The sequence below is a fragment of the Musa acuminata genome, chromosome BXJ2-11 (genome assembly GCF_036884655.1).
Source record: "Musa acuminata AAA Group cultivar baxijiao chromosome BXJ2-11, Cavendish_Baxijiao_AAA, whole genome shotgun sequence".
In the NCBI taxonomy this organism is placed as follows: Eukaryota; Viridiplantae; Streptophyta; class Magnoliopsida; order Zingiberales; family Musaceae; genus Musa; species Musa acuminata.
In genome coordinates this window covers 22,481,078-22,625,256 of record NC_088348.1, presented here as the reverse complement: position 1 = coordinate 22,625,256, position 144,179 = coordinate 22,481,078, and the positions used below count along the sequence as shown (strand labels likewise).

Sequence of the window (144,179 nt, the reverse complement as noted above, 5' to 3'; positions counted from 1 at the left end):
ATGGCTGAAAAGAGAAAAGCATGTTTCTTGAAAATTCTTTTTCTCTATCTTATCGACTGTAATGAATCTATTTGATCATTTTTTATGAATTTCTTGAAAGTGATTTTGATTTGACGATTTGAATTTGAATGAATTTTTATCCTAATTATGATCTTGGTTTATTGGAATTACTTGAGATCTTCTTTATGAATCAAAATCTTATATCTCCTACGTTTCCTTTTACCATTTCCTAAAGAGGAGATCTATAAAACTAATCATGATCTTGATAATTATGTTTTGAAACTTTATGTAAATCAAGATCGTCTTGCAAGATTTTTATCATTGTGTAGTGCACATACTCATTTAAACATTATAAGCTCATCATATAAAGATTCGCATCACGTAAAAATTCGCACCATCATTCATGATTCATCATACAAAATTTGTACGCAAACATCGTAAAAGAAAATGCGTATGATAAGATTCATATGACTTATTGCACAGTTCATGATTCAAGTGAGTGATAAAAAAAATCGAGAAAGTTCGAAATTCAATAAATTCATGTATTCAGACAATTTAACATCCGTAATTCCCTTCTAATAAAATCAAATTGCCTTTCATTTAAAGGTTTTGAAAAGATATCGGCTAATTGATATTTTGTATCAATAAACTCTAAAATTACATCATGATTATTAACAAGATCTCGTATAAAGTGATGTCTAATGTCAATGTGTTTAGTTCTAGAGTGTTGAATAGGATTTTATGTTAAACATATTGCACTTGTATTATCACATTTTATAAGAATATTCTTAAGGTAAATTTTATAATCTTCTGATGTATTTTTCATCCATATAACTTGCGCACAGCATGCACCTGCTGTAATATACTCAGCTTCGGTTGTGGATAATGCAATCGAGTTTTATTTCTTGAAAAACTAAGAGACAAGTGAGTGTCTTAAAAATTGACATATTTCGGATGTGCTTTTTTTATCTATTTGGCAGCCATTGAAATCAGCATCGGCATAACCAAGCAATTCAAAATTTTTAGATTTTGGATACCATAATCCTAGTTTAGGAATTCCTTTTAGGTATCTAAAAACCCTTTTAACAGCTTTTAAATAAGATTGCTTAGGGTTAGATTGAAACCTAGCACAAAGTCCTACGCTAAACATGATGTCTGGTCTAGTTGCAATGAGGAATAGTAAACTGCCTATCATACCCTATAAGCTTTTTGATCAAAGCTTTCTTCACTTTCGTCAATGTCTAACTTAGTGGAAGTACTCATAGGAGTATTGATAGTCTTCGAACTATCCATATTAAATCGTTTTAGCAAATCTAATGCATATTTTGTTTAACTAATGAAAATATCATTATTAAGTTGTTTGATTTGTAAGCCTAAAAAGAAGGTTAGTTCCCCCATCAAACTCATTTCAAATTCTAGACTAATACTCTTTGCAAACGATTCACATAAAGATTCGACCCAAAAAATAATATTATCAATATAAATTTGAACAATAAGAAAATTATTTTTAAATTTTTAATAAATAATGTGATATCGACCTTGCCTTTAGAGAAATTATTTTGAATAAGAAATGAGCTAAGTCTCTCATACCAAGCCATTAGGGCTTGTTTCAATCCATAGACAGTTTTAGTCAATTTAAACATATGATTAAGAAAATTATCATTCTCAAATCCGGGAGGTTGTTCAACATAAACTTCTTCGGAAATAAAGCCATTAAGAAAAACACTTTTAACATTCATTTGAAATAATTTAAAATTATTACTACTAGCATAGGCAAGGAGCTTCCTTATGGCTTCTAATCATACTACAAGAGCGAAGGTTTCTTCATAATCGATACATTCTTCTTTGTTGAAACCCTTGACCACTAATCTAGTCTTGTTTCTAACCACGATACCAAATTCATCTTGCTTGTTTCTAAAGACCCATTTAGTACCAATAACTAAATGGTCATTTGGCCTCGGAATAAGCTTCCGCATCTTATTTCTCTCAAATTGATTCAACACTTCTTGCATTACGATAAGCCATGAATCATTTTTCAAGGTCTCGTCAATGCATTTAGATTCAATTTGGGAGAGAAAAGCGGCGTTGGCACAAAAATTCTTTAGAGAAAAACGAGTTTGAACCCCTTTTGATGTGTCTCTTATGATTAGCTCCTTAGGATGAGCATCTATATACTTCCATTCCTTAAGTAAGGATGTTTTGGAAGAAGATGTATCTAAGTTGCTAGATGGAGAAATGGTTTAATTTAAATTCAAAGTATCAAAATTAAGATCATCATCAAGATTATTTTTCTTATTTCCGGAAACTTCATTAAAAACAACATGAATAGATTCTTCTATAACCAAAGTTCTTTTGTTAAAAATATGAAATGCTTTAGAAATAGAAGAATAGCCAAGAAAAAATCTTTCATCGGATTTTGCATTAAAGTTTCCATGGCATCTTTTTCATTCAAGATAAAACATTTACACCCGAAAACTTTAAAATATGAAACATTGGGTTTTTTGTTGTTCCAAAGGAGAGTAATGGTCTTACTAGAACCCTATTCATGACATAACATATCGTATTTACGGCTTTGGCCCAAAAATATTTGGGAAGGCTATGTTCGTTTAACATGGTTTTAGCCATTTCTTGTAAGTTTCTATTTTTTTCTTTCTACTACTCCATTTTGTTAAGAATTTCTTGGAGTAGTGAAATTATGGTTATATCCATTAGATTCACAAAATTCTTAGAAATCACGGTTTTGAAATTCACCACCGTGATCACTTTGAATTGATAAAATCATAAAACCTTTTTCATTTTGAACAAGTTTACAAAACTTAGAAAAATACCTAAAGCAATCACTTTTGTGTACCAAAAAGTAAGTCCAAGTGTATTTACTATAATCATCCACGATGACAAAAGCGTATTTGCTACCTCCTAGGCTTGATGTAGCAATTGGTCCAAACAAGTCCATATGGATCAATTGCAATGGTCTAGAGGTGCTTATTTGGTTCTTTGTTTTGAAACTATATTTTATTTGTTTTCCTAGTTGACATGCATCACACATATTATCTTTAACGAACTTTATGTGAGGAATTCCTCTTATAAGTTCTTTAGATGAGATTTAAGAGATTAGTTTCATGCTAGCATAACCTAATCTCCTATGCCGAAGCCAAGCATCGTCATTCAAAATCGAATAACACATTTCATTACAAAGATCATTAATGTCGATAGTGTATACATTATTTTGTTTTAGGGCAATCATAGATGTGTTTTTTTGTGGTTTTTTTAATAATAAAAGCATTGGATTCAAATCTAATGATGTATCATTTATCATACAATTGACTAATGCACAAAAGGTTATGCTTTAAGCCATCAACCAATAACACATCTTCAATAAAGAAGTTAGATTTGTTACATATGGTTCCTTTGCCAATGATTTTACCCTTGTTGTTGTCTCCGAAGGTGACATATCCTTCATTTAGGCTAGTGAGCTTAGAGAATTGAGATGGATCTCCGGTCATATTCCTTGAGCATCCACTATCAAGGTACCATCTCTTGCTCATAGCTTGTGATGGTAAACATTTCTATCAAAAAGGATGATTTTTAGGTATCCATTTGTCGTTGGGTGCCTCAAAAATCGATCTACACAACTTATCATGTTGTATTGAGTCATTTGAGGTTCTTTTAGGAACCCAAATCAATTTATGTAGACTATATTTCTTAAATGGACATTTGTACGCAACATGTCCAAATTTGTAACAAAAGTTGTATTTGTTTTGGGGTGAAACATGCAAGGTAGGGCCTTTAACAAATATGGTTAGATTTTTATGAGTATTACTCACAAAGCCGATTCCTTCTCTTTTATGAACGTGACTCTTAGTGGCAAGGATCATGTTCAAGGACTTGCTACCCACCTTAAATTTTTTTAAGGTTTCTTTGAGTAGCAAGTTTTCCTTTCTAACCGTTTCTAATTGATCGCATTTTATGCAAGGAGCTAAACTATCATCATGCTCAATTTTTAGTCTATCAAAATCACTATCAAGAGAAGCATGTTCCTTTTTTAACAATGTATATTTATTACTAACTAATTTGCATTCATCAAATAAATCATGAAAAGAGCATTGTAATTCATCAAAAGATAAACTTGCATCTAATGAACTGCTTACCTCATCTCCAATAGCCATTAGCGCCTAGTGAGCAACTTGCTCGGTGTTGGTTTGCTCCTCTTCTTCGGATGCACTTGAGTCATCCCACATTGCTTTAAGAGTCTTCTTCTTCTTTGGTTGTTTCTTTTTTGCTTGGGGACATTCACTTTTGAAATGTTCCAGCTTCTTGCATTCGTAGCATATGACTTGTTCTTTCTTAGATTCAAATTTATTTTTAGTGTCATTTCTAAATTTATTCCTTTTTATGAATTTTTTAAACTTTCTTGTTAAGAGTATCAAGTCATTATCAAGGTCCTCATCACTTGAATTTTCTTTCAAGTGGTCTTCTTGAGTTCTTAGTGTCATATCCTTCCTGTTCTTTGGAAGGTTGTTCTCAAGCTCTTTATGAGCATTACAAGTCATCTCATAGGTCATTAGTAACCCGATTAGTTCTTCGAGAGGAAAGTTATTTAAATCCTTGGCCTCTTGAATGACCGTTACTTTAGGGTCCCAACTCTTTGGAATGGAAGATTTTATTAACAAGTTCAAAATCCGAGAAACCTTTACCAAGTCCTTTTAGACCATTGACGACATCCGTAAATCGGGTGTACATATTTTCAATGGTCTTACTCGGTTTTATTCGAAACAACTCATAAGTATGGACTAAAAGATTAATTTTCGACTCCTTTACTTTACTAGTGCCTTCGTGAGTCACTTCGAGTGTGTGCCATATATCAAAAGCCATTTCACAAATGGACATGCGATTGAACTTGTTTTTATCCAAAGCACAAAACAAGGCATTCACAACTTTGACATTTAAAGCGAAAGTTTTCTTCTCTAACTCATTCCAATCGTTCATTGGAAGAGAAGACTTTTGAAAACCATTTTCGACAATGTTCCATAGCTCAAAATCTATAGAAATAAAAAAAATCCTTATTCTAGTCTTCCAATATGTGTAATCCGTTCCATTGAACATGGGCGGATGTGTAATTGAGTGACCCTTTAGGTTGCCGGCAAATGCCATCTCTCTTGGGTTTCAAACCAAATGAGAGTGACCTTGCTCTGATATCAATTGTTAGGATCAAGAGCGGCACTAAGAGGGGGGTGAATTAGTGCATCGGAAAACTTTCCCGTTTCAAAAGTCTTCATTTCGATTAAACCCGATTTCGACGAAAATCGTTTCATAAAAATTTTAACTTGAAAGCGTATGGGAGCGTAGAGAAAGCAGTAAGAAGGTAAAGTAACTTGCAAGAAAGGTAAATTGCTCAAGACGAAATGCAAACCAGAATTTAGAGTGGTTCGGTCGTTGTAACCTGCATCCACTTTCGGATTCCTCCTCCATCGAGGTCACCGGCATCCACTAATGGCCTTCCTTCAATAGACGAAGAACAACCACCTTTTACAGCACTTTCTCCTTTTCATGGGCTTAGGAGACTAACCCTTATAAGTCTCACACCTCTCTTGAATGATCTCAACACTTAGAAAGGGAGGAGGAGGACTCTAGCACTTTTTACAACACTTTAACACTCAAGAATTCGGATTATGCCAATACTTTCGTGCCCTTTCACACAAAAAAGGGTGAAGTATTTATAGGCCCCAATTGGCTTCAGAATTGGAGCAAAAAAGTGTCACATCCCCAGATTTCGGGGTACTAGCGGTACCACCGCCATTATTGGGCGGTACTATCGCCTACCACCTGACACTGGGCGGTACCACCGCCTGACAGAGCTCGGTACCACCGATGACAGCATTAACTATCGGCTGTACCACTGCCCAGTCTAGGTGGTACCACCGCCCAGACCACCTGGGAGACTAGGTCTCCCAGGCGGTGCCACCGCCGACCATGATTTCAGGTGCTGAATGGGCTGTTCAATCCGGCCCAATTCAGTTGTTAAGGGCCCAGTTGGCCCCTATCTGAGTTAATGGGATTACCTCCCAATCCTAACTCAACTAATGTACTAACTACGATTAAGGCAAGTGATTAGTTCGGTATGTCGATTTCTCTCGACGAGTCTTCCGGAGCGCTTCCGGCGAACTCTTGGCGATCTTCTGACGAACTCTCGGCAAGCTCCGGGTACATCATCCGAATCTTCAATTTCGGCACATCATCTGTTTTATGCTTTACTGCTATCGTAGTTAATCATGCACACTTATCTCAATACATAGATTAGGTCAAGCAATTTACCAATTGATTTCATTATCAAATTCGAGATTCAACACCTAGAACCCTCAAGTGGCACATGGCTAGATGAGGCTTTGGGGTAGTGTCTTGAGTTAGTATGTTGCATGGTTCTATAGCAGTCATAGGAGCATTTGTGCAAGTGGACTTTTGTTGGTGGCATATTGCCTATTAAGTGTTTGCTTTCATGTCTTGTTTGCTTAAGTCATACGATAGTTGCCTTAGTGTTGGGTTATTTTCTAATTTATTTTCTCTTTTGTGGATCCCAAGCGACCTACAAGGTTATAGGGAGGTGGAGGTTGACCCTTTTGCGAACGGACAAGCAAGAGTATCATACGACTTAAGCAAAACTAGCTGAGAGTCCGTGACAGATTGTATTAAAGTGAGACAAGCATACTAAGTACTTTGCATGTATGGAGAGTTGTTTTTCCTTGCACAGTTGTTTTGGAGAAATGGTGCAAACGAGCATAAAAACATAGAGAAAGAAGTCACTTAATGGAACGAGTATTCGAGATTGACATTTAGAGGAAGACCAAACATTCACACGAGAGGCACCACGAGGACTATGAAGTACTTTGGCATGTATGGCGAGTAGTCCTCATTTTGGAGAAATGGTAAAAACGAGCGTAGAGACACAAGGAGAGGAGTCACTCAATGGAGCATATAATTAAGATTCACATTTAGAGGAATAGTCAAAATTTCACGTGAGAGACATCACGAGGACAAGCAAGCTAGGAAGAACACATAGCACACGAAGGTTGGGATTGTTGAGTTCTTATTTTGGCTTCACATCATCAACCTAACTTGATGGTGCTCAATGCAAGCGGGAAGCAAAGTATGAGACCATGCAAGTATGATTTGTTTGCTCGATGACGGGAAGAATTGCGTAGTTTATAGAGGTGGGAAAATGTCGACTTGAAAAATTCGGTCCTCATGCAATGGATTATATATGGACAAGGGGTGTTCATGGCCATCCCAAGGTGATCAAAATTCGACATTATAGAATGTTGCAACTTTCTCTTCGACATTAGGGAAAAGGATACATCCTTAAGACTACAAGTTATATAGCAAGTTTTGCATATTGCTAGGCCTTGAGGGTGCAGCGAAGGATGGCATCGGCAAAGTGTCACAATTTGGCAAGACGAAGTATTCTTTGGAGATGATGGTCATCGAAACTTGAAGGATTCATGTGTAGCAAACCTCATATTCTAAGGGAGGTATCTTAAGACAGATGCTTCATAAAGCTTGAAGGGGGCTAGAATCATGTAAGCAGTGAAGAAGTCATCGCAAGATATCATATGGGGTAATGTATTGGTAGATGTATTGCGAGATCAAGTGGGGGAGTGCTTCAGAGCAACATGAAAGATTAAGGTACACTTGGAGCCAAGGAGCTAATAAGGTGAACATTAGGGTCAATGAAGGGCTGATCCATCGAATGGACATAAAGGCCACCATCATTTAAATGTTAAATGTTGAGCAAAGCATCTTGGATTGGACTTAGTGAAGTATGAAGGGAGTCGACTTAGAAGATATAATTTGAAGCGAAAGCACCAACTTCGTGGAGCTTTCCTTGGACAGAGGTCGAGGACATAAACTCTTGTAAAGATAAGAACGAGATAATATCGTTCCTTAGTTTCCTCATTTTGAGAAGGCGAACTCGTCTTGCATGGTACCAAAGTGAAAGGGGTCTTTGTGGCACATACACCTTAACTCGACAAGACAATTGATGAAAGGACTAATGTGAGGGATTGACTTAACTTGCAACGATGAAGAATATGTTGAAGTTCTACCATTCGAGTTGTCACGAGAGTTGGTGTGTGCAGCAAAGATTATACTCTAGGTAGGGGCTCAGGATCTAAACAATGGTGCATTAATTTTCAACAAAATACCAACCTAGAGTTGCACATGGACGTTTGGATGTTGCAAATGGATGAAAGTTCGATTGCCAAAGGAGCAAACATAATCAAAAGTGACGGAGGGCCTACGACGTGTTGCCAGATGTTGCATAAAGAGGGATTGCAGTCTGAGTTCAAGACACCAAGATTAAAGGGCAATGAAGACACCACCAAGAGGCGATGTGGTGCAATAGATCGTAATGGAACAAGTCGAGGCAATGTGACACAATAAAAGTCCTGTGGGGGGCTCGATCACCCAAAGGGATGGTTGGAGAGCAATGCTCTGATGAGCAACATAATAGAAAGAAAGGTTATGAATTCAAGTAGTGAATGACATGGTATCACAAAGGCGGGTCTTCTATGCATGCACCAAATTTGCATCGGATGAAAGCCTTGATCATTGGCGGATAAAGGTGCAATACTATAGTGGTGGACCTTTCAAGTGCAAGTACTATATTTGCTTAAGAGAACCCAATACAATTAGTGGATATGATCGAGCCAACGAATGTTATTACCAAGGACAAAGGAGAGTAAAATCAGTGTGAACCCTATCATATAATAGAGGTCATGCATGAGAGTTATAGTGTTGTATCGAGATAAACTACTTAGAGAACACGAAGATGTTGAAGCATATGGTCCTAAGGGGTGAGAAAACAATGATGAATCCAAAGGGACTTAGCTACCCAAAATCAAACATTAGTTAGAATGAAGGTGGACTCAAAGGGAGTATCATAATATTGTAATGGTAGAATTATCGATCACAAAGAGATGGGACATGAATGCAAAGTGATAGATGATAGGACCGTGGGCATGAGAAAGCACCATGGCATTATAGAGGTGGGACTTTCGTTGAGTCGCCAAGCCCTTGCTCTCATTGAGGGATCGTGTACTCTAGTTTTCTTAATAAAAGATTGAAATTTTGTACTATATCGGTGTACTAAGCTTTGCTTGGTACGATACGGTGTACCAAGCGGGACACTTGGAAAAAAATATAAAATTCAATTTTGGTTTCGAGTGGTACTATATATATATATATATATATATATATATATATATATATATATATATATATATATATATATATATATATATATATATATATATAAACCTTCGATGGCATTATTCCACCCTATCCCCATCCTAAGTGCATTGATGAAGACAATTCTTCTAAGTCATGCATAGACAATGCCTGAATGTGAAGTTAGGCGTACAGGATCACTAAAAAAAGATATAAAATATAAATCTTTTTACATAAAAATGATATAAAAATAAAAAAAAATCAATATATAAAGATATAAAAAGATAAAAATACGGCATACCGAGTGGTTGCCTCATCATTGTCACCTTGTCCTTCTCCTCGTCGCCTCGTATGCGGCCTTCAACGTCAAGGAGATGGGGAGAAGAAAGACAAGGTGATAATAACGAGGCGATTGCTCGGTATGTCGTATCTTTATCTTTTTATATCTTTATATATTAATTTTTATTTTTATATTTTTTATATAAAAAGATATAAATTTTATATATTTTTTTTAGTGATACTGTATGTCTAACTTCACATTCAAGCACTGTCTACGCATGACTTAGAAGGATTCTCCTTGCGGCCGACAATAGTGGACGAAGGAGATCGTTCGGAGATGAAGAAGGTTAGGGTCTTCGTTGCCTTCCTCGCAGCTGCCTCTTCCGCTACTCTCGTTGCCGCCTCCCTTGATCCTCGCACCTCTAGCTCCCCCTCCAAAGATGTACGACTCTCCTTGACATTACCTCCTAGATCAGGATCGTCAAGGGAGGGCGGTGTCAGATCGGGAACGAGAAAGGGCGTGGAAGACAAGTTTGCACCGAGGTTCAACGGGCTCAGGTTCATCAAGACGCTGGTGACGGCGTATCGATGACTCCGTGGTACTCTTTCTTGACGCTTCTCCCTCGTCTTCGATGCTTCTCCCTCTTCTTTGAATGCCATCTTCTTCCTCACTGCAACCAGGTTGATACCGCTCGGTAGTGGGTGGTCCGTGTGCTAGTCAGTTGGTGGACCGATACATATCACACATACCGAGTGGTACGGAACGATATTAAAAACCTTGCTCTTAATTATTTGACAGTTGTCAAAATTCTCAATAACGGATTTGGGTTTACCAAAGGTAGTTTGTTCACTTTATTTCCCAAGAGAGTGGCAGCTTTAAATAGAGGTGATGCAAACTTACTTGAAGGTGATGACTAAGCAAAAGAGGAATTGATGAACAAATTTTATAGAGGACAAGTCCTTAAAACTTTAGATTGTTTAAGGTGATCCTTGTTAGAGCTCGAGCAAGCATCCATCTAGTTTAATCGACACAAGACGTCCGAGGGATTAGTGCACAACAAGGAAGGTACGAAGATCAACACAACTTGATTGACTCACATTAGAGTGGCAAGATGAAGCAGTGGTGATGGATCAAAGTTCAACTACATAACAACATCGAAAGACCATTTGGGCCATTTGGGAGTCGGGAGGCGTGTTGTAGCTAAAGCAAGATTGAAGATGTAACAAGGCAAGGAGATGAAGCGTCCACAAAGGCTTTAATGAGGACATTGAAGGAATAAGTTAGGGGATTATCATAGACTGATTGTAGTGAACATGATCAATATAATGTTTGTGCTTTTTCTTTTTTGTTCGTGCCTTAGATAACATGTAAGGGGCTAGGCTTGTAGTAGGCATGATAGCTACATTTTGGTAGGGTTTTGTAGCTTATTTTGACTTGTAAGCATAGCTTGTATGTGATTGTCGTGCAGAGGCAAATCTCTAAAAATGAAGCCTCCAGCTCATAACTTGTAGGGATTTCCATGAGCAGTAAACAACCAGAAAACATCAGTCATCTCAAACCCCTGGAACCCCCAGGTGTCATGGTTGGTGGGGCTTCGTAGTGTCTTGGGTTGGTTCATCGTATGGTTTCACACCGGTGTCGTAGGGAGCAAATTATCTTAAACTCTTTTGTCACGCTTTTATTCAAAGCTTGTGAAATCCATTTTTGTATTTTGTAGGGCCTATCAAGTGTTTGCTAAAATGCCTAATTGTGAATCCCGAGTTTACTCTTCGATAAAGCAACAGTGGCACTTTGCACGTGCATTGTCTTATTTTTTAATCCGTTTTCTCTTTTGTATGTCATTAGAGGACCTTGAGAGATTACGTGGAGGTTGACCTTTGCATATAGACACGCAAAGGTGGCATACGTCCAAGGCAAAACCAACTAAGTCCGTGACAACTTATCTACAAATAATCCATTATCCATAGATAATCCACACGATGTAACTTTTAGTTGTAGTTTTTTTTTTCAATTCAAAATGCTTCTTTTGTTGAACTCTTAGTTTCTTGTTACATGTGATATTAAACTTTGCATAGGAAAATCACATGGACATTTCTTGTTACATGTGTCCGTGAGCACACATGTGCATGTTTTTATTGTTTTTGGGTTACATGTTTTTTGGTGACATTAAATGTTTTATTCAAGGATGTTAAACTCATGTTTTATTCAAGGATGTCAAACTTGCTTTCCTACCTAGCTAGGATTGTAAAGGGACCATAAACTCGGAATCATAGAATTGTAAGATCCTACAGTTTATACAAACTATTTTTAAAATATACATATACTTGTAGAAATGTATTATAATTTTTTGTTAATATTTAATAACGCACATTTGTTTTTAGGTTAATAATCATACTTAAATAGTATTGTCTCTTATTCAAATGAAGAATATTTTTCCTATTTTGTGTTTTTATTTACAATGCTTTGATTAGTCTCTCATTTACTACTTGAGGATCACAATTCAAAGATGATCTCAGATTAAAAAAGTGATCGAGCGTTGATATTTCTATTGTAATAATTAATGAACTGTGTATACTGTTGATAAAACTTGAAGTAGAAAGTTAGAATTATCAATCTAGTTGTTGTATTATACAATAGTGTGCTGGACAAACTGACAAATACTAACAAATAACAAGTCACTAGATAAAAGAAAATTCTCTTTTCTTTCTTCCTATGTTGTAATCATAAACAACAAACAATGACTGCAATTCATATCATGTATCTACTTTACATATTGAACGAAGAAAGAAAACCTTTTCTTCATTGATGAGAGCTCCTGCATGATGGTTTCTACCAAAGAACATTTCTTGAAAAAAATTAAGAAAATGAAATACACATTCAGAAAAAATAAAATATTATTCTAATTTTGCATTTATTCAACATCCATCCACATGAATCAAGGTCTGAACAATTGAATGCAAAGAATTGTTGGTTAATCATGTATAATTATAACTTTTTTCTTCACAAATAAATCTGGATACCTGAGAAATAAGAGAGGGGAGGAGAGAACAGAATAGGAGAGAGGAAGTGAGGAGATCACGGTAGAGGGGGGGAGAAGGGAAGAGAGGAGATCATGTGAGAGGGGGGAGGAGATAGGTAGAGTAGAGAGGGGGCTAGAGGATAAGGTAAGGCAGGGAAGAATGGAGATCACGATAGAGGGGAGGAGAGGAAAGAAGAGAGGGTATTAGGAGAAGAGAAGGGAAGACAAGAGACACGAGAGGGAAGGAGTTGGGATGAGAAAAGAGGGGAGGAGGGGCTAAAATAGGACAGGGAAACTGGGAAAGAGTGGAGAGTATAACAAAGGGGAGGAGAGGAAAGAATAGGAGATGGGAGGAGAAGAGAGGGGAAGATAACAGACAAGAGAGGGAAGGAGATGAGAGGAGAAAAGAGAGGAGAGAACAGTGCTAACGAGATGACATGAGGTGGCGGCTTGAAGTAGCAGCTGAGAGGAGGTGGCTCGGGCAATGATGTTGGCAGTGGGAGCAGCGAACAGTCTAGGGCTTGCTCGTCGCTCGTCCCTTTGTCTTCTCGTGCACGCACCTTTGCTTCTTTTTCTTTTTTTAATCTTTTAAATGAAAAGTTGAATCAACTTAGTAAACATGAGTCAACTCGGATGGGTCAGCCCACTGTATCGAGTTGACTCATGAGTCAACCCGATTCCATTGGGTTTACGATTCAGAAGTCGAGTCAGCTCCCAACTCCCGGGGCTTGATGTGGATTGTAAGATCGCACAATCCTACAGCCCAAATTCAGAGGCTGAGTTTGATAAGCTTGGTTTTAGTTTTTTGAACAAAAAAATATTTTATTAAGGATCAAACAGCAAGATACATAATGCTGAGCAGAGACTGGAAGCTGTAGCTTGCTAATTACAGGAAATACATTTAACTTTAAGATACTTTGCTATGATATGAGTGTCACTATTGTACTTCCTATACAAAAAACTACATTTGACATTATTGACCTTGTCCAAAAAACAGGAAATAGACACTAGTAATCTTCCTCAGAAACCAGGGTGCATTCTCGAAATTGTGGTGTCGTTCAATGTTTTCTCAGTAATTCTTTATGACATTCTGATGCAGATGAAGAGGTATCAGTAAAGGCAGCTAAACTGGAAGTTCCATCCACTGGGCTCGTTGGTGGAGTGGTTCCTGGTCCACTGGGCATCAGATTCCCTCCCCCAACATTATATGGTTCAGTTCCACCAGTGTACATCCTTGTTACTTTGCTGGTTAAATGGAGAAGTGTTATAATCTTAAGATTTTTGTTCTTTTTAATAAATTCACTTTGTATCACCTGTGTTTATTTTCGTATAGTACATCCTCTCACATGCTCTGTATCTTTTTAATCAGATACAATCCCACAATTCCAGTGATGCCTCCAACATGGCCTCTTCCAGCTGCTCAACCACAGCCTTGGTTTCGACCGCCATTGGCTGTTTCAGTACCTCCACCTGTTGTGGCACCACAACAGCCATTATTTCCTGTCCAGAATGTTACGGCTCCTATGACCTCCACTTCTGCCCCTGGACTTCAATCACCACTTCAAGCTGGTCCACCTGGCCTGCCCTCATCTGCACCACCTGCAGTATCCCAACCACTATTTCCAATCCACAGTCCAGCTGGTGCACCTGCTCAGAGGTCTCCATTTTTGACAACATCTTCACTTGCAATCATTTCATCAAGCTCCCCAACAATGTTGAAAGGTATAGCTGATGCAATTCTCTATCAAATACTGCTGTAGCAAGTAGTAATGTGGCTCCTAACATTCCAGAGTTTTATTTTCACATTTTAGTTTTGACTTTTGAGTTTCATAGTGTTTGATTACTTATCTATATTCTTTCATAAATAAGATCAAATTATTTAATCACACATGACGGGAATTGAAAGATGTGCTACATGTTAAAATATTGCCCTAAAATGCAGATGGACCTAATTATTTTTATATTTTTTTCTAAATATTTTCTCAGTAGTAGCAATAAAAGTAATTTCAACGGTGTCAACTATTTTAGCCAGTAAAGATCTTGATAGTTTTTTGCAAGGTCTTGGCTCGAATCCCACCTTCGTCACTTACCCTTTGCACAAAAATAAAATAATTTCTTAATGATAAATGATATGTATAACACCTAGATTGTTTTTTTACCTTATTTATTATGTTATCTTGATGTCTCCTTATATGAAGTAGCAACATTGTTTTGTTAAATTGTGATGACCTTTACCTCAGCAACTGAATTCTTTGTTGCTTCATTTTTGTTTATCAAGTACTCTGCAAGCATACACTATATCCTATTAATTAATCTTACAATTTTGTTTGAAATTATTCTATTAGGAAAATATGTGACTATTGAGTTGGAGTTTGTTATGATATCTTGGTATGCCACTCAACTATTACATAATATGCATACTTGGCACATACAGCAAGACTCGAAGTCATGATCTTTTAGCTGTGCGCACTCCAGTGTAACCAACTAAATGTCTCCTCGAAACCTTTTTAGTATGTTTAATCCTTTTGTTTGAAATAATTCTCTGATCATAAGGTTTTGGTACTAAAGTTGCACAATCCAAACTTGATAATTTAGATGCAATTTTGGTACTTGCTGGTTCATCACCAGTAAGGTTACCGACTGCTATTGTTTTCTCTGGGAATACAAAAGATTTATGTAAATTTCGTTAATGGTTTTAGTGAATATGAGGTTGGGACATAAGATGATTTGCTTCAGCCATCCTTGCCAAAATGCCTATTAGGTGACTTGCATTTGGACAAATATCTAAAATAGCATGTTGTGCAAGGACTGAGTTCACTCTTGCATTTTGATGTGCAAAGGGTGGGCTGTAACAGAATTTTGAAGCAATATATTTACTTTCTTTTTAAAAAAAGAAGGTTTAGGGATAGTCAACTGAATTCTAAAGAAGAAACTTCATTTGCATTTGAATTAGCTTCTGCATATAGCTCATATGTCTAGAATTTGCATTGAGGTTGAGAAGTTAGAATTATCTTTATTATGAATGAGACTCTAACTAAAACATATATGTTAAACCATTAAAAAAAATTTGCTTTGTATTAGCAAATAGACGCATATTCTTGCGGTGAAGTAAGACAGTCAAAAAATTTGTAGTAGTAGTAAAAATGGAAAACACCAGGAGTATCTCTTGAGCTTCAGATGATTTGTCATCCACATCAGATTGAGACCCTTTCAAATTTAAGGCTTCCTTCTCATGAGGACACATTTAATATATCTAACCTATTCTTCACCGAGTCTTGAATGATGTGGAACTCCGTAGTCTTTGTTTAAATTGAAGGGTCTGCATCCAGTTCTGTACCATTGGCAAGGGAAAACAACCTGCACAATTTTAAACCAGTACTTGGTAGTTCCTTTGAAGATGAATTGAAAACCTTGTAGTGACAAAATGTTACATCTCTAGACACTGAAGTTGAGGCAAATTATTTGGAGCCTAGATATACTAGTCTTTTAGCTCATTGTTGGAGTTACTACTTTAAATGTATAGTTGCCTTTGTCAAACTAATTGATTCTCATCTTTTAGTACCGCAGTCCTAGATTTCCTTTTAGCTTGGATTCCTCGATATCGTTTCTTTTGCTCATCTGATTATGGAATGAATGGTTATGTTCTTATCATTGCAAGAGGAACAAATAGTTAAAAGGGAGATAAATTTATGGAGTAGTTTACAGCCACTCCACCGATTGAACTATTTTCCATTGATGTTAGTCCTTTAATCTATGCCAGCCAGATCGAATTGCACTGCTAAAACTTGCATCCATTATAAATTCTCATCAATTTTGCATCTTGTTTCCATTTCTTCTGTATATTGTGTATATGAACATCTTAGCTAGAACAGAAAAGCTTAGGTTGATATATTGAATGTATATCAACTCCGAGATTCTTTAAAATTATTTCAGGCTAACATCATATCTTAGACTCTGTAAATACTTCGTCAATCATTTTTAGGTGGTACGCCATATGCAAACTCACATATGTATGCATCTGGTCCAAACACTGAGAATCCTTCAATTGGACCTCCACCTGTAATATCCAACAAACCACCTCCTTCTAATCCTACCACAAATGAGGTCTACTTGTTATGGGATGATGAAGCAATGTCAATGGTATGTTTTCTAATTCCAACATTCTTTTTTTGGACCTTTTCTTCACATTTTGTTACTAAATACTTTCTCCTTGATTTTACATGGCTCCTTAACATGGGATTATCATGCAGGAGGAAAGAAGAATGTCTCTAGCAAAGTATCAGGTGCATGATGAAACTAGCCAGGTAAGTTATTACTACCTTTTGTTTACTCATTCTAATGGATATGCAACTTGGTTGCGAATCCAAATAGGTAGGGGAAAAAGAAAGAAATCCTTGCAGATTTTTTGGGCTATACTTTAATGTACTTTACATTTGATAACTCCATCTGAATCTTGATAATACAGTCTATTATGGAATAATTGCATTTGTGGCTCTTCTGAGTTTTACTACTAGGCCTTTTATCTAATTAATTTGTAGTTATGACACTGGTTGATGGGAAAAAGGATATTCTTCTTCATTCCCATCGTCTCATTTTTAGTGGGGCATCAAACGATTCCAAGTAGGTATTTACATTATTTTTGCTGTTAGTTAGTGTTACAAATCTGACAAGTTTGTGCTGCAAATGACTCGAGGGTTCTCAACCTAGCACCAGGACCATGCAAAAATGTATGTATTGTGTTCTGATTAAGTTTTGAGTTTCTTTTATATGGTATTCATTCTCCCTATTGCTTCTTAATGAGCGTGGGGCTTGGGTGGAACGAGAATATATGCCAGCAGGCTTTTGTCAATACGTAGCATTTGTTGTTATCTGTTTTTGATCAGTGTGGGACCAGAGTTGATGCAGGTCAGCTTTCATTCAGAAGCAAGTTTGCTTCCTCTTGTGCAGTTAGATAATTAAGCATGAAGAGTAGCAATAATCTTCTGGATGACCATTTCCGTCGGTCTGATTTATTTGTTCTTGTTGTGTGTTAAAACAGATGAGCTCCATCGATGCAGCTATAGACAGAAGAATATCTGAGAGACGGCTTGCTGGCCGTATGACATTCTAGTATTCCCCAGTGCTGGAAGTAAGTGAAGTCTCTTGCGATTTTAGGACTTTATCATCATCAAGCAGCAGTTTCATTTTGAATGATGCAGTGGTGAAGTTGGTGGTGACCGACTTTGGAAGCCTGGTTGAGTTTTTTGTCGCGGCAGTGGGCAGGTGCAAATGGTGATGGTAGACCATTTTATTGATTAAACTTAATGATATGAGTTGGATGTTAAAGTGGCAGTTAATGTTGCTAAACAGTTTGACTGGGTTCATAGAAGATCTTCCTCTTGTTCCAAGTAGGGTGTTCCATCTTAATGTAATCCATTTAAAATGATTTTAATTTGATTGTGGAGTAGACAATTTGGATCTTGTAATGGGAAGACATTGATGGCTAGTGTCGAGATGCTAGCGGGGGGTGGTGGTTGTTATAGTTTGTGATAGCATTCCACTTGGGTTAATTCTACTTGTGGAATCCTTGTGCAGCAGCAGCAGTGTGGTTGGCATGCAATCCGTATATGCAATACAATGAATCATGGGGAAATGATAGTCTGGTTCTTCGAAGACTGCTGGTTTACAAGGATCAGTTTCTCGAAATCTCTTAGTATTTTAAGGATCTATAAAAAGAAAAAATAGATTAAAGAATTCTTTTAACTTGAGATTAATCATTTTGATAAATATATAATAGGTATTGTAAATTGTAAGCATAGACTTTGTAAACTTTTAATAGTTCATATGATAAAAGATCTAAGGTGATCTGTCATGATCAAAATTCTTCACAAGTGCCTGCATGGTACTGTTACAAAATAATATAATGAACCAGACGCTTTAAAGGTATATCTAGTCGTATGTCACTCGAGTATAAGCTTGAAATGATCACAAAAGTCAACCAAAATAGGGTTGTCAAGCCTATTTTAAGCCCTCTATATGTTGTGTTAAGCATGAACAAAATCGAAAGATATGGACATACACGAGCATTACATCGAACATCATATTCACAGTTTTGTTCATGACATTCTTCTCTACTTATTTTTTTGACATTTTTATCGAAGCCTTTACATTTACAAATGTTGTATCTCCTCACATTTGCTGAATCTTTAATCTTCTGCTCCAGTTATAATGTGTCTCTTGGCTCCCAACTACTCTCTACTGCTATTATTGAGTAGTCGACCTTTGATCCATCACTATATTTCAACTCGCCAATAACTTTGATTTTGGTGTCGGGTCGATCGAGTTGTGCTAAACCTTGTTAGCTCCTACGAATCCTTCAAATGAAGAAAAATGATCATCTTTGTTATGTATCAGTCTCTCAAACATCTAATGTCGCTTAAATTGGGTGGATGTGTATGTTAAAGCTTTAATGATTATTGCCTCCTAGATTTTAAAGTTTTTGAGGTCTTTTCTTTGTAAAATTTGTTTATTGATTCCTCTTCTACGTAGTTATTGCCTCCAAGTAGGTTTACAACGATTTTACGTTCAATTGGTATTCTGTTGGGAAATGAAGTAGATAGTTTACTCTCAATAGCACGATCACTATTGATGAGGAGTTGACTGTTGTTGTCTTCAACTAAGTTTTTTTGAAGGGTTTTTGAACCATTGCATAGCTTCTTTATTGGATTAAATGAGAGAACCAAGGTACTTAGTTTCGTTTATTCTTTTAGGAGTTGAGAATGCAAAGGTTACTCGATTTTGTACACCTCTTCGAGGGTTATACTTCATGCATCGAGCTAGTTACTAGTCTTCACCTGTTCTTTGCTCACACTTCCGAAGTACCTGAAGTATTTGTACTCCTTACATTGAATTAGCTATTGCAATTCATCTCCTCATTGCCATTGAACTTTTAAGAATACAAGAAGTTTTACCTAAAAAAAAGTAAAATTTTATCCTAATTTGAAGCAAATCTCCAATCGTTTTGGTTGCCTTTGGGATTTGTACTATCTTTTTTATTATCTCTATCTTCTCGATCTCAATCACGACCAAACACTATTTCTCCATAAGAGAAAGGGATTGATGACTCCATAGAAGTTTCGCCTCTACGACACTATAACGTTGCCATACCCATGACCCTACTATCCGTCACTTTGCATCTATGTTCCTTTCTTTACGATCGATAGATTCACCTTGCATCTATCTGTTCTCTGAGCAATCTCCCTTGGTCGATGAAAAGATAAATTGCAACTCCAATGCATGGCCTCCACCATCATATTATAAGGCTCACGCCAATTCTATTCTCTTTTGCTTCCTTCGTAGCAACGTTTACTTACTCGGTTTTGTTCTTTGACTTGTTGAGCTCCTTTAAATGAATATAAGCTTTGGAGTAGTCCAACTCTTCAATCGCTCCGATCATACCTCTATATAATTAAGTCCCCCTATGGGATTCACTGGTACTTGCACTTGAAATTTCTTCTCAGTGGTACACAACCCTCATATATTGATAAGCAAGACTTTCATTTGATTTAAAATTTGATACACGCATGGAAGACTCGTCTCTGCGGTACCATAGCATTTGTTCCTTGAATCCATAGTAGTTCTTATCGTCATGTTGTTCACTGAACTAGAGCTCCTAGTAGCTCCCGATTGTACCTCTGCATGATCAAGTCCCTCGCGAGACCTCTCACGTGTGTCGCATTGTCTTGAATCGTTCTACCATGATCCACTATTTTATGTTATCTCCTAGTAATATCTCTATTGTATTCTGATCTTTGTGATATAAACTCGGACTGCGATCTCTTTATCTGTGGCCTCTGCCAGCACATCGCAAGGCCTCCACGTCCTCCAATTGTGTTCGCTCCTTTGACATTCGACCTTCGTCCACCTGCTCTCGGGTCATACTTGGATGAAACATGGCTCTAAGACAATCCATCACCTAGTAGCTCTTAAAGTCCACCAATTTCGCTAAAGTTGGTGTACCATTATTTGAATTATGGGCCTCTACCCTCTAATAGAATCTCCACAGTGCACCACTTCCTTCACTGCAACTCAAGTGATAGCACTACTGCATATTCTTTAAGAGTACTTGCCTCCATGTCCTCTTGCCCCATGCCAAGGCCTTATAATCCCAAGTTTACCTCCGTAAGTTGCGTTACCTTAATTCCTCTATCAAATGCTTTGTTGAGATAAGGTGTATGTGCCTTGAAGCTCCCTTCGACTTTGGCACCATGTAAGTTGAGTCCACTGCATCAGAATGAGAGACCTATGGAATGACATGAACCCACTCTTGCCTTTGTAGGAGTTATTATGCTCCTTGATTTGTATTGAGTTGATGATGGCCCTCACGCCCATCATTCTACGAGTCATCTCTCTATTGAGTTCAATCTTTGCATTGACTCTAAGTATGCCTTCGTTTGGTGTTACCTTGGGTCGCTCCTCATCGCATTACCCCATGTGACACTTGATCTCATAATATGTCCACCAACACATTACCCCATGTGAGGTCATTTGGTGACTCCTTATCGCTCATTCAGTCCATTGAGCTTTGTGGAGTTGTTGTCTTAAGGTATTTCTCCTCAACCTGTACGGTTCGTTGCACATGATTCTCTCTCTCGAGAACCAGAACTTATCCCTTTTGGATATATGTCATATTGGAGCAACTTCTCTCTTCACATCCTTCCCTCTGGAAGTTTCAGATATCACTATCCCTTTGGATTATTTTGCCTTGCTGAATAAACTATGCAATATTCTATCCTTGTAAACGCACTTGCTAGATTGTAACTCTTTATTAATACAACCCTTGTTGCACCCCTCAAGGCCTAGTAATATGTTAAATTCACTGCATACTTTAGCTTCCAATGGATGTATCATTCTCATGTCGAAGAGAAAGTTTTAATACTTTATAGCATCGAGTTTTGGTCGTCATAGGATGGCCAAGGAGGGTCTATCGTCTGCATTCAAGTTGTCTTGAGCATGATCTCATCCTTTCCCAAGCATCTCACTTGTCTTAAGCATCGTCAAAGTTTAGTTGCCAACTTCGAGTCGTAACTCGAACTTAGTCATCCTAACCTTATGTGCTACATAATTTTCCTAACTCGCTTGTCCTCATGGTGCCTCTTACATAAAGGGTTGGCTATTCTTTTGAATATCAATCTCGAATGCTGGTTCCTCTGACCAACTCCTTTCCTTATATCTCAATGCTCATTTCCACTAAATAATTGTGCATGCAAGCTGCCCTCAATGTAGCCCTGCTAAATCGCCCCATGTTTGTATGCTAAGTGTTTCTAAATGTGCTCATCTTGCCCTGATACTATATGTTATGGACTTAATTGGTTTTACCTAAGTTATGAAACACTCTTACGTATCCGTCCACAAAGGGTCAACATTTCCAAAACCTCTTATAGTCTCTTAAGGACTTACAAAAGAGAAGACGAGTTAAAGAAAATATTTAATTCGGGATCCACAAGCAATCATTTCAGCAAACACATGATAAGCAATGCTAATTATAAATATAGACATTGTAAACTTTAAACAGTCGTACGATAAGTGAACCAATGAGGTCCATCGTGATCAAAAATCCCCACAAGTGTCCACATGACACTTGTGTTAAACAAGCCAACGAATCAGCCATAGACACTATCCCAAAGGCCCATCCAATCATGTGCCACCCAGGTAGCTCTTGAGTGTTATGTTAGTTGACACTCAATATCACTCGACGAAGCTAAAAAACCCTCAAAATATTTCTAGACGATTTTGTCTCTACATGACGATTACATATAATTTATTTTTATAATTCTAAAATAACTATAAAAATTAACTAAAATAAGACTATCTAACTTATTACAAGCTCTCGGACACACACAAATATATTATAAGTATTATATGAAATACGTTGTTAATAGCTTAGCTTCGTCCGTGATATCGTTGCCATCGGATGAGGAGCTCGACGGATTGCTTCGCCTGCTACAGATCTCATCATCCTTTCTCGAGCATCGACTTAAAAAACCGAGCTTTGGGCCCCCCTTAGTAGTGTGGCAAAAGCAATGGGTGGTTTTGCATGTGCATTTCTATTGCACCATTAACGACCGGTGCGTGGGTGTCGGAAGTTCACGGTGTGAGCCGAAACCATCTATCCCAAACCAGACCGAACCCAACTCGGCTCGGCTACTGACCAATTGTAGAAACAACGAGTTGACAATTTGCCAATGGTTAATCCGGGATATAGTGTATACTGTTGGAAAACAAATAATTTGTATACTGTTGATACATACTTTCTGATTATGTTGATAGACAAATCCGGGATATAGTTGTCGTGGTAACAAAGCAAAGCTTTTGAAATCTATAGTGGCCAATGGAGAAACACACATCTTCGTATCTCCAGAAACGTCGATCTCGCACAGCTTTTGACTATTCTCATAAGCCTGGATTTATTTTACGAAACAGACAGGAGGATCGAGATCTGGAACAAGAATGAATAATCCTATAACCTAAAATTGATTTATAAGAATCTTGAATATATTACTATTAATTTTAACCTAAATATTTTAACCAGTTATTAAAAACCAACAAAATTGATAATTTTTAATCTAAATATTTTAACCAATGATTAAAATCAAATAAATTTGATAAACTAATTAACCCATCCTGCTATTTCTCCCTTGGAAATATATACATTTGCATCTTCAAACGCGGGTGGGTGTCAAACTAATTATGCTTTGAGATTTGATCAAGAACAGATCATTCTGCCTTTTTTCTCTAATTTTATAGTGTGGACATGTCTCAGTTAAAATTGCATATAATTCCTCTGATCTGTGAAGCAGGAAACATAAAAGGCATCAACTAAAGCAGAAAACATTAATCATCACAGGATACACATGGATCTGAGACCAGGAATAGATGAAGATGAAACCCCTCAAGGCATCTAACCCAAAACAAAAAAAGGCTGAGAATTCAGAAACTATATCAGACTATTCAAAGAGATGCACCTTACAAACAGCCTTCAAATGTTTAACGACTGAACAAAATTTGACCTGATCTCCAAGCGATTGTTCATTCAACCATCACATGCTTCGATCCTCCTCGGTTGTAGCTTGGTATTCAGAAATTTTTGTTGTGCGCTGCTGCTTTAGTTGTAAGTTAGACCTCCAAATTCGGTCCATTTGCCCATAGATTTTCATCATTTCCAACAAGTCCATAAGCATACTGCAGTTGCAAAATCTCATCCACCTCTCGTTATACTCGTGGATATAGCCCTAACATCTATGTCCTCGAATTCTCCTGTAATCCTGCAAAATAATGTGGCAGTGCAGTTAGTATCTCCAGTATTGCTCAAATTTAAGGTTAAAACTCTGAAAAAGTTTGTAAGTTTCTGTTGTGTCAGAAAATGGAAAAAATGGAACCTTAGGTACAGGAAGAATTTTTTAAGTATAGTTCTTTATTTTTTATTTTTTTTTATTCGAAGTATACTTGCTTCCAATCACATGTTAGTCCAACAAAATGAGCACAGCTTTCAGCTCAATGCAATGTAGATATCTGGTACCACCACCACCCATGGTCTAAAACCAATGAGCATAGAATCCAGCTCGATGCAATTCGCTATCACCATTATTCTCAATTTGAAATTTTGCAGGGCAAAAATCTACAAGACATCAATGGTCATAGTTGTAGGTGTTGGAACTTAATTTAGAAATTGCATCACATACAGTATAATTGCATGAACTCCAAACCTTTTACATTTAAGCGTGAAGGTAACCAAGTGCAACAAGCTTACTCAAGGCAACCACCAGGCAGGAAACAATTGCATTGTAGCTAGCTAGGAATGCAATTTGGATGGGTCCCCCCAGATTTGACCTGAACACAACCTGATACTGGACCAGACTTGCACAAAAATACCTAAATCTGGGTTAAGCACAGGTTACAAGGCTGGGCTAGCTGACCCAGCTTAGCTAATTAAATGTATAAATATTATATACGAGCTCAATTCATTACCACTAAAGTCGCCTCAGTCCAAATAATTTTATTTATGCTAGATAATGATGGACTGGTTGTAACTATTTTGGACTATGTTGTTACCTAAACATTCTATTGTTAATTTGCTTAATGTCTTGTGTTGATATTTTGACAGTTGTGGCGATAATTTAAGTCTTCCGAAACTGGTGAAAGTTAATTTGCTCACGTTTCTGCAATGGTGAAGGTTAATTTGCTTGCCTGTTGGTGATAAATGTTGTAATATGTAAGGCTTAGTTTGAACTTAACAGCATATCTGGCATGGTATTTAGTGTCACTAAAAGTTTCTTTTCTTCTTTTTTCTCTGATGTTCTTTAACAGTGGTGCAACTCAAGCAGGTTGGGGCGGGGCGGGTTGACACATGCTTAGTCTTAACCCAATCAAAGCCTACCCAAACCCAACCTATTTTTACCCCAAGCAAAACCCAACCCAATCCCTAACCTGAGCCCCCTTTTGCCACATCCAACACAACCTCAATTATCCGAGTGCATGTAACATGGGCATGCATTCTGCGAAAATGCTAAATCTCAACAAGCCAAATGACGAGTTTCATTCAACTTTTCCACAACAGAATGCTGATAGCATGAATAGAACTCAACACCTGTTGGAAATGACAGTATGCCTAAATCAAATAGGATTGGAGGGGAAAAATCATGCAAGAGAGATTTTTTTTTTGACAAAATGACTACTTATCTTCAGCAGTGACCATAAAATGTTATTTCTATCATCTCAGGTTCAACCACATGAATCATTTTGTTTATAGCTTGTTCCAAAAGACCTACTGCATATACCTCTGGTTTCTTCAACTAGTCCATTGAGATGACATGACCAATTAAATTTGACAATAAAAAAGAACATATAGTCACACCAAACAATGACTGTCTACAGCTCTTGACTATGATTTATAATATTTATAAGTTCCATTAAGTTATACAACTTAAAAGTCACACAAAACATGACCAAATATAGTCAACAAAACTTATCAGCTGGTCCAGTAGGGGAAATAAAAAGCATGTGGTGAATTAGGAAACCTATCAAGGTCTATCATGTGCATGAGGTCCAAGGCCAGCAAACCTTCAGTTGGTGACATTATGTTAAAGAACAATATTGAAGAAAAAAAGAAGTTGACAAACAATTATGGACCTTCCTATGATAAAAGAAATTATTGTTATTATTTAATCAATATAAAACATCAAAAATTGGCATAAGGAATTTAATAAACTTAATTGAACACAAAGCAAGCAATAAATGCTTATTAGGCATGTTAGAAATTGTATGGATCAACAAATTATATACCTATTGTATGACAGAAAAGCATCTCCAATAGTCCCAACGACCTTATTTCGTACCTTCCGAACACAAACCTGAACATGTATATATGTATATAAACAACACATGAATCAAATTTTGAAGTAAATAAGGAACTACAGAGAAGTAAATCAAGAACAGTGAAAAGTGAACCTGAACACCATCAAGAGGGCCAACTTTTGCATCTCGATTGCGATGAATGACAATTCCATTGTCACATTTGTTTATAAAATGAGCGCTTCCACTGATATCATACATATTAGGTGGACCACCCGTCCAGTGTTGTAGCTGAACATATGTTTGCTTTCAGAAGACAATAGCATATACATTGAACAACATAATATTGTACATCGGAACATATACCTGTCTTGGATGGGCTACAAACCATACATGACAGGAGTAGTGCTGGGCAAAGCGCTTGATCATAGAAAGCATTTGGCTCACATACTCTGTTTCAGTTCTGTTACAGAAAATACAGAATTGAATAGACTAGCTCCAGATGGAATGAGTGAGCTACTTCAAAATTCAAACAAAAAGAATATATTGTTTACAGCTATTAATGGCAATCACTTGAAGCCTGGAAACATATATATAATGCCCGGCTGCATCAAATAATTTAAAAGAACGAAAAAACTCAGACATGAGAAAGCAAACAAAAATAATTTAGTACTACTACAAAGATGCTCACTGATTTGGAGAACGTTGGTGATCAAGCTCATTGTATGGATCAATAACAAGTCCACGGACACCATATCGAAGAACAGCAGCTTTAGCAAGTCGAAGCACCCACTTGATCGATGGAAGACAATCATCCTCGCACCTACCATGATAACATAAAAACAATCAATCAGTAAGAAATAAACATCAGCAACAAGTCACACCTTGACACGGTAACTATACAAAAGGATAAAGTCATGGAGTTCCTTTTGCGTCATGGATGAATATAAATAACTAAATTTGTCTGGCAAGTTGTACATGTTTCAGTGTAGAAACTCACCGAATCAGGTGAAAAGTATCATTGAGCCATTTTTTTCCTTGTTCTAACTCCTGAACGGTCATGCGCTCAGTAGATCCACCATAGCTTAGCATAGTCAAAAGCAGGAATTACTTAGGAACAGTAAATTAAAGAACCTTAAGAACTAACAACCAAGTAAATACCAAAGGAGACAATACTGAACAACTCCATATTCAGCAGAAAAAAGCTATTAAAAGAGCAGCTTATGTCCAAGGAAAAACTTATATAAGCACAGTTTCACAATAGTAAATCAAAAATACTGAATGCAAGATTGAAACATGAAAGATCATTAAGAAAGATGTAGTAAGGTGTCTGATTGATGAGTTAAACCAAAATTTGACTTCAATCATCTAAAGTTTGCTAAAATATTAGATGAGATAAAGAACATATAGAGGTTCAACTAAAAATGAAGAAAGAAAAACAAAACATACAAAGAAAGATAAGTGCATGCACTACATTAATATCAACATGAGTATGTTCCAAGTGATCTCTTTTTCCTTGTTTTTCTCACACGGGAAACCATCAACCTACTACCCCAACAACCAAAATACATGCACATACAGAAATAAAATAAAAAAAGAAAAACATTTTCTGAAACTAATATTCTGAATATCTGCAAACATTGGAAACTCAGGAAGGTCGATGGTTTTCACGAACTATATTATTCAATTTTGGGCCATTTATGAAGGAGAACATCATGAGACAGCAGCCAAAGTAGAAGTGTCAAGCAGGTCAATGCTTTAATTAAATTACCAAAAATTAATTATTAAAAGCAGCAGAGTTATGCCAACAAAGAACAAAGTTAATCATGGCCCAGTTCCGATGGGAGATGACCAGCATTTAAATTTGATGCTTACGGTTGTTTTGACCTCTAGAATGCATGCTGAATTTCCCTCTGTGGCCAGCATAAGCAAATTGTTTGCCTTCCAGAAAGTACTGGACAACTTTAGGATAAGCAGCAGAGAGGTAAAGACATTCTGCACTTTTTGTGTGCGATGATGGCATATTAATTGTGCATTCACCTTTTTAACCTTCTCTTCTCTGTGCTTACCCTTGCAGACGAATATTACTTGAGTACAACACGCCTTTTAGAGAATCCTAGCTAAGGACATGACAAAGCAACGATATAATAACTTATATGCATGTAAAACAAAACGGTCAAACACATTATAGGCAGTGTTGACAACTTTTGTCAACAAGATTTATTCACTTCAAAATGATGCCTTGAATTCATCAGGTGAATGCTTTTTGTATACAGTAACTAGGGTGGATTAAATTGGCCTTCAAATCTGCATAATCTTGTCCCAACTATGGCAATGAGACTATTTATTCAACTTGACTTTTTAGATTAGCTTTAAGCCCATATGCAACAATATTAATCAAAGTCTTTCAAATCATATGGAATCTGTGAACATAAGGTCCCGGTCCAAATGGACTGCAGTCCGAATTCTGATGCATGCCCTAATAATGTGTAAGTTTAACCAAAAGCTCAAATAAAGAGAACAAATGAAATTGCCCCAACAAAACAAAAGCAAACAATACATCCATTTTGTTGTAGTCTAAGAAATAGAGATATGCTTTCTTCAATTATCCAAAAGGAAGGATACAAGTATCATAGATCCAAGTTAACGGTGGGACAGATACAACATAAAATTTCATTATACCTTGCATCGAAGAAGGGTTTCCTAATGTGTTTTTCCAAAAGCTTCCTTGCATGTTCTCGAACCTAAAGACCAACATCTTGAATGATCGAGATACAATAAGATAAATAGAACTTAATGATTCACAAATCAGACCTTGTTTTCCATTGAACAGAGCGCAAATTTCCATTCATGGTTTGCATTGATATTACATAACAAAGCATCAATCCACTCACTTTTGCCAGAATTGGGAACACCTGTTATTACAGTCAACTCTCCAGGCATAACCTGCTCAAGAAAAAATCGTTGTTCAAAATATACAAATTAACTTGAAGGTCTTATATAATCCATACTATAATGATTCCTTAGTTTTCAAAGAAATTAAGTCCTCAAGTTTCAAAGACACCATCAAATCATTCCTCCAACCACCTGCTAATTCAGAGAAATAGTATAGAAAGTAAAAATAATAAAGCCAACAACAAGACCATCAGATAAGATTTTATTGGATGTCAAAATGACAAAGTAGAATAAAAGAAAATCAGCACTGACAATATCAAACTAGAATTAGATGGTTCATGTCAAAAAAGACTTACGAATAAATGTTATGTAGGATGATATGGAAAACAAGGCCTGAAAAACCTCATTCAAGAGAAAATTTGGATAAAATCTTTCCCGGGATAGTAGACACAAAGTTGGTATTAATAACCATCAATCAGATTTCTTCAGCTTCTAAAAAAAACACAACATGGACAACCTTACTTTAAAATAATGATCGATATGGACCCAATTATCATATAAAAAAGTAAAATAAGATTTGACAGAGTTTAGAGACTTATCGAATGATGATAAGCTAGGATGCCTATAAGAACAATAGCATGCCAGAAAAAGGGGAGCTGAAGTGGTTAGATCTATACCCCGAAATGCACCCAGCATAGGAGCCTATGGTTCCATTCCTTTTGTTGCTGGAGGTCTGCCCTTAAGAAAGACATAATGGCATTTACAGGCAACTTATATTTTTTTAGTAATTTCTTATTTACTCTTTAAAAATTAATCTAATCAAATTTCTTTGTGTTTATTCCTTATTTTTCAATAAGACATTCTACTTTTAACACGAAATTCTACTTCTAGCATGAGAAGTATCCTCCTTTTGACCAAAATTTGGCCCTTGTGCATCACACAGTTTTACTTGAGAACTATCATTTTCAAACATTTGTTTCCACAAACCCAGAATGAGATGCATGTTACAGTCACCATATTAAAATTCACAATAGGCGTCATTTCAATGAACCCAAAGGTAACCATGAAATAGCCAATCTCAATGTAAGGGAATCTACAATCATTTCTGCGGTGATAGAGAAAAGCTAAGAACAAAATAGAATATGCAAGAGCAGCTGTTGCTATGTTTTCCCAGTCTTCAACACAATTATTTGACCTTAGTTGTTTGTTTTTTCTTTTGATGGCCTCTTAGCCATAAAACTGAAATATGTTTGTTTATTGGTCTCAAGGTAACCATCTTTTGATGATTGCACATGGTTGGCACATGGCATGGTGATCTATATACACCAGTATTTTGAGCAGTAGAGCTTTTTTGTTCTCTTAAACATGCTAACTAGAAGTGTTAAAAATTGATATTGTCAACTCAAAGTGAAACAATATGGACATTGTGGCTCATTGTTGTTGTTGAACTTAAAGGGGAACAGTTGAAACAGTCAAGTTCTACATGTTTATGGAAGCAAAACTCATTTATAAATTCAATTCATGCAAACTGAATAATATGCATTATATGTGGTCTTTAACAAAAGAGAAGCTCTAAAAATATCTATTAGGATACCATTCTCGGATGACCAAAATACACAGCTAATCTATAAATAAACTATCAACATGAGTTGTGGTTATACATTACTCACATGTATAGTGCAGAATCTATTGATCCTAATCAAAACTTCCAGTGTAAACAATAAAGCATCTGATTTTAAAATTAAAATATAACCTTTACCACGTCTGCTCGAAAAAAGAAAGGCCATCAAGGTAAAATTCTTACATTATACAATTCATCTAAAGCTTTCCAACCTGTAGAAACACCAAGCTCAAATCCATGAGTCTGGTGATAATATGCATCAACTTCATGGAAGAAATCACTGAACTGAAATAGACCCCTTATAGGATACAATTCAGAATTCTCAACAACTTTCTTTAGAGCATCTGGTCCATAATGAATTAGAACCTGAATGAAAGAGTAACATGCTAAGTTTCGACAACAAAGTGAGAAAACGTCAAATTCAAGTTTTTACTTGCTTATACAGAAAAAATTTATTATTACTCATGATGTTTTTTAAGTGAACACATTCCACAAAATAGAAGTGGCCACAGAGGGCCCTTTGGATCAGACAACAGTTATCCAAACACATGGATATGCATTCAAATGCATGCATACACAATGCATCCCACCCCTAGTCCTTCCCACTTCAAATGAACAATGAATCAATGGATGAATCGATCAAAACTCTTCTTCAGTAGGATATAGGATGCCTAAAGTGCCATGAAATACAAATGCCTTACTGAAAATAAAATGGATGCTGCAAATTTGAAGTAACCAGCTTTGATATCTTAAATAATGTAAAAAGAAAATAAAAACTAGTAATCTTGATATAAGCATCTCAAAGTGCATATATAAAAATACATTGTATTAGGTCAAGCTAAAATGACTAAGCAAGCATGATAAAAAGCAACAAACCATGGTTTGCCTTACTGGCCCATACCGATATACCAATCAGATATCGATATGGTACGTACCGAGCTGTACCAAGTGTATCGACACACGGTATCAGTGATTTAAAAAGCGTTAGGCGCTAAGGTCCAAAAACGCCCGAGCTAAGCGAGACGCTAAAATATAAAAATATATAATATAATTAATAAATATAATTATTTAAAATTTTAAATTAAAATATGTTATTAAATTAAGAAAATCTATTAACAGTATTGAAAATTAATAATTTTAAATAAACCTAACAATATTAACAGTATACAGTATACTGTTAACAATATACAGTATACTGTTAACAGTATACTGTATACTATTAACAGAAGGAGAAGAAGGAAGTGTAAGGGGGTGCTGAGCCTGCTGACTGAGTAAAGAGGAAGCGACAGCGGCAGCGGAGTGTAAGGAGGCAACGACGACAGCGATAGCGGCGAGCAGCGGGAGGCGCGAGCGGCGACAGCGGCAGCAGGAGCGGGAGCGGGAGCGGGAGCGGGAGCGGGAGCGGGAGCGGGAGCGGGAGCGACGAGCAGCTGGAGGTGCGAGCAGCGACAACGGCAGCGTTTGACAGAGGCAGTGTTTGTGAGCAGCGACAGCGGCGAGCAGTGGCATCGGGAGCAGGAGCGGCGAGCAGCGGGAGGCGCGAGCGGCGACAGAGGCAGCGTTTGTGAGCAGCGACAGCGGCAAGCAGCGGTAGCGGGAGCAGGAGTGGCGTGCAGCGGGAGGCGCGAGCGACGACAGAGGCAACGTTTGCGAGCAGCGACAACGACGAGCAGCGAGATCGGGATCGGGATCAGGCGCGACAGCGGCAGCGGCGAGGGTTAGGGTTGGGTTCTCACTTATATCGATTTTAGTTGGTTCGATTGAACCAACTAACCATCAGAGACCGAACCAAACCTAAAATCCTGGTTCCGTCGCCTTGGTTAACCCAGGCGCTCGCCCGAAGCACCCAGCGCCTGGGCTCGGGCGAGCGCCCAGGCGGCACTTGTTTGAAGCGCGCCGCCTGGGAGATTAGCGAGGCGCTCGGGCCTCGCCTCGCCTCGCCTCGCCCGAGTGCCTAGGCGAGCGCCCGAGCGCCTTTTTAAATCACTGCACGGTACATGAGAGCATACTGATGTACCACCTATATCAATCCTCTATCGGATCGGTACATATCACCTGTACCGGGCGGTATACCACGGTACGATGGACCTTGCAACAAACAAAGATGGCCATTAAATTTTGTTTCCAAGGATATTGGATACATGCATATAACAAGAGATGTGTATAACCATCAAAGTGTTACAAACATGCATACATCCATATAGGTGTGTAAAGTGTATATCTCTATCAATACATTCATTTTCATGTGTAAAGTCAGGTATATCTTTGTCCATATATTCATTTGCACATGGATGCACATGCATTCATACCAAGGTTTAAAATACTGCTGCTATTTATCATCCAACAGCCAACCAAGAAACTAGGATTCCTTTTCTTTTATTTATGATAGTTGTTACACATCTCTCTCTCTCTCTCTCTCTCTCTCTCTCTCTCTTAATTCTCCCCTCTTTATCAAGGATTGTCATTTTGCATACTAGACCCATATCAATCTCTGGCTAGACCAGTACATACAGATGCACCGACACATGGTACATCGGTGTGTACGGGTGTTTCAAAGACGAAGAAGAAAGAGAAGAGAAAGGCACAAGGGAGAAAGAGGAGGAAGAGTAAGGAAGAAGTAGGAAGAAGAGGAATGAGGAAAACAAAGAGGAAGAATGAGAGGACGTGGTGGAGGAAGAAGAAGAAGGAGAGGGCACAATGGAGGAAGAGAAAGGAGAGAGTGTAAAGGGGGAAGAGAAGGGAAGAAAAAGCATACTCATCAGTGGCGCATGACGGACGACGACCGATAATGGGCAGAAACACGAGGCGAAATGGCTCACGTTCATCTGAGGAGGGCTTGCAAACATAGACCCAAAAGCATGTTTATTAATTTTTTTCTTTTAGTGGTTCCGACCGAACCACCCTAAACGAGGGCGGTCTATGTACGGGTCCACACCCAAACCATTACATACCGCCCGTTTTGTACGGGTCCGAGCGAAATGTCAAACATTGGATCATACCAACAGATGATATACCAACTATCTTGGTCTACCAAAGGACCGAGCACCGGACCAAGATGTGAAGCATTGGTTCATACAATCAATACACATGCGCACTGGGAATGCATTTATGCATAGAAACATGTATTTGTACATATAGATAGTTGAGCTTGAATTGAGACCTCAATCCTATCACCCAAAAATCAATCATGGTGTCTTTAAATCATATGTCAGTTCCTTTAAGCATAGTCTACAGAATTCGAAAATTTAGAAACCATGATTTATTTGGTTTAGATATGTATCTTTGTAAGTTCATGAAACTAAACAGTGCAACATTCGTGTATCACAGTATGATTTGGACTAATTTAATATGATTGAAATGGTTGACATTAATCTAAATAGTGTTAAATTAATACAGAAAAATCAACTTGCTTAACACTTTTGTATAGTTCACCAAAGCAAGATATATTATATGCCATTAAAACTGCTTATCTTTTCCTTCATATGATGCATATGTTTCAGAAAAAACTTTTTGTTTGTAGAATTTTCAAATCATGTTTAACTACTGATCATTAAATTATAGCCTCCTTGAATGATTATGATGAAATTGAGGGTTCAATTTTTACCAAAAGGAACACAGTATTGTGTTAAAACTAACTTTTGTATGTTGTATCACGTCTTGTATATGGTAAGTAACAACTACAATGAACACATGACCTTACGTCCCTACCATAACAAAATTGCAGATAGCAATAACAACATAAAGAAGAAAGTAGTCAGTATAGAAGAAAAACAACAGTTCAAACAGGCAAAACAAACCTCATTAGCATCTTTGCAAACTTCATTAGCACTTTTCTCCGGCCATTTGACCCTCAAACACCTGTGTTTGCCCAAATGTTGAAGAGGTATAAAGCAACTTTCTTGTTTATAAGCTGACTTAATCATTACCCGTAGTAGACACAAATAGATAATCATCAATCATACACACAAACAGGAGAACAAGCACAAATCAACATGCACACATAAAGCATGATAATGAGAAACCAAACCTCTCTTTACCGAGGCGACGTGCTAGCTCTTCAGCTAAAGCTTGTCCAGGACCGTCTGCATCTGTTGCTAAAATTATCCGAGATGCCTGATGGATTTATCCACAATATATCATTGCAAATCAGCTAAGAAATTTAGTACTCTACAGGTCAATTGCTGCAAGATATGTGGATTAACTTGCTTACAAACATTAAACAACTTGCCTTTTCTAGGTACTCTTTGCAGTTCCACAAATACTGAAACTTTGTGTCCTAGATTTAAAAAGAACATTGCAGCTTGTTAGAATCCCAACACAACAATTTGAAAAGGTATAATGATTATTGTCTTACATAATGTGATTATATATATCACTCTTAATTATCTAGCAAAACCTAATTTCTCATTACATGCTTACATCTGCAAAACCTCAACAATCAATGCCTGAGATAGTCACCAAAAATCTAAAAGATCAGGTTTGCAGAACATTAAGGACAATGCAAGCCTTCTTAACTTTATCTTGTAACAGTAAAAAATAACCAAAATAGTGCACTAACTAGTCAACTGTCAATCATAACTATCTATTGCTTAAGGACGATAATTCCTGAAAAATGCACTAATTCTTGAAACATGGCATGGCATGCCAACCCACATGTAAAACTAATCATGTGCATGGGCAACTGTGAGTTCAACAGATATCACATGAATAAATGGCATAAGCAGAATGTGAGGTACGTAAAACCTTAGTTTTTACCCTTTTCACTTAATGCAACTGCTTGACTTCGCCTTTTTTTGTTAGGTTCATGCTTAAAGAATTAAAAAGTAGCTAAACCACAGCATAATGCCATTTCAGGAACTTAAATCCAAAACAGCTAGATTCACCTAAACCACAGTTGGTGACCAGGAATGATATTGCAGACATGTTAGACTATTAGATATAGGGCACCAACATGTAAGTTGAGTTTGTGTGTCTCAAAAAAGAGTGCATATATGCTTTGGAACAAAAAAATATCACTTGCAAACCATGGCTTATATGTTCTTTACAAAAGATGAAATGTAATACCCTTCTAGAAAACCTAATATAAAAAACTTCAGATTTGTATCATGGCAATGGAGAAAGATTGGTATACCCAACCTTGTTTTTATGCTACCCCACCCCACCCCCTTAAAAGATAAACATATAACAACTGGATGTTGTATATTTCAGACTTATAAAAGAAGTAAAAGAGGCACAAAAATTCAACCCTCAGAAGAATAAGACCATGAAAAATTAATATAAGAATCAAAGAATTTTAAAACCTAAAAAGGATCATTTCAAATTTCAAGTCTGGTTAAGACCTCCTCCGCTGCCGCAAGTGGTCCTTTGGAAACTTGTGCAGGTGCACCATCAGGTACACTAACACAATTACGGTAACCAGCCTCCTCCATGGAGAGTTTATCTATTTCACCCTCAACCTGTATTAACAGAAAAGGAAAAAGGAAGAAATGACACAGAAGGAAAATAGAAAAAAATCAGATAAACTATCAGGAATATAGTAAATGGATCACAGTTAGACAAATTACAATTATGACGTCACTAGATTGGTTTATATCGTCAAGTCCGTAAAAAATCCGTTCCTTGTCTGGTTCCTATTAGATGGGAAAAAGGCAAGTTCACATAATATAAATATATTCTCAAACATATATGTATTTGATCAAAAATAAAAATATCTAAAGACTATATCTATTAATAAATGAATAGGACATTGCATAAACCTGCCAAAACTTTTTGCAGAAATAACGGTATTTGCAGCCTACAAGTGTTCCATTTCGTCTGTAAGGAAAAGCGATAGCAATCTGCAACGAGTACCACAATCATGTCATGAAAACATAAAACCCTGTCACGTGGAGAAAAAAAAATTCAGAAAGTTAAACCTTTTTTCCACATTTAAGCTGCTTGATAGCATTTCGTCGAAGAGTTTCTGCCGATATCATTCTATCTGCGAAGTATGCAATAACCTGAAAAGTAAATGCAGGAGGATGTAATTTTATGAGTCACATCATCTGTCCATCCATGATGATATACAGTTAATGACAGTATAGACTAATATATCACATCAGGATCTCTGTAGCCAAATTGCATTACTGTAAAAGATACTAAAACAAACAAAGTGGTGAAAGCCAAAAAAATTAGCGACTGTAATTGCCTACATTCAACTCCTTAGCTGGCATTACAACATTTAGGAACCTGTTTTGGCACTAACATGAAAAGATGACTCAAACGCCACATCATTGTAAAAAGGATGGCAAGGATTTTGCTGCCATAGATCTAAAGCAATTGTCCTTTATGTCATTCCTTTGGCTAATTTTCACGAAACCATTATTGATAAGAGAGCAATGAAATTCTATCAAGTCCATCTGCGAGAATGAACATGGAGAACAAAATTCACAACATCATATGAGAATTTACTGAAGAACTTGAAACCAGATTGCATAGTCTGAAAGAGGAAGTACAGTAAAATGTAAAATATTAAATGAAAGAAGACACATAATTAAGACAACCAATAACGATAAAATTTTAAAATATATGCATTATTATTAAGTATTAACTACCTCTTCACCTAATGGCTCTAGCTGAAGACGCTTTTCTGTAGTTACTGTATGCTGCTTAGCATTCATATCTTCATCTTTTTCAGTCAAGCCTGCCTTGACATCTTCACAAGCCTACGAGAGAATAGTGATTGACAGCAACATACAGGTAAACTTGCAATTCCAATGCCTGGTGACTGCTGCCATAAATGTATTTCTCTAGAATGACAATACCTGTACTTCACCTTTCCATCGACATTCACCTCTAAAGCATGTCCATATTGCCAAATTTCTAGAGGAACAAGAAGAAACATAAATATCATCAAGAAAAAAATTATAAAGCCAGATACTATATGTTGCAGAGCGAAAGAAACAAATAAAAGGACGGTCATTATCTGATTAGGACAGAGAAAGAGAACTCACCTATCTTCATGGATGACAACAAAAAGGCTCTTCACCGTGGAACTCCCTCCTCTACACTAAAATATTAAAAATAGAGATTTAATCTACAAACATGCTTGAACACACACGCACATTCAGGTATTTATCTAAACCACAGTTAACAAATAAATCCTCATAAATTTGGATGGCATACTGATATGCATAACCTATCTACTTCTAATTGCATAGACATTGAAGCTTTCCTGCACAAACATACTTTACATGTATAAAGTTGCATGCACAAACACATACAAGGACACCAACTACACATGCATATGCAATCAAGCAGACGAGACTTTAGCCATTACTTCAAAATTTTACAACTGAAAGTGGACTACCGACATAAAATTACAATTATATTATTATATGAGTCATGTTACACACTATCAAAGATCCAAACACCTCAAAATTTCTCATAGAGAACAGAATTGAGTGTCATAATTTCATACAATATGAGACCAAAATATCAAGATGAAACTTCATAGTTCAGGAGTTACATAATGTCAAAAAATCAAAATTGAAAAAACGATGCCATTCGCTATCCACAATATGATTAAAAAAAGTAAGATTGCAGATGCAAATCAGTACAGCAGCAAAAAACTTAGTTTAAAAGTTATCTTATTTTAAACCGGAATGATTTAAATTAAATTGTTATACTGGGGCTGAGCCAGTAAATACAATTTAAACTGACCAGTCATTTAAAGATATATGGTCTTATACCGACAACTATAAGACCATCGTGAAGAGGCAGCAACTGTGGCCAAAAAGCTCGATGGTGGCCTGATAAAAAGTCTAAAATGCAATTAGCTTCTTCTGTACTTTCTGCATGTCATCGATGCTAAAATATTGGTCGTGGCCACCGCTTTTAGGAATTATGAGCTTGTCTAATCTAGGATTTTTTGTGCCAACGTTACCACACTTAACTTTCAAAACACACATCGGTGGTCATCAAGCTACCAACGTGCAAAACAAAATTGCAGCAAAGAAGATTGTTGAGCTAGTAAAGAAAATTGCAACAAAAAATGACTAGTTGCAATGGAATAATTTATTATCATGGAAATCAGGGGGTAGGATGAACAGATATCAAAGGGGTAGAGGAGGAACCTTTGGGCATAGCAATGCCGGACTCTTCCCAGGTATACAAGCAGCGTACTCAATTCCTACTTCCTTCAGCTTTGTCTTCAAGTATGCAATCCGCTCTGCAATGATGGTCTCATCACCCGGCCGTGCGACTTCAACTGTTGCAACAAATAAACCTTTAAAAAGCAATAGAACCATCTTATGTATGCCATAAACATAAGAAATCAAGAAAATTGAAGCCCTAAAACTACAGAAAGATTCAGTGTTTGACGTGACAACCAGCGTTCGCAGCCGTAACGGGGACAGAGGAACGGTTGCAAGCTCGATAAGATATTTGACAGAACGGAAGGTTGTTATAGACGGGGCCTCGGAAGTGAGGTGAGCGGAGGTGGACGCGAAAATGGAGAAGGCGACGAGGAACGAAAGTTGCGACGGCAGCGGCATAGGCAGAGTATCGCACGGGAATGTACTTGGAGCCGCCCATGAGGAGGCTTTGGAGAGCGCCGCAGGGGATTGAGGGCATTATAGAGAGTATTGGACAGAGAAAATGAGAGAGACAGAGAGAGAGAGAGAGAGGAACGGCGAAAGTAGGACGAGGAAATGAGGAGTGAGAAGCGAAACGGAAGGCTTAACTAGGGTTCCTCTTCGCTTGCGTGAGGGCGGCAGAATATATGACGGTATGAAGGAGACACATGAAAGCGTTACAATCGCAAAAACATATTCGCGATTTAAAGAGAGCGTTATAATCTACCGTAGAAGATAACAGTGGAAACGAATGATTTATTTTTGGGTGTAGTCAAAAGGGAGAAGAAATTGTGGGGTCAAATCAAATCAAATCAAATCATGCGTTTTTTTTTACAACAGTAAGTACTGTGTGTGGTTGGCGAAATCACGCACGTTCATTCCAGTTGCAATTTTTGCCTTCTTTTATTATTATTATTATTATTATTATTATTATTATTATTATTATTATTATTATTATTATTATTATTATTGGATCACGAAAATGAAAATTAAAATGAAAATAAGTACTTTTAATTGTCCAGAAAAGAAGAAAAAAAAAACTAGTCATTTTGGGCTTCCCAAGGAATTTACAAAATAAATTTAATGAAAATTTTAAAAGGAGAAAAACAATTTCAGTTATATTTTCTTTGAATAGGAGGACACTTTTGTATGAGACCCTAAAAGTAGTGTAAGACATTAACAAATAGTTTAACTAAAATTATAATTCAAAGCTTCACAAAATCATCTCAACATGATTTTTGATCCAAATTGGTTCTTTATATTTACCACAAATGGAAATAAGGGGAAATTTTAGCCTTTTACGAGCTAAATTAACTTAAAATTGGTCCTTTGATGATCTAAAATTAGAAGAAAAAAAAAGATATTTTCAAGGTTTCATAAAAAAAAATTTGCCAAAAAATTATAATTTTAGCTTAAATTGGCCAAAAATAAAATAATAATAATAATAATAATAAAAATAGCCTTTAATGGTCCTTTAGGGCTTTCATAAAATATTTTCATCGTTTCACAAAAATTTTGGTTAAAAAATTATGATTTCAGCTTAAATTGACCAAAAACAACGAAAAAAATTAACATTTTTAAGTGCTAAATTAACTGAAAATATGTCTTTTAGGGCTTCACGTGATATTTCCAAGTCTGATAAAAATTTTGGCTAAAAAAAACATAATTTCAGCTTAAATTGGTCAAAACTTAAAAATAAAAAATAAAAATTTCAGCTTTTAAGTTTCAATTGATAGAGAATATGTCCTTTAATAGTCCGAAAATAAAACAATAGTCAATTAGGCATTTACAAGGTTTCATTAAAAATTTAAACTTTTCAAATAAAAAATTTCAATTACAATATTTTTTTAATCAGAGTTATAGTGTTTTTTGAGGACCCAAAAACAGTGTAATCTCATTCAAAAATAATATAACTCGAACTATAAAAAAATTTCAAAAATTTATAAAATTATCCTTGATAATGGTTCTATGATTACTTTAAATTAGTCAAAAATATAAATAAAAAAATTAAACTTTTAAAGTGCTAAATTTTATATTCATTTTAGATTTCTTGCCTGCGAACATTGATGTGCCAACGAATACACAACAATCACAAATGAGAGGGAGGGTGGAGACGAATAAGGAAGGATGGATGGAGGTAACTAAAGAGCGACAAATAACAATAAACAAGGGGTTAATGTTATGTATAATTTTATCTTTCAGAAATTAAGGGGTATTTTATAGAAATAAATCAAAACAAAAGTACTATACAGAATGTATATATATGTGTGTGCATTGATAATTCTGCTCCGTTCATCAGCCGGGAACAATAGCCCCCTCTCATCTCAGTCTCCAGCCAGAAAGGTCGGGTTCGCTGAGAATATTGTCGGACAGCATACACAGTAGTGTCGATATGTGATCTCGAAGTTTCTTCTTGCTATCAGCAGTGGTGCTCGTGAATGTAAAGTGCAGCTCGTCGAATCTCCTTCACGATTCAAAACATCCATATCCAGTGAGGATTTTGGGTCTCGAGAGGTCCAACGAGCCACGCTACTAAAAATCAACTCACGGTGACGATAGGTGTCGAGGAAGATCCACGAGACTATTGGATATTTGCACTGCGTCTGGTTGCATCAATCTTCTTCCAGAGGGCAACACCACCAGTCTAACCTATTATTATTCTTTCTTTGTAGAAGAGATAAGCGTGCCCGCTCCTAAAAGAAGATGGCACTTCCTCGGTCATATACTAATGTCCATTCTGATCCTTGTCACTTTGGAACATTGCTAGTTGATGGTTAAATTTACTGATCATGCTGAATTCAGCATGTCACTTTTAGCCAAGTATAAAAGATGAGACTAATGGCTTCTTTTCTGATCCATTAAGGCAGTATACAGACTTTGCCGTGCTTCTTTTCTATCTTACGCCAATGTTTAATATTTTCTTTCCGGGACTCTACGTTCTACCTAACTAAGCCACTGATAATTAGACCATTGACATGGATTTTAGAGTTTCTTGTCGTCATTCAATTACCTACCTAATGGAATGTTTATCTGTCATTTTTTAATAATTTTGAAACTTATAATTAGTTTACGTTAGTTAGGGAGGGAGATAGAGAAGACTTCAACAACATAATTGAAAGTCGATACTAATTAAGTTTCAAATTTATTAAAGTACAAATTTACTTTACACACTCTCACAGAAATTCAAAAAATATCTCGTATGTTTAAACGCTCTCTCCTCTTTAGATTCATAGCAGAAAAACTTAAGAGAACTCAAAAAGTATTTTATCATATTTTACTTTCCTATCAAAGTTTAGAGATATACGGATTTTATCATATTTCACACGGAAGGAAACAATAAGCCTAATTAAATTCTTAAAGAAGGTCTTCTAAAATAACATTGTGGAGCTGACTTCTCGGATGACACATTGTGGAGATGAAGAGAACCAACCAAGTCGGCCTCGTTGAATTAAGAATTCTCAAGATAGATCCTAAAATTATAAGTTTATGGAGCTGAAGGTGGCACCACTACGATAACCCTTTTTCTGTGGACTGAGACTACCTAACTCCAACAATGAATGCCTGCTGCCTCAGCTCCTGAAACGGAGAAACAAATAGGTGATATAGATAGATAGATAGATATATATATAGGTACAAGCGTTCATATCTGTCGCTGTGTGTTGTGAGTGACACAGAGAATGGATTTGTGCAGATATCCGTTGGATCTCATTCTAGTTCCCTTGAGCCTCCTCCTGACAGCAGGTTATCACACCTACATCTGGTTCGGCTCCAAGGCCAAGCAACCAGCCACCACGATCGGGTACACTATGAGCAAGAGAGAAACATGGCTGCAAGGCGTCATCCAGGTGATCAACAAAAGAAACCAAGTGCACCACTTTGTTCTTCATTCGACCATCCCAGATTTCTCTTGGACTCACTCAAGTGCTGCAGGACAACAAGAAGAAAGACATGCTAGGCGTCCAGAGCTTACGGAACGCTCTCATGTCGGCGATACTCTCGGCATCGATCGCCGTCACCATCAGTACCTCCTTGGCTGCTCTGGCTAACAACGCCTACAACTCGAGCCATCTCCGCCGGCACGAGTTCTTCGGTTCGCAAGAAGGGTCGACGGTGGTGCTGAAATACGCTTCTGCCTTGCTCTTCTTGTTGTTCAGCTTCTTGTCCAACTCCTTGGCGATCGGGTGCCTCATCGACGCCAACTTCCTCATCAATGCCGGGGAGGAGGAGTTTCACAAGCAGGCGCAGAAGATGCTGAAGAGAGGGTGCGTGTTGGCTGTCGTGGGCAACCGAGTGCTTTTGGTCACGCTTCCGATGCTGTTGTGGTTTTTTGGTCCTGTGCCGATGGCTTTGTCCTCGGTGGCCATGGTTTTGGTATTCTATGAGCTTGATTTAGGCGACATGGGTTGGAAAGGAGCCCCCTTTTGGAGTCGTCGACTCAAATCTGTCAGCAAGTTGCTGATCTAAGTTTGCTACAAGGAGAATCAACGTTGTTGCAACAACTTAATCATCATCATTCATGTTATCGTATTTATCTTCTTTTTTTTTTTGGCAGCATAACAAAATATTAATATAGTTCGACGACATTCTTTTATATGTCCATGGAAGAAAAGCCTAATTCTTGATTATATGAGAAAACTAAATACAAGTAATAACTCTCTCTTGGATTAACTCAATCCGAAGCCTAAAATCTTTTCACTCAACGCTCTCTGGATTCACTAGGGAAAAACCTAATAACACGTCAGGTGTTTTTCCAACCCACCTAATATTATATATATATATATATATATATATATATATATATATATATATAATATGCTATCGAATTGACTATAAATGAATCCGAGGATCACAAAACCCTTTTACATGTACTGACTGCATCACGCAGTTGGTATATCATCATAACAAGGATCGATTCGCCATGAGCTTTTCCATTAACTGCTCTCGTCTCTATCGACAAGGCTTGGCGTTGCATTGTTAGTTCTCAGCAACCGCATCCTTGTCGGGTGCAAAGATGAAGGAGATAGACCCAATGTCAAGAAAAGCAAAAAAAAGAGAATAGTAATGGTAACGAGCAAAGTAAAATCATCCACCAAAAACCATTCAACAAAAGGCCATTAATGCATCGGAAAAGAAATAGATATGACATACAAACGCTACAAGGTAGTAGCAGCACGTCTGTGTACTGCAAACTTTTTCTTGAAGCTTTTTGAAATACGAAATAGAAAATGGGCGGGGCGGATGGGGGGCGGGGCATAAAAATATAATCCACCTACGTGGAAATTTGAGTGCTCTTGGTCCCTGATGTCATGAAAGCATCCAACTATGCCGTGAACGGGCAATACTGCTGCTGTCGGTTACTGTCAAGATAATTTATGTTATCAGCACAGATTATTGTATTACCATTATAACTTATGAGAAAGAGATTTCTTCACAAAAGCCAGAAGACAGGAAGTAGGACACAGCTCTCTATGAAGTTGGCAATCAACATATTCTAGTGCTACACATACACGCATGCATAGACTTGGAACTCTTAAGTTAATAACCAACCCGAAAGGAAGAACAAAAGAGAAAGGAGATACCTTGCTGGCAATGTTGCTGGAGAGCCAATCAAGCCCCTCGTACAAACCCTCACCAGATGTGGCACAAGTGCTTTGTATGTACCTGACCATAATAAGTCCACATAACCAGTCAGCAATCCCAGTGGCCTTATTTATCTTATTCAATCATTTTTGAGATCTACCATCAGAATGCAGAACCCTGTATGGAATGATTAGGTTCTGTTGTGCAATTCAATTCAAAGAATTTAGCAAGAAAACAAGATACAAAACTCTTCATTTAAAGATATACTGCTATTCTAGTCTTAATAATCACACAGACCAAGCTGGTTGAAATGCTACTTTTCCCAATATGACAAGTCATTAATTTGTTCTGCACCTGCATAGCATATCAAACTCAATGATCACACCACCTTTCACACCATGACAGCTCCTTTGACAAACTAATTTTCAGACTTATGTCCATACAGAAAACACCAAGAGCTCAACACACATGCACACACATATACAAAGAAAAAGATGCCTATGATAGATACTAAGGGAAGTCATAATGGAAGTTCATCGCACAAGGAGATGTCATCCTGGGAGTGGCAGACAAACATGACCAGAAATACACAAATATTGTTCACTGTAGATGGATAAGAGGCCAATGAAAGTGAATAAAATGAAAGACTAGATCGTTCTTAGAAAAATGCAGAGGTTTGGATGAATTTCCCTTCTCCACTTTCCTTTTCCTCTAGAGTCAGACCAGACTGCTGAGCGCACTCTGCAGTCACATGATCGGTCATGAGAATACGACAAACAAGTAGGCCTGTCTTGTTGATCACCAAATATCAAATTAAAGGTCTCAAACTTCAGAAAATGCCTTTTCAAAATTACATATATGTTTCGCACAATCTGTAAGTTGGAGAACAAAGAACTAAAGAAAACAAAGATAGAATATCAAGTCCACTAGGAGATTGAACCAAATTTGATAAGATTAAGTTAACCGTAGGGAGTCAGCCAGACTCTAAGGGTCCCAGAACCATGACAAAGAAGAGAGGGTCAAACATCAAATGACCAGGCCAAGCAATTAATTCGCTGGAATACAAATTGCTCTTTCACCAGGATTTTAAAAACATCGAACCTAGCTCAAGAGTCGCCCAGCATGCTGTTTTCAAGGTTTAGATGTATAAGTTCATTTCAAACAGATAGATTAAGCATGTCAAATTGGCGCTTCCTTAAGTGTTTTGCTTACTTGGCTCTTTTGGTGTAAGAAAAAATTGCAAATAATAAAAAATGTGCATGATATACCTAACTGAAAAAATTATGCACACTTTATTAGACAGTTCAGGCTTTCTAGATGCTATAAGTGAGAATGATGGATGCCAATGGGGGTCAGCATCAGCATATGCCACTAGGAGATGTGATTGATTTTAGGTTAATAACCAATCTATGCTGAATTGGCTCAAGATCAGCTTGGATTAGACCCCAAATTTTCTCATCCACATCCCGTTCTGTCACTGTGCAGTAGCATGCATCTTAGATGCATGAGTCATGAAACAGAGGAAAGGAATCAGACCACTTTTCTTCTTGTCCTTCAGTTTGTTCTGTTTCCTCTTTCTGATGCAGCATCATACATGAGAGAGACTACCCTTTCCAGTTTTCTGCCATTATGCGGCACAAAATGTGCTAAGAACATGCTGGTCCGTAACTCACAGGAGACGCCTCCTTTTTCTTTTTCTGGCCACAACATGGATCATTTTGTTATCCAAACAAAGACGAATCGTGAAGCCTTTTTTTTCATTTTTAGTGATTTTATAGCTCATTTTTGACTGAGACCTCGTTTCTCCCATAGCTGTTATGCCAATCCAGATCTTCTAAACAGCAAATTCTCAATCCAAAACCTTGGAATTGACAATGGAATGCAAGTCATGTGGTCCTTTACCAAAAGGATCAAACAGAAGGCTATCAAACTTTAGTTAATCATCAAATGTATGATTGATTTACTTCCGTGTAACCCATCTGCACCCATGGGCCATGGTACAAAGTAGATATTATAAAGACAAGCATTTGAAACTATTAGTTCAGAAAGTGAAGAATATCTCACCAGTGTCGTTGACGCAGGGAATGCAGACCAAGCTTATCAGTGATTTCAGCAGCATTCATTGCATTTGGAAGGTCTTGTTTGTTAGCAAACACAAGCAAAACCGCATCCCTTAACTCATCCTATCAGTCTCAAAACACATAAAGAGATGAAACACTAATTCATTAATTCATAATAAGAAACAATTACCTTACTGTAGCAACGAAGACATCTGACATGTTCTAAATTTCATACAATCTAAATGTTCAGTATAAGGGTTTCAATAATCATCCAATGGATCATTCTTCAATTTAGGCTTTGTGATCCATAACTTTCTCTAGTTCCTGTAGATATTATAACTATTAATACATGAATTTACGTTCAGTTTTACAGTTCTTGACAAGACTAACCATGCCAGTAATTCATGTATTCTTGTCTGACTTTATGAACAAGACAATTGCTAGTTCAAGGATGCAATTGATAAGCAAACTGTACCATGTTTAAAATTTTATTTATATTTTTTATTTAAGCAGGAGACCTGAACAGAAAGTTTTTATCTGTTTATTTTTTCTGTCAAAGGAATATTTACAAATCCAGAAATACTTGGAAAAAAGGGGAAAAGTGAAAAAAGATGCAATTCTAGAACATGCTTGCAAATTTCAGTTTATAATTTAACATTGAACGAGGAAAAAAAAGAATTAATTTGTTTAGTGGAAGTAAAGACTTGCAAATATCTAAAGCTCCAAAATGTTATATAAATCTATACAATGAGAAAGAAGTACCATGTGCATGAAACAAAATTCAAGTGAAGTGTCATATGTTACGTATTCACAACTCATTTAGCTTACACTAAAGTGAAGCCTATTCATTGACCTTCGGGCAGGTGAGGGTGACAGAGGCCCTGAAATTTAGTCATGCAGTTGCTCATCTGTACTCTGTTAGCAAATCTAATATAGTAGGTTTCTGAAATTTAGCCTTTTTTTCATTTAGGTGAGGGGGGCAGAATGATGGCTACAAATAACAAAAAAAAACATTTTAAAGAAACTTTACAGGCAAAAGAAGAAAAAAGCAGGCCTCTTGTTTCCCACAGGATATAAGTTTGAATCGCAAGAAATTCTATGAGAAGTACAATCATATAAGTTTTTCATTGCATCAATCACTGATTTTTTGTGTAAAATCACAGCCACTTTATCACTGGATAATCATACAAGGGAAATTTTTCACAAAGAAAGAGCAGACAAAAATAATTATCTTCACTAGTGAATAATCTAATGGAAGTCAAAGTTTATAGAATGGGATACCCTAGAGTGTTATAAGAAATCTGAAATAAAAAAATACACAAGTTGTCATTGCAAATGTAATGAAATTCTACATGAATTAGACTTTCCATGAGCTGTTGTATAAGAAGTCAAGAACAGAGTTAATACTAAAAACTTTATGAGGCAAGTATTACCACTACGAGATGTTACCTCATTTAGCATCCTATGGAGTTCATCCCTTGCCTCAACAATACGATCCCGATCATTGCTGTCAACAACAAAAATAAGGCCCTGTGTGTTTTGGAAGTAATGCCTCCACAGAGGTCTGATCTGTTCTTGCAAACAACAAGATCACCAGAACATAGGCATTGAGAAATATGCAAACAAGTTAGTTACTAATGATGGACCAATCATAATGGCATCAAGAAGGTACTTTCTGCATGTAAAACATCTTATATGTTATGCAACTTTTTCAAGATGATCATACCTTAAAACACGCAATGTTTGATCAATTATTCTAAAACAAAAATAACATATTGTAGGCAATTTACTCACATAACTTAATATCTCTTGTTAAATAATTTCAATTTCTTGGACAGTAAAAAGCTGACTACCATAATCAAAGCAGTACCTTATCCTGACCACCAACATCCCAAACAGTAAAGCTAATGTTTTTGTACTCCACAGTCTCAACATTGAATCCTGCATTGAAACCAACCATAATAATTTGAACAATATATTCAAGATTTATGACATTGTAAGCATATACATTTTAACTGCTTTGAAACACCAACCCTTTATATCATCCATAATTAAAACAATAATGTCCGATTTCCAATATAACTAGGACAAAGTTATAGAAACATTTTTTAAAAGAAAAACATAACCATCCCCAGGGAGACATCATCAATCAAATCAATAATTACCAGAACTGTTTATTTCAAAAATAGGGCTATTAGGGGGAACGAGTTGAGGATGAAGCAATGGCCAAATCTAGAGAAGGGGAAAGGAAGTGAGAGTGTTAAGCTAACTGAATAATTCATCTACATTCTTACAGTCCACACAATTCAGTAGGTATTAAAAGATATGATCAAATGATCTACAAATTTTAAAATTGTCAATAGAATCATTGAGTTAAATTATACAGGAAACAGTATCTAACCGGTGTTCAGCAATGTTTGTCAATTACACCAGCAATGTATCAAAAATAACAAATATATAAAAGAACTATAGAAGCACATCACCTTCAGCAATTTCTTTCTTAGCAGTTAAAGAAATACATAAAAGATATATGAATCATGGACTGGAGTCGCACTTCAAGATCGTCATTGTGTTTTTAATAAAATCTTCCTGAAGACCTTTACCCAAACAAAAACTCATTGCAGTCAATGCAATAAAAGGAGCTATCATGGGTTCTCAAATTTGCGTCGGACATATTCTTACCCTCTCAAATTTTAAACTCTTGTTTGCACCACAACAAAAAAAACAAAAGAAGATAGTTGTCTTCTCATGCATTGAAATAAATATATCACGCCAATACTTCTCCATTAACTATGCTTTTGAGCAGATAGAAACATAAATATCATGCATTCATCATGAAAAACAGTTAATGTACACAAACACCTACTAAATATTTTCGACATCACTAACTCAACCAAATAGGTAAAATTAATGCACGATCAACAATAAACATGACACCGGAAGCCCAGTTCTCAAACAGATCCAGCAGCAATCACAGAAACAAACAAAAACCATTTGATTTAAAAGATCAATGTCACAAAGAGAGAAGTAAAGTCAAGGAGATGAGATGAGATGGATAATACCCACCGATGGTCGGAATGGTGGTGACAATCTCTCCAAGCTTGAGCTTGTAAAGGATGGTCGTCTTACCAGCGGCATCAAGTCCGACCATCAGGATCCTCATTTCCTTCTTCGCAAACAAGCGGCTAAAGAGCTTCCCAAAGGAGAGCCCCATCGTTCCGTCAGCTATCAACAGCAAAAACTAAGATACATCAAGAAAACGTAACAATAAACATACAGGGATCCAAGATCCAACACAAGACCACCGATCTGAAGCAAAAAACATAATTGACATCGAATTCGTGCAGAAGCATAAGAACAATAGGATAAAAATATACCAAAAGGTCAAAAGCAGGAAGATGTACACGGACGCGGTCCCAATCAAAAAGAGATACCGATAAGAAATTTAGGCCAGAAGAAGACGATCGAGAATCTCCGAGGATGGATCGGGATAACCTGAAGATTGCGGAAGGAAGGCTGGCCGCGTAGAGATCGAGGGTCCCCGCTACTTCCTCTTCCGCGGAGGAAGGGGGGGTCAGGCGGAAAACGGAATAAATAAAGAGGGAAGAAACCCAACCGACATCACGTGGATGGCAGGTACTGTTTGTTACAGGCCATGGTGGGTGACAGTCCAAATAACAGCCATTATGATAGGTTACGACGATCCCGTTATCATATACGTTAAACGGGCAGAAACCGTCTCTTTCTTATTTTTAAGATTAATTATATATTATCCGTCGTCACAAGATATAGTATATAATAGTATATACATAAATAATATAAAAATAATTGATATAAAGATAATTTCACTTAGATGATAATGTTGTTGATGATTGTTATTGTGGTGGTCGGTAAGAACGATAGAGTGGTCAATCTTAACGATATCGATCCGAATATTAATAACAAAGAAGAAGAGGAGAGAGGTGAGGCATCTGCATTGTATTGGCACTATATTGCTCTACCACTTCTTCTTCTTTCGACGATGCGGTGGTCAATGAGAACGAAAAGGAGGTAGAGCGGTGTGGCACCAACGTAGAAGGGGTAGTGTGACACGACACCGAACGATACAATGGTCGGTGAGAACAAAGAGAAGGCAGAGCAGTGTGGCACCGGAGGAGAAAAAGAAGGAAGGTGAGACATTTATGTCGATGCCGTATCGCTCTACCTCCTCTTCCTCTTCTGATAATATGGTGGTTGATGAGAATGAAGAGAAGGTAGAGTAGCAACGCATCGAACAATGCGATAGTCGACAAAAACAAAAGAGGTGGTAGAGCAATGTAGTACTAGAGAAGGAAGAGGAGGCAGGTGAGGCATTTGCATCTGCATCTGCGTCGCTCTACTTTACCTCCTCTTTCTCTTTCGACGATGCGATGGTCAGCGAGAACAAAGAGAATGCAAAGCGGTATAACACTGACCTAAAGGAGGCAGTGCGATGTTGCACCGAACGATGAGGTGGTCGATGAGAATGAAGAGGAGGCAGAACAATGTAGCGCCGGAGGAGGAAGAGGAGGCAATTGAGGCATCTATGATGACACCACATTGCTTTGCCCCCACTTTCTTTTCTAACGATACGATGGTCGACGAAAGCAAAAATGAGGCAAAGCAGTGTGGCGTCGACACAAAGGAGGCAGTACAGCGCTGCACCTAATGATGTGGCAGTCAACAAGAATGAAGAGGAGATAGAGCGATGCGACGCTGATGCAGATGCCTCACCTACCTCTTCTTCCTCCTCTGGCATCGGCGTAGATGCCTCATCGCTCTATCTTCTCTTCCTCCCCATCGTTGATATATATTACAATGCGTGACACATGCAAGAAACCTAGGGTTACCACGTACTGTGCCTTTTATATGGACAAAACTAATCTGCATATCCCTTCACGTCTTTTTCACCCGATTAGTATCGGTCCAAGCAAAATATCAATCAATCATTCATAGTACAAGGAAAGGTGAAAAAAAATTTAAAAAATAAATAAATATTTAAATACACATAACTTAACTAAATATATAACTTTTTACATGGATATAATTGACCCCCAAATAGTAATTATATGGATGTAGATGACCACCTCATGGATATAATTGACCCCCAAATAGTAATCATTCATAGTGCAAGGAAAGGTGATAGTTGACTTTGTTGTTGTTGTATTTGACAAACTGTTTAAATCTTTGATAACTGTTTCCTCGTGACTTGTTGGGTAGTAGTGACGAACCTGACTGGGGTCCAGAGTTATTTCACTTGATAATCTTCTTGTCTGGCCTTAGTCTTAAGTAATAATATGTATACACCAAGCTCGCTCTGTTGATGGATCCAAATAGATATGCTTCAACCATTTTCAACTTGCTGCATCAATCTATTTTAGCTCATATTACCAATTGTCTGCTCCCTAGATGTTTTAATTTTGACAGAACACTCGTATTACCAAATGCATACTTCCTCTTTGTTTTTATTTATTTATTTATTTATTTTCTTTTTATTTTGACAGAATGCACTAATGATTTCTTGTTGCTTGTGTTTCGAGTGCATATTTAGAGATGCCCAACCTCCTCCGTAGTACAATTGTGATGAAAATTACAAGTAATTAGACGACATAAAACCACGGAATGCTGTTCACTTATTTCGACAATCCATTCTGAAATTTATTATATGATAATATTTAGATGAAAAGTAGCATATATTGTATACCATGGCATGAACCAGTGACACGGTCTTGTGGCATTTCATCCGATGAAGGCCCTCAGTTATTCGCTGTGATCTCCTCCTTACCAGGTTGAGTTAGAAAGGGTTTGAAGGTCAACATGAGACCAACTAGCCCAAATATGTCCAAGACAAAGAAAACAATGTAGTCACCTGTAATCCAACAGATAAATTAGTTCTGACTGAGATACTTCTATTAACACAAGAGCAAACAGATAAATTAGTCTGCAACTCTACGATGAAATTTTAAAACTCACCTTCTAGAAGCCCGATATCCAATCAATTTAAACAAATATTTCATGTGTAAAACATTGTAGAGCAGACCCATCAAAGATAGTCCCGGGTAAAGCCAGTAAAATAAGAGGTTCTTGGTACATTAGGGATCCTCGACTAGGTTGGCACCAGACATTGTTCAATTTCTTTGTCAACAATTTAGCTTGTGTGCGACTCTTACTGTACTTAAATCAAGGTATGTAATACTGTACCGTATCAATGTTTTGAGGTTGGCTCGGTACTGTTGAATCTCATATTTTGATGATGAAACCACTTGATATGTGTTTATGTTTTAATTTACGTTTTGAGTGATGTAGGATGCTTCGATCAGGATGAGACAATTAAAGTAGGAAAAATCATGTTGTGCCGGAGGAACATATCATAAGATTGGACGTCGGGCCGGTGGATCGATCGATGTATCGACAGAAGGCTTCGGGTCGTGGACTCGGGCATCGGGCCAAGAAGAACGGGTATTATGCCAAGGATATCGGAGTTACAGAGTCAACTGGTTGATTGGGTAATAGGCCGCAGGAGAGGACGATGCGCCGAATAATCGGACGAAGCGTCGAGGGACCAATGACATGCCAGACAACTTGGTTAATTGCTTAGGATTAATTGTCTCGATCAAAGTTTTGTTTTACATGTGCAGGATTAACTACGATGGAAGTAAGACATGCAGCAGGAGTTGTGCCAGAGTCAAGACTATGATCACGTTGGGAGTTCGAGAGTTCGACAGAAGTCCGGATAGTTGTCGGAGGTTCTGCGGGAACAAATCCGAGAAGTCCAGGAGCTTGCCAAAGAAGCTTGTCGGAACTCGCCAAGTGGATCGTCGCAAGTCCAAGAGTTTGCCGGAAGTTCGCCGGAGCATCGTCGAAGGTTCGTCGGATGTTCGCTGGAAGTTCGCCGGAAGAAGCGATTGACGCACCGGAGCAAGTTGTAGCAAATGTCTTAGGAAATATCGTAGTTAGCATGTAGATTAAGTTAGGATGAGAGGTGATCCCATTAACTTAATTTGGGGGGCAATTGGGCCCTTGATAGACCCAAATTGGGCCGAATGGATTGTTAGGATCAAGAGCACTAAGAGGGGGGTGGGGGGGGGGGGGGTGAATTAGTGCAGCGGAAATATTTCAGCGATTAAAACCGAAGGCTGCGTTCGTTTGATAAAAAAAATGATTTCGATATAAAAGCCGATTCTAAGATTACTTTAACTTAAGATTAAGCGAGATGACGTTAAAGTAAATCTACAATGGCAGTTTGCAGTTTATGATGAAAATAAGAATGCAAGCGCAAACTGAAATGCGACGTTCGTACGATAAAACCGGTTTACGTCTAAATGTCAATTTTGAATATACTAAACTATGAGATATGTTTTATAAATGCGTAGAAGGCAGTTTGCAGTTGTGATTGAAATCAAAACGTAAACGTAAACTGAAATGTATGATCGTACGAAAAAGCCGATTTACGTCTAAACACAGATTCGGAAAGTTCTGAACTTAGAAACTCGTTCGTAAAGGCGCAGAAGGCAGTAGCTATTTAGGAGGTTTGCAGTAAAGATAAAATGCTCAAAGTAAATGCAAACCAAGATTTAGAGCGGTTCGGTCAATCTTGACCTACTCCACTTTTGGCTTCCTCCACCGACGAGGTCACCGACGTCAATTAGAGGCCTTCCTTCAATAGGCGAAGGCCAACCACCCTTTTACAGTTTCACTCCTTTTGACGGGCTTAGGAGACAACCCTTACAGAAATTTTCTCTCCTCTCTTTACAACTCAAAACTTTGAAGAACAGAGGGAGGAGAACTTTTGGCCTTTACAACAATTTTGAGCTCTAAGAATCACAGAAAGATATCAAGATTTCGAGTGTAAGATGCTACCTTTCAGTGCTGAATGGGTGGGGTATTTATAAGCCCCAACCCAGTTCAAATTTGGAGCTCAAAACTGTCAATTCTCGGAATTCCGGGATTAAGCGGTTGCACCTCCTGACTGGGGCGGTTGCACCGCCTAGTAGAGCTCGAAGACTGAGCCTCTGGGCAGTGCCACCTCTGTCAGGGGCGATTGCACCTCTCTGTCAGAGCTCGAAGACCGAGCTTAGGCGGTTGCACCTCCTGACTGGGGCGGTTGCACCGCCTACCAAAGCTCGAAGACTGAGCTCAGGCGGTGCTACCTCCTGTCAGGAGAGGTTGCACCACCCAGTCTCGCTCGGAGACTGAGCCCAGGCGGTTGCACCTCCTGGCTGGGGCGGTTGCACCGCTCAGTCTCCCTGGGAGACTTAGCCCAAGCGGTGCTACCTCCTGGTTTGGGCGGTTGCACCTCCCACAGCAATCATGGTCCGAATGGGTAGATCCATTCGGCCCAAATTGGGGTTTTCAGGGGCCCAATTGCCCCAAGATTAAGCTAATGGGATCACCTCCCATTTCCAACTTAATCATTGTGCTAACTACTATAAATCCTAAGACAATTTCTGCAGCTTACTCCGGTGCGTCAATCGCATCTTCCGGCGAGTTTCCGGCGAACTTCCGTCGATCATTCGATGAACCCTCGGTGATTCTCCTGCGGACTTCCGGCAAACTCCTGGACTTGCGACGATACACTTGGCGAGTTCCGACGAGCTTCTTTGGCAAGCTTATGGACTTCTCGGATTTGTTCCCGCAGAACCTCCGACGACTGTCCGAACTTCCGTCGAGCTCTCGAACTCCCAACGTGATCATTGTCATGACTCCGGCGTAACTCCTGCTGCATGTCTTACTTTCATCGTAGTTAATCCTGCACACTTATCTCAACATATAGGTTAGACAACAAATGACAATTGACTTCATCATCAAAATCCGAGATTCAACAATCTCCCCCTTTTTGATGATGACAATCAATTGATAATGGAGTTAACCTTAACTCTCCCTGTCTACATGCCATACTTGAGATAAGTCATTCTTGAATTCAAGACCTAAGAATTCAAGTGACATCTTTGAAGATGATGTCAATACTTGACATTCATTCTTACATAACAATTTTGAATGATGGTAATTGTAACAATTCATCATATTGTAAGATATCAAAGTGTAAAGCTGTGAAGTAAGATTTTGATATCATTACATGATGTACACATTTTAAATATTTTAGCAAATGTACACATTTCAAATATTTTAGCAGATGTACACATTTCAAATATTTTAGCAAGTGTTGTATTTCTATATATGGCATCTGTTCATATATCTCTTGATGATGCAGGCATGGCATAATCATAGCATCAGTGTTTATAGCATCAATTCATATATTTCTCCCCCTTTGTCATCAACAAAAAACATGATAGATGTGATACTAGGAGAACAATATAAGCAAGTTATCAAGCATATAAAGGAAGGCATGATACGTATAATGCTTTGAATACTTCTTCTCCCTTTTTTTTGTTATAATCCTTTGTGCATGAAGGAGGAAAGTCATTTTATCAAATCCATTTCAAAATATTTTTCATAAGAGTGTATTTGATTTTTGTCATTCCAACTGTTAAGCGAATTCGAAAATGAGATGAATTCTTTCATGCATTCAGACAGGATTATGCTATAGTTTTTCAAAAATCAAAAATATTTCAACACATGTCAATCAAGTGATTTGATCATTCAATAAAGTCCGAAAAATAATTTTGACTAGTTTATCTATTCGGACACATCAACATTCCTAATTCTCTTCTTATGAAATCAAATTGTTCTTCACTTAGAGGTTTTGTAAAAATGTCAGCTAGTTGATGTTTAGTGTCAATGACAATGACTTATCAACTGCATTGGTATATCACTTTTTTTCAAACTATATTTATCACAAGGTTCTCAAAACTTTTAGTTTCAATATAAAATCCGAGATAACCATTTAGTTTATATTTACCACAAGGCACAAGGCATATATTTACCATGATAGATGTTTACAACTCTACATATGCTCAAAATATATCAGGTAACCATATCAAGTCAAAGCACATCATGGTCAGTAACATAAGAAGTTTACAATAACAACAGATGATTGTATTCATACAAGCTCATTCATGAGGTGGAAAATTAAAGTGCCTAAACAAGGAGTCAAATTGACGATGAATTTGCTGCAGCTCAGATAGGATTTGATCTTGTCGTTGTTCAAGCCGTTCTTGTCTTTGTTCGAATCGGTCCATCCGAATCCCAATATCTTCGACAGATGATGTATGAGTTTGCTCAAATGGATGTGTTTCCTCAAAGGGACAGATCGGAGGAGATTGGGTACCCCTAAATACTAGTGTTTTCGGTTCTGGTTCAGGTTGAGGGGGATCATTTCTTCTTGGCATTCTAACCCAGTTACCGTTTCTATAAAAACATCTTAATCGGTGAAGTAGATTTTTATTAATTATGCTAAATCTATCTACTTTTATTACTTCTTCTTCCGGTGGTATTAGAATATCGTAGGCTTTCATTATTCTAGTTATTATACCACCATATGGGAGCATCATGTCTTTCTTAGATAGTTCTAACATGTTTTGTTGGATAAGATAACCAAGACAGATGTCATGTCCTTTCATGATCAAATACATAGTTCCTAATTCTAATTGGCTTACTTCATCATGATGGTATTGTTTAGGGAGAATGATGCTAGTTAGGATATGATGAAGTACCTTAGTGTTTAGAGGCAGTAGATGTTCACAACTTTTAGGAACAAATGCTAAGTTGGGATTAGCAAAAATTGTTCCTAGGGCTTCAACGTATGTTGTTCCAACAGTTTCATCATCCCATGATCTTCTAAAGTAAAGTCCTCTACTTTTCATGGGAATGCCTATCATGTCGCAAATGAATCTATCCGTAATTGAGATGTGTTGTCCTAAAAGATAGGTGGACATTCTTTCTTCTTCATCTACTTGTATGTTGTTGTAAAACAATCTAACAAGTCTTGGATAGATGGGTTCGTTAATTTGTAAAATTGGAAGTAGATCTAAGTTTGCAAACCATTGGATTGTCTCTAAGTCTCTTAGTTCATTTAAGTCTACATATTTTCCCTTATTGACACTCCTAAGTTCGAAAGAGGAAAATTTTTCAGCATGGTATTTTGAATCGAAAAGGGTGAGATCAAAATCTTCTACTAATCTCCTCTTTCCTTTGTCCCTTGAGGATCTTCTAGATCCCATAACTACTGCTGTTTAGAATAATAGTGATGAGCAAGAGTAAATGAATCAAAAAAACAGAGTTTAAGGGCTTCTTAGAGAGTACCTTAGTGAGATCTTCAAGAGAGGGAAGGATTGTTGATGCTTTGCTTCGAAATGAGGGGTATTTGGGATGCTAAGATGGGAGAAATGGGGATGGAGGAGGCTTGGAAGAGTAGAGGAGGGAAGGGAGTGAGTTGGGGTCGGTTTCACCGCCGGCCCTAGCTTGGGTTAAAAAGGGGCAGAGTTGCGGGCGGTTGCACCTCTGGCTGGAGCGGTGCAACCGCTTGCAACACGTGACAGCTGGAGGTGCTACCTCCAGCTGGGGCGGTGCCACCGCCTGCATGTCACGGACTTAGCTGGTTTTGCCTAAGTCGTGCGGCACCCTTGCGTGTCCGTCCGCAAAGGTCAGCCTCCCCGAAGCCTCCCATTGTCCCTTAGGACCACCAAAAGAGAGAACGGGTTAGAGAGAACGCCTCAATCGGGATCCATAAGCAAACATCTCCGAAAAATACTTCATAGATAATGCAAATTACAAACAGACTTTACAAGCTCTGAACAGTGGCACAACAAAGGGTAAAATGGTCCATTACAGATCGAAAATCTCTCGCACGTGTCCACATGACACAACCTTTATTTACAAGCCTAAAGAGGCCACCAACCCAACTAAAATGGGACTATTAAGCCTTCGGCCGCCCCTCTATATGCTGTACAAGGCACGAACATGCCAAAAGACACGGACATACATAAGCATTACATCAAACACCCTGTTTCGAAGTTTGTCCGTGACATTCTCCCCCACTTATTCCTTCGACGTCCTCGTTGAAGCCTTTGTCAACACTGCAACTCCTCGCCTTTGCTGAGTCTTCAATCTTTTGCTCCAGCTACAATGCGCCTCTTGGCTCCCAGCTACTCTCCGCTGTTGTTTTTTTTTTTTTTGAGTAGTCGAACCTTTGATCCGCCATGCTGCTGCAACTCACCAATGACTCTGACTCTGGTGTGGGGTTGGCTGAGTTGTGTTGATCATTGTTGATTCCTGCGGATCCCCCAAATGAAGGAAAAGACCATCATTACTGCGCTAGTCTCTCAAATTCCTCATGCTGCTTGAACTGGGTGGATGCTTGTTGGAGCTTTAATGAGCATCGTCTCGCAAACTTCTGAAGTTTTAGGTCTTTCCTCCACAAAATTTGCTCATTGACTCTTCTTTCACTTAGTTGTCACATCCACGTAGGTTCGCAACACTTCCGCTTTCGATTGACATTTCGTTGGGAAATGAAGCGGACAATCTACTCTCAGTAGCACTGATCACTGTTGGTGAGGATTTGACAACTATTGTCTTCCATTATCTTCGAAGGGTCTTTGAACATATGCAGAGCTCCTCTGCTGGATAGATAAGAGAATTGGGGTACTCGGTTTCGCCCATTCTCTTAAGAGTTGAGAAGGCAAAGGTTACTTGACTTCGCCCGCCTCCTCGAGTTTGTACTTCATGCATCGAGCTGGTTACTGGCCTTCGCTTGCTCTTTGCTCACACTTCTGAAGCACATGAAGTGTTTGCACTCCTTGCGTTGAGTTAGCTACTGTGATTCACCTTCTCAATGCCATTGAACTTCTGGAATGTAGGAAGTTTTCACCCCAACTTGGAGTAGTTCTCTCATAGGTTTGGTCGCCTCTGGGATTATACCGTCTTCTCCATCAACCCTGCTGCCTACTCCTTTGAGTAGCAAAGGTACAACACTACGTACTGCCTGCTTCGTTCCTTGGTTATGCACTCTTGCATGACCCGAAGTCCTTCACTTTCGGCTATCTTGATTAGAAGCACATTGACACCGGTCTTACGAAGTTCTTCGGCCTCTACCCTTGAGCCTTGTCTCGGTACTTGGAGATTGCCTCTGCATTCTTCGCCTCCTCGGCCCCTTTCACGACCAAGCGCTCTCCCTCTATGAGAGCAATGGATTAATGACCTTCACGGAAGTCCCGCCTCTGCGGTACCATGGCCATGGCGCTGCCATGCCCATGGCCCTACTATCCGTCGCCTCGCATCTACATCCCTTTTCTTCACGATCAGTAGAAATGTTTCCGTGGCACTCCTCTGAGTCCACCTCCATTCTAACTGATGCTTGATTTTGGGTAGCTAAGTCCCTCTGGACTCGTCGTCGCTTCCTCGCCCCTTTCGACCCCTTGCTTCAACACCTCTGTGTTCTCCAAGCAGTCCGTTTGGTCAATGGAAAGATAGACTGCAACTCCCATGCATGGCCTCTGCCATCACATTGTAGGGTTTGCACCGATTCTGTTCTCCTTAGCTTCCTTGGTAGCAACGTTCGCTTACTCGGCCTTGTCCTCTGACTTGCCGGGCTCCCTTAAGCGAATATGAGCTCTGGAGAAGTCCAACTCTCCAACTACTTCGATCATACCTCTGCATGATCAAGTCCCTCCCATGGGACTCACTGGTACTTGCATTCAAACTTTTCCCTTAGTGGAACACAGCCCCCATATGCTAATGACCAAGGTTTTCATCCGATGCAAAATTCGATGCACGCCCGAAAGACCCGCCTCTGCGGTACCATGGCTTTCACTCCTTGAATCCATAGCCCTTCTTGCCATCATGTTGTTCACCGAAGTGGAGCTTCCAGTAGCTCCCGATCATACCTCCATATGATCTAGTCCCTCCCGGGACTATGTCGTGTGTATCGCATTGCCATGAACTGTTCCACCACGATCCGCTGCACCATGTCGCCTCCTGGTGACATCTCCATTGCATTCTGATCCTTGTGGAATAAACTCGAATTGTGAACCCTCCATGTGTGGCCTCTGCCAATACATCGCAGGGTCTCCTCCACCTTCGATTTTGTTCGCTCCTTTGGCAATCGACCTTCATCCACCCACTCTTGGGTCACACCTAGATGAAGCACCGCTCTAGGACAGTCCGTCGCCTAGTAGCTCCCGAAGTCCACCGACTTCACTGTAGTTTGTGCACCATTGTCTGGATCCTAGGCCTCTGCCCCTACCAGCACAATCTCCGCTGCGCACCGCTTCCTTCATAGCAACTCGAATGGCAACACTATGGCATATTCTTCAAGAGTACCCGCCTCTGCGTCCTCTTGCCCCATGCTAAGGCCTTCTGTACCCAACTTTGCCTCCGCAAATTGAGTCGCCTTAGTTCCTCCATCAAATGCTTCTCTGAGATAAGGTGCATGTGCCCCGAAGCTCCCTTCGTCTTTGGCACCATGCAAGATGAGTCCGCTCCGTCAGAATGAAGGACCCATGGAACAACATGATCCTACTCTTGCCTCTGTAAGAGTTCATGTCCTTGACCTCTGTCTAAGGAAAGCACTGTGCCTCTGCTCCACGTTCCAACTTCTATGCTGGCTCCCTTCATGCGGCTTGAGTACTTCGCCAAGTTACACCCAAGTTGTTCCGCTCCTCGTTCTCACATGGAGTTGATGATGGCCCTCGCGCCCACCATTCCACGGGTCAGCCCTCCCTTGAGTCCGATCTCCACATCGACTCCAAGTGTGCCTTCATTTAAGTTGCTTTGGGTCGCTCCCCCACTTGATCTCGCAATGCATCCACCAATGCATTCTCTCGACCGAGATCATGCGACGACTCCTCACCGCTTGCTTAGTCCATCGAGCTTCGTGGAGTTGTTGTTTGTTGAGGTACTCCTCCTCAACATGTGAGGTCCTTCCCACATGATTCTCCCTCTAGAGAGCCGAGACTTATCCCTCTTGGATAACTATCCCGTTGGAGCAACATCTCTCTTCGTTTCGGAGACCACCATCCCCTTGGACTGCTCCGATCTGCTGAACAAACTGTGCATTGTTCTGCCTCCTGCAAACGCACTTGCTAGATTGCGACTCCCCGTCAATACAGTCCCCGCTGCACCCGTCAAGGCCTAGCAACATGCTGAACTCATTGCACACTTCAGCCTCCTACGGACGTATCCTTCACATGCCAAAGAGAAAGTTTCAATGCTCCATGTCACCGAGTTTCGGTCGCCTTGGGATGGCCGTGAACATTCCATCGTCCGCATACAAGCCTATGCATAAGTACCAAATTCTTCGAGTTAGCAATTCCCCTCACCTCTGTGAGCTTTGCATAACTCTTTTGGTCATTGAGCAACTCATTCCACCTTGCATGGTCTCATCCTTTACCAAGCGCCTCGCTTGCCTTGAGCACCATCAAGTATGGTTGTCAACGTTGAGCCGTAGCTCAAACTCAGCCATCCCAACCTTTGTGCGCTCCACATTCTTCCAAGCTTGCCTGTTCTCGTGGTGCCTCTTACGCGAAGGGTTGGCCATTCCTCTAAATGCCAATCTCAGATGCCCGCTCCTCTGAGTGACTCCTTTTCCCTACATCTCCATGCCCGTTTTCCCCCAAACGGTCGCGCGTGTGCTGACTGCCCTCAACGCAGCCCCGCTAGGTCCCCCCCGTTTGCATGCTAAGTGTTTCTATGAGTGCTTGTCCCACTCTGATACCATCTATCACGGACTTAGCTGGTTTTGCCTAAGTCGTGCGGCACTCTTGCGTGTCCGTCCGCAAAGGTCAGCCTCCCCGAAGCCTCCCATTGTCCCTTAGGACCACCAAAAGATAGAACGGGTTAGAGAGAACGCCTCAATCGGGATCCACAAGCAAACATCTCCGAAAAACACTTCATAGACAATGCAAATTACAAACAGACTTTACAAGCTCTGAATAGTGGCACAACAAAGGGTAAAATGGTCCATTACAGACCGAAAATCTCTCGCACGTGTCCACATGACACAACCTTTATTTACAAGCCTAAAGAGGTCACCAACCCAACTAAAATGGGACTATTAAGCCTTCAGCCGCCCCTTTACATGCTGTACAAGGCACGAACATGCCAAAAGATACAGACATACATAAGCATTACATCAAACACCCTGTTTCGAAGTTTGTCCGTGACATTCAGGCGGTGAGCACTTGTTCTGATCAGTGTGATCTGATCTGAGAATTTTTCTGTCTTGAGGAGAATTTTCATTCAGAGCAATCAACTTTACTTACGTAATTACGTAAGAATTTTCATTTTAAGACAAGGACTTTTGCACGATCAAGATAGATTTTTAACGTGCATACTCTCAATGTCGTACACATGTTTGTGATAGTTTCTTCAAGTTGGTAAGTCTTACAAGTTCATGACAGACTTAGTCACTTCATGATACAGAGTTAGATTCGAAGGTTATGAACGGATGAAATTGATGGGTTCGAAAATCCAGGGGATATGTGAATTTGGGAATCATACGTTTCTAATTCTGAAAAGTCAAATAAGGTTGTATCTAAGTCGCATTTGTGATTTTAAATTTATAATCTCCGTCTATAATTTAGGCTAGAGAGCATTGTGAGTTCCTTTTTGGATCTTGGGTTATAAATATCGAGAATCAAGGAGCAGAATATTATTTCTTGCTCCAGCCTAAAATTTTTATGTTTTTAATGTTTTTACAGGAAGGGATGATTTTTAGGTACCCATTTACTTTTGGGTGCCTCACAAATAGATCTATATTGTCTATCATGTTGTATAGAATTTATCATGGTTCCTTTAGGAACCAAAATCAATTTGTTTGGACTAATTTTCTTGAATGGACAATAATGCGTCTTGTGTCCAAATTTGCAACAAAAGTTTCATTTGTTTTGGTGTCGAACATGTAAGATGGTGCCTTTTATGAAGGTGGTTGGATTTTGGTGAGAACTTCTCACAAATCCAATTCCACTTCTTTTGGGAACGTGACCCTTGTTTGCAAGGATCATGTTCAATGACTTGCTACCAACCTCGAATTTCTTCAAAGTGTCCTTAAGTAGCAAGTTTTCTTTTTGGAGAGTTTCTAGATCATGGCATTTGATGCATGAATTTAAACTATCATGATATTCAGTTTTTAACTTATCAAAATCACAAGTAAGACTATTATGCTCCTTTTTTAGCAATTTATATTTTCTATTGATAATCTTGCATTCATCAAATAAGTCATGGAAGGCATTTAATAATTCATCGAAAGATAAATCTGCATCTATTAAATTCGTTACCCCCTCTCCGATGGCCATTAAGGCGTAATGAGCAACTTGCTCGGTGTTGGACTCCTCTTCTTCGGACGCGCTCGAATCATCCCATGTTGCTTTGAGCGCCTTCTTCTTTGATGTTCTCTTTTTGACCTGGGGACAATCACTCTTGTAGTGTCCCGATTTTTTGTACTCATAGCAAATAACTTGATCCTTCTTGGGTTCAAGTTTGTTTTTTGTGTCATTCTTAAACTTGTTTCTTTTAATGAACTTTTTAAATTTTCTTGTTAGAAGTGCCAAGTCATCATCACAGTCCTCATCACTTGACTTTTCTCTCAAGTGGTCTTCTGAAGTTTTAAGTGCCATATCCTTCCTGTTCTTTGGAAGGATGTCTTCTTGCTCTTCATGAGCTTTACAAGTCATCTCGTAGGTCATTAGTGACCCGATTAGTTCTTCAAGAGGAAAGTTGCGCAGATCTTTTGCCTCTTGAATAGCAGTGACTTTAGGATCCCAACTTTTAGGAAGGGATCTTAGAATCTTATTTACGAGCTCAAAATCCGAAAACCTTTTTCCAAGTCCTTTTAGACCGTTGACGACATCCGTGAAACGGGTAAATATGTCGCCAATGGTTTCACTCGGTTTCATTCGGAAAAGTTCGAAAGAATGTAATAGAAGATTGATTTTTGACTCTTTCACTCTACTTGTGCCTTCATGAGTCACTTCGAGTGTGTGCCAAATATCAAATGCGGTTTCACAAGTTGAAACACGGTTAAACTCGTTTTTATCAAGTGCACAAAATAAGGCATTCATAGCCTTTGCATTAAGAGCGAAAGCCTTCTTCTCCAAATCATTCCAATCGATTATTGGAAGAGAAGACTTCGAAAAACCGTTTTCGACAAGATTCCAAAGTTCAAAATCCATAGAACTAAGAAAGATCCTCATTCGGGTCTTCCAATAGGTGTAGTCCGTCCCATTGAACATGGGTGGATGTGTAATAGAATGGCCCTCTTGGTTTCCGGCGTAAGCCATCTCTCTTGGGTTTTAATCCGTTTGAGAGTTAACCCCGCTTTGATACCAATTGTTAGGATCAAGAGCACTAAGAGGGGGGGGTGAATTAGTGCAGCGGAAATATTTCAGCGATTAAAACCGAAGGCTGTGTTCGTTTGATAAAAAAATTATTTCGATGTAAAAGCCGATTCTAAGATTACTTTAACTTAAGATTAAGCGAGATAACGTTAAAGTAAATCTACAATGGCAGTTTGCAGTTTATGATGAAAATCATAATGCAAGCGCAAACTGAAATGCGACGTTCGTACGATAAAACCAGTTTACGTCTAAATGTCAATTTTGAAGATACTAAACTTTGAGATATGTTTTATAAATGCGCAGAAGGCAGTTTGCAGTTGTGATTGAAATCAAAACGTAAACGTAAACTGAAATGTAATGATCGTACGAAAAAGCCGATTTACGTCTAAATGCAGATTCAGAAAGTTCTGAACTTAGAAACTCGTTCGTAAAGGCGTAGAAGGCAGTAGCTATTTAGGAGGTTTGCAGTAAAGATAAAATGCTCAAAGTAAATGCAAACCGAAATTTAGAGTGGTTCGGTCAATCTTGACCTACTCCACTTTTGGCTTCCTCCACTGACGAGGTCACCGACGTCAACTAGAGGCCTTCCTTCAATAGGCGAAGGCCAACCGCCCTTTTACAGTTTCACTCCTTTTGACGGGCTTAGGAGATAACCCTTACAGAAATTTTCTCTCCTCTCTTTACAACTCAAAACTTTGAAGAACAGAGGGAGGAGAACTTTTGGCCTTTACAACAATTTTGAGCTTTAAGAATCACAGAAAGATATCAAGATTTCGAGTGTAAGTTGCTACCTTTCAGTGCTGAATGGGTGGGGTATTTATAGGCCCCAACCCAGTTCAAATTTGGAGCTCAAAATTGTCAATTCCCGGAATTCCGGGATCAGGCGGTTGCACCTCCTGACTGGGGCGGTTGCACCGCCTGGCAGAGCTCGAAGACTGAGCCTCTGGGTGGTGCCACCTCTGTCAGGGGCGGTTGCACCTCTCTGCCGGAGCTCGAAGACCGAGCTCAGGCGGTTGCACCTCCTGACTGGGGCGGTTGCATCGCCTGCCAAAGCTTGAAGACTGAGCTCAGGCGGTGCTACCTCCTGTCAGGAGAGGTTGCACCACCCAGTCTCGCTCGGAGACTGAGCCCAAGCAGTTGCACCTCCTGGCTGGGGCGGTTGCACCACTCAGTCTCCCTGGGAGACTTAGCCCAGGCGGTGCTACCTCCTGGCTTGGGCGGTTGCACCTCCCACAGTAATCAGAGTCCGAATGGGTAGATCCATTCGGCCCAAATTGGGTTTTTCAGGGGCCCAATTGCCCCAAGATTAAGCTAATGGAATCACCTCCCATTTTCAACTTAATCATTATGCTAACTACGATAAATCCTAAGACAATTTTTGCAGCTTGCTCCGGTGCGTCAATCGCATCTTCCGTCGATCATCCGATGAACCCTCGGTGATTCTCCTACGGACTTCCGGCAAACTCCTGGACTTGTGACAATACACTTGGCGAGTTCCGACGAGCTTCTTTGGCAAGCTTATGGACTTCTCCGATTTGTTCCCGCAGAACCTCCGACGACTGTCCGAACTTCCGTCGAGCTCTCGAACTCCCAACGTGATCATTGTCATGACTCCGGCGCAACTCCTGCTGCATGTCTTACTTTCATCATAGTTAATCCTGCACACTTATCTCAACATATAGGTTAGACAACAAATGACAATTGACTTCATCATCAAAATCCGAGATTCAACATGGATCAACCCATTCGGACCAGAATTCCTGCCAAGCGGTGGCACCGCCAGGGTCGGCAGTGGCACCGCCCAGGAGATGGTCTCCCAGGAAAGCTGGACTGTGCAACCGCTCCAATTAGGTGGTGGCACCGCCTGGGCTTAGTCTCCGAGCGAGATTGGACGGTGCAACCGCTCTACTCAAGTGGTGGCACCACCTGGGCTCAGTCTTCGAGCGAGACTAGGTGGTACAACTGCCCTTGTCAGGCAGTGGCATCGCCCAAAGGCTTAGTCTCCGAGCTACCAGGCGGTTGTACCGCCCTAGTCAGGAGGTAGTACCGCCAGGACCCCGGAAATCCAGAAAAAGACACTTTTAAGCTGCAAATTCAAATTAGTTTGGAGCCTATATAAACCCCACCCTTTCCTGCATGAAAGGACAACTAAAAGCACCGAAAATCCAATCTTACTCTGTGATTTTTAGAGCTCAAAAGTGTTGTAAAGGCTAGAAGTTTTCCTCCCTCTTTTCTTCCAAGTTTTAAGCCTTCAAGAGAGGAGAGAAATTCTATAAGGGTTGTCTCCTAAGCCCGTCAAAAGGAGTGAAACTGTAAAAGGGTGGTTGGCCTTCGCCTATTGAAGGAAGGCCTCTAGTAGATGCTGGTGACCTCATCGGAGGAGGAAGCCGAAAGTGAATGTAGGTCACGTTTGACCAAACCACTCTAAAATCTGGTTTGCATTTCCTTCGTGCTATTTATCTTAACTGCAAACTGCATTCCTTACTTTACTTCAAATACGTTTTCGTAAGCTTTCAAAGTTATTATCTACATGAAACAACTTTTACGTCGGAATCAGATTTCAACGTACGAACGCAGTTTTAATCGTCGAAAGTTTTCCGCTGCACTAATTCACACACCACCCCCCCCCTCTTAGTGCTCTTGATCCTAACAATTGGTATCAGAGCCCGATATTTCTCATTTCAGATTTACACCCGAGAGAAATGACTCTTCATGGCTTTCAAAAGGGTTTATCGGTTGTTCGTCCACCGTTGTTTAACGGATTGGACTACACTTATTGGAAAACTCGAATGAGAGTTTTCTTGATTTCTATGAATTTAGATTTATGGAATATTGTTGAAAACGGTTTTCAACTTCCCTCTAAATCGATGAACGAATGGTCGGATTTGGAGAAGATGTATTTTTCTTTAAACGCGAAGGCTATGAATGTCTTATTTTGTGCTTTGGACAAAAATGAGTTCAATCGGATTTCTACGTGTGAAACGACTTTTGATATTTGACAAACACTTAAAATCACGCACGAAGGAACTAGTAGAGTCAAAGACTCGAAAGTTAACATTTTATTGTATGATTTTGAGCTTTTTTGAATACAATCAAGCGAGACTATATGCGACATGTATACTTGTTTCACGGATGTCGTTAATAACCTAAGAGTTTTTGATAAATCTTTTTTGAATTTTGATCTCGTAAGCAAGATCTTAAGATCCCTTCCAAAAAGGTGGGATCCTAAAATAACCATAATATAAGAGATAAAAAATTTAAATGATTTTCCATTAGAAGAATTAATCAGATCATTAATGACCTATGAAATGACACTTTTAGAACATTTTGAACCCGATGAGCACTTAAACCACCTTCCAAAGAATTGGAAGGATTTGAAACTCTGGACAAATGAATACCACTTGAGCGATGACTCAAGTGATGAGGACAATGATGAACTTGAATTTCGAACACTAAATCTTAATAAGTTTATTCAAAAAAAATCTAAAATAAATAATGAACTTGAACGGAGAAAGATGCCAAAGAAGAGGAAGGCAACCAAGGATGAATCAAGAACTTCCAAATGTGAAACAACGAATTGGGCTTTGACAGGCTTCGACTATAAGGTAAGTAACTCAACTCTCTTGAATTATTTTGAAATTACTTGAAGTTTTTCATGAGTGCTTAATTTAGATAGTAGGAATTGAAAATAAAAAATTGTTTTTCAAAAATTATATCATGTTTTTCTTTTTAGCATCTTTGAAAAATTAAAAATTTGATCATGAAAAGTATATTGCTAAGGTTTCATGCATGTTATGTTTTGAAATGTTGAATGATGTATGCAACATTAGGGATGATAATTATATGATATGTGATAATGCTTAGGATTAATCCATGCATGTGTATCTTGATGATTTTATGTCATGCATGAGTTTTTGAAGTAAATGTTGATTTGAAACTCTCATTTTAGATTAACATGTTTTTGGTCTAATCATTTTTATGATGAATTAAGATGACATTCTCATGACATATTAAGATGACATAGTGCATGTACATCTATGTATGAATTTCTTGATAGTCTTTTGATGATAGATGTGATATCATGATGTGTTTGGTCTTGACGGTTTCATGACGAAACTTATGTTTCGATTTTAAATGATGATACATATTTTCACAAAAGACTCGAATACCCTCACATGAAATCAATTGTATGAAATGAAAATAAATTTTCTATCCTATTGAGATTAATGAATTTATTTTACCAATCTTGTGAATCTCATGAAAATAAACATGATGAATATTTTGAAAATAAATGAGTGTATCATGCATTTGGTCTTAATGATTTCTCTTAAACATACTTTTCGAAATCATACTTGATGATGAATATCAAGATATTAAAAGGATGTTATCATGGAATCATACTTGATGATTTGTTTTATGAAATTTACCTTTCTATCTTAAATGTTGACACTTGTTTTATTAAAGGTAAATGCATGCTTATAAGAAGCAAATCACATGAATAGAAATTTATAAAAATGAAATGCAATCCTCTATCTTATCGACTTTTCAATAAATCTATGCTTGTCATATATGAATTTATTGAATGTGACTTTGAGAATGATTTCGGATTTCACAAATGCTTGATTCATACTTATGACATGAGACACATTTTAAATATGAATCATGTTCAATGGTTCAACCATGTTATATCTCTCTTAATTCATTTTGTTCTCCTAGATTTATTTATTAAAGAGGAGAATCTTCCGAATGAATGAAATGATACAAATGAATCACTTATCGATATATCTTTTTGAAATATCTTTTTAATGTGATGTTGATAATTTGAAATGTCGGTTGGAATTCATGACATGAGATAATTGAATCCTTGACTTACTCTTTATATGGCCTGAAAATAGATGTTTAAAATCTTGTTTGATGAGTTGTTTTATAAGATTTTGCCTTTACGTCTTGAACTTTCATGCTTATCTTGATTTGGCATATAAAGACTAAAGCATGCTTAGATGAAAATGAATCACTTAAAAAATGCTTTTCCCATCTGATCGAGATTAATGATTTCATGATATTTTGTGAATCTCGAAATTGATTTTGATGACTTGATTATGAGTTTCAAGTTAACGATTTGATTTGAATGAGTTTTATCTAAATCATAATCTTGATCTTGCAAAATTGGAATCACAAATAATATCTTTTGGTATTCATAAATTGATACTCACAATATGAAAGTATTGGTATTCATGACTTGAATTTGATTGAAACATTGCATGCTTAAATTAATCATTCTCCTATGTTTCAAAAATTCTTTAAATGCCTTATGTGATGATTGAAAATTAATTTACTTTATGATGAATCACGAATCATGACTTGATCTATGATATTGATATATTTTAATCATGATCCTTAGTTGTATAATTCTTTTGCTCTATTAAAAAGATTTGTCGAATGAATCATGTCCTTCTTGAATTTTCTTGATATCATGACATGATTTTGTAATATGGCTTACACAATGATTAAAATTTTTTAGCCATTGATTTCTCCCTCCTTTTCGATAATGATAAAGGGGGAGTTAGTTGCATATTTCAAAGGAAGAAAAATTTGCTAGCTCGATCATTTCATTAAAAGAACTTGCTATCATGAATAGTACCAATGAATTGCAAATCCGGCAATCTAAAGAGAAGCAAAGAATTGTTATCTTGAAAGAAGCAAAAAATACAAAACTTAGAAAACTTGCAATATAATTGCTCTTGCCATGCTTTGTATCAAAAATAGGTTGATATCCTTAAAAGCATCGCATGAAATTTTTTAGTATATCGCAATGTATCATATGTATCGCAAATTGAAAATTTTGAGACTATTATCATATCATGTTTAACAATTGATGTCTTTCATGACATGATTTCTTTGCATTGTTGTCTTGTATGTATCATGTGATGATTAAAATATTGATTGATGCAAATTCATAGTTTATGTAAAAGTCTAAATCATTGGTTCCTCTCCTTCTTTTCGACAAAAACAAAGGGGAGAAAGCTTTTGCTAGTTAGAACATGCAAAGAAAAGCAAAGTGCAATCTTGCATAAGAAGCAAGTGTTGAATTGCCTATGATTGAACCTAAGAATCTTGCTATGCTTTTGTGCTTATATGTTGTGATGAAAATCTAGCTTCATGTTACAAAAACTTACATATCTTTTAAAATAGCTAGAGCTACTTCTCCTTTTGTTGATGACAAAGGGGGAGAAATATATGAATTGATGCTATAAGTGTCATATTTGAATTTGAATTATGTTAAGATATCAAAAGAAGCTTGCATCGAAATATATGGTAAATTGATGATCGAAATGGATTGCTATATGCCATGTTTGCATCATGTTAAGATATCAAGAACTTACATTGTAATTTTACTTGCTGATATCCTGCCATGTGATGAAATACTACGATTTGTTGCTAAAATGATGCATGCAATACTTATGCTTTTTATTATGATGTATGTGATGTATTGCATATGATGTGAATCATGATTAAAATTGCCTTAATTTGAATTCAAGGTTTATCTCAATTATGAAATTTTGAAATAAGAATGATTACTCACCTTTGTCATGATTTAGAAATTGATATAAAGGGCCTTCCCTTCTTTAGAAAGGTTCTTCCCTTCTTTTTGACAATGACTAAGGGGGAGATAGCTAGCTTGCACAATTCAAAAAGAAAGCAAAAATTGTACTTCTCAAAAGAGAAGAAATTGCTATATTGAATATCACCGAGAATTGCTAGCTTGAAATCTCAAGAAAATACAAAAATGTGCTATCACGCATATCTCAAGAAAAGCAAATATGCCAACTTGCATATCTTTGAATTTGCTAGCTTGTATATTGTAAAACTTGCATATTTCAAGAAGTAAGAGTTACTTTCTTGAACATCTCTAAATTGCTAGCTTGCATATTCTAAAATATTGTAACATTGTTAGCTTGCATGATGTAGAACTTGCTATCTTGAACATTACCAAAAGTGCTATCTTGTATGCTGTAAAACTTGAATATCTAAAACTTGATAGCTTGAATATTCTAAGCATGATGTAACACTTGCTAAATTTTCTAGCTTCAAAATTGCATGATGATAAAACTTGATATTATGTTTTTCATGCAATAAGTTGAATTAATACTACAAACACAAGAATAGTTGGACTTCTCCTTTTTGTTGATGACAAAAGGGGAGAAGTATGATGTTATGCATAAGTTTATGCATAAGTTCATGATGACGTGTTGCAAGTATTCATGATGAATATTGCAATGACTTGAATTCAGTTTGAATTCAAGGTTCTATGACATATTGATAGGGGGAGTTTGTTTAAACTCCGTGAGTTAAGTTTAACTCCGTCATCAAGTGGTTGTCATCATCAAAAAGGGGGAGATTGTTGAATCTCGTATTTTGATAATGAAACCACTTGATATGTGTTTATGTTTTAATCTGCGTTTTGAGTGACGTAGGATGCTTCGATCAGGATGAGACAATTAAAGTAGGAAAAATCATGTTGTGCCGGAGGAATATGTCAGAAGATTGGACGTCGGGCCGGTGGATCGATCGACGTATCGACAGAAGGTTTCGGGTCGTGGACTCGGGCATCGGGCCATGAAGAGCAGGTATTGTGCCAAGGATATCGGAGTTGCGGAGTCAACTGGCCGATTGGGCAATAGGCCGCAGGAGAGGACGATGCGCCGAATAATCGGACGAAGCGTCGAGGGACCAATGACATGCCGGACAACTTGGTTAATTGCTTAGGATTAATTGTCTCGATCGAAGTTTTATTTTACATGTGTAGGATTAACTATGATGGAAGTAAGACATGCAGCAGTAGTTGCGCCAGAGTCAAGACTATGATCACGTTGGGAGTTCGAGAGTTCGATAGAAGTCCGGACGGTCGTCGGAGGTTCTACGGGAACAAATCCGAGAAGTCCAAGAGTTTGCCAAAGAAGCTCATCGGAACTCACCAAGTGGATCGTCACAAGTCCAGGAGTTTGCCGGAAGTCCACTAGAGCATGGCCGAAGGTTCGTCGGATGTTCGTCGGAAGTTTGCCAGAAGAAGCGATTGACGCACCAGAGCAAGTTGCAGTAAATGTCTTAAGAAATATCATAGTTAGCATTTAGATTAAGTTAGGAATGGGAGGTGATCCCATTAACTTAATCTGGGGGCAATTGGGCCCTTGATAGACCCAAATTGGTCCGAATGGGTCAACCCATTCGGACCAGAATTCCTGCCAGGCGGTGGCACCACCAGGGTCGGCGGTGGCACCGCCCAGGAGATGGTCTCCCAGGAAAGCTGGGCGGTGCAACCGCTCCAGTCAAGCGGTGGCACCGCTTGGGCTCAGTCTCCGAGCGAGACTGGGCGGTGCAACCGCCCCAGTTAGGTGGTGGCACCGCTTGGGCTCAGTCTCTGAGCGAGATTGGGCGTTGCAACCGCCCCAGTCAGGCGGTGGCACCACTTGGGCTTAGTCTCCGAGCGAGACTGGGCGGTGCAACCGCCCCTGTCAGGCGGTGGCACCACCCAAAGGCTCAGTCTCTTAGTTGCTAGGCGATTGTACCGCCCCAATCATGAGGTAGTACCGTTAGGACCCCGGAAATCCGGGAAAAGACACTTTTGAGCTCCAAATTCAAACCAGTTTGGAGCCTATATAAACCCCACCCTTTCCTGCATGAAAGGGCAACCAAAAGCACCCAAAATCCAATCTTACTCTGTGATTTTTAGAGCTCAAAAGTGTTGTAAAGGCTAGAAGTTCTCCTCCCTCTTTTCTTCCAAGTTTTGAGCTTTCAAAAGAGGAGAAAAATTCTGTAAGGGTTGTTTTCTAAGCCCGTCAAAAGGAGTGAAACTGTAAAAGGGTGGTTGGCCTTCGCCTATTGAAGGAAGGCCTCTAGTAGACTGTTAGGACTCTAGCTTGGAGAGTCCTAATTGAGAGGGGCATTCATGTAAAACTGTTAGGACTCTAGCTAGGAGAGTCCTAATTGAGAGGGACATTCTGTTAGGACTCTAGCTAGGAGAGTCCTAATTGAGAGGGGCATTCATGTAGGAGGTTTTTTCTTAGAGAAGAATTAGGAGTTGTAAGGGAATAGGAGTCTTGAGTAGGAGTCCTATTAGGAGTTGGTTAGAAGTAAGAGTCTTAAGTAGGAGTTCTATTAGGAGTTAGGGTTTAGAAGCCCTATAAATAGCCATGTATTCTTTCTCTTTTCTTAAGCAATAGATGAATCTTTTCTGCAGCATTTGAGCAGCAACTTGGAGGGAGGAACCCCTATAGAGTTCCAAGGAGGCCGATCCCCTAAAGAGATCAACCCCAAGTTTAGAATATGTAAGGGTTCTAACACCTGGTATCAGAGCAGTGTTCTTGGCGTCTCACTGCCCTTCCACAGCCATCCATCAACCCTCCACAACCATCCAAAGCAATTCCCACAATTGCTTAAAAGATCGTCACCGAATTCCGCCATCATCTCCACCACCGCGGATCATCCTTTGATCTCCCCGTGAATTGCAACAGGTTCTGGTTTCCTACCTTACTGCTGCTGCAATTTAGTTATCCTTATTCGAAAATCCAAAAAAAAAAAAATTGTTCCTATATTGCTGCATAAACTTTTCGTCACAAAGTTTTCATCTCTATGACGAAAGATACATTGCAGAATTCAGGCCGCATAACACCATCTGTTTGATCTTGCTACTGTGCTTTTTCTATCCAAATTTCTACGAAATTTTTATGACATCTTTGACACTTCCTAACAGTGGATTTCCCTTTGGTTTCATCAAAAAAATTCTCAATATAAACTACTGATCTTTTATGTCCAATCTGCTGCACTTGAATTGCAGAATTCAAGCCGCATAACACCATCTGTTTGATCTTGCTACTGTGCTTTTTCTATCCAAATTTCTACAAAATTTTTATGACATCTTTGACACTTCCTAACAGTGGATTTTCCTTTGGTTTCATCGAAAAATTCTTAATATAAACTACTGATCTTTTATGTCCAATCTGCTGCACTTGAAAATCTATGCTGCAGAAAATTTCAGCTGCATATTGTTGCCTTAACCCATCTATTTGCAATCTTTTTTGAATGAAATTTCTTATACACTTCATAGATCATCTTGACTTCCATCTAAGATTGATCTATTGAGAAATTCATCTCTAAAAAACGATTTTGTGTAGCTGCAAATTTTCGTTGTAGACTGCTGAAATTTTTTGACGAGAATTCTGCAATCACAACTTGCACCAATTTCCTTGCTATTATACTGCTGAAATTTTCTTGATTAAATTAGACATCCTTGCTGTCATATAAACTGTGATTTTGGTGTCAATTCTCTCCTCAATTCTCTCAAGTTTTTGGTGAAAATTACGTCGAGAAATCGTTGTTTCTTCGACGATAATTCTACTCTTACAAGACAGCACATACTTGCTGCAACTTCCACGGATTTCTGTCAAACCTTTGCTCCATCTACCACAGATCCAAAACTTTCATCCACAGCCCTAAAACTTAGCCAAACCACACCCTCAAACTGTACCCAAAACAGCCACAAAACAAACCTAAACTGCAGCCTACATCCACCAATCCACCAACCCTTTCAACCATCACTTCTCTCAACCTATACATGCCTTTAACCCAACAACAAAAGAGAGATCTTAACATCATAGATTTGGGGGCATATACTATGGCATCTAAGGAGACAATCAATGCTAAATTCGAAGCCTTAGAGGCACGAATGGAGGATAAGATTCGGACGCTCTTTACAGAACTCAGATTGGGCCGACCACTAAGCCCGAAGAAATCATATCAAGGAGAGAGCTTTGCCCAATCACACCAAGCCCGAAGAGATGACTTCCAAGGGAGGGGAGGCTCTATGACCAACCCCAACTATCCATGCATGAGAGTGGACTTCCCTAGATGGGAAGAAGGAGACCCGATTGGTTGGATCTCGCGCGCGGAGCGATATTTTCGGTACCACAAAACCGCGGATGTATCTATGGTGAAAATTATAGCTATACATCTTGAAGGGGATGCTATACAGTGGTTTGACTGGTTTGAACATACTTATGGAGTCCTTTCATGGTGACAATTCAAAGAAGGACTGTTGATTCGCTTCAGACCAACCGATTACGAGAATATTGATGGACAACTAGCAAAGATCCGACAAACCTCCACCATTCAAGAGTACCAAACTAGGTTTGAAAGGTTATCTAACCAAACTCATGATTGGTCTCAAAAACAGCTATTGAGGACCTTCATTGAGGGCTTAAAGCCGGAGATCCGAAGAGAAGTTAAAGCGCGACAACCATATACGCTTATGGCAGCCATCTCTTTCGCACGACATCAAGAGGAGCAATTGAACCATGAAGCTCAGAGGACTAGGGTCGCTCCTCAACCAGTAATATTGAAGCCCTCAGCCCCTCCTATTGTCGACCAAGTGTTAGGATCGAGAGCACTAAGAGGGGGGGGGGTGAATTAGTGCAGCGGAAATCTTTCAGCGATTAAAAACGAAAGCTGCGTTCGTTTGATAAAAACTATTTTGATGCAAAAGCCGATTCTAAGAATACTTATGATTAAGTGCAGTTTATGTCTAAACACAATTTGCGTCTAAGCGCAGTTTACGCAGTTGGCGTCTAAATGCAGTTTGCGTCTAAATGCAGATTGCATCTAAGCGCAGTTTGCATCTAAGTGCAGTTTGCGTCTAATATCAGATTGCGTCTAAGCGCAGTGCAGTTTGCATCTAAACGTAGTTTTACGTCTAAACACAGTTTTACGTCTAAACGTAGTTTTACGTCTAAACGCAGTTTTATGTCTAAACGCAGTTTGCGTCTAAACGTAGTTTTACGTCTAAACGTAGTTTTACGTTTAAAATTAGTTTACGTCTAAAACACAGTTTTAAAGGGATCTGAACTTAGAAACTTCGTTCGTAAAAGCGCAGAAGACAGTTTTGCAGAATCAAAATGTAAACGTAAACTGTAATGTATGAAAACACCGATTTACGTCTGAATGCAGATTCGGAAAGATAAGCACTTAGAAACTTGTTCGTAAAGGCGCAGAGAGCAGTAGCTATGTAGGAGGTTTGCAGTAATGATAAAGTGCTCAAAATAAACGCAAACCAGAGATTTAGAGTGGTTCGGTCAGTCTTGACCTACTCCACTTTTGGCTTCCTCCACCAACGAGGTCACCGACGTCAACTAGAGGCCTTCCTTCAATAGGCGAAGGCCAACTACCCTTTTACAGATTTACTCCTTTTGATGGGCTCAGGAGACAACCCTTACAGGACCTTTCTCTCCTCTCTTTACAACTCAAGACTTGAAGAACAGAAAGAGGAGAACTTTAGGACTTTTCACAAATTTGAGCTCTTAGAATCACAGAAAAGATCAAAAATTCGGTGTAGGTCTGTATCTTTTCAGTGCTGAATGGGTGGGGTATTTATAGGCCCCAACCCAGTTCAAATTTGGAGCTCAAACCGATCAAATCCCGGAATTCCGGGATCAGGCGGTTGCACCTCCTGACTGGAGAGGTTGCACCGCCTGGCAGAGCTCGAAGACTGAGCCCAGGCGGTTGCACCTCTGTGTCAGGGGCGGTTGCACCTCCTGAGTCTGGCTCGGAGACTGAGCCCCAGGCGGTGCCACCTCTTGACTGAGGCGGTTGCACCTCTCTGCCAGAGCTCGAAGACTGAGCTCAGGCGGTGCCACCTCTCTGTCAGGGAGGTTGCACCGCCCAGTCTAGCTCGAAGACTGAGCTCAGGCGGTGCCACCTCCTGGCTGGGGCGGTTGCACCGCCCAGTCTCGCTGGGAGGCTTAGCCCAGGCGGTGCCACCTCCTGGCCTAGGTGGTTGCACCTCCTGGTGCAATCAGGGTCCGAATGGTTAGCTCCATTCGGCCCAATTTCAGTCTTTCAGGGGCCCAATTGCCCCAAGATTAAGCTAATGGGATCACCCCCCATTTTCTAACTTAATCAATGTGCTAACTACGATTAGATCTAAGACAATTTCTGCAGCTTTGCTTTAGTGCGTCAATCGCTTCTTCCGGCGAGTTTCCGGCGAACTTCCGTCGATCATCCGATGAACCCTTGGTGATGCTCCTGCGGACTTCCGGCAAACTCCTGGACTTGCAACGATCCACTTGGCAAGTTTCGACGAGCTCCTTTGGCAAGCTTCTGGACTTCTCGGATTTGTTCCCGCAGAACCTCCGATGACTGTCCGAACTTCCGTCGAGCTCTCGAACTCCCAACGTGATCATTGTCATGACTCCGGTGCAACTCCCGCTGCATGTCTTTCATCCATCGTAGTTAATCCTGTACACTCAAAACAAAAACTTCGATCGAGACAATTAATCCTAAGCAATTAACCAAGTTGTCTGGCATGTCATTGGTCCCTCGACGCTTCGTCCGATTCTTCGGCGCATCGTCCTTTCCTGCAGCCTATTGCCCAATCGGCCTGTTGACTCCGCAACTCCGATATCTTTGGCACAATACCCGCTCTTCTTGGCTCGATGCCCGAGTCCACTACTCGAAGCCTTCTGTCGATACATCGACCGATCCACCGGCCCGACGTCCAATCTTCTGACATGTTCCTCCGGCACAACATGATTTTCCTGCTTTAATTGTCTCATCCTGATCAAAGCATCCTACGTCACTCAAAACGCAGATTAAATCATAAACATATATCAAGTGGTTTCATCATCAAAATACGAGATTCAACAATCTCTCCCTTTTTGATGATAACAACCACTTGATGACGGAGTTAAACTTAACTCCCGGAGTTTAAACAAACTCCCCCTATCAATATGCCATATTGATAAAATCTTGAATTCAAACTGAATTCAAGTCATTGCAATATTCATCATGAATACTTGCAACACGTCATCATGAACTTATGCATAACATCATACTTCTCCCCCTTTGTCATCAACAAAAAGGAGAAGTATCACAATCAAGTGTTTGTGATATAAGTTTAACTCATTGCATGAAAAACATAATATCTATTGTTATCATCATGCAAGTTTGCTATCATCATATGGTAAGATATCAACATGTAAAATTACGATTCAAGTTCTTGATATCTTAACATGATATGACATTCATAGCACCTATTCATATGAATGCTGCTTTTGATATCTCATCATAATATGGCATTCATGACACTTTTAGGATCAAGAAAATCCGAAAATGAATTTTGACACTTTTATACATTCGGACAGGGTTTTACTAGAGATATTCAATTACAATCATGAAGGTAAAACATGCTTATTATCATGGAAATTTTTGTATTCAAGCACATAATTTTCAACATGTAATCATGGCAAGTAATTGTGTAAAATCATTATGGCAATCAAGTGATTTGATCATTCAATCAAAAAAGTCCGAAAAATAATTTTAACACGTTTAATCATTCGGACATATTTTTGTCATAGTTTTTCAAATATAATCATGAAGATAAGGCATGCTTATCATCATGGTAGTATGATAGCAAGTTTACCATATACAAGCTAGCAAAAAATTTCTACATTTTAAGGCCCGCAAGCTAGCAATTTTGAGATGTTCAAGAAAGCAACTCTTGCTTCTTGAAATATAAGTTTTGCTAGATGTGCAAGTTAACTTTTTGCTTCTTGAGATAGGCAAGATAGCACTTTTGTAATTTTTGTTTGGCAAGCTTGTGATGTTCAAGATAACAAGCTCTTTCTTCTCTTTTGAGAAGTATCATTTTTGCTTCTTTGCAAAGTGCAAGCTAGCAAAATGCCAAACTAGCAAGAGATAATGTTTTACATGAAGCAAGCAAACAATTTGGCAAGTGTTACATTTGCATCTTCTCTTTAGATGTGCAAGAAAATAAACAAGTTTTTGCATTTTCTTGACATTTCAAGCTAGCAATTATCGGTGATGTTCAAGATAGCAATTTCTTCTCTTTTGTAATTTTTGCATTTTTCTTGAATTGTGCTAGCAATCTGTCTCCCCCTTTGTCATTGTCAAAAAGAAGGGAAAAACCCTTTACATCAATTTCTAAATCATGACAAAGGTAAGTAATCATTCTTATTTGTGCATCATTATAGTTTCAATGCACAAATTCATTAACATTACATTTCAATTTTTTTTTTTTCATGATACGAATAGTCAATCATCATCATGAGCATATCAAACATGATATTCAAGCATTCATGATATATCATTTCGGCAACATGATCATAGATATTCAAACGATGGTATCTAAATGTCAGAATTCATTACATCCTATTATGCATGATCATTAACTCCTCATTTGTATTTCATGCATTATTTCATTTCATCTCATAAGAAATATCAAGAAGAGTTATTGGATGATGAGATAAATATTTTATGAATACACGGAATATCATAAGTGTTTCATGTATTCATATTATCACATGAAGCATATTATCATTTTTAAGATTCATAACCTGAATAATGTTATTACTATTTCATCAAAATTAATTTCGAGATTCACACAATATCATGAAATCATTAATCTCGATAAGATGGGAAAAGCATTTTCTTTTTAAGTGATTCTTTTAACACATCATAAAAAACTCATTCATAATTCAAGTGATTTACAAGATATCATAAATGAATTTATCACTTGTATTTCATCAAAATCGAGAACTCTAGAGATAAAAAATGATTGAATCATTTAATTTGATTGAGGCATGATTCATATTTAAAGTGTATCTTATGTCGTAAATACGAATCAAGCATTTGTCAAATCTGAAATCATCCTCAAAATTACATTCAATAAATTCATATATGACAAGCATAGATTTATTGAAAAATCAATAAGATAGAGGATTATATTTCAAGTGTTCATCAATTGTAGCATTTCATCACATGGTAAGATATCAATGCGTAAAATTACGATACAAGTTCTTGATATCTTAACGCATGATGCAAACATGGCATAATGCAAATTTGGCAATCATAGCATCAATTCATATAAGCATTGCAAATATGGCAATCATATCAATTCATATATCTCTTGATGATGCAAGCATGGGATAATCATAGCATAGTGTTTATAGCATCAATTCATATATTTCTCCCCTTTTTTAAGTGTTTCATCTTAAGTGATCGATTTCATGTTAGTATGCCTTTTCATTTATGTCAAATGAAAACATGCATCAACTTTTTTTTTAAAGCCACTGTTATTATCATGAAAATCGATAATCAAGAATCATCATACATAAAAAATATATACTCATTAATCATAACTTCAAATTAAGCATAATTTCATAAGGTATTTTTAATCACAATCATTTTGTTTATCATAAACATGTAATTTTCATGATTATTTTCAAAATTACTAGAATGATAAGCATGATTCCTAATTGTTTGTATTTTCATTATAAAATTATTAAACATGTGATTTTCAAGAAAATTAAATAAAAAAGAAAAATGCTTTAAGCATCATGTATTTCAAAGTAAATTAAAGGCATTTTGATTACCTCAGCGTCGAAAGGCGTAAAGGCGTAGTTTGCCACCTCGCCTTTGTTGATTTTCTCCTCGTTTTCGGAGGAGCTCGATTCATCCCAATTTTTGTTCTTCTTCTTGCGTTCAAAGCAAGTAGTTCCGTTCTTTTTACTTTTTAATTTTTGTTTCATTTGTAGTTTAAGTTCACCATCACTTGAGCTTATGCTTGAGTGGTCTTCAAATGTTCTATGTCCCAAATCCTTCCTGTTCTTTGGAAGGTGGTTCTCAAGTTCTTCACGTGCATTGCACGTCATTTCATTTGTGATCAATGAACCAATTAGTTCTTCAAGTGGAAATTGGTTCAAGTTTTTCGATTCTTGAATAGCAGTTACTTTTGAATCCCAAGTTTTAGAAAGTGAGCGCAAAACTTTGTTAACGAGTTCAAAATCCGAAAAGCTTTTACCAAGTGATTTTAAACCATTGACGACATCCGTAAAACGGGTGTACATGTCAACAACGGTTTCGCTTGGTTTCATATGAAAAAGCTCGAAATCATGCAGTAAAATATTAACTTTCGAGTCTTTGACTCTACTAGTTCCCTCGTGCGTGATTTCAAGAGTGCGCCAAATATCGAAAGCCGTTTCGCACAAAGAAACCCGATTGAACTCATTTTTGTCCAAAGCGCAAAATAAGGCATTCATAGCCTTTGCGTTTAAAGAAAAATACTTCTTCTCTAAATCCGACCATTCATTCATCGGTTTAGAGGGAAGTTGAAAACCGTTTTCAACGATATTCCATAAATCCAGATTTAGAGAAATCAAGAAAACTCTCATTCGAGTTTTCCAATAAGTGTAGTCCAATCCGTTAAAGAACGGTGGACGAAAGACCGAAAAGCCCTCTTGAAGAGCCATTTCTCTCGGGTGTAAATCCGAAATGAGAAATACCCCGCTCTGATACCAATTGTTAGGATCGAGAGCACTAAGAGGGGGGGGGGGTGAATTAGTGCAGCGGAAATCTTTCAACGATTAAAAACGAAAGCTGCGTTCGTTTGATAAAAACTATTTTGATGCAAAAGCCGATTCTAAGAATACTTATGATTAAGTGCAGTTTATGTCTAAACACAGTTTACGTCTAAGCGCAGTTTATGCAGTTTGCGTCTAAATGCAGTTTGCGTCTAAATGCAGATTGCGTCTAAGCGCAGTTTGTGTCTAAGCGCAGTTTACGTCTAAGATCAGATTGGGTCTAAGCGCAGTGCAGTTTGCGTCTAAACGTAGTTTTACGTCTAAACACAGTTTTACGTCTAAACATAGTTTTACGTCTAAACGCAGTTTGCGTCTAAACGTAGTTTTACGTCTAAACGTAGTTTTACGTCTAAACGCAGTTTTACGTCTAAACGTAGTTTTACGTTTAAAAGTAGTTTACGTCTAAAAAACAGTTTTAAAGGGATCTGAACTTAGAAACTTCATTCGTAAAAGCGCAGAAGACAGTTTTGCAGAATCAAAACGTAAACGTAAACTGTAATGTATGAAAACACCGATTTACGTCTGAATGCAGATTCGGAAAGATCAGCACTTAGAAACTTGTTCGTAAAGGCGCAGAGAGCAGTAGCTATGTAGGAAGTTTGCAGTAATGATAAAGTGCTCAAAATAAACGCAAACCAGAGATTTAGAGTGGTTCGGTCAGTCTTGACCTACTCCACTTTTGGCTTCCTCCACCAACGAGGTCACCGACGTCAACTAGAGGCCTTCCTTCAATAGGCGAAGGCCAACTGCCCTTTTACAGATTCACTCCTTTTGATGGGCTCAGGAGACAACCCTTACAGGACCTTTCTCTCCTCTCTTTACAACTCAAGACTTGAAGAACAGAAAGAGGAGAACTTTAGGACTTTTCACAAATTTGAGCTCTTAGAATCACAGAAAAGATCAAGAATTCGGTGTAGGTCTGTATCTTTTCAGTGCTGAATGGGTGGGGTATTTATAGGCCCCAACCTAGTTCAAATTTGGAGCTCAAAACGATCAAATCCCAGAATTCCGGGATCAGGCGGTTGCACCTCCTGACTGGAGAGGTTGCACCGCCTGGCAGAGCTCGAAGACTGAGCCCAGGCGGTTGCACCTCTGTGTCAGGGGCGGTTGCACCTCCTGAGTCTGGCTCGGAGACTGAGCCCCAGGCGGTGCCACCTCTTGACTGAGGCGGTTGCACCTCTCTGCCAGAGCTCGAAGACTGAGCTCAGGCGGTGCCACCTCTTTGTCAGGGAGGTTGCACCGCCCAATCTAGCTCGAAGACTGAGCTCAGGCGGTGCCACCTCCTGGCTGGGGTGGTTGCACCGCCCAGTCTCGCTGGGAGGCTTAGCCCAGGCGGTGCCACCTCCTGGCCTAGGCGGTTGCACCTCCTGGTGCAATCAGGGTCCGAATGGTTAGCTCCATTCGGCCCAATTTCAGTCTTTCAGGGGCCCAATTGCCCCAAGATTAAGCTAATGGGATCACCCCCCATTTTCTAACTTAATCAACGTGCTAACTACGATTAGATCTAAGACAATTTCTGCAGCTTTGCTTCGGTGCGTCAATCGCTTCTTCCGGCGAGTTTCCGACGAACTTCCGTCGATCATCCGATGAACCCTCGGTGATGCTCCTGCGGACTTCCGGCAAACTCCTGGACTTGCGACGATCCACTTGGCAAGTTTCGACGAGCTCCTTTGGCAAGCTTCTGGACTTCTCGGATTTGTTCTCGCAGAACCTCCGATGACTGTCCGAACTTCCGTCGAGCTCTCGAACTCCCAACGTGATCATTGTCATGACTCCGGCGCAACTCCCGCTGCATGTCTTTCGTCCATCGTAGTTAATCCTGCACACTCAAAATAAAAACTTCGATCGAGACAATTAATCCTAAGCAATTAACCAAGTTGTCCGGCATGTCATTGGTCCCTCGACGCTTCGTCCGATTCTTCGGCGCATCGTCCTTTCCTGCAGCCTATTGCCCAATCGGCCTGTTGACTCCGCAACTCCGATATCCTTGGCACAATACCCACTCTTCTTGGCCCGATGCCCGAGTCCACTACCCGAAGCCTTCTGTCGATACGTCGACCGATCCACCGGCCCGACGTCCAATCTTCTGACATGTTCCTCCGGCACAACATGATTTTCCTACTTTAATTGTCTCATCCTGATCAAAGCATCCTACGTCACTCAAAACGTAGATTACATCATAAACATATATCAAGTGGTTTCATCATCAAAATATGAGATTCAACACCAAGTCCCTACACCAAAGAGGTTAAAAGGAGAAGAGCTTCGGGAGCAATATGCGAAGGGGTTATGTTGGCATTGCGACGAGCCGTAGAGCCGTGAGCATCGCTGTAGTAAAGGAAGACTTCTTATGATTGAACCAATAGAAGAAGACGTCATTGAACATTCAGAAGAGAACATTGAATATAAACAAGATGCGAAAGAAGAGCCACAACCGGCTGACGTTACAGTACACACACTAGCCAGCTACTCAAACCCGCAAACGATGAAAGTTGGAGGCCTTCTAAAACAACAACCGATCACTGTTCTCATCGACACGGGCAGTACTACTAACTTCCTAAATAGTAAGTTTGCTGTTCAGATAGCATTACCTATCGAGAATTGCTGCAGGTTTGATGTTAAGGTCACCGACGGACGGATTTTGAATTGTGATCGTAGGCGCCCGCAGGAGAAACTATTGCTACTGGACCAAGAGATAATTACAGATTTCTTCCTTCTCCCTCTTGATGATTATGAGGCCATACTCAGAATTAAATGGTTGATGACATTAGGTGATATTTCTTGGAATTTTATGCAACTATTTATAAAATTTTATAGTAAGGAGAAACAGGTGATACTGCATGGGAAACGTGAGGGCAACGTAACGATGATTTTCACACAACAAATGGAGAATGTTTTGCATAAAGCATGCAGGGGATTTTTGGTACAACTTGAGCAGCAAATTAAAGGAGAGCCAATAGAATTTGAAGATCCAAACTTATTTCCTTTGCTTGCTGAATTTTCAGATATATTTGACGAGCCGCACAACATACCTCTTACTCATCGGCATGATCATTGTATAATGATTTTTTCAGTCAAATCTCCAGTAAATACTCAGCCATATTGGTATCCACATCTCCAGAAGGATGAAATAGAAAGGATTGTAAAAGAGATGCTCGAAACAGGAGTTATTTGGCTGAGTTGCAACCTCTTCTCTACACCGGTGCTACTTGTACACAAGAAGGACGGAACATGGCGAATATGCGTTGATTACCGAGCTCTCAATGGCATAACCATCAAGGATAAATACCCTATTCCAGTAGTAGATGAATTGCTAGATGAAAGGGAGCACAAATCTTTACAAAGATGGACCTTCGATCCGGGTATTATCAACTACGAGTGTACGAAGAAGTCATACCGAAAATCACCTTTCGAACACACAACAGCCACTACGAATTTTTACTTTCTTCAACAAAAGGTGGGATATCTTGGGCATATCATATCAGAGGAAGGTGTGACGGTGGACCCCTTCAAAATTAAAGTAATGCAAAACTGGCCGACCCCGAGAAACATAAAATTGCTATATGGCTTTCTGGGTTTAACAGGCTACTACCGCAAGTTCATGAAAAACTATGGAAAGATCAGTGCACCACTTACTTCCTTACTAGAAAAAGATATCTTCCAATGGTTGGACAGAGCCTCCGCTGCCTTCGACAAACTTAAGACAGCCATGACGACGACGCCGGTGCTACCACTACCAGATTTCAACCGATCCTTCATTATTGAGGCCGACACATCTGGAGTCAGAATTGGAGCCATTCTCATGCAAGATGGTCAACCACTCGCATACACTAGCAAGGCATTATCTCCCTCCTATCAAAATAAGTCAACATATGATAAGGAGATGCTCGCCATTGTGCGCGCAGCAACGCGGTGGAGACCTTACTTGATTGGTCGACGATTTCAAATTAAAACCGACCAAAAAAGCCTTAAGTACTTTTTGGAGTGAAAGATATCATCCCCTGAGCAGCAAAAATGGGTAACAAAACTTCTTAGATTTGATTATGAAATAACTTACAAAAAGGGGAAAGAGAATGTTCTTGCAGATGCGCTTTCGTAGCTACCCGAGCAAACTGAAGTTTCGGTCATTTTACTTCCAACCAGCAACTTCCTTGAGGATATTAAGATGGAATGGCAGGAAGATTCGGAGACCAGTAAGATACAAAAAAAAATTAGAGGAAGCACCAAGCTCCGTGGCTCATTACAATTGGGACTCAAAAGAATTATGCTATAAGGGACGCATTGTGCTTGTGACAAATTCTACTTGCATCTTCAAGAGCAGATTTTGGATAAAGTTATTCCATATGCATGATACTAAATTGAAAAGGAGTACAACATAGCACCCACAAACCAATAGCCAGACGGAAGTTTTAAATAGGTGCTTGGAGACAGCCCAAAGCCACTCACCAAATATGACTACCCAAAGAGAACTCCAGACCCAGCCAAGTGCCATTATTGATCGACGGATCGTGACTCGACGACGACGACCCACTAATGAAGTGCTAATACAGTGGGCGAACCTACCAATAGAAGATGCCACTTGGGAGAACTATAACGACTTGAAGATCTAATTCTCAGAATTCACGAATCATCAGCCTCGAGGACAAGGCTGATTTGAAGAGGGCGGGTCTGTTAGGACTCTAGCTTGGAGAGTCCTAATTGAGAGGGGCATTCATGTAAAACTATTAGGACTCTAACTAGGAGAGTCCTAATTGAGAGGGACATTCTGTTAGGACTCTAGCTAGGAGAGTCCTAATTGAGAGGGGCATTCATGTAGGAGGTTTTTTCTTAGAGAAGAATTAGGAGTTGTAAGGGAATAGGAGTCTTGAGTAGGAGTCCTATTAGGAGTTGGTTAGAAGTAAGAGTCTTAAGTAGGAGTTATATTAGGAGTTAGGGTTTAGAAGCCCTATAAATAGCCATGTATTCTTTCTCTTTTCTTAAGCAATAGATGAATCTTTTCTGCAGCATTTGAGCAGCAACTTGGAGGGAGGAACCCTATAGAGTTCCAAGGAGGCCGATCCCCTAAAGAGATCAACCCCAAGTTTAGAATCTGTAAGGGTTCTAACATAGACGCCAGTGACCTCGTCGGAGGAGGAAGCCGAAAGTGGATGTAGGTCACGTTTGACCAAACCACTCTAAAATCTGGTTTGCATTTCCTTCGTGCTATTTATCTTAACTGCAAACTGCCTTCCTTACTTTACTTCAAATACATTTCTGTAAGCTTTCAAAGTTATTATATGCACGAAATGACTTTTATGTCGGAATCGGATTTCAACGTACGAATGAAGTTTTAATCGTCGAAAGTTTTCCGCTGCACTAATTCACCCCCCCCACCCCCTCTTAGTGCTCTTGATCCTAACAAGTATGGTATAGTACCGGTGTACCGAGCGATACACCAGGGCATACCGAGCGGTACATCAAGGTGTAGCACCGCTACAGTGTAATACTATAATACTGTAGCATGTTTCGTCCGGTACCGGACGGTCTGCGTACTGATATGTCATCGGACCGGTACATACCACCCGTATCGGACGATACCATTCCGTATTGCATATCATAATTTAAATAATCTTATAGCTTGCCTACACAAAGGGACTAAAATTTGTATTTAAAGTACACTTGTTTCAATCCACAGACTCGTGGAGCTTTTTTTCTGGTGGCAAATAAAACAGCCTCATCAGAGGTTCGAAGTACCATTTTATTGGAGACATAACACTGTCGCTTACTAGGATTAAGTCATACCTGAGAAAATAGAAACACCTTGATGGTTCTGTGCCCATGAAAATCTGAAATATAACCAACACCAAAAAAGAAAACAGCATAAATATTTGGGTTATTGCAGGAGATGTACCAGTGGTCATGAACATTTAGAAGTAGCAATTTTGTATGATATGCTGGAAAACTAAGCTTGAAGAGCTGTCTGATATGATCTAAGATCTTAATATATGAAATTTCTAGATATTGGGATTAGTTTTTTTATACGTCCAAAACTAAAATAATTATGTTAAGAGCTTTTTAATTTTATCCTCATCTGTTAATTTGAAATGTAGATCATGTTTCATCTCTACTTTTCAAAATTTAATCTTAGACGTCATATCTATCAACACTTTAAGCAAGAGTTCTTCAATCTATGCCTGCTTGGTGCATCTCATGTTTTATCACAACACATGCGGATTTGATGTTCCACGGAATCGGCAAAGCAATATTTGATGTGCTGGCCAATATATGCATCATCATCTATGTGTGCATCATCTGAATGGGCATGCATTTATGGCAGACAGATCAGTGATAAGCATTGTCCATTTACATCTAATATACCAACAGTAATAATTAGTTAATTATATCACCCACCAAAATTTTTGGAATATAATTTCTGGAAAGCACAACGAGGATCACATTCTTAGAATTACTTAATATTCTTGAAGGCAATATAGTAAGAAATCACATCCCAAACAATTTTTATCATCGAATAAGAGAAGTGCAACAAACTATGTATGTCAAGATTGAATCCTATGTAAATCGTATCAACTTCGGGCGACCTTGTTCTTTCTTGTGCTTTCCCAACTAAGAATCCTATGTAAATGGTATCCTTCCTCAACTAGCCAAAATTACTCACCACAGTGGAATTTTAGGTTAGAAATACAAATGTTCATTCAATTACTTGGAATCTGAGATTCTTACTTTTCTTCCAATATCATGAACTCCTAAGATCCAATGTTCTTTTTTGTGCCTTGTCTAGCATTACTTTCGCATTTCCATCACATCTCCTACTTGTATCTTTATGACTCAATTCCCTAGGCTTATTGTTATTTTACTTAAGCTTCTCGATCTCGAAATGTATTGGCACCTATCAAATGCTAATTCTGCTGGTACACTTATCAAATGTTTTAACTAAAATGATTTGTAACCAGCCAATTTGGAAATTATATATCATTAATTGAGTAGCCATTCTGCAGTCCTAAATGACTCGCTTGAATTTGTAACCAGCCTCTTCAGCACACAGGGGAAGAGAGGTTGAAAGGCTACAGTTTCTTGTATAAGCTTAAAAAGAAAAGAGAGATGAATATGTTTAAAGCATAATGAAGCCAAAAAAATGCTAGCATAGTAATCTATTTAATTGTCAGTTTTCTGGCAAGTTCAGAAATAAAATCAATTTGAAAGCATTAATGGATTATAACACTTTTCTAAGTAACTGGATCCATAAAGGATGGGTGTAAATCATTTTATGACAATTGGACCTTGACACTACATTCCATGTGGAACTGACCTCGCTCTTGATGTCCAAAGTCTGCACCACCTTAGGGAATTATGATTGTTATGCAAGAACCAGCTGGGACTAACCAAAAGGACTATTTCAGGCATAAAATCATTCTAGCAAAAACCAAATACATCATTAAGCATTAATCTCATATAAACATATCTCATAGAACTTCTAACTCATTTATATTTGATTTCATGCAACTGTAATTTTTCTTATTTTTATAATTTACTTTTTTTTCTTATGCTTCGACGTACAAAAGAGGCTAGAACACTCTAATGCATTCTGATAAATTAATAAATTGAGTTCTTTCTCTATATTATTTTTTCAATGGAATCTCTACGTGCGAGTAGTATGGAGGTGCGAGACCTTTATCCAACGAGTTTTTTCCTTAAGTCAGAGAGAATCTGATGATTATATATATTTTTTACTATCTTGACATTATTATGAGGGCAGCCTTAGTATAATGGTAAGATTGCACATCTACAACATAGAAAATCAGGATTTGAGTCACATAAATAGTCTCTTTAAATATTAAACGTAAGATAAACCCTACATTGGTGTGAGCCTCATGCACTTGGTAAACCCTTTATCTTATCATTATTATCATTTTTTCCCCTCTTTTCAGTCTTCTAAATCTACTACTCTTACATCAGATTTGGTATTAGAGCTTTTGAGTTAGCCAAGTTATTTAATCATCAAAATCGATTCATACATCAATTATATGAACTCCAGGCGAGTTCCTATGCAACAAAAGTGTATGATACGAAACCAATTCAATATTATCGGTTATTGAATAAATTTAATTAATCTAGAGGTATTTTGCATATGTTATAAGTTGCCACATAATAATATCTAGATAAAAACAAATAAAAAAATTCAAACTTGATTAAAGATTATAATCAAGAATGAAAGTCTATCAATATAGAAGATCTTAAAGATTCATCTAAATGAAGATAAAACATTATCAATCAAAAATATCATAAAAAATGAAAGATTATTCTTCAAATTAGATTAAAAATGTTATCTACTTCAAAGGAAAAGGAGATTATATATTTGACTCATAATTTTATTTATTTCTATATTTTTCTTTTTTTTCTTATACTTCAACACATAAAAAGGGCAAGAACACTATAACATCAGAGGATGAATGAAAATCTTTATGTTCGAGAGGTATGGAGGTCGAGATCTTCATCTTGGGAGTTCACTCTTTGAGCAATAATTATTTTTTTTCTATTATCTTATCATTATTATCATTCTTTTCCTTTTTTTCTCATCCTCAATTATAAAAAAAAAAAAATCTGTTGCTACTTATCTTACATCAAACAGTAACATAATAGGATCTAGTCTACAGAATTGCTGCCCATATTCCATATATTTGACCATTTGAGAAGGATAGAAAGAACATCCTTGGTGTTCTTCTATCCTATTTGGGCTTCTCCTCGCAAGATCCAATATGAATATACTATCATAGTATCATATTAGCCAACAACAATTGTGGATAACTTTTGAAGAAAAAAGCTACAGATAACTTGTTAGATCTAGCCCCACGATATTTACCAAAGGGTAATTTTGACAACACAACAAAGACAATAAAGCGGAAATAATAAAAGCGACAAGAACAAACAAAACTCCAGAACACCAGATATACGTGGTTCGGTCAAATGACTTTGACCTACATCCACGGAAGAAAGAGGAGCAAATTACTATTATAAAAGAGGGACACTTACAAATGCCTTAGGAAATGTTCCTAAGCCATAAAACACCTTCAGCTTCCTAAACAAGAAGACTTCAAACCATAAGCAGGTTTTCTTGTGATGCCTGCTGTACTTCTTGTGGTGTGTCTAACATCAAAGCTCAGGCCCTTATTTATAGTTTCCAGACGAGACGACAAGTCTGATTTTCCCGATGTGGGACTATGGGACTTGCCAAACTAACAAATCTCCACCTTGGCATGTCCCAACAAAACTTGCTCCACCTTCTTCACAAAAGCCCCAACGGGCAATCACCAACAATGAACATCAACCAAGTCCAATCACTGCTTGAACTTATAAACCGGAACATGCTTCGTAAGCATATCAACTGGATTGTCCTTCGTATAAATTTTCTGAACAAGGACCTTTCCCTCAGCAATCAACCACTTAGCGGAATTATCAAAAGAAACTGCATATGAGTAGGAAGTAGGCTCACCAACTTCACTTGTCTCTTTTGCAACAGACAAAGCATATGCAACCAAATTTGCATATCTTTGTGGTGGTCGAATATCTCTCCGTGGTCTATCCTTGGCTATGGAATATTGCTCTTCCTCTGGATCATCTGCATCAGTAGACTCGGGACCACCTACTGGCATTCTTTGAGTAGAAGAGTTCGACTTAGAAGAATCTGAACTACCAATCTCAAGCTCCACCTGCTTCTGCGCACTATCATTTGTACAACTAGTAGATTCCTCTTTAGAAGATAGCATAGATAATTCATCAAAAGTAACATCTCTACTGATTATAAATTTTGGGGATTTGGGATCAGGACACCATAATCTGTATCCTTTCACCCCAGAAGCATACCCAAGGAAAATGCACTTTTTAGCCCGAGGCTCTAATTTTCCTTCATTTACATGCATGTAAGCTGGGCACCCAAAAATTTTAAAATCAGAATAATCAGCAGGAGTACCTGACCAAACTTCCTCTGGAGTTTTAAAGTTAAGTGCTGCAGAAGGAGCACGGTTGACAACGTAACAGGCCATATTAATTTCCTCTGCCCAAAAGTCTTTTGTCAACCCTGCATTTGAGATCATACACCTCGCTCTCTCCAAGAGTGTTCTATTCATACGTTCAGCCACACCATTTTGCTGAGGTGTCATCCTAACAGTGCGATGCCGAACGATTCCTTCATTTTTGCAGAATTCTTCAAAGTCACCTTCACAAAATTCCATGCCATTATCTGTTCGAAGCCGCTTAATCTGTTTACATGTTTGCTTCTCAATCAAAGCCTTCCATTGTTTAAAGGTTAGAAAAACATCATTTTTATGCTTCAGAAAATAAACCCAAACATTCCTGGAATAATCATCAATGAAAGTCAACATATACCTAGCACCACCCTTAGACTGAACTTGAGCTGGACCCCAAAGGTCTGAATGAATATTGTCAAGAGTACCTTTCGTTTTGTGAACTGCCGGAGAATTGAAGCTGACTCTTTTCTGCTTTCCAGAAATGCAGTGTTCACAAAAGTCCAGTGGCCCAGTACTCTGTCCGCAAAGTAGACCTCTTTTGCTCAATATGCTCAAACCTTTTTCGCTCATATGACCCAAACGCATATGCCATAATTTGGTGATGTCAGAATCAGACAATGATGATGACGAAACTGCAACCGAACCTGTGACAGTAGTTCCCTGCAGAATATACAAGCTACCAGACCTACAAGCTTTCATAACAACAAGGGCATTTCTAGAAACTTTCATAACTCCACCTTCAGCTGTGTATTTACACCCAAGGGCCTCTAGGGTGCCTAAAGAGATGAGATTCTTTTTCAAATCAGGAACATGTCTAACATTAGTGAGCGTCCTCACAATACCATCATGCATTTTAATTCGGATTGTTCCTCTACCAACAACATCACATGCGGCATTATTGCCCATCAAAACAATTCCACCATTACAAGATTCATATGTGGAAAACAAATCCCTATTGGGACACATGTGATAAGAACAACCTGAATCTAAAATCCATTCATTTTTAGACTTTGTCCTGTCATCAATAGCAAAGAAAATATTTCCAAAATTCTCATCAGATGCTACACTAGCTTCAGCGGATTCAATAGTTTTCTCAACAAATTTTTTCTTTTGCTTTAATTTATTTTTCAATTTAAAGCAATCAGATTTAATGTGCCCCATTTTATGACAATATCTGCATTCCAAATTTCTATGTCTGGATTTAGATCTAGATTTAGATCTACTACTGTCAAATTCTCTTTTATCCATTCTTCCCCTAACAACCAGACCCTCAGCCTGATTCTCTCTACTTTCCCCAGTGATATTCTTGTCTATCTGCTCCTTAGATTTCAGTGCAGATTTAATTTCTTGATAAGAAACTGTTTCTTTTCCATAAATCAAAGTATCACGGAAATGCTTAAAAGATTGGGGAAGAGAACACAAGAGCAACAAAGCCTTATCCTCATCATCAATTTTTGCATCTATATTCTCCAAATCCATAACCAAAGAATCAAACTTATCAAGATGCGAGAGTATAGATGTACCTTCAGCCATCCGAAGCATATATAGTCTCTGCTTCAAGTAGAGACGATTCTCCACTGTCCTCTTCATGTACAAGGCTTTAAGCTTGTCCCACATGCTCTTAGCCGTAGTATCTGTAGCTACCTCCCGTAAAACCTCGTCAGAGAGATTTAGAATGATGCTGGATCGGGCCTTCTTATCCATACCCGCAAGATCTTCCTTTGACGTACCATCTGGAATGTTCTCAGCACCCTGAAGTGCCAAATCAACTCCGTCTTGAACCAGAATGACCTCCATCTTGAGTTGCCACATGCCGAAGTTGACATTTCTGTCGAATTTCTCGACAACAATCTTTATTATTGTCATCTTTGCCAAAAGATCCCAGAACCAGGCTCTGATACCAGTTTGTTAGAGCTAGCCCCAGGATATTTACCAAAGGGTAATTTTGGCAACACAACAAAGACAATAAAGCGGAAATAATAAAAGCGACAAGAACAAACAAAACTCCAGAACACCAGATATACGTGGTTCGGTCAAATGACTTTGACCTACATCCACGGAAGAAAGAGGAGCAAATTACTATTATAAAAGAGGGACACTTACAAATGCCTTGGGAAATGTTCCTAGGCCATAAAACACCTTCAGCTTCCTAAACAAGAAGACTTTAAACCATAAGTAGGTTTTCTTGTGATGCCTGCTGTACTTCTTGTGGTGTGTCTAACATCAAAGCTCAGGCCCTTATTTATAGTTTCCAGGCGAGACGACAAGTCTGATTTTTCCGATGTGGGACTATGGGACTTGCCAAACTAACATAACTTTCTACGGATGTTCCTCAATCATAACTACCAACAAATTTGACCTTTTCCAAATTCCAAAACACAAGTCAACTATTACACTTCCAGATGTTTTTATGAAAATTGTTTAGGTTTACTAATAAATAAATATAGATCGAATTACTTTTATTCGTCCCCAAGAGCCACGTCAATGTGCATCCAGAAAGGCCATTAACAAACATTTTTGTGAGAACTTCTATGTTTAAGACATTACAAGGGCTAACATAAATTGGTTTAGCAGTAACTCAAAATCAATGAATACATGGAACCATGAGGCAATACCAGATTTTTTCTAGGACTGGCTTTAACTGTTTAAAAGGCATAAAAACAAAGAGACTCAATTGCGTAAGCATTCCTTATCTACACCAAGGGAAGCAAGCATTCCTTATTTTAGGACTCCGAACTACAAAAAACATAGGATACTTACAAAGTTCCTGCACCTGCTGGAGCAACAGCTTTAAACAGGGATAGAGCAGTCACAGCCATCCCATTTGCAGCACCTCTTTTATGTTGAGACTGCCAATAAGGTTTTTTTGGTCAATATAATTATGTTCTCCACAGTTCATTTTGTCTAAATTAACACAAAATAATACATATCAATCAAGTAGAGATATTAGAAATTACCACAGCGTTGTTCATAAGAATATTCAATCCAATGGTGATGGTTGACTGAGTACATCAAACAGATGCAAATTAGAACATTTCTTAATAAGTAGCAGGCAGGACCAATGTACCTTTCTAATAAAAACAGTTTCAACTTTCAACCATTGTTCTGAATCAACACCAAGAAGTTACACACACATTCAATGTTGCACGACAGAAGGGAATGCAAACGGCACTGTATATCCAGATGCAATTGAGGATATTGATGCTTATTATGGAGATAAATTGTGCAGCAATGGAGGTTGATAACTTAATTTTTTTCACAAATTTAATCTGGAAATGAAAGATAACCACTTTGGTCCAAGGTTGTTTATCTTTAATAAAGCTGCAGAATACAGTGTGTTCTTAATTTTGACAGATATATTGAAGGTCAAAGGTAGATCCTATGTGAGAGAAATAAGATCAATTAAGAAGATGGGTCAAATTGATATACAGCTGCAACCAACATACAGTCAGTTAGAAATGTGCCAGTGCAAAGTCTGATAAGCTTTTTGATGCTTTGGCCACAAGTAACACAATAAAAAACACTCACCCACTTTACAAGCAATAAAAATGGTTGAGTTAAGACTGGTACTCACAGAGAAAATACTCCTCAATAAAGATGCACAATTTACTGTCAATTTCAAGTCAAGTCCAGATAGCTTTGCCATATATGGGTAACTTGCAAGCAATGGCATCAATAGCACCTACAAACAAGTGCATAGAATCCACATAAGAAAAGGCAAATTGATCATAATATCAAAGGAATAGAAAACGGGGAAAAAGAAGTCCGTAGCATACCGCTACCACACGGGTGAAATTAATTGGTCCCAGATGTTTCGCAATACATGGGAAAAAAACTAATTGATAAACCAGAAGGCTGATACCTAATACCAAATGTTAAGCAGCATCAGATTCTGTAATGATAACTTTCAAAATGGATAGAAAAGATGCTTAAAGAATAGTACTAACAGTCATGCATGTATCCAAGTCCATGGCATGCCTACTAAATTCATTTATCATAAAAAAAGTCAGTCAACTTCATTGAGATCATCTTCATGTCACAGCTTAACTGATAGACTATATTTGATAGGCAAAGAAGCCAAGACATGCAATCAGTACAATCTCAAGAGGCTCTAGTCAAAATCAAGTGCATATGGGAATGCAATGATCAGGCTTTGGTCAACATAATTCAAGTTTTATCTCATATCTGGCTAGCACCGTAATCAGCTTTTTATTATTTGACTGATTAAGCAGCCTACTAGATCTGAAAAGAAAGTATTCATGGTCCAGTAATCTTGTTTAACCAGTGGAATATAAATTTACATTAATTATCCAGTTAACAATATGCAGCTTTATAGTTGATAAAATAATACATATATCTTCCTTTTGCAAATTTCATCTGAGTCTTCGCAAACAGAAGGCAATTATCCAAGTTGACAACATCAGATAGATACCGAGGGGAACTTCAATAAGACAAAGAAGTACTAATCAATGGTATATGTAAATAAGAAGAGGCAATCAAAATTTAAGTAAAATCTGTACAGCCTTCACTGCAAAAGTCCTTTTCTCTCTGACCAAGAGGCTGCAGAGCAGTTAATATTTAATTATTTAACCTCATATATCAGTCATCTAAAAAATTTTAAGAATTGAGGTACCCGAGATTGCGAGCACCGATCCAACTTCCTGAGATGAAAAGCCAAGTCCTCCATAACTTTTATTGCTCACAGCCCATAGAGAGAATATCTGTAAACGGATGATGACAACCAAAGAAAAGTGAAGCAGGGAGGGAAAAAATTATATTTCAATGGAAGCACCAGCACTTTCTTTAAAAGAACACAAAATCACCAAATATTAGCAAAAAAAATTTCCATAAATACAACTACTAGTGAAAGAACATCCTAGTCAAAGGTCATATGAACTCCATACTAATGGTAGGACATTATTCACATAAGCATGACAGTTGAACTTTTAGACAGAATAATGCAACTCTATGAGATGCTGAAAATGTGACATCAATTAAAAGTACTACAATTGTGTGATCAAATATACAGTATTACCTCAGTATAAGCTGTACTTTGAAGTCCAAAAATACAATACAGAACAATTGATGACATCAACAGCCTATTCCTCAATATACTTTGTTCAGAGAACCATCTTCTTTGTTTAGTTTCTCTACCATATCCTTTCAAGTTAGGACAATGTGGTGGTGCCTCCGTGACTTCAATAGGTTCATACTCCAGGCTACATTCACTGTGCATGTGCATAGTTTCCTAGAAAACAAAAAGATTTTAGAAAAAATAGATTTAATGCAGTAGGTTCTCTGGTTTAATTAATTGAAACAAAAGAAATTAAATCTTCTTATGCAATTTACTGATTCAGTTATTGTCATGCCTATGTAGGATTTGTTGGGACCTGAATGAGATTTGTCAACATGAGGTATCCATACTGTTTATGACTTGTTTCTATAAAAAGAATGAACTTGAATGGAAATATTTTTTGCTTAAATAGAGAAAACAAATGTTGTTTTGTGGCACAGAACATGTACCAATAGCTTGTTGACGCAGCACAATTTTGTATTGTGCCTATTAATATGATTTTGTACCATACTCATAAGTGTACATAAAAAACTGGCACACCAATTATAACCCACGACACCCCTAGCTCAAGTCGGCATTGTACATGCTGATACTATTAGGATCTTAATGGTACGAACGGGGATGAATTAGTATTTTGGTAAATTTAAACTAACATTAAAATTTGATAGAGAAAAACCAATTATAGAGTGAGTAAGAATAGCATGTAAAGTGAATGATCATAAGCAAAAGTCACAGGCAAGAGAAAGGATGCAAATCAATTTATAATAGTTTGGTCTTATTGACCTATGTCTACTCCTAATTTCCCTTCCCTTGATGTCATCAACTTTTATTACTGATCTTTTTTCTAATAGATGAAGATCAACTATCCTTATTATAACTTTCTCCTTTTTCAAGTTTTTTAAAGAACCTTCACATTTACTCTTTTACGAGAAACCTCACTCGTAACACTTAATATCACAATGATATTTAAGAGAAAGGAGACTCAAATAATCCTCAAAGAGAGAGATACAATAATTCACAATCTCAGGAATTGATGCTCCATCAACCAAGCTCAAGTAGGGTATTTATAGCTCTCCTAAAATGCTTCTAAAATAAAGTCAAAACTCAAATTCCTAATATTTAGATAGAACATTATTCCTGACATTCAAATTCCTCAAGAATTCCTAAACGATAAAACGTTATTCACCTCTTTTGTATTATTTTTTGCTGACTAATAATGGTGAACTAGAATGTTATAACGAAGCAATTCACATTGAAGATTCAATCAATTGGAGTCTACGATGAAAGACAAGATGGACTCACTCATGTCAAATCAGACATGGGAGTTGACTGAAGTCACCGAACTACCTAAAAGAAAAAAATCTTTACCTAACAAGTGAGGTTATACGATCAAAGAAAAACTTGATGGAAGTAAATGTTACAAAGCAAGATCGGTGGTTAAAGGATTTCAGCAAAGAATGCATAGACTACATTGAGATTTTCTTTCCAGTAATGAAGTTAACAACTATTTAATTAATATTGAAAATTATAGTCGTAGAGAATTTACATGTTGAATAGTTAGATGTAAAGACAAGTTTTCATTATGGTGATTTGGAGGAAAAAATTTATATGAGACAATCGTAGGGCTTCATGATAGTAGACAAAGAAAGCATGGCGTGTAAGCTAAGGAAGAGTTTGTACGAGCTGAAATGGACTCCAACGTAGTGATACAAGAAGTTGGATGATTACACGCAACGTTCGCTATACTGTATCATACCGGCATTTCGACTCGGGCTCGGTACGGTATGGTACCGGTGTACCGGGCGATACATCAGGGCATTCCGAGCGGTACACCCTGGTGTACCGAACAATTTTTTATTTTTTTTTCATACTGTAGCAGTGCTACAGTATAGTAATGTAGCACTGTAACAGTACCGGGTGGTTCGCGTACCGGTAACCTGTTGGACCGGTACGTACCGCTCGATACGGGCGGTACGCTTCGGTATGACGGACCTTGATTACACGAGTAGCAATGGTTTTACAAAATGTAAAGTGAGAACCGTCAAAAAAAAGTTTGCAAGTTCAAACATGCAAGAGATAAAAAATTTAAAGTGAGAATTGTCAAAAAAAAAAATTGCAATGAAAGATTTGAGTGCTACGACATAGACTATCATAAGCATACTAGATTAATAAAGTATTATCTTGATTCAACATGAAAAATGCCAATGAGCAGCCCTTTAGTTGACCATTTCAAACTTTCAAAAGAACAGTCACTGAAGACTGAGGAAGAACATGGACATATGCAGAAAGTTCCTTATGCCTCGACTATTGGAAGTTTGATATTTACTATGGTTTGTACTAGGTTAGACATCGCATAACTAGTGGGAGTGGTGAGTAGATACATGAATAACCTTGACAAGATGCATTAGGAAAGCAATTAAATGGATCCTTAAATATCTACAAGGTACCACACAGATGATACTCTATTTTAAAGGTGAACTGACATTAGAAGGTTATATTTGTTGAATCTCGGATTTTGATGATGAAACCAATTGATAGTGTTTATCTGATCTGTGTTATAAGTGACACAGGAAGCTTCGATCAGGGAGAGACAATTAAAGCAAGGAAGAATCATGTTAGGCCGGAGTGGAACATGTCAGAAGATTGGAAGTCGAGCCGGAGGATCGGTCGACGTATCGACAGAAGGCCTCGGGCCATGGGATCGAGCATCGAGCCAAGAAGAGCGAAATTTATGCCAAGAAATTGCGGAGGTCAACTGGCCGATTGGGCAATAGGCTACAAGAGAGGACGATGCACCGAAGAATCGAACGAGGCGTCGATGAACCAATGATATGCCGGACAACATTTGATTAGCTTATTAATAATTTTCTAGATCGAAGTAGGTTTTAAGTGTGTAGGATTAACTACGATAGCGATCAAGGCATAAAGCAAAATGAAGTCCCGGAGTCAAGAACGAGATTTCTTTGGGAGTTCGAGAGTTCGTCGGAAGTTCTACCGGAATTGACCGAGAAGTCTATGAGCTTGCCAAAGAAGCTCGTCGAAACTCGCCAAGAAGATCGTCGTGAAGTCTAGGAGCTTGCTGAGAGTCCATTGGAACATTGTCAAGAGATCGTCGGAAGATCGCCAGAAGAAACCTAGACTTACCAGACTTACTTAGCTTAGTGTATGCCTTATAATTCGTAGTTAGCACATAATTGGGTTGAAATTAGGCTAACTCAATTAGGGGCCAATTGGGCCCAAGTTTGGGCTGTGTTGGTCCAAGTGAAAGGCCCAAACAGTGACCCAACAAGTGGTACCGTCAGTGGCTTAGTCTACGAGACATAGTCTCCGAGACTATGTTAGGTTATAGTATCGCTAGATTGGGCGGTGATACCGCCCAGTGTTGGTGCTGCAAGTGGTGGTACCGCCCAGCACAGGCAGTGGCATCGCCAGTACCCTGAAAACCGGGGATGAGACATTTTTAGGCTCCAAGTTTGAATCCACTTGAGGCCTATAATTACCCCTCTCATCCTTGGTTAACACACACAATAATTAAGAGTAAAAAAGAAGAAAAACTCTGCTGTACTCTTGTGAGAACTCTTCTAAAAGCTCTAAGTGTTAGTGTAGTTTAAGAGAGTAGTAAGTTGGGGTGTAAAGGTTCTCTCCCAAGCCTACAAAAGGATAATAGAGTTGTAAGGAGGTTGATCTTCGCCTGTTGAAGAAAATCGTTGGTGGATGCTGGTGGCCTCGATGGAAGAGGAATCGATGGAGTGGATGTAGGTCACGATGACCGAACCACTATAAATCGATTTGCATTTCTGTTTTGTTATTTATCTTTATTGCAATCTATTTTACATTGCAAACTGATTTCTTACTCTCACTACGCTCTCATACGCTTTCAAGTTAACATCTTTCGAGATCGATTTTAATCGTATAAAAAGATTTTTTAAACCGACGTAATTTTTCCGCAGCACTAATTCACTCCCCCTTCTTAGTGCCAACTCAATCCTAATAGTTGGTATCAGAGCCATGTTATTTTATATTTGGTTTAACACCAAAGAGAAATGACTATTTTCGACTTTCAAGAGGGCTTTTCTATCATTTGTCCTCCCATGTTCAATGGGATGAACTACACATATTGGAAAACTCGAATGAGAATTTTCTTGTTTTTGTTGAATCTCGATTTATGAAATATAGTTGAATTTGATTTTGAGAAGTCTTCCAAACCAATAAACGAATGGAATAATTTGGAAAAGAAGACTTTCTCTTTAAATGCTAAGGCTATGAATGTCTTATTTTGTGCCTTAGATAAAAATGAATTTAATCGTGTTTCTATTTATGAAACGACTTTTGATATTTGACACATACTCGAAATCACTCATGAAGGCACAAAAAGAGTTAAAGAGTCTAAAGTCAATCTTTTAATGCATGATTTTGAACTATTTCGAATGAAGCCAAGTGAAACCATTGTTGACATGTACACTCATTTTACGGATGTCGTCAATGACTTAAAAGCTCTTGGCAAATGTTTTTCGAATCTTGAACTTGTTAATAAAGTTTTACGATCATTTTCTAAAAATTGGGATCCTAAAGTAACGGCTATTCAAGAGACCAAGGATTTGAATAATTTTCCTCTCAAAGAACTTATTAGGTCTTTGATGACCTACGAAATGACTTATATGGCACATGACGAACTTGAGAACAACCTTCCAAAGAATATGAAGGATTTTGCACTTAGAATAAAAGAAGATCACTCGAGCGAAAGTTCAAGTGATGATGAACTTGAACATCTCATAACAAAGCTTAAAAAGTTCATGAATCAAGAATCAAAGAATAAAAACAAACTTAAAAGGAACACATCTACTTACTATGAATGCAAAAAACCGAGTCACTCCAAAGATGAGTATATTAAACTGAATAAGAAGTTGCCAAAGAAAAAATCGAGCACATCCGAAGACGAGGAGCATACCAACAAGGGCAATGTGGCGAACTGCGCTTTGACAGCTTTCGTCAACGAGGTAAACAACTCAAACGAAACCCCTTTACTTTATTTCAAAAATACATAATGCTTTTTATGAGTTATTTTTAAATTTAAAAATAAATAAAAAAAAAATTATTGGGATCATGCTAGTTATTTTCAAAATGATAATGACAATTGTATGTTTTATGAAAATATAATAAAATATTAGATATAAATATAATGCTTGTATACCAAATAAGATTAATCTTATGTATGTTCTTAAGAAGCAATAATGTGTATTTTGATGATTTTCATATAGCTTTTTTATTTTGATTAAAGATGCCTTATATTCAATAAAACCATGCTTGATGATCTAATAATGCATAATGAACATGCTTAATGAATTTATATTTTAAAATTATACATAATGATTCTTGTGATTTATGGATTACTGATCTTTGTCGTAATGAAAGTTGCTTTTTCAGTTTTAAATAAGATAGATGGTTTTCATATGAAAAACTTGAGCATACTTATATGAAATCAAGTACATAAAATGAAACATATAAAAAGAAAAATGTATTATCGTTGAAATTAAAATGATAAATCAAATCTCTTATTTAAAGAAGCCCAATGTTTAATGAGTTATATTTTTTGTTATGATGATTTTGATGATGAAATTTATTTTTCTGGTTTAAACGATGATATTCCTTTATATTCATGAAGTATATCTCATCACCAAATTTTTCTTGTTATCCTTCATATGATGATATGAAATTATGCAATACTCATGATATTATGTTGATACATACAAATGAGAAGTTACGATCATGCATGGTAGGATGTAATATAATTTGATAAATTGATATCATCATGATGTGAAATATCTATGATTTGGAATGATGCATGCAATACTTATGACTTTATTATCATGATGTATTGCATATGATGTGAATCATGATTAAGATTGCTTTGACTTGAATTCAATTTAAATTCAAGGTTTATCTCAATTATAGCATATTGCAATAAGAATAACACTTTAACTTTGTCATAATTTGAAAATTGATATAAAGGAAAATAAATTACACCATTGTTTTATTATTCCCCTCATTTTGCCAATGACAAAGGAGGAGAAAGAATTACTAGTGTGCATATCTCAAAAGAGAAAGATTTGCTAGCTTGTACAATTGAAGAAGATGTAAAAACATGCTAGGTTGCTCATCTCAAAAGAGACACAAATATTGCTAACTTGCATATTTCAAGAAAGAAAAGTTGCTTTCTTAGACATCTCAAATATTACTAGCTTATATTTTCTAAAATTATGTAAAAATTTGCTAGCTTGCATAATGTAAAACTTGCTAGAATTGCTAACTTGAACATTGCAAAGGAAGTAAAAATTGCACTTCTCAAAAGAGTAGAAAGAACTCACTAGCTTGCATATTCTAAAGTGATAGGAAATTTGCTAAATTCCAAGCTTATATCTCTAAATCTTGAAAGTTGCATTTCTCCTTTTTGTTGATAACGAAAGGGGAGAAGGTATAATGATAATCATGTACTTGAATATTTTAATTATGTATAATTTTATGATGATATGTTGCTTGGATTTTTGAATTCAAGAGTTCCATTAATATGACATATTGATATATGGAGTTAAGGTTAACTCCATCATCAATCGGTTGTCATCATCAAAAAATGGGAGATTGGTGAATCTCGGATTTTGATAATAAAACCAATTGATAGTGTTTATCTAATCTGCATTTTGAGTGGCACAAGAAACTTCGATCAGGGAGAGACAATTAAAGCAGAAAGAGATAATTAAAGCAGGAAGAATCATGTTGGGCCGGAGTAAAACATGTCAAAAGATTGGACGTTGAGCCAGAGGATTGGTCGACGTATCGACAGAAGGCCTCGGGCCATGGGATAAAGTATCGGGCCAAGAAGAGCAAAAATTACGCTAAGGAAATCGGATTTGGGGAGGTTAACTGACCGATTGGGCAATAGGCCACAAGAGAGGACGATGCATCGAAGAATCGAATGAGGCGTCGATGAACCAATGACATGCCGAACAACATTTGATTAGCTTAGTAATAATTATCTAGATCAAAGAAGGTTTTAAGTGTGTAGAATTAACTACGATAGCGATCAAAGCATAAAGCAAAATGAAGTCTTGGAGTCAAGAACGAGATTTCGTTGGGAGTTCGAGAGTTCATCAGAAGTTCTACCGGAATTGACCAAGAAGTCTAGGAGTTTGCCAAAGAAGCTTGTCGGAACTCGCCAAGAAGATCGTCGTAAAGTCCAGGAGCTTGTCGGGAGTCCATTGGAACATTATCGAGAGATCGTTGGAAGTTCGCCGGAAGATCGCCGGAAGAAACCTAGATGTACCGGACTTATTTAGCTTAGTGTATGCCTTAAAATTCATAGTTAGCACATAATTGGGTTAGAATTGGGCCAACTCAATTAGGGGCCAATTAGGCCCAATTTTGGGCTATGTTGGGTCAAGTGAAAGGCCCAAACAGTGACCCAACATGTGGTACCATCGGTAGCTCAGTCTATGAGGTACAGTATCCGAGACTGTATCAGGCGATGGTACCGCCAGACGGGGCGGTGGTATCACCCACTGTCAGGCGGTGGTACTACCAGTCTGGGCGGTGGTACCGCCCAGACACAATCTTCTAGGTTGTGGCACTGCCAGACTGGGCAGTGGTACTGCCTAGTGTTAGTGCTACAGGCGGTGGTACCGTCAGTACCCAAAAACCGGGGATGAGACATTTTTAGGCTCCAAGTTTGAATCCACTTGAGGCCTATAAATACCCCTCTCATCCCTGATTAAGACACACAAGAATTAAGAGCAAAAAAGAAGAAAAACTCTATTGTAATCTTATAAGAACTCTTCTAAAAGCTCTTAGTGTATTGTAGTTTAAGAGAGGAATAAGTGGGGGTGTAAAGGTTCCCTCCTGAGTAAGGATAATAGAGTTGTAAGAAAGAGGTTGATCTTCACATATTGAAGAAAGATCGTTAGTGGATGCCGATGGCCTCAACGGAATAGGAATCGATAGAGTAGATATAGGTCATGATGACCGAACCACTATAAATCGGTTTGTATTTCTGTTTTATTATTTACCTTTATTGCAATCTACTTTACATTACAAACTGATTTCTTACTCTCACTACGCTCTCATACGCTTTTAAGTTAACATTTTCCAAGATCGGTTTTAATCGTATGAAAAGATTTTTTGAACCGACGTAATTTTTTTGCTGCACTAATTCACTCCCTCTTAGTGCCGACTCAATCCTAACAATATTGATATAGACTTAATTGGAAACAATGACAACCGAAAGAGCATTACATATACTCTTGGAGGTACAAGCGAGATGTCATGGACAAACTTCTAAACATTATGTTTAATCTTATATATGTCAGTGTCTTTTGGTATGTTCATGCTTTGCACAGCATATAAAGGAATAGTCGAATGCTTAATAATCCTATTTTAGTTGGGTTTGGTGGCCGCTTTAGGCTTGTAAATAAAGGTTGTGTCATGTGGACACTTGTGAGAGATATTTGGTCTGTAGTGGACCATTTTGACCCTTTGTTGTGCAACTGTTCAGAGCTTGTAAAGTCTGTTTGTAATTTGCATTGTCTATGAAGTGTTTCCTGGAATATTTGCTTGTGAATCCCGAGTGAGGTGCTTTCTCTAACCCGTTTTCTCTTGTGTAGGTCCTAAGGGACCATGGGAAGTTTTGGGGAGGCTGTCCTTTACGGACAGACACGCAAGGGTGCCGCACGACTTAGGTAAAACCAGCTAAGTCCGTGACAATGAGATAAGTTTCTCAACCATAAAAAATTGTTGCTTTCTCCACTAAATATGTCGTGATATCTGAAACCCATGAAGGAGATGATTTGGCTTCAATAATTATTGGAAGAACTTGATAAGAAATAGAAGGAAATTATCCTGTATTCAGACAGTTGGAGTGTCATTCAATTAGCAAAAAAAATTATCTTTTCAAACTAGAACATAGCATATCTCAATGAAGCATCGCTTCACTCGGTCACTCCTAGAAGACAAAGCTCTTAAGCTTGAGAAGATTCAAGGAAATCAGAACCCTACTGATATGCTGACCAAGACAATGACCATTGATAAACTAAAGTTGTATTCAGCTTCGGTTGGCCTGCACGTGTAAGGGGCATGCTGAGCTACTGCATTAATCAAGTATAAAGACATGATTGAAATTAGTCTTCAAGTGGGAGATTATTAGAAGTCATCTTTGACTTGGCAAAAGTATTGTTAAAAGTCCTCGCTTGACTTGGTAAAAACGATTGTAATCACTTCTCTGATTTGTGGCTATAAATTAGGGGCTATTTAGATTAGTTGGTTACATTTGATATCTCTCCTTGGTGTGCACACTATAAATAGAGAGGAGCTCTCTTGAGAAGGATGTGTGTGTGATGGGAGTAGCGGTAGAAGTTGCTGAGACTCTAAAATAATAGTGGCTAGAGTTTGTGAAGCTGGTGAGGACTAATTGTAAGCACTTATAATTCTTTTCCTACGGTGAATATCTATAGTGGCTCCATGGACATAGCCTAGATTGGGTAAACCACGCAATCTCTGTCTTCGTTTGAGTGTTATTTCTTTTGCTTCCTTGAATATGATATCAGGAGATTTGTTTCTCCTAACCGTTGCGACAAGGTTTAGCTAAAATTTTTGAAGTCCTAAGATATATACTGTTCATATTTAAAATAAAAGATGGAAGATAAAGATTAACTACTATTGTACTTCCTAATACAAGTGATTCTAAACCATCATAGAGTAAGTTTAGGAACCAACCAAAAAGTTTCATATCAATTTTCATCTAATGTAGCCTACTAGTCAAATCAAGGCAAATAAAATTGCTATCTTTTTGCTGATCATAGCTGAAAGAATGACACTCTGAAGTAGAATTCTCCTTTGCCATTGGTCCTGCACATTACCTGGAAGCACTTGGAAAGGGCATGATTTGGCAAGGAGTAGCTAGTGGCAACATACTTTTCAAGTTGAATGATAAAGAAGAAGCAAAAAGAAGAATGATACAACAATAAGACTGTTCATGACGAAAAATGCAAATCAAAAACCTCTTTTGATTACTGCTGGAATAAAAGCACGTACCGGAAGCCATAAGCAGACTATAAATGCAGCAACTGAAAACAGTGATATGCAGAGGCAGGGTAAGAAGTAAGGAAACCTACAGTTGTGAATAGAAATGTATCTTAGCACAAGTTATAGTATGTGAACCAAGATACATATACTCACGAGTTTACCTCCCAAATAACCACTCCCTAGCAAATATGCTTGGATATTTCTCTGCAGGCTGATAACAGAAGCATCAATTTTCAATATAATAGGATGTTAACATCATGCAGTAGGTGACTATTAGACGCATGGTATGCAGTACCGAATGGTACCGTCCGGTACGGGCGGTACGTACCGATCCGACGATATACCGGTATGCGGACCGCCCGGTACCGTTACAATTCTATAGTATTACACTGTAGCAGTGTTACAGTGCTACAGTACTATGTTGTAGCAGTGTTATAGTATTACAGTAATAAAGAAAATATATAAAATTATTCGGTACGCCCTGGTGTACCGTTCGATACGCCCTGGTATATCTCTCGGTACATCAGTACCATACCGTATCGTACCAAGTCAACCTCAAAACACCAGTATGGTACGATATTGCATACCTTGATTAGATATATATATAAATTTTAGATTTTTTTTAAAAAAAATTGCTATTGATCTCTAGTGGAGTCGATAGATCCTGTAGGTCTCTCTTATATGCTTATCAACTTAAAGGACACAGATCTAGTCCTCGCATGGTATGTGCAATGTCATGTGCTAATCTTCTCAATCAGTGCAAGTGATGTGCATGAACATGCACCCAATTACTGTATACGGACAAGGTACCTAGACAGGTGCATGCTCAATGTGATACCTGGCCTGGATGGTTTGTGCCTATAACAGAGGGCAATATGGCCATCTTGGACAATTCTTATTTATATTCAGTATTTCATAGAAGAAGATTACCTGTGCAAGAAAACCACCAATAGCTGGACCAAAGATCAAACCCATGGCCCATGATGTATCAACCTAGAATGCATTTGAAATTAAAATTGCTGTTACAAATTCGAGAAAGCAAGCCTGGTCAACAGAAAAGAAGGGAACGAGGGAACAGACATATATGGAGCATCTTACAATTGATAATCCTAGAGTTTGATACTCTTTTCGGCAGACTTCCGAAGCATAAGCCTAGATTTCATTCAAAGCACAAGCTCGTAATGAAGCCAGAACAAATATCAGGACAAAACTTGAAGATTTACTTGACTATCGATATTAGAAAATTAATTACCTGTATTGGACCAAGTAATCCACTTAAGAGTCCAAGAAGTAATCTCGTCGTGATTGCCATCCAGTAACTTTTGCTGAGCCCAAATAACGTGTTAAATACAATTCTGCAATAGATCAGGAGACAAGACCAGATCAGGACACCAAAAAAGCAACACCGAGCAAAGATCGAGGGTGATCTCATTCCATGTGGATTTTGTTCTGACAATAAATGGTAAACATACTATCAAAAAATCATATATTACATTGCAAACAGACTGATCATTATAACTGGTTTCCTTCCATAACGATCAGCCACCATTCCCCAGAATATTGAAGTCAAAGATCTTCCCAACATAAATGCCGATCCTTCAAAGAAATATATAATAAAACAAGTTATCAGTGCGCAGTCCCAGTGACAGTTGTGCTGATTTTTTTCATCATCATGTAGTGCTATCATGTCAATTTTAGTCAAATAATGTGGCAAAAGGTACTCACCAACGAAACCTGCAAAAAAACCAATATCTTGTGCTCGTTTGGCTATATTCAAGTCACGTATCTGCAAGAATCACAGTAAACGGCCAACAGCAGAAAGCCATTGGGATTGCAGAAAGTAATCTAAGACAGCTGAGAGATGCATTAAGATCCACAAACTTAAGATTCCAGATCACGCTGAATGGTACCATGAAGTACAAGAACGGATACAATGACGATATCGGTAATGCTGAAAGTTCAACAAAGACAAAAAAAGAAAAAATTAGAGAACATGCAGAAGATAAGGCAATGAACTATTAGCAACAAAGAATTTCCACAGGATATTACTGTTTTAAACTTATTCATCATTGTAGGATAAAAGTGGATGAGAGAAAAAAAAATAATCAGAAGATATTGCAAAAGTCGAATCATTCTTGAGTGATGCTTTCTATAGCAGGGACCGTCAGAAGTTCATGTCCATCAAACATTTGTTTCGGAATGCAACTAACACAACGAAATGCAAATACTAGTAGTTGTTGTCTCTCAGAAGTACTCGACTAATCTAGTGCGATTTCACGTTCCACTTCTGAAATTGTTATAAAATGATTGCATCTAATGCCGTCGACAAACATGCCTAATGAGTCAATCGAGAGAATGTATGCCCTACCATTTAGAAATAACTATTAAGCGACAATCGCTACATGAATTTTCTAAATTCAAAAACAGAAAAATGAAAGGAAGTGGGTTCCGAGGTGCGGTTGAGTCGTACCGGAGCAGAGGGCGACGATCCATATGAAGAAGAACTCACGGAAGGGAATCCCGAGATGGAGTTGGTTCCGCCGGTCCTGCTTGCATCCGGGGCAGTTCTCGTGGAAGAACGCCTCCTTGCTCGGTTCCAACAACGGCGTGGTCGGGTCCGCCATTGAGGATGCGACACGACTCAGCCCGATAAGAGGAGAGAGAGGAATGGCTCCCGGAATACTTTTACCCAACTCCAAACAGAAGAAAGTATCGATCGACCGAGGAGAACTATTGATTCGAACGTCGGCTCGAGCGGATGCCGATGGCGGAGAAGTATTGATGGAGTGAGATCGAAGAGGACTGATGCGGTGCCAAACACGAAAATACAAAAGAAGGGAAGAAGGACCCTAAACGTGTTTGAACGCTCCTTTCCACGTTGCCGGTCGGCGGAATAGTCTGAAACGGGGGGGGAGACGGGTTCGCGCTGTTAGCGTCCTTATCAAGGTCGCCGCGCGTGAATCAACAAACCTTCTAGTTACGGGGCCCTTTTTACCTTCGACGATGAACAGGGAAGAAGAAAGCCATCCCGGTGACAGTGGAAGAAGGCTTCTCTCCTCGTCTTTCGTCGTACCAATAAACGGCCACGAAAAGTTAGTTAGGAAATTTACTTCACGTTCATGTTTCAACACTCTAAAATATATCCGTTTTCATATTTTCAGCAAAGCTGCTCTAATTTCACAAGAAAATCAAAAATACTTGTAAAAACTAGCTGGATTGGTATATATATATATATATATATATATAATGTCATTTTTAGTTATTTTATAGGTAGCGTAAGTGATTTAATTTGATATTTTTATGTTATTTTAGCTATTTTTGATGGAATATTTCAGCTAAAAATTAACCAAAAAGCTGGACTTTTTTGTTTATGATTTATTGTTTACTTATTATTAGCATCTTGTACTTGATATGAAATTTTAGACTCATACCAGGTCAACATTATTTTTCGATGAGATTATATTATTTTAATTAATAAAATAAAAATAATATAATATCGTCCAAAAATGATATCAGTGCGGTTCCTCATGAATCAATGTGGTTCGATTTCAATCCATTATAAATCGACAAGCACTCATACCATATTTGATTTTAAACTCAAAATTAAAAAAAAAAAGAAAAAAGATAGAGAAAAACAATATTGACAAAGTTGTTGCAGTTTCACGCTAATTTGTAAGGACTATATGTTCTTTATGCATATAATGATGACAGTGTAATTTATTTATAAAATTGGGGGTGTAGCTCATATGGTAGAGCGCTCGCTTCGCATGCGAGAGGCACGGGGTTCGATTCCCTGCACCTCCATAAAGGTTTTTTATTTTTTATTTTTTATTTTTTGAAAAATAACGAAAAATGAGATTATTTGCGCTGACTTGTGAGTGAGGGATCTTCTTCCTCTTCTTCCCTATCTACCTACGACATACCTACCATTCATAAAAACTGTTAGATCGTGCGGAAGGAGAATGGTGGCTGGGTTTATTTGCACTGCTGACCTGTGATTGGTAGATATTTTTTGCATTGCGGAAGGAGAAGAGGAAGAAGATCCCTCACTCACAAGTCAGCGCAAATAATCTCATTTTTCGTTATTTTTCAAAAAATAAAAAAATAAAAAATATCTACCATTCATAAAAACTGTTAGATCGTGCGGAAGGAGAATGGTGGCTGGGTTTATTTGCACTGCTGACCTGTGATTGAGGATATTCTCCTTCTCTACTCTCCTTTCTCTACCATTCTTAAAAACGGTTGGTCTGCACGACAGAATGATGACGAGGAAGGACGTGACTAGAAGATCACAATGGAACGTTCTTCTCAGTTCTCTTTCCCTTCAGCCCTCCTCGAGATCGGATATTGTCGAATGTTGTTACATTCGACTATATCCATGGATCTCGTTGGCCATCCATTCACTCAGGTACCACATAAAGAGTTTCTAGCAAAACATACGAGTTACTGTGGATCGACACACGCAAGGCGCTTTTCCATGTGATGAGAAGGAGCGCCACGCTTCCTGTTACTCGACTGATCCCAATGCACTTGGAAAATTGATCATCGCGTTCTTTCAAACCTTTTTGTTTCTTTTCGTTCTTCCTGCACCTCTGCTTTATGGATCAACAAGCACCTAAATTGGATATTACGCTTTCTTCTATCTTAGACTTTGATGCAATCGTACTCGTATTTTAGATATTGAGGCAGTACGAAGATTCATGTTTGCAAACATAAAATCCAAAAACTAGCTATAGTAATGGGGGCTGCTCTAAATGACGGAATCTGCTACTTTCCCTACCAGCTTTTCTGCAAAGTCTACTTTTTGAGTGTGACGATAAAAAAACAAACAGTTTGGTCACTAGCATTTTCTCCTAACATATTATTATTAAGTGAGAGGTCGTGGAGAAAATTTATTATTTTTTTCAGTATCTGATTATATATAAACTATAATTCTTTTTAAGTTACTTAGTTAATCATAACTGAAATATAGATAAAAAAAAATTTCATTCTCTCTCTATCCATGGTAGAGAAACCCACAAACAGTCTAATTATTTTCTTAGTCTCATCCTTCCATTAAGATCTAAAAGTACATAGAATAATCAAATTATCATTAATCAATTAATATATCAAGTCTGGAACTCAAACTCAAGCAGTTGCCTCTTAGCCTCCTCCATCCAAAACAAAAAATATTTCTTGTCACTGATTGGACATTTTATGGTAGGACAAACACATGTTTATCATTGTCTTTTTTTTTTTCTTCTTTTTACTGTGACGTGGAATTCATTTAGTAAATGATGAAAGTGAAATTCCAACTAAAAAAGCTTATAATAAATTAATAATATTTTTTTATCAACTAAGATAACTAATACTTTTAACATAATATCTGTTGTCCTCTTCATATAATTATGATAATAGGACAACTGTTCAGATGAGACATCTCAGGTAAGTAGGAGGACCAGACATCTCTTCCTTGTTTTCGTTGTTGATATCTCAAGACTCGATGATGTTCCATATCAAAGAAGATGTCAACATCGTGCTCCATATCAAAGAAGAACCACAGCGGCTCAGTTAGTGTATTGCGTGTAACACCCTACACACTTTTTTATTATCCCTTGATTTCTTCGTTCAAATTCCAATAAAAACGACATAATCAATCAATCACACACAAAACACATGCTTCACTTACTTCGTCATGCAATCTCAGAATCACGCTAAAATTAATCATCTATCTAACTTGGCAATTTTAGTGTTTTCACTTAATACCATAACACATTCGAGGCCGCTTAGTCTGAGATTTAATTTTGGGAATTTGCTACTAATCTATAATCTTTGATATTTTAGGATAGATTTCATGCTCAAAACCTTAGATAAATGAGTCGAGCAGGTCAGCTAATGTTTTATATACTAATTAATAAGATAAGGTTTCAAACTCTTTAACTTATGCAAATCAAGTACATACTACTACATTAATATTATTATATTTACAAAAAAAAATTCATATATAATATGCATATATATGCAGCCCAAGAATGTTGCATGTCTTGAAACAACAGAATTCAAATTAAAGCATTCTCATTAACCTCTTAGTTTTCCAGTCAACCAAATTTTGTATTAATTTTGAGATTAATGTTGAGATTTATGACACATACTATGTGCAACCAATGCGTAAAGAATTGGCAGCATATTAGAGAGTCCGATTTGAAGATTATTTGGTTTTCTTTCTTATGAAAATTTTAGTATTATAGGCATTGAGTGATTTGAATACGAGTATAATATTTTTGAGATGCTTTATCATTTTTCATACAACCTTATATCTCTTTAGTGAATTATTTAAAAGTGATGAGTAGTTTCTCCTTATTTATACTCTCTTAGATGATGATATCCATTAGATCAGATGATCAGCTTATTTACCTTCTCTTTAAGACCCGGTTATGTAGAACACATTCATAGATTACTGGTTACAGGAGGAGAATCAATATATTAGAGTGGCATCGGCATTCTCTTCCCTTGTGTTCTTTCTATGAAAGACACATCTCACACCAGTCCAATAAATAAATTGTCACTACAATAGCAACACAGAGTTTACTAGAATGGCAACACCCGATATATATATATAATATAACTAATTAGATTCTGATAATATATATTAGTTAATATAAAAAAAAATTATTTAAAGTAAAATTTCAATGTCCTAATTATTTATCCTAGACCCTTGCCTATAAATAGATAGGACCTCTAAGGACTAAAAAAAAAGAAAAGAAAAAAAGACGTTATGTATCGGATTCAATTGAGATATTACAATCTCTTTCTCAACTCTTCTCCCTAACTATCAATCTAGGTGGTCCTGTGAAAGGATAAGAATCTAGTTCCTCTTTACAGATTTATAGCGATCATGGATCGTGCTCTTGCAGATCAAAACAAAAAACTCTTTTTTAGATGACATCAAAAGATGCATCGTAAAATCAGATCTAATTATATTTGATTTCAATTCCGGTATAAAAGATTATTTTGGTATTTAATCTAGCATATTACAGATTTTATGCTAACAATTAGTATCAGAACCTAGGTTCTTGAGATCAAATACTTTAGATATATTATTTTTATTTACGATATATGAATGATCCCTATTCTCTAATGATCGTGAAACAGTAATGGTCATCGTCGACCGTGCTGCGTACAACCAATGAATCTACTGGCGGTAAAGGCTGCATTGGGCAGTATGCGCGCCGTCGTAGTACAGCAGGCGGCATATGTAAACAGGCATAACAACGCTTGTGGTGGCTGCACGCGAACAAAACCCACGTCCATACGATGGCCGCACGAAGGCAGACAGCATCGGCGGCGATCGTGCACGAGTAGGTCGCACCCAAGCGGCGACCGCACGCTAGTAGCAACCACAACCAACCGTGCGTAGGCGACGGTAGCCGTGCTAGCAACAGCCACACGTGCGGGTAACCGCGCCCAGGCGATGGCCACATGACAATAGGAACCGCCGTTGCGGCCACGCACGGGCAAAGGTAGCCCCGCGACGGTAGCGCCACACACGCAGGCACAACGACTGCACTTGTGATGGTGCAACAATAACGTTTGTTTGATATATTTATGATTTTGCCCTTGAGGTTAGGTTTTGCTAAATTATAGTTTTGCCCTTTACAAATCTCATAATTCTCGTTTATATCATGTCAAATATTTATAGTTTTACCCTTATAAAATTAAATTTTTTTTAATTTATATTCTCAATTATAAAATTAATAAATATTATTTATTATAATTATGATTGAATTTAATCATGATTATATTTTGATTATTTAATTAGATTTAATTTTAATAAAAAACTATAAATTACAGTTTACTTTTATAGTTTTCTCATAAAGTATTGATTATATTTTTACATGTGGTAAATAAAATACAATTATTGTTCTTGAATATTCATTTAGTTATTTATTTATATATATTTAAAATTATGAAATAATGTTAATCTTTTATCAATATGAGTTTTTCTTTTATCGATTAATGTTCAATAATTATTATAGTTATTATTATATTATTGAACTGCTTAGCATAAATTAAATTGAATAAATTTTATGAATATTATTTAGATGATAAGCTTTTATGATGTGAATTATAATAAAAGTTTTATCATTTATATAATGTTTTAAATTATATTTTATATTATTGTATTGGTCTTGTAGCCACCAAAGTGACCTAGACCAATAATTTATAAAATAATATTAAAGAATCAGTCATAAATGACATCAAGGAAATAATATTCACAATAACACACATAATTAAAAAATTTAGATAATCTCAAAGGAGAATCTATTTAAAATAATTATGTGATGGGGTAGGATAATACTATTTTAGATATCCTTACAGTTTAGGGTTGTATATCCAAAAGTAATAACATTATTCCACAAGGATGGTATTAGTTCTCCATAGATGATCTTGAGTGAATACTAGATATGTCAATATTTCACTTAAAGGTATAATATATATGATATCAATAGTTCATCAAATTTAAAAAAAAATCCAAAGTATTAATGTTATTTTATATTTTTCAGTGGTACTTTCGTCCACACATTCTTATGCTTCTAGTGTTCTTGTACTATCTAGATCAAATTATTCAGAATGGTTAGAGTATGTGCAATTTACATTGGGTGTATTATATCTTGATTTAATATTGCTTGTTGAAAAACCTACAAACTTGACTGATGAAAGTACTATGGAACAAATTGATAGGCTTAGTTTAATGTTCATAAGAATAATGATTACAAATAATATAAACACTTTATTACCGATTGCAACTAGTGCATAGGAATATTTAAAAATTTTTGAAGACAGATTTAAATCTGCTGATAAGACATTGGCTGGCATATTAATGAAAGAACTAACTATAGCTCAGTATGATGGCACTCGAGGAATTCATGATCACATCCTCAATATGGCTGATAAAGTTATAAAACTTAAAGCATTAGGTATGAATGTTGATGCATCTTTCCTTGTGCAGTTCATTCTCAATTCCCTTCCTTCTCAGTTTGGCATATTCAAGATTCACTATAATACAAATTAGGATAAGTGGAACTTGAATGAGTTAACTAGCATAAGTGTTTAAGAAGAATTGAGATTAAAGTAGGAAAGTTCATATAATGTCATGACTACTACTCAAGAAGCTGGTAATAAAAAAAAAATTTGAAGCATTATCCATCAAAAAAATTTATCGAGTCTGGAAATATTAAACAGACTAATGAAAAGAAAGCTTTTACAATAAAGTGTTTCTTTTATGGCAAGAAAGGACATGTGAAGAAGGACTCCATTAAATGCAAGACTTGGTTCGAAAAGAAATGTATTAACTCCACCTTTGTATGCTTCGCATCAAATATTATAGAAGTTCCTTCTAATACTTGGTGGTTGATTCTGATGCTTCAACTTATGTTATCAATAATATATAGAGATTTCTTTCAATTTGGAAACCAAAAGAATATTAAAGATTCATCATTATGGGAAATCATCTCAAAGCAAAAGTCATATCAATGGGGACTTATCGTCTACCCTTAGAGATGGGTCATCTGATGGATCTTGTTGACACATGTTATGTTCCTATTATTTTTAGAAATTTAGTTTTTTATCTAGAATTGATGAGTTAGGATACTATCTTTCTTTTGACAATGATAAATTCAGCATATTTTATGATTCGATAAAAGTTGGTTCTGAAATTCTATGTGATGGTTTGTATATAATTAAATTGAATTTTGAATTTGCAAAGACATTATTGACTTTGCAATCAAGTGTTGGATTGAAACATAATTTCAATAATAAAAGATCTTCTATATTGTGGCATAGACGATTGGGGCATATCTCGAAGGAAATAATTGAAAGATTAGTGAAGGATAATATTTTAAAACATTTAGACTTCATTGATTTTGATGTTTGTATAGATTGCATTAAGGAAAAACAAACTAAACATATAAAGAAAAATATCACAAGAAGTAAAGAACTCCTTAAGATTATTCATTTTGATATCTACGGACCACTCCATATTCCCTATTTTAATGGAGAAAGGTATTTCATCACATTTATAGATAACATGTCCAGATATGGTTATGTTTATCTAATACATGAAAAGTCTCAAGCCGTTGAGATTCTTGAAGTGTACATAAATGAGCTCGAGAGATAATTAGATAGAAAAGTTAAAATTATTAAATCTGACATGGGTGGTGAATTTTATGGCAGATATGATGGATCTGGTCAAAATATTGACCCTTTTGATAGATTCCTATAACAACAAGATATTGGTACTCAATACGCATTACCAGGTGTGCACAACAGAACGATATTGCTGAAAGGTGAAATCGTACTCTTATGGATATGGTTAGGAGCATGATGAGTTACTCCTTTGTACTTAAGTCGATGTGGGGTGAAGCTCTTAGGACAGCTATGTACATCTTGAATAGAGTTCCTATTGAATCTCGGATTTTGATAATGAAGTCAATTGTAAATTGTTTGATCTAATCTATATGTTGAGAAAAGTGTGTAGAATTAACTACGATAGCAATAAGACATAAAGTAGGTGTTGTGTCGGAGTCACCATCGAGATCTCATTGGGAGTTCAAGAGTTCATCCGAAGTCCGGACGTTCATCGTAAGTTCTGCCGAAACCAACCGAGAAGTCCAAGAGCTTGCCAAAGAAGCTCATCGGAACTCGCCAAGAAGATTGTCGTAAAGTCCAGAAGCTTGCCGGGAGTCCACCGGAACATTACCAAGAGTTCATTGGATGTTCGTCGGAAGCTCGCTAGAAGAGCAATTGACGCGCCGGAATAAGAAGTGTTATAATTATATCTTAATTATCATAGTTAGATCATAAATTAAGTTAGGATTGGGAGGTAATCTCACTAACATAATTAGGGGCCAATTGGGCCCTTAATAGGGCTGAATTGGATTGAATTGAGCAGCTCATTCAGCACCTGAAATCTTAGCTAGCGGTGGCACCGCCAGGGCCGGTGGTGGCATCGCTTGGAAGACAGTGTCCCAGGTTGTCTGGGTGGTGGTACCGCCGATAGTGAATGCTGCCAACGGTGATACCACCCTTGTCAAGTGGTGGTGCCGCCTAGTGTAAGACCAACAATGGTAACACTTTTTGGCTTCAATTTTGAAGCCACTGGGGCCTATAAAAATCTCACCCTTTTCTGTATAAACGGACACGAAAGTTTTAACATATTCTTGAATCTCTGGGGTGTTAAGTGTTGTAAAAGTTAGAAAGAGTCCTCCCCTCCCTCTCTTAGCTTTGTAAACATCCAAGAAAGAAGAGTGAGGCTTATAAGGGTTATCTCCTAAACTCGAGAAAAGGAGAAAGCACTGTAAAGAGGTATTTGGTCTTCACCTATTGAAGGAAGGCCTTTAGTGGACACCGGTGATCTCGACGGAGTAGGAATCCAAAGTGGATATAGGTCACATCGATTGAACCATTCTAAATTCTAGTTTACTTTTCATTTGTATAATTTACATTACTTCAAACCTCCTTAATCTTCTCGTTGTTCTTTTAAAAAAGCTTTCAAATTTAATTTCTCTCCGAAATGGATTGAATCGAAATGATTTTCGTTATAATCGGTTTTAATCGAAACAAAGACTTTTGAAATAGGGAAAGTTTTTCGCTGTACTAATTCACCCCCCCCCCCTTCTAGTACCACCCTTGATCCTAATAATTGGTATCAGAGCAAGGTTCACTCTTATTTGGTTTTAAACCCAAGAGAGATGACATTTATCGGCAATCTAGAGGGTCATTCAATTACACATCCGCCCATGTTTAATGGGATGGATTACACATATTGGAAGACTAGAATGGGGATCTTCCTAATTTCAAAAGATTTTGAATTATGAAATATTATAGAAAATGAGTTTCAAAAGTCTTCTCTTCTAATGAACGATTTGAATTAGTTGGAGGAGAAGACTTTCGCTTTAAACGATAAGGCTATGAATGCCTTGTTTTGTGCTTTAGATAAGAACGAGTTCAATCGTGTGTCTATTTGTGAAACAGCTTTTGATATTTGGCACACACTCGAAATGACTCATGAAGGCACTAGTAGAGTGAATGAGTCAAAAATTAATTTTTTAGTGCATACTTATGAGTTGTTTCGGATGAAACCGAGTGAGACCATTGGAGACATGTACACCCGATTTATGGATATCGTCAATGGTCTAAAAGGACTTGGTAAAAGTTTCTTGGATTTTGAACTTGTTAATAAAATCTTAAGATCCCTTCCAAAGAGTTGGGATCCTAAAGTAACGGTCATTCAAGAGGCCAAAGATTTAAATAACTTTCCTCTTGAAGAACTAATCGGGTAACTAATGACCTATGAGATGACTTGTAATGCTCATGAAGAGCTTGAGAATAACCTTCCAAAGGACAGGAAGGATATGACACTAAGAACTCAAGAAGACCACTTGAAAGAAAATTCAAGTGATGAGGACATTGATGATGACTTGGCACTCATAATAAGAAAGTTTAAAAAAATCATAAAAAGAGATCAATTTAAAAATGATACTAAAAATAAATTTGAACCCTAAGAAAGATCAAGTTATATGCTACGAATGCAAGAAGCTGAGACACTAGAAGAGCGAATGTCCCCAAGCAAAGAAGAGACAACCAAAGAAGAAGAAGGCTTTCAAAGTAATATGGGATGAGTCAAGTTCATCCGAAGAAGAGGAGCCAACCAACATCGAGCAAGTTGCTCATTATGCACTAGTGGCTATTGGAGATGAGGTAACAAGTTCATTAGATATAAATTTATCTTTCGATGAGCTTTTAAGTGTATTTTATGAATTATTTGATGAATGTAGAACCTTGAGTAAAAAGTATAACTCTTTAAAAAAGGAACATGCTTCACTTATTAGCGATTTTGATAGACTAAAAATTGAGCATGATGATAGTTTAACTCCTTGCACAAAATGTCATAAAGCAGAAACACTTAGAAAGGAAAACTTGCTACTCAAAGAAACCTTTAACAAGTTTGAGGTTGGTAGCAAGTCCTTGAACATGATCCTTGCCAACAAGGGTCATGTTCATAGAAAAGGCGGAATCGAATTTGTGAGTAGCTCTCACCAAAATCTAACCATCTTCAATAGAAAAGGCCGAATCAAATTTGTTAAATGCCCTACTTTGCATGTTTCACCCTGAAACAAATGTAATTTTTGTTGTAAATTTGGGTATGTAGCTTACCATTGTCCATTTAAGAAATGTAGTCAACACAAATTGATTTAGGTTTCTAAAAGAACTGTAAAGAACTCCATGCAAAATGACAAGTTAAGCCGATCGATTTTTGAGGCACCCAAGGTCAAATGGGTACCTAAAAATCATCCTTTTTTTAGAAACGTTTACCATCACAAGTTAGGAGCAAGAGATGGTGCATTGATAATGGATGCTCAAGGCATATGATCGGAGATCCATCTCAATTCTCTAAGCTCACTAGCCTAGATGAAGGATATGTCACCTTTGGAGACAACAAGGGTAAAATCATTGGCAAAGGAATCATAGGTAACAAATCCACCTTTTCTATTGAAGATGTGGTATTAGTTGATGGCTTAAAGCATAACCTTTTGAGCATTAGTCAATTGTGTGATGAAGGATATATCATTAGATTTGAATCCAATGCTTGTATTATTGAAAAATCATACAAAAACACATCTATGATTGCTCTAAAATAAAATAATGTATACATTATCGACATTAATGATCTTATTGAATCTCGTATCTTAATGATGAAACCACTTGATATATGTTTAAGATTTAATCTGCGTTTTGAGTGACGCATGATGCTTCGATCAAGATGAGACAATTAAAGCAGGAAAAATCATGTTGTGACGGAGGAACATGTCAAAAGATTTGATTCACACACATATCTTGATCCTTGTAAAAATGAAGTATGCTTTAATATCTTATCAATTTTAACTTCATTCGAGTAAGCTCACAAGTGATTTTCCTCCATGCAAAAAGATAATAACAAATAAAGAGGAAGAAGTAATGAAAGCTATCTCCATGTCATATTTTTCATGAGATGTTTGTATAATTGATATCCTATCACTCATTGTTGAAAAATGACATAAACCTAGTTATGGCATGAATCATTACCGCACTTACGTTTAAAATTTGTTTATATCGTTCTCCTTTTTGTTGATAACAAAGGGGGAGAAATATATGAATTGATACTATTAGTGCCATATTTGAATTTGAATTATGTTAAGATATCAAGAACTTGCATCGTGATTTTATTTGCTGATATCTTGCCATGTGATGAAATGCTATGATTTGTTGCTAAAATGATGCATGCAATTCTTATGCCTTTTATTATGATGTATGTGATGTATTGCATATGATGTGAATCATGATTAAAATTGTCTTAATTTGAATTCAAGGTTTATCTCAATTATGAAATTTTGAAATAAGAATGATTATTCACCTTTATTATAATCTGAAAATTGATATAAGGGTCTTCCCTTCTTTTTGACAATGACAAAGGTGGAGCAAGAATTTCTAGCATGGATATCATGAAAAGAGGCAAACTAGCTAGCTTGCACAATTCAAGACGAAAGCAAAAATTTCACTTCTCAAAAGAGAAGAAATTGCTCTCTTGAACATCACCGATAATTGCTAGCTTGAAATCTCAAGAAAATGCAAAAATGTTCTATCTTGCCTATCTCAAGATGCTAAACATGCTAAACTTGCACTTTGCAACGAAAGCAAAATTGCGAGCTCAAACATTGCAAAGGAAGCAAGAATCATGAGCTTACACAAGAAAGCTATCTTGCATTAGCTTTCGAAATCTTTGCTAACTTGTATTTAGTAAAACGTGCATATCATAAAAATTACTAGCTTATAGTCTAAAGAGAAGCAAACAGTTGCTATCTCATGAAAAGCAAACATGCTAAACTTGCACATCTTTAATTGCTAGATTGCATGATGATAAAATCTGATATTATGTTTTTCATGCAATGAGTTGAACCTATATTCCAAACACAAGAATAGTTGGACTTCTCCTTTTTGTTGATGACAAAGGGGGAGAAGTATGATGCTATGCATAAGTTCATGATGATGTGTTGTAAGTATTCATGATGAATATTGCAATGACTTGAATTCAGTTTGAATTCAAGGATCTATCAATATGACATATTGATAGGGGGAGTTTGTTTAAACTATGGGAGTTAAGGTTAACTCCGTCATCAAGTGATTGGCATCATCAAAAAGAGGGAGATTGTTGAATCTCGTATTTTGATGATGAAACCACTTGATATATATTTATGATTTAATCTACGTTTTGAGTAACGCAGGATGCTTCGATCAGGATAAGACAATTAAAGCAGGAAAAATCATGTTGTGCCGGAGGAACATGTCAGAAGATTGGACGTCGGGCCGGTGGATCAGTCGACGTATTGGCAGAAGGCTTCGGGCCGTGGACTTGGCCATTGGGCCAAGAAGAGCAGGTATTGTGCTGACGATGCGCCGAAGAATCGGACCGAGCGTCGAGGGACCAATGACATGCCGGACAACTTGGTTAATTGCTTAAGACATGCAGTAGGAGTTGAGCCGGAGTGGGCCAAGAAGAGCAGGTATTGTGCTAAGGATATCGAAGTTGTGGAGTCAACTGGATGACTGGGCAATAGGCCGTAGGAGAGGACGATGCGCCGAAGAATCGGACCGAGCGTCGAGGGACCAATGACATGCCGGACAACTTGGTTAATTGCTTAAGACATGCAGTAGGAGTTGAGCCGGAGTCAAGACTATGATCACGTTGGGAGTTTGAGAGCTCGACGGAAGGCTCGACGGAAGTCCGGACGGTCGTCGGAGGTTCTGTAGGAACAAATCCGAGAAGTCTAGGAGCTTGCCAAAAGAAGCTCGTTAGAACTCGCCAAGGCGGTGGCACCGCTAGGGTCATTGGTGGCACCGCCCAGGAGAGGGTCTCCCAGGAAAGCTAGGCGGTGCAACTGCCCCAGGCAAGCGGTGGCACTACCAGGGCTCAGTCTCCGAGCGAGACTGGGCGGTGCAACCGCCCTTGACACCGCTAGGGTCATTGGTGGCACCGCCCAGGAGAGGGTCTCCCAGGAAAGCTAGGCGGTGCAACTGCCCCAGGCAGGCGGTGGCACTACCAGGGCTCAGTCTCCGAGCGAGACTGGGCGGTGCAACCGCCCTTGACAGTCGGTGGAACCGCTTGAGCTCGGTCTCCGAGCTTTGCCAGTCGGTGCAATCGCCCCTGTCAAGCGGTGGCACCGCCTAGGAGCTCAGTCTCCGAGCTCTGCCAAGCGGTGCAACCGCCCCTATCAGGTGGTGGCATCGCCCAGGAGCTTAGTCTCCGAGCTCTGCCAAGCGGTACAACCGCCCCTGTCAAGCGGTTGCTGTGTCACGACCCAGGTCTGATGAGTTAACTGGCCAATAACTCCTCAACGGCGGACCAAAATGCTTAAGCGGGAGTTAACGTAGTACACTCATCAGGCCCTTATAAGCTAATCATACACATTCCCCACTTCCGATGTGGGACTAATGGGATATTATATTATCCCCAACTCAATTAGCTTGACGTCCTCGTCAAGGTCGAACATATCCCAGATCGAACCCTAGCATAGTGCATGTGAGGTTTAACTCAGTGGTGGCTCCACGTCGTGATGAGTTCTCTGACTCCATCCACGGGTAGCCCTTTCCTACTCGAGCCCTCTCACCCTGCCCTAATGCTAGGTCAGCTCTGATACCAAATGTCACGACCCGGGTCTGATGAGTTAACTGGCCAATAACTCCATTTTGGTCCTCAACGACGGACCAAAATACTTAAGCGGGAGTTAACGTAGTACACTCATCAGGCCCTTATAAGCTAATCATACACATTCCCCATGTCCGATGTGGGACTAATGGGATATTACAGTTGCACCGCCCAGAGGCTCAGTCTCCGAGCTCTGCCAGGCGGTGCAATTGCCCTAGTCAGGCAGTGCAACCGCCAGACCCGGGAATTCCGGGAGATGACAGTTTTGAGCTCCAAATTCAAACTAATTTGGGCCCTATATATACCCCACCCTTTCCTGCATGAAAGGGCACCGGAAATGTAATCTTACTCTGTAATTTTTAGAGCTCAAAATGTGTTGTAAAGGCTAGAAGTCCTCCTCCCTCTTTTCTTCTAAGTTTTCATCTTTCAAGAGAGGAGAGAAATCTTGTAAGGGTTGTCTCCTAAGCCCGTCAAAAGGAGTGAATCTGTAAAAGGGTGGTTGGCCTTCGCCTATTGAAGGAAGGCCTCTAGTGGACGTCGGTGACCTCGTCGGAGGAGGAAGCCAAAAGTGGATGTAGGTCAAGATTGACCGAACCACTTTAAAATTGCAGTGCTCTCTGGTTTGCATTTATTCTTGCTGCTTACCTTCCTGCAAACTGTTAGGATCAAGAGCACTAAGAGGGGGGGGGGGTGAATTAGTGCAGCGGAAATTTTTCAGCGATTAAAACGAAAGTTGCGTTCGTTTGATAAAAACGATTTCGATGTGAAAGCTGATTCTAAGATTACTTTAACTTAAGATTAAGCGAGATGACGTTAAAGTAGATCTACGAAGGCAGTTTGCAGTTTATGATGGAAAGCAGAATACAAGCGCAAACTAAAATGCGACGTTCGTACGATAAAAGCCGATTTACGTCTAAACGCAGATTTAGAAAGTTCTGAACTTAGAAACTTATTCGTAAGATCGCAGAAGGCAGTAAACATTTATGATTGAAATCAAAACGTAAACGTAAACTGAAATATGATGATCGTACGAGAAAAGCCGATTTACGTCTAAACGCAGATTCGGAAAATTCTGAACTTAGAAACTTATTCGTAAGATCGCAGAAGGCAGTAAACAGTTATGATTGAAATCAAAACGTAAACGTAAACTGAAATATGATGATCGTACGAGAAAAGCCGATTTACGTCTAAACGCATATTCGAAAAATTCTGAACTTAGAAACTCGTTCGTAAAATCGCAGGAGGCAGTAAGCTATTGAGAAGTTTGCAGTGAAGGTAAAATGCTCAAAGGAAATGCAAACCGAGATTTAGAGTGGTTCGGTCAATCTTGACCTACTCCACTTTTGGCTTCCTCCACCGACGAGGTCACCGACGTCAACTAGAGGCCTTCCTTCAATAGGCGAAGGCCAACCACCCTTTTACAAATTCACTCCTTTTGACGGGCTTAGGAGACAACCCTTACAGAAGTTTTCTCTCCTCTCTTTACAACTCAAACTTTGAAGAACAGAAGGAGGAGAACTTTTGGTCTTTACAACAGTTTTGAGCTCTAAGAATCACAGAAAGATATCAAGATTTCGAGTGTAAGTTCTACCTTTCAGTGCTGAATGGGTGGGGTATTTATAGGCCCCAACCCAGTTCAAATTTGGAGCTCAAAACTATCAATTCCCGGAATTCCGGGATCAGGCGGTTGCACCTCCTGACTGGGGCGGTTGCACCGCCTGGCAGAGCTCGAAGACTGAGCCTTTGGGCGGTGCCACCTCTGTCAGGGGCGGTTGCACCTCTCTGCCAGAGCTCGAAGACTGAGCTCAGGCGGTTGCACCTCCTATAGTGATCAAGGTCCGAATGGGTAGATCCATTCGGCCCAAATTGGGTCTTTCAGGGGCCCAATTGCCCCAAGATTAAGCCAATGGGATCACCTCCCATTACCAACTTAATCATTGTGCTAACTACGATAAATCCTAAGACAATTTCTGTAACTTGCTCTGGTGCGTCAATCGCATCTTCCGGCGAGTTTCCGGCGAACTTCCGTCGATCATCCGATGAACCCTCGGTGATTCTCCTGCGGACTTCCGGCAAACTCCTGGACTTGCGATGATCCACTTGGCAAGTTCCGACGAGTTTCTTTGGTAAGCTTTTGCACTTCTCGGATTTGTTCCCGCAGAACCTCCGACGACTGTCCGAACTTCCGTCGAGCTCTCGAACTCCCAACGTGATCATTGTCATGACTCCGGTGCAACTCCTACTGCATGTCTTACTTTCATCGTAGTTAATCCTGCACACTTATCTCAACACATAGATTAGACAACAAATGACAATTGACTTCATCATCAAAATCCGAGATTCAACAATCTCCCCCTTTTTGATGATTCAATTGATAATGGAGTTAACCTTAACTCCCCCTGTCTATATGCCATACTTGAGATAAGTCATTCTTGAATTTAAAACTTTATAGATTCAAGAGACATATTCCCATCATGATTCCTATCATGATGTATCTTTTTGAAGATGATGTCAAGGCTTGACATTCATTTTCAAATTTTACATTACAGGTTTGAATGATGGTAATAGTAGCAATTCACCATATTGTAAGATATCAACATGTAAAGCTGTGAAGTAAGATTTTGATATCATTACATGATGCACACATTTCTTATTTTTTAGCAAGTGTTGCATTTCTATATATGGCATCTTTTCATATATCTCTTGATGATGCAGTCATGGCATAATCATAGCATCAGTGTTTATAGCATCAAATCAATTCATATATTTCTCCCCTTTTGTCATCAACAAAAAGCATGGTAGATGTAATACCAGGAGAACAATATGAGCAAGTTATCAAGCATATAAAGGAAGACATGATAAGTATAATGCTTTGAATACTTCTTCTCCTTGTATGTTATAATTCTTTGTGCATGAAGGAGGAAAGTCATTTTATCAAATCCATTTTGAAAAAAAATATTTTTCATAAGAGTGTGTTTGATTTTTATCATTCCAGCTGTTAAGCGAGTCCGAAAATGAGATGAATTCTTTCATGCATTCGGACCAGATTATGCTACAAAAATCAAAGCATTTCAACACATGGCAATCAAGTGATTTGATCATTCAATAAAGTCCGAAAAGTAATTTTAACTAGTTTAAGTATTCGGACACATCAACATTCCTAATTCTCTTCTTATAAAATCAAATTGTTCTTCACTTAGAGGTTTTGTAAAAATATCAGCTAGTTGATGTTTAGTATTAATGAACTCTATAATTACATCATGATTAGCAACATGATCTCGTATAAAATGATGTCTAATATCAATATGTTTTGTTCTTGAGTGTTGTATAGGGTTCTTTGTTAAGCATATTGCACTTGTGTTATCACATTTAATGGAAATATTTTTAAGATGAACTTTATAATCTTCTAAGGTATTTTTCATCCATACAACTTGTGCACAGCATGCACTTGCTGCAATATATTCAGCTTCGGTTGTCGATAGTGCAACCGAGTTTTGTTTCTTAGATGACCAGGAAACAAGGGCATGTCCTAAGAATTGACATGTTCCTGATGTGCTTTTTCTATCTAATCTACACCCAGCAAAGTCCGCATCAGCATAAGTAATTAACTCAAGATTCTCTGATTTTGGGTACCATAATCCTAGATTTGTGGTACCATTAAGATATCTGAGTATTCTTTTAACTGCTTTGAGATGAGATATCTTAGGGTTTGATTGAAATCTAGCACAAAGTCCTACACTGAACATGATGTCTGGTCTAGTTGCAGTGAGGTAAAGTAAACTTCCTATCATACCCCTATAAGTTTTTTGATCGAAGCTTTCTCCACTTTCATCAATTTCTAACTTAGTGGAGGTGCTCATAGGAGTGTTAATAGCTTTTGAGTTATTCATATTAAACTTCTTTAGTAAATTCATTGCATATTTAGTTTGACTAATAAAGATGTCATTGCTTAGTTGTTTGATTTGTAAACCTAAGAAGAATGTTAACTCTCCCATTAAACTCATTTCGAATTCAAGACTCATAGTTTTAGCAAAAGATTCACAGAGAGATTCATTCGTAGAACCAAAGATAATATCATCAACATAAATTTGAACAATGAGAAAATTATTTTCAAAGTTCTTGATGAATAATGTTGTATCAACCTTACCTTTTATGAAATTATTTTCAATAAGAAAAGAACTAAGTCTCTCATACCAAGCCCTTGGAGCTTGTTTTAAACCATAGAGAGCTTTAGTTAATCTAAACACATGATTAGAGAGACTATTATTTTCAAATCCAAGAGGTTGTTCAACATAGACTTCTTCGGAAATAAAGCCATTAAGAAAAGTGCTTTTAACATCCATTTGAAACAACTTAAAATTATTACTACTAGCGTAGGCAAGGAGCATCCTTATGGCTTCTAATCGAGCCATAGGAGCGAAGGTTTCTTCGTAATCGATACCTTCTTCTTGGTTGAAACCTTTAGCCACTAATCTAGCCTTGTTTTTAACCACGATACCATTTTCATCTTGCTTGTTTCTAAAGACCCATTTAGTACCAATAACTAAATGGTCATTTGGCCTAGGAACAAGCGTCCACACCTCATTTCTCTCAAATTGATTTAATTCATCTTGCATTGTGAGAATCCATGAATTATCTTTCATGGCTTCATCAACACATTTGGGTTCAATTTGGGAGAGAAAAGCGGCGTTGGCACAAAAATTTTTAAGAGAAGATCGTGTTTAAACCCCCTTTGATGTATCTCCTAAGATTAGCTCCTTAGGATGAGCACCTACATACTTCCAATCCTTGGGTAAGGAAATCTGGGAAGTGGATGCATCCAAGTTGCTAGTTGGAGACGGGGTTTCATTTAAATTCAAAGAATCAAAATTAACATCATCATCAAGATCATTTTTCCTAATTTCGGAAATCTCATTGAAAACAACATGAATGAATTCTTCAATAATTAAAGTTCTTTTATTGAAGATACGAAAAGCTTTAGAAATCGAAGAATAACCAAGAAAGATTCCTTCATCGGATTTAGCATCAAATTTTCCTAAGTTATCCTTTTCATTCAAGATAAAACACTTACACCCAAAGACTTTAAAATATGAAACATTGGGTTTTTTGTTATTCCATAACTCATAGGGAGTTTTGGTGAGTAAGGGTCTTGCTAGAACTCTATTCAAAATATAGCATGCAGTGTTTACGGCTTCGGCCCAAAAGTATTTGGGTAAGCTATGTTCATTCAACATTGTTCTTGCCATTTCTTGTAAATTTCGATTTTTTCTTTCTACTACCCCATTTTGTTGAGGATTTCTTGGAGTAGAGAAATTATGGTTGTATCCATTGATATCACAGAATTCTTGGAAATCATGGTTTTGAAATTCTCCACCATGATCACTTCTAATTGATGAAATCATAGAACCCTTCTCATTTTGAACAAGTTTACAAAACTTGGTAAAATATCTAAAGCATTCATTTTTCTGTTTTAAGAAATAGGTCCATGTATATCTGTTATAGTCATCAACAATGACAAAGGCATATTTGCTACCTCCTAGACTCGATGTAGAGATTGGTCCGAACAAGTCCATATGGATCAATTGTAAGGGCCTAGAGGTGCTTATTTGATTTTTAGTTTTGAAACTACATTTAGTTTGTTTACCTAATTGGCAAGCATCACATACATTATCTTTGATGAACTTGATATGAGGAATTCCTCTTACAAGTTTTTTAGATGATATTTGAGTGATTAGTTTCATGCTAGCATGACCTAATCTTCTATGCCATAGCCAAGCATCCTCATTCAAAATCGAAAAACACATTTCATTACACAAATCATTGATGTCAATAGTGTATACGTTATTTTGTTTTAATGCAATCATAGACATGTTTTTATGTGGTTTTTCAATGATGCAAGCATTAGATTCGAATTTGACAGTGTATCCTTTATCACATAATTGACTAATACTCAAGAGGTTATGTTTTAAACCATCAATTAACAAAACATCTTCAATAAAGAAGTTGGATTTGTTACCTATGGTTCCTTTGCCAATGATTTTACCCTTGTTGTTGTCTCTGAAGGTGACATAGCCTTCGTCTATGCTAGTGAGCTTAGAGAATTGAGATGGATCTCCGGTCATATGCCTTGAGCATCCACTATCAAGGTACCATCTCTTGCTCCTAGCTTGCGATGGTGTGGGTTTCTACAAGAAAGGATGATTTTTAGGTACCCATTTGCTTTTGGGCGCCTCAAGGATAGATCTATATTGTCTATCATGTTGCATAGAATTTATCATGGTTCCTTTAGGAACCCAAATCAATTTGTTTGGACTAATTTTCTTGAATGGACAATAATGCGTCTTGTGTCCAAATTTGCAACAAAAGCTGCATTTGTTTTGGTGTTGAACATGTAGGATGGGGCCTTTTATGAAGGTGGTTGGACTTTGGTGAGAACTTCTCACAAATCCAATTCCACTCCTTTTTGGAACGTGACCCTTGTTTGCAAAGATCATGTTTAATGACTTGCTACCGACCTCGAATTTCTTCAAGGTGTCTTTAAGTAGCAAGTTTTCTTTTTGGAGAGTTTCTAGATCATGACATTTGATGCATGGATCTAAACTATCATGATATTCAGTTTTTAACTTATCAAAATCACAAGTAAGACTATCATGCTCCTTTTTTAGAAATTTATATTTTTTATTGATAATCTTGCATTCATCAAATAAGTCATGGAAAGCATTTAATAATTCATCGAAAGATAAATCTGCATCTAATAAATTTGTTACCTCCTCTCCGATGGCCATTAAGGCATAATGAGCAACTTGCTCGGTGTTGGACTCCTCTTCTTCGGACGCGCTCGAATCATCCCATGTTGCTTTGAGCGCCTTCTTCTTTGTTGTTCTCTTTTTGGCTTGGGGACAATCACTCTTGTAGTGTCCCGGCTTTTTGCACTCATAGCAAATAACTTGGTCCTTCTTGGGTTCAAGTTTATTTTTAGTGTCATTCTTAATCTTGTTTCTTTTAATGAATTTTTTAAATTTTCTTGTTAGAAGTGCCAAGTCATCGTCACAGTCCTCATCACTTGAGTTTTCTTTCAAGTGGTCTTCCAAAGTTCTAAGTGTCATATCCTTCCTGTTCTTTGGAAGGATGTCTTCTTGCTCTTCATGAGCTTTGCAAGTCATCTCGTAGGTCATTAATGACCCAATTAGTTCTTCAAGAGGGAAGTTGTTTAGATCTTTCGCCTCTTGAATAGCAGTGACTTTAGGATCCCAACTCTTATGAAGGGATCTTAGAATCTTATTTACGAGCTCAAAATCCGAAAAACTTTTTCCGAGTCCTTTTAGACCGTTGACGACATCCGTGAAACGGGTAAACATGTCGCCAATAGTCTCACTCGGTTTCATCCGGAAAAGTTCGAAAGAGTGTAACAAAAGATTGATTTTTGACTCTTTCACTCTACTTGTGCCTTCATGAGTCACTTCGAGTGTGTGCCAAATATCAAATGCGGTTTCACAAATCGAAACACGATTAAACTCGTTTTTATCAAGTGCACAAAATAAGGCATTCATAGCCTTTGCATTAAGAGCGAAAGCCTTCTTCTCCAAATCATTCCAATCGATCATTGGAAGAGAAGACTTCGAAAAACCATTCTCGACAAGATTCCAAAGTTCAAAGTCCATAGAAATAAGAAAGATCCTCATTCGGGTCTTCCAATAGGTGTAGTCCGTCCCATTAAACATGGGTGGACATGTAATAGAATGGCCCTCTTGGTTTCCGGCGTAAGCCATCTCTCTTGGGTTTTAATCCGTTTGAGAGTTAACCGAGCTATGATACCAATTGTTAGGATCAAGAGCACTAAGAGGGGGGGGGGTGAATTAGTGCAGCGGAAATTTTTCAACGATTAAAATGAAAGCTGCGTTCGTTTGATAAAAACAATTTCGATGTGAAAGCCGATTCTAAGATTACTTTAACTTAAGATTAAGCGAGATGATGTTAAAGTAGATCTACGAAGGCAGTTTGCAGTTTATGATGGAAAGCAGAATACAAGCGTAAACTAAAATGCGACGTTCGTACGATAAAAGCTGATTTACGTCTAAACGCAGATTTAGAAAGTTCTGAACTTAGAAACTTATTCGTAAGATCGCAGAAGGCAGTAAACAGTTATGATTGAAATCAAAACATAAACGTAAACTGAAATATGATGATCGTACGAGAAAAGCCGATTTACGTCTAAACGCATATTCGGAAAATTCTGAACTTAGAAACTTATTCGTAAGATCGCAAAAGGCAGTAAACAGTTATGATTGAAATCAAAACGTAAACGTAAACTGAAATATGATGATCGTACGAGAAAAGCCGATTTACGTCTAAACGCAGATTCAGAAAATTCTGAACTTAGAAACTCGTTCGTAAAATCGCAGGAGACAGTAAGCTATTGAGAAGTTTGCAGTGAAGGTAAAATGCTCAAAGGAAATGCAAACCGAGATTTAGAGTGGTTCGGTCAATCTTGACCTACTCCACTTTTGGCTTCCTCCACCGACGAGGTCACCGACGTCAACTAGAGGCCTTCCTTCAATAGGTGAAGGCCAACCACCCTTTTACAGATTCACTCCTTTTGACAGGCTTAGGAGACAACCCTTACAGAAGTTTTCTCTCCTCTCTTTACAACTCAAACTTTGAAGAACAGAAGGAGGAGAACTTTGGTCTTTACAACAGTTTTGAGCTCTAAGAATCACAGAAAGATATCAAGATTTCGAGTGTAAGTTCTACCTTTCAGTGCTGAATGGGTGGGGTATTTATAGGCCCTAACCCAGTTCAAATTTGGAGCTCAAAACTGTCAATTCCCGAAATTCCGGGATCAGGCGGTTGCACCTCCTGACTGGGGCGGTTGCACCGCCTGGCAGAGCTCGAAGACTGAGCCTCTGGGCGGTGCCACCTCTGTCCGGGGCGGTTGCACCTCTCTGCTAGAGCTCGAAGACTGAGCTCAAGCGGTTGCACCTCCTGACTGGGGCGGTTGCACCGCCCAGTCTCCCTGGGTGACTTAGCCCAGGCGGTGCTACCTCTTGGCTTGGGCGGTTGCACCTCCTACAGTGATCAGGGTCCGAATGGGTAGATCCATTCGGCCCAAATTGGGTCTTTCAGGGGCCCAATTGCCCAAGATTAAGCCAATGGGATCACCTCCCATTACCAACTTAATCATTGTGCTAACTACGATAAATCCTAAGACAATTTCTGTAGCTTGCTCCGGTGCGTCAATCGCATCTTCCGGCGAGTTTCCGGCGAACTTCCGTCGTTCATCCGATGAACCCTCGGTGATTCTCCTGCGGACTTCCGGCAAACTCCTGGACTTGCGACGATCCACTTGGCAAGTTCCGACGAGCTTCTTTGGCAAGCTTCTGGACTTCTCGGATTTGTTCCCGTAGAACCTCCGATGACTGTCCGAACTTCCGTCGAGCTCTCGAACTCCCAACGTGATCATTGTCATGACTCCGGTGCAATTCCTACTGCATGTCTTACTTTTATCGTAGTTAATCCTGCACACTTATCTCAACACATAGATTAGACAACAAATGACAATTGACTTCATCATCAAAATCCGAGATTCAACACAAACCTCCATATGTGCTTTACTTCCTCTTTACTTTTGCTGCACTCTTTTACGAACTCACTTTCAAGTTAAGTTTCTGAAAACTGTTTTACGTCGGAAATCGATTTTATCGTACGAACATCATATTTCAGTTTGCATTCCAATTTCTATCTTAACTGCAAACTTCCTGTTTTACTTTACTTCAAATATATTTCCGTAAGCTTTCAAAGTTATTATCTGCACGAAATGACTTTTACGTCCGAATCGGATTTCAACGTACGAACACAGTTTTAATCGTCAAAAGTTTTCCGCTGCACTAATTCAACCCCCCCCCCCCCCCTCTTAGTACTCTTGATCCTAACAATTGGTATCAGATTTACACCCAAGAGAAATGGCTCTTCATGGCTTTCAAGAGGGCTTATCGGTTGTTCGTCCACCGTTGTTTAATGGATTGGACTACACTTATTGGAAAACTCGAATGAGAGTTTTCTTGATTTCTATGAATTTGGATTTATGGCATATTGTTGAAAATGGTTTTCAACTTCCCTCTAAACCGATGAACGAATGGTCGGATTTGGAGAAGAAGTATTTTTCTTTAAACGCAAAGGCTATGAATTTCTTATTTTGCGCTTTGGACAAAAATGAGTTCAATCGGATTTCTTTGTGCGAAACGGCTTTCAATATTTGGCGCGGTCTTGAAATCACACACGAAGACACAAGTAGTGTAAAAGATTCTAAAATAATTTTTTTGAAGCATGATTTCGAGTTTTTTCGAATGAAGCCGAGCGAAACAATTGTTGACATGGATACCCGTTTTATGGATGTCATCAATGGTTTAAAAGCTTTTGGCAAATGTTTATCGAATTTTGAACTTGTTAGTAAAGTTTTACGATCACTTTCTAAAGCTTGGGAATCAAAAGTAACGGCAATACAAGAAACAAAAGATTTAAATATTTTTTCACTTGAAAAACTTATCAGTTCATTGATGACATATGAAATGGTGCGCAATGCACGTGATGAACAAAACAACCATCCAAAGAATAGGATGGATTTGGGACATAGAAAGTTTGAAGACCACTCGAGCATAAGCTCAAGTGATGGTGAACTTAAACTACAAATGAAACAAAAATTAAAAAGCAAAAAGAATGGAATTACTTGCTTTGAACGCAAGAAGAAGAACAAAAATTGGGATGAATCGAGCTCTCATCCGAAGACGAGGAGAAAATCAAGAATGACGAGGTGGCAAACTACGCCTTAATGACATTAAATGATGAGGTAATCAAAATGCCTTTAATTTATTTCGAAATTACATGATATTTTTAATGATGCATTTTCCTTTTTTATTTAGTTTAGAATTAATTTTCTTAAAAATTACATATTTAAAAATAAAAATATAAAAATTATGATCATGCTAGTAATTTTGAAAATGATAATGAAAATTACATGTTTAATGAAAATGCAAAAATAAAATTGGATCATGCTTACCTTTCTAATGATTTTAAAAATAATCATGAAAATTGCATGTCTTATGAAAATACAACAAAATGTAATGATGATCATATGTATGTTTTTCTTAAGAAGAAAAAAAAATGTGTCTCTTGATTATTTCTGATTTTGATTAAAACCATGCTTGATGTCTTAATGAAAATATCAAGAAGTTTAATATCATGCTAAGAAGTAATAATGTGTATCACGTTGATTTCCATTGTTATTTCTCGATTTTGATTAAATAAAATCATGTTTGATTTGAAGAAATGCATAATGATGTAATATTAAATATTTTGATTGACAATTTTATGCATGAGATTTTAAGTTAAATATGATGATAAGCATGTGTTATTTTCATGAGTGTATTTGAAAAACTATGGAAAAAATGTGCCCGAATGCATGAACTTGTTAAGATTATTTTTCGGACTTTCTTGATTCAATCATCAAATCACTTAATTGCCATGATGATTTTATACTATTACATGCCTTAATAATATATTGGAAATTATGTGTTTTGGATACAAAAATGTTCATGATCATGAGCATGTTTTATCTTCATGATTGAACTTGAAAATCTATAGCAAAACCTTGTTTGAATGCATTAAAGTGTTAAATTTCATTTTCGGATCTTCTTGATCATAACAATCGGATTTTCTCGATATATTATTCTCTTCCGGACTTAATAAACAAATGTTATATTGAGTTTGATTCATATCATTGATTTTTGAAATATGGAATCAACTAGCAAATGCATCTCTAATAGACTTATCATGTGAAAAATATCTTTCGAGAAATGGATTTGATGATTCCTTCTTATATCTTTAGAGAAATAATTTTACGTGCAAGGATTTAATTCACACACATATCTTGATCATTGTAAAAATGAAGTGTGCTTTAATATCTTATCAATTTTAACTTCATTCGAGTAAGCTCACAAGTGACTTTCCTCCATGCAAAAAGATAATAACAAATAAAGAGGAAGAAGTAATGAAAGCTATCTCCATGTCATGTTTTTTCTTGAGATGTTTGTATAATTGATATCCTATCACTCATTTTTTAAAAATGACATAAACCTAGTTATGGCATGAATCATTACTGCACTTACATTTAAAATTTGTTTATATCGTTCTCCTTTTTGTTGATAACAAAGGAGGCGAAATATATGAATTGATACTATTAGTGCCATATTTGAATTTGAATTATGTTCAGATATCAAGAACTTGCATCGTGATTTTACTTGCTGATATCTTGCCATGTGATGAAATGCTATGATTTGTTGCTAAAATGATGCATGCAATTCTTATGCCTTTTATTATGATGTATGTGATGTATTGCATATGATGTGAATCATGATTAAAATTACCTTAATTTAATTCAAGGTTTATCTCAATTATGAAATTTTGAAATAAGAATGATTACTCACCTTTATCATAATCTGAAAATTGATATAAGGGTCTTCCCTTCTTTTTGACAATGACAAAGGGGGAGCAAGAATTTCTAGCATGGACATCATGAAAAGAGGCAAACTAGCTAGCTTGCACAATTCAAGACAAAAGCAAAAATTTCACTTCTCAAAAGAGAAGAAATTGCTATCTTGAACATCACCGATAATTGCTAGCTTGAAATCTAAAGAAAATGCACAAATGTTCTATCTTGCCTATCTCAAGATGCTAAACATGCTAAACTTGTACTTTGCAACGAAAGCAAAATTGCGAGCTCAAACAGCAAGAATCATGAGCTTACACAAGAAAACTATCTTGCATTAGCTTTCGAAATCTTTGCTAACTTGTATTTAGTAAAACTTGCATATCATAAAAATTGCTAGCTTATAGTCTAAAGAGAAGCAAACAGTTGCTATCTCATGAAAAACAAACATGCTAAACTTGCACATCTTTAATTGCTAGATTGCATGATGATAAAATCTGATATTATGTTTTTCATGCAATGAGTTGAACCTATATTCCAAACACAAGAATAGTTGGACTTCTCCTTTTTGTTGATGACAAAGGGGGAGAAGTATGATGTTATGCATAAGTTTATGCATAAGTTCATGATGATGTGTTGCAAGTATTCATGATGAATATTGTAATAATTTGAATTCAGTTTGAATTCAAGGATCTATCAATATGGCATATTGATAGGGGGAGTTTGTTTAAACTCTGGGAGTTAAGGTTAACTCCGTCATCAAGTGATTGTCATCATCAAAAAGGGGGAGATTGTTGAATCTCGTATTTTGATGATGAAACCACTTGATATATGTTTATGATTTAATCTGCGTTTTGAGTGACGCAGGATGCTTCAATCAGGATGAGACAATTAAAGTAGGAAAATTCATGTTGTGCCGAAAGAACATGTCAGAGGAATGGACGTCAGGCCGGTGGATCGGTCGACGTATCGACAGAAGACTTCGGGCCGTGGACTTGGGCATCGGGCCAAGAAGAGCAGGTATTGTGCTAAGGATATCGGAGTTGTGGAGTCAACTGGCCGACTGGGCAATAGGCCGCTGGAGAGGACGATGCGCCGAAGATTCGGACGGAGCGTCGAGGGACCAATGACATGCCGGATAACTTGGTTAATTGCTTAGGATTAATTGTCTCGATTTTAGTTTTGTTTTACATGTGCAGGATTAACTACGATAGAAGAAAGACATGTAGTAGGAGTTGAGCCGGAGTCAAGACTATGATCACGTTGGAAGTTTAAGAGCTCGACGGAAGTCCGGACAGTCGTCGAAGGTTCTATGGGAACAAATCCGAGAAGTCCAGAAGCTTGCCAAAAGAAGCTCGTCGGAACTCGCCAAGTGGATCGTCGCAAGTCCAAGGGTTTGCTGGAAGTCTGTTGGAGCATCGTCGGAGGTTCGTCGGAAGTTCGCCGGAAGAAGCGATTGACGCACCGGAGCAAGCTGTAGTAAATGTCTTAAGAATTATCATAGTTAGCATGTAGATTAAGTTAGGAATGGGAGGTGATCTTATTAACTTAATATGGGGACAATTGGGCCCTTGACAGACCCAAATTAGGCCGAATGGATCAACATATTCGGGCCAGAATTCCTACTAGGCGGTGGCACTGCTAGGGTCGGTGATGGCACCGCCCAAGAGAGGGTCTCCCAAGAGAGCTGGGCGGTGCAACTACCCCAAGCAAGCGGTGGCACCGCCAGGGCTCAGTCTCCGAGCGAGACTGGGCAGTGTAACCGCCCCTAACAGGCGGTGGAACCGCCTGAGCTCGGTCTCCGAGCTCTGCTAAGCGGTGCAACCGCCCAAGGCAGGCGGTGGCACCGCCAGGGTTTAGTCTCCGAGCGAGACTAGGCGGTGCAACCGCCCTTGACAGGCGATGAAACCGCTTGAGCTCGGTCTCCGAGCTCTGCCAGGCGGTGCAACCGCCCTTGTCAAGCGGTGGCACCGCCTAGGAGCTCAGTCTCCGAGCTCTGCCAAGCGGTGCAACCTCCCCTGTCAGGTGGTGGCACCGCCCAGGAGCTCAGTCTCCGAGCTCTGCCAAGCGATGCAACCGCCCCTGTCAGGCGGTGGCACCGCCTAGAGGCTCAGTCTCCGAGCTCTGCCAGGCGGTGCAATCGCCCTAGTCAGGCGGTGCAACCGCCAGACCTCGAAATTCCGGGAGATGACAGTTTTGAGCTCTAAATTCAAACTAGTTTGGGCCCTATATATACCCCACCCTTTCCTGCATAAAAGGGCACCAAAAATCCAATCTTACTCTGTGATTTTTATAGCTCAAAAGTGTTGTAAAGGCTAGAAGTCCTCCTCCCTCTTTTCTTCCAAGTTTTCATCTTTCAAGAGATGAGAGAAATCTTGTAAGGATTGTCTCCTAAGCCCGTCAAAAGGAGTGAATCTGTAAAAGGGTGGTTGGCCTTTGCCTATTGAAGGAAGGCCTCTAGTGGACGTCGGTGACCATGTCGGTGACCTCATCGAAGGAGGAAGCCAAAAGTGGATGTAGGTCAAGATTGACCGAACCACTTTAAAATTCTGGTGCTCTCTGGTGTGCATTTATTCTTACTGCTTACCTTACTATAAACCTCCATATGTGCTTTACTTCCTCTTTACTTTTGCTGCACTCTTTTACGAACTCACTTTCATGTTAAGTTTCCGAAAACGATTTTACGTCGAAAATCAGTTTTATCGTACGAACATCATATTTCAGTTTGCATTCTGATTTCTATCTTAACTACAAACTTCCTGTAGTTAAGATAGACTTTCAAAGTTATTTTCGTAAGCTTTCAAATTTATTATCTGCACGAAATGATTTTTACATCGGAATCGGATTTCAACGTACGAACACAGTTTTAATTGTCGAAAGTTTTCTGCTGCACTAATTCAACCCCCCCCCCCCCCTCTTAGTGCTCTTGATCCTAACAGATCTTTGTAATGAAATGTGTTTTTTGATTTTAAATGACGATGCTTGGCTTTGACATAGGAAGTTAGGTCATGCAAGCATGAAACTAATCTCTCAAATTTCATCTAAAGAACTTGTGAGAGGAATTCCTGACATTAAGTTCGTCAAAGACAATATGTGTGATGCATGTCAACTAGGAAAGCAAATAAAAAGTAGTTTTAAACCAAAGAACTAAATAAGCACCTCTAGGCCATTGTAATTAATCCATATGGACTTATTCGGACCAATTGCTACATCAAGCCTAGGAGATAGCAAATATGCATTTGTCATCGTGGATGATTATAATAGATACACATAGACTTTTTGACATACAAAAGTGATTGCTTTATGTATTTCTCTAAGTTTTATAAACTAATTCAAAATGAAAAAGGTTTTATGATTTCATCAATTCGGAGTGATCATGGTGGTGAATTTCAAAATCGTGATTTCTAAGAATTTTATGAATCTAATGGATACAATCATAATTTCTCTACTCTATGAAATCCTCAACAAAATAGTGTAGTAGAAAAAAAAAATAGAAACTTACAATAAATGGCTAGAACCATGTTAAACGAACATAGCCTACCCAAATATTTTTGGGCCAAAGCCATAAATACAACATGCTATGTCATGAATAGAGTTCTAGTAAGACCATTACTCGCCAAAACTCCTTATGAGTTATAGAATAAAAAAAAACCCAATGTTTCATATTTTAAAGTTTTTGGGTATAAGTGTTTTATCTTGAATGAAAAAGATGCCTTAAGAAAATTTGATGCAAAATTCGATGAAGGGATTTTTCTTGGCTATTCTTCTATTTCTAAAGTATTTCGTATCTTTAACAAAAAACTTTAATTATAGAAAAGTCTATTCATATTGTTTCAATGAAGTTTCTGAAGTCAAGAAAAATGATTTTGATAATGATGTTAATTTTGATGCTTTGAATTTAAATAAAACCCCTTCTCCATCTACCAACTTGGATTCATTTTTTTTTCGAAACATCCTTACCCAAGGAATAGAAGTATATAGATGCTCATCCTAAGGAGCTAATCATAGGAAACACATCAAAAGGGGTTTAAACTCGTTCTTCTCTTAAGAATTTTTGTGCCAGCGCCACTTTTTTCTCCCAAATTGAACCTAAATGCATTGACGAGGCCTTGAAAGATGATTCATGGGTTATCGCAATGCAAGAAGAGTTGAATCAATTTAAGAGAAATGAGGTGTAGAAGCTTGTTCCTAGGCCAAATTAGTTATTGGTACTAAATGGGTCTTTAGGAACAAGCAAGATGAATTTGGTATCGTGGTTCGAAACAACGCTAGATTAGTGGCCAAGGGTTTCAACCAAGAAGAATGTATCGATTATGAAGAAACCTTCGCTCCTGTGGCACAATTAGAAGTCATAAGGATGCTTATTGCCTATGCTAGTAGTAATAATTTTAAGTTATTTCAAATGGATGTTAAAAGTGATTTTCTTAATGACTTTATTTCCGAAGAAGTTTATGTTGAACAACCTCCTGGATTTGAGAATGATAATCTCTCTAATCATGTGTTTTAATTGACTAAAACTCTCTATGGATTGAAATAAGCCCCAAGGGCTTGGTATGAGAGACTTAGCTCATTTCTTATCGAAAATAATTTCTCTAAAGACAAGGTCGATACTATATTGTTTATTAAAAATTTTGAAAATAATTTTTTTATTGTTCAAATTTATGTTGATGATATTATTTTCGGTTTCACAAATAAATCTCTATGTGAATCATTTGCTAAAAGTATGTATCTTGAATTTGAAATGAGTTTGATGGGGAATTAACTTTCTTATTAAGCTTACAAATCAAACAACTAAGTAATAGTATTTTTTTTTTGTCAAACAAAATATGCTTTAGATTTACTAAAAAAGGTTTAATATTGATAGCTCAAAGGCTACCAATACTCCTATGAGTATCTCTAGTAAGTTAGACATTGATGAAAGTGGAGAAAGTTTTAATCAAAAAGTAGGGGTATGATAGGAAGTTTACTATACCTCACTGCAACTAGACCAGATATCATGTTTAGTGTAGGACTTTATGCTATGTTTCAATCTAATCCTAAGATATCTCATCTTAAAGCAGTTAAGAGAATTCTTAGATATCTTAAATGTACCACTAATCTAGGATTATAGTATCCAAAATCCAAGAACTTTGAACTAATTGCTTATACTGATGCGGATTTTGCTAGATGTAGATTATATAGAAAAAGCACATCTGGAACATGTCAATTTTTAGGACATGCACTTGTTTCTTGGAAGACCAAGAAACAAAACTCGATTGCACTATCTACAACCGAAGTTGAGTACATTACAACTAGTGCATATTGTGCACAAGTTGTGTAGATGAAAAACACTTTAAAGGATTATAAGATTCATTTTAAAAATATTTCCATAAAATATGATAACACAAGTGCAATATGTTTAACAAAAAATCTCATTCAACACTCTAGAACTAAACATATTGATATTAGGCATCACTTTATATGATATTATGTTAATAATCATGATGTAATCTTAGAGTTTATTGATACAGAATATCAATTAGTTGATATTTTTATAAAGCCTTTAAGTGAAGAACAATTTGATTTTATTAGAAGAGAATTAGGAATATTAATTTGTCCGAATGCATGAATTTAATGTATTTCTTTTCCGGACTATCTTTTTCTTAATGTATTTCATGAATGGAGCTTTTATAAATTTATTTCATTTTTATCTTCCTTGATATCAAGTTTACTTCATATCTTTGCTCCATCACTTAATGATTTTTTTTAAAAAAATTGTGATTTATGATGTCTCATTTGTGATGCTCATCTACCATGAATTCTTCGTTATTCTTCTCATGAAAATTAAATTTTATGAATTCTAATGGATATCTTAATCCTTGAAAGATGAATTTTTGTGTGTGATAATTATTTGCAAGATTGGAGATTTGATTTAATATGAAGATCTCGATCCTTTTCATGAATCTCTTCTCTTTGTCAAAATGAAAGCATGTTTTAACAAAAACTTATTTATCATTTTTGACTTGATTCAAATTATTTCACAAATTTAGTTCTTAATGGATTCCCTCCTTACCTTCTTTCCTCTTCTTCATGCAAAATTGTGATGACAAAGGGAGAGAAGTTGATAGAATCTATCGCTTTAATGTTGTAATATTTAATAATGAGAACTTTTGAGTGTGAAACTTACTTGAATTTTTTTTTACCATACTTGTATTGTTGAATTATTCTCCTTTTTGTTGTTGACAAAGAGAGAGAAATAATACCAAAATGTGGTAAATTAATAACAAATGTATGCAATGTATTTCATCATATATATTTGAAATGTTTGCTTGATAAATTTATTTCATTATGATAAGATATCTAGAACTTAACTTGCTATTTTACAATTGATATCTTGCCCTAAAATGATGAATTGATATCTTTGTCATCTTTCATATTTGAAATATCATACTTGAAAATGGATGTCTTAACATCATTTTAATAAATTCTTGGCATTATATTTTGAGAATGTTAGATCATGATAGGAATCATAATATGTATGTTAATAAGTTTAATGAACTTATCTTATCATTTTGTTTCTTAAATTCAAAGGCCTTGAATTCAAGAATGTATTTTCCCAAGTATGATATATAGATAGGGGGAGTTAAGGTTAACTCTGTCATCAATTGATTGTCATCATCAAACAGAGGGAGATTATTGAATCTCGGATTTTGATGATAAAATCAATTATAAATTGTTTGATCTAATCTATATATTGAGAAAAGTGTACAGGATTAACTACGATAATAGTAAGACATAAAGTAGATGTTGTGCCAGAGTCAAAATCGAGATCTCGTTGGGAGTTCAAGAGTTCGTCGGAAGTCCAGACATTCGTCGGAAGTTCTATCGGAACCAACCGAGAAGTCCAGGAGTTTTCCAAAGAAGCTCATCAGAACTCGCCAAGAAGATTATTGTAAAGTCTAGGAGCTTGTCGGGAGTCCTTCGGAACATTGTCGAGAGTTCATCGAATGTTCGTCGGAAATTCGCTGGAAGCTCGTCAAAAGAGCAATTGACGCACCGGAATAAGAAATGCTATAATTATGTCTTAATAATTGTAGTTAGATCATAAATTAAGTTAAGATTGGGAGATAATCCCACTAACTTAATTATGGGCCAATTAGGCCCTTAATAGGGTTGAATTAGGCTAAATTGATCAGCTCATTCAACACATGAAATCTTGGCTAATGGTGGCACCGCTTGGAAGATAGCGTCCTGGGTTGTTTAAGTGGTGGTGCCGCTGACAATGAATGCTACCAGTGGTGGTACCGTCCAGTGTCAGACTAAAGGCGGTAGGGCCACTCAGTAACAGCGGTGGTACCGCTAGTACCCCAAAATCCAGGGATGTGATACTTTTTAGCTCCAATTTTGAAGTCATTGGGGCTATAAAAATCTCACCCTTTTTTATATAAAAGGGCATGAAAGTTTTAGCATACTCTTGAATCTTTGGGGTGTTAAGTGTTGTAAAAGTTAGAAAGAGTCCTCCCCTCTCTCTCTTAGCTTTGTAAACATCCAAGAAAAAGGAGTGAGGCTTGTAAGGGTTATCTCCTAAACCCAAGAAAAAGAGAAAGCATTGTAAAGAGGTGTTTGGTCTTCATCTATTGAAGAAAGGCTTTTAGTGGACGTCAGTGACCTCGACGGAGGAGGAATCCGAAAGTGGATGTAGGTCACATTAACCGAACCACTCTAAATTCTAGTTTACTTTTCATTTGTGTAATTTATATTACTGCAAACCTCATTAATCTTCTCTTTGTACTTTTACAAAAGCTTTAAAATTTAATTTCTCTCCAAAACGGATTGAATCGAAATGATTTTCGTCGGAATCGGTTTTAATCAAAACAAAGACTTTTGAAATCGAGAAAGTTTTCCACTGTATTAATTCGCCCCCCTTCTTAATGTCGCTCTTAATCCAAACAGTTCCTAGTAAGTTACTTCCATTAATTCCATTTGAGTTATGGACTGGTCGGAAGCCCATGAAAAGATAAGAGTATTTAATCCATATGAA

The 144,179-nt window shown here is 37.8% G+C and overlaps 5 protein-coding genes and 1 non-coding gene across 21 annotated transcripts in view; 3 read left to right on the top strand and 3 right to left on the bottom strand.

The window, feature by feature from the left end:
- Positions 1-17,969, top strand: part of LOC135626312 (protein SUPPRESSOR OF FRI 4-like) — a 24,120-nt gene extending 6,151 nt beyond the window's left edge. Inside the window, exons 3-8 of one of the 12 annotated variants that reach the window (XR_010492308.1) lie at positions 13,618-13,744; positions 13,888-14,240; positions 16,501-16,658; positions 16,769-16,822; positions 17,057-17,138; positions 17,212-17,969. Coding sequence is in view for 5 of the 12 variants with exons in the window: in XM_065131530.1 (XP_064987602.1) it covers positions 13,618-13,744; positions 13,888-14,240; positions 16,501-16,658; positions 16,769-16,939 (809 nt within the window). In the remaining 7 variants the exon portion in view is untranslated. Of the gene's footprint in view, positions 1-13,617; positions 13,745-13,887; positions 14,241-16,500; positions 16,659-16,768 lie in introns of all 12 variants that reach the window. The other 11 variants (XR_010492304.1, XR_010492306.1, XM_065131532.1 and 8 more) reach the window with 11 other exon arrangements.
- Positions 17,970-23,348: 5,379 nt separating this feature from the next.
- On the bottom strand, positions 23,349-39,098 carry LOC135626310 (twinkle homolog protein, chloroplastic/mitochondrial-like). The gene is made up of 21 exons (XM_065131529.1): positions 38,733-39,098; positions 38,478-38,611; positions 37,356-37,411; positions 37,167-37,224; positions 36,957-37,067; positions 36,279-36,362; positions 36,120-36,200; positions 35,928-35,993; positions 35,703-35,819; positions 34,592-34,639; positions 34,391-34,476; positions 34,161-34,221; positions 30,547-30,729; positions 28,662-28,793; positions 28,530-28,591; positions 26,848-26,931; positions 26,539-26,670; positions 26,214-26,310; positions 26,004-26,138; positions 25,839-25,906; positions 23,349-23,821 (listed from the first exon to the last, which is right to left on the bottom strand). The coding sequence occupies exons 1-21, from the start codon at positions 38,974-38,976 to the stop codon at positions 23,755-23,757; spliced, it is 2,106 nt and encodes a 701-aa protein (XP_064987601.1). The 5' UTR covers positions 38,977-39,098; the 3' UTR covers positions 23,349-23,754.
- A 2,967-nt stretch (positions 39,099-42,065) lies between these two features.
- Positions 42,066-42,987, top strand: LOC135626308 (uncharacterized). Its single transcript, XM_065131525.1, has 2 exons — positions 42,066-42,322; positions 42,408-42,987. The coding sequence occupies exons 1-2, from the start codon at positions 42,155-42,157 to the stop codon at positions 42,939-42,941; spliced, it is 702 nt and encodes a 233-aa protein (XP_064987597.1). The 5' UTR covers positions 42,066-42,154; the 3' UTR covers positions 42,942-42,987.
- A 707-nt stretch (positions 42,988-43,694) lies between these two features.
- Positions 43,695-49,753, bottom strand: LOC135626309 (ADP-ribosylation factor 1). Of its 2 annotated transcripts, none has more exons than XM_065131527.1 (7): positions 49,613-49,753; positions 49,184-49,342; positions 47,988-48,058; positions 47,567-47,686; positions 46,122-46,240; positions 44,057-44,138; positions 43,695-43,834 (listed from the first exon to the last, which is right to left on the bottom strand). In XM_065131527.1, exons 2-7 carry the CDS (start codon positions 49,329-49,331, stop codon positions 43,832-43,834), a joined length of 543 nt encoding a protein of 180 aa, XP_064987599.1. In that variant the 5' UTR covers positions 49,332-49,342; positions 49,613-49,753; the 3' UTR covers positions 43,695-43,831. The 2 variants fall into 2 exon arrangements, with proteins under 2 accessions (XP_064987599.1, XP_064987600.1); XM_065131528.1 differs by having other exon boundaries at positions 49,495-49,685.
- A 1,952-nt stretch (positions 49,754-51,705) lies between these two features.
- On the bottom strand, positions 51,706-109,959 carry LOC135627468 (probable peptide/nitrate transporter At3g43790). 4 transcript variants are annotated; one of them, XM_065133576.1, is made up of 18 exons: positions 109,429-109,955; positions 108,869-108,909; positions 108,684-108,744; positions 108,452-108,554; positions 108,211-108,313; positions 108,057-108,110; positions 107,889-107,951; positions 107,120-107,169; positions 106,968-107,043; positions 96,852-97,064; positions 96,450-96,537; positions 95,593-95,678; positions 95,391-95,498; positions 94,774-94,818; positions 94,577-94,665; positions 89,101-89,169; positions 87,576-87,619; positions 51,706-52,004 (listed from the first exon to the last, which is right to left on the bottom strand). In XM_065133576.1, the coding sequence occupies exons 1-18, from the start codon at positions 109,580-109,582 to the stop codon at positions 51,892-51,894; spliced, it is 1,560 nt and encodes a 519-aa protein (XP_064989648.1). In that variant the 5' UTR covers positions 109,583-109,955; the 3' UTR covers positions 51,706-51,891. The 4 variants fall into 4 exon arrangements, with proteins under 4 accessions (XP_064989648.1, XP_064989650.1, XP_064989649.1 ...); XM_065133578.1 differs by lacking the exon at positions 96,852-97,064 and having other exon boundaries at positions 109,429-109,959; XM_065133577.1 differs by lacking the exon at positions 89,101-89,169 and having other exon boundaries at positions 109,429-109,952.
- Positions 109,960-110,689: 730 nt separating this feature from the next.
- Positions 110,690-110,762, top strand: TRNAA-CGC (transfer RNA alanine (anticodon CGC)). Its single transcript has one exon. It is a non-coding gene; the product is annotated as a tRNA-Ala (tRNA).
- The last annotated feature ends 33,417 nt before the right edge of the window (positions 110,763-144,179 follow it).

What these genes read in the sequence shown, in the direction of transcription:
- LOC135626309 (XM_065131527.1), bottom strand. Translation starts at nt 49,331, where the DNA reads ATGGGGCTCTCCTTTGGGAAGCTCTTTAGCCGCTTGTTTGCGAAGAAG. An exon ending in TCCATAGGATGCTAAATGAG is followed by an intron (nt 46,241 to 47,566) that starts GTAACATCTCGT and finishes TGAGACTGATAG; the next exon opens with GATGAGTTAAGGGATGCGGT. An exon ending in TCCCTGCGTCAACGACACTG is followed by an intron (nt 44,139 to 46,121) that starts GTGAGATATTCT and finishes TATTATGGTCAG; the next exon opens with GTACATACAAAGCACTTGTG.
- LOC135627468 (XM_065133576.1), bottom strand. Translation starts at nt 109,582, where the DNA reads ATGGCGGACCCGACCACGCCGTTGTTGGAACCGAGCAAGGAGGCGTTC. An exon ending in TTTTTTTGCAGGTTTCGTTG is followed by an intron (nt 108,555 to 108,683) that starts GTGAGTACCTTT and finishes ATTTCTTTGAAG; the next exon opens with GATCGGCATTTATGTTGGGA. An exon ending in ATTTCACCCGTGTGGTAGCG is followed by an intron (nt 95,499 to 95,592) that starts GTATGCTACGGA and finishes ACTTGTTTGTAG; the next exon opens with GTGCTATTGATGCCATTGCT.
- LOC135626310 (XM_065131529.1), bottom strand. Translation starts at nt 38,976, where the DNA reads ATGCCCTCAATCCCCTGCGGCGCTCTCCAAAGCCTCCTCATGGGCGGC. An exon ending in GATGGAAAGGTGAAGTACAG is followed by an intron (nt 37,068 to 37,166) that starts GTATTGTCATTC and finishes ATTCTCTCGTAG; the next exon opens with GCTTGTGAAGATGTCAAGGC. An exon ending in GCCCTCTTGATGGTGTTCAG is followed by an intron (nt 25,907 to 26,003) that starts GTTCACTTTTCA and finishes ATACATGTTCAG; the next exon opens with GTTTGTGTTCGGAAGGTACG.
- LOC135626308 (XM_065131525.1), top strand. Translation starts at nt 42,155, where the DNA reads ATGGATTTGTGCAGATATCCGTTGGATCTCATTCTAGTTCCCTTGAGC. An exon ending in GGCTGCAAGGCGTCATCCAG is followed by an intron (nt 42,323 to 42,407) that starts GTGATCAACAAA and finishes CAAGTGCTGCAG; the next exon opens with GACAACAAGAAGAAAGACAT.